A 144,179-nucleotide genomic window follows, 5' to 3' on the forward strand; every position below is an offset into this window, starting at 1 on the left:
GATGAAGAGGATATCAACAAGTTTTATGAAGATCTCAACAGTGCTTATGAGCAATGTAAATCTCAGGATATAAAACCAGTCATGGGAGATTTTAACTCCAAATTTGGACAGGAAAGGGTTGATAACATCATAGGACCTTTTGGATTAGGGGAGAAAAATGAAAATGAAGAAAGGTTTACTGATTGCTGTGTCAGAAACAACCAAGTGATCACCAATACTTGGTATAAAAACCATCCATGTAGATTGTGTACTTGGATTAGCCCTGGAGATAGAACAGGGAATCAAATAGATTTCATTACTATCAATGAACACTTTAGAAATAATATCACAAATTCTAAAGCCTTATCAGGAGCAGACTGTGTTTCAGATCACCATCCAGTAATAGCTGCCATCAAAACAAAATTAAAGAAACTGAAACATGGAAAAAAGAGAAAGAAGTATATGTTGGGAGAACTTAAAAATGATGGCATACTTAAGCAACAATTCAAAACAGCTGTAGAAGAACAGCTCAACAAAAATGAAATAACACCTATTTGAGACAGATTTAAATATGCTATAGAGCAATCAGCAGAGGAGATAATCCCAGTACAAGAAATCCAACACACCACAAAAGGGTGGATAACCCAAGAAATTCTAGATCTGATGGAACAAAGAAGGATAGTGAAGAATAATGTACAAAACAGAGAGCTGGACAGACAGACCAGACAATTGTGCAATATTGCAAAGGAAGAATGGCTGAATCAAAAATGCAGTGAAGTAGAAGGCCATATTAACAACAGCAAAGAAATGCACAAGAAAATTAAGGAAATTACTGGAATTAAGAAAATCTCCTCTACAGGATGCATAAGATCAGCAGACAGATCCATACTAACAGATCCAGATAAAGTATGTGCGAGTTGGATTCAGTATATAGAGCAGCTTTTTGAAGATAATAGAGGGGAGCCCCCAGATATTAAACATCGTAATTCTGGCCCACCTATTACCAAAGAAGAAATAACGAAAGCAATGAAAAGCATGAAATATGATAAAGCCACTGTACCTGATGCAATTTCAGTGGAAATGATACAAGCCCTAGAAGATCTGGGCATAGATATTCTTTTTGAACTGTTTAATGGCATATATGAGTCTGGTGTATTGCCTGATGATCTCTTGAAATCAGTATTTATAACTTTGCCAAAAATTCCTGGAACTATCGACTGCAAAAATTATAGAACAATCACTGTTATGAGTCACATAATAAAGATTTTGTTGAGAATTGTTCTGAGTCAAATTAAAAACAAGTTGAGAACAGAAATTTCTAAACTGCAATATGGGTTTACTGAGGATAGAAGAACTAGGAACGCAATTTTCATACTACAAATGCTTTCAGAAAGGGCAATTGAATATCAAAATGATGTCTTTTTATGTTTTTGTTGATTTCACTAAAGCATTCGACAAAGTGCAATATGAAAAATTATTTCAAATTCTCGCTAAACTAAACATTGACGTAAGGGCCCAACAACTGCTTCAAAATTTATATTGGAATCAAACGGCGGCGGTAAAAATTGATGATAATATAAGCAGTTGGACTAAAATTCTAAGAGGAGTTTAGACAGGGATGCATTGCCTCACCGGAATTATTTAATATCTATAGTGAAATGATTCTCAGAGAAATAGAAGACCTAGATGGGATAAAAATTGGAGGTGTTAACGTCAACAACATAAGATATACAGACGATACCACCCTAAAAACAAGTGCTGCAGAAGACCTACAAATCCTCCTTGACAAAGTAGTACAAACAAGCACAGATTTTGGTCTAACCATCAATTGTAATAAAACTAAATGTATGGTAATATCAAAACAGCAGGATACTCCCAACTGCCAATTGTACATCGGTCACCAAGAGATTGAGCAAAAGACCAGTTTTAATTACCTTGGTAGCTTTATATCACAAGATGCTAGAAGTAAAGTAGAAATAAAAAGAAGAATTGCCATTGCCAAAACCAACTTCCAAAAAATGAAACCCATTTTTACCAACAGACACATTTCTATGATAACAAGGCTTAGGCTACTAAAATATTACATCTGGTCAATTTTGCTGTATGTTTCCAAAACATGGACTATAACACCAGAACCCCAAAGAAACCTAGAAGCAACAGAAATGTGGTTTCTTAGAAGAATGCTGAAAATATCATACAGAGATAGGGTAACTAATGAGACAGTACTCCAACGTGCCCATACAAAAAGATCTTTAATGAGAACACTAAATGAGAGGAAAATTAAATTCCTGGGCCAGGGAGAAATAGAATGCCTTACATTACAAGGCCGTATGCCTGGGAAATGCGGAAGAGGAAGGTAAAGAAGAAAATATATGGACACTGTGAAAGAACTAACAGATCTAAGTGTGCGAGATATCATTGACGCTGCAAGGGATTGTTCAATGTGGAGATCCATGATCGCCCAAGTGTATAACGTGCAAGGCACATGAAGAGAGAGAGAATGAAAATCCTCATACTGAGAACAGATGTGGTAGAAGAACTGAGAGAAAAAAATTGCACTTTTACAAGTGACAGGGCGGAAAGCGAGGTATCCAAGATAACTGTGAGAGTCAGTAGGATTGTGAAGGATATCAGTGGATGCAGAGGTGAAGACAGAGAGATCAAGAAAGGATGGATAAGTGTCAGAAATCGACCAAGTAAATTTGAGGGTAGGGTGGAAGTTGGAGGCAAAGTTGATGAAATTGATGTCCTCAGCATCGGTGCAGGAAGCAGCACAATATAGCCGTTGATATAGTGGATGAAAAGTTAGGGAGCAGTTCCAGAGTATGATGGGAACACAAACTGTTTTTTTGTAGCCGACGAAAAAGCAGGCATAGCTGGGGCCCATGGGAGTGCCAATGGCTAAATCTTTAATTTAGGTAAATAGGAGGAGCCGATAGAAAAATTGATGAAAGTGAGAACCAGCTTCAACAGATGGAGGAAGGTAATTGTTTGGTGTGTTGTCAAAAAAGCAGTGGAGGCAGGTGGGGCTGAGGTTGGGGCAGAGGGCAGCAGGGCCGTAGTCAGCAGTGTCCATGGTCTGGAGGTCGTCAGGCGTTGAGATCTGTACCAGGGCTGGAGGCAGCAGGGCCGAGGTCTGAGTTGGAGATGGCAGGGGTTGTGCTCTGGAAACATCCAGGGTTGAGGTTGGATTGGGAGCCGGAGGGGACAGGTGTCAGAGTCAGGAGGAGGTTGGGGTCGAGGTCTGAGCCAGAGTTGGAGGCAGTCGTGGCTGAGATCTGAGTCACAGGGGCCAGGGTCCACAATCTGGAGGTGGGTGAGCTTCCAAACCTTCCTGGATGCAAGGAAGGAGAAAATCTGGCAGTTGCTGCGCAAAAAAAAGTCTTGCCAGCAGGGCCAGATTATGCTAGTGCAGGGCCTGTTGCATATGTTATAAAGGGGCCCTAAATTTTAAAAATGCACATAAGTATTAAAACATAAATTATTTACTTGCATGGTAAAGTAATTCAACTTTTTTCATTTGCTATACAGCCAGATAATACGACAAAGGTCTGACACTTCAGTAATAGTATTGCTTACATGTTGCTCAAATGTCAAAAGTAACAAAACTACAATTTATAAGTTAGATTTTCTAGATTTAGTGTGAGCAAATTTGTTGATGATACTGGAAATGTCTATTTCACGCAGAAGTTCATGTTCAATGCTCATTAGAGTGAGATTGTTCAATCTGTTTTGACCCATGGTGCTCCTTAGTTCATTTTTAATCCTTCTCAGTTTTGAAAATGAGCATTCTCCACTGCAGTTGGTAACCATGAGTGACAGATGCGCAAGGCATTTTCTACATTTGGAAAACATGACTCCAAAGAATTGTAAGTTATCAAACAGTACAGTATGGTGTTGGGCACGTGGCCAAGTGGTTAAGACGTTCGTCTAGTGATCTGAAGGACGCTAGTTCAAGCCTCAGCTGTGGAAGCGTGTTTGTGTCTTTGAGCAAGGCACTTAACCACACATTGCTCTAGTGTCTGTGCGAGGAGTGGCGACCCACACAGACTTCCAATCTGTGCCTTGTAAGGCATGAAGATGCCCAACGCAGGCCTCTTATGTCTGAGTTGACGTTCCCCCAAACAGTACAACTGTAACTCTACAAGGTCTTGTTTGGCGCCAATATGAGAAGCAAGGTCAGTTTTCAACAGTTCAGTAAACTTCACAAATTCTTCATTAAGACTTTCTTCCAGATCTTCTAGATATGATTTAATAAGATTTGATGACCTCTTTACGATCTCTTCAGGTGTAACGACTGTAACTGATGAAGGAATCCAAAAACACCGTTCACCTTTAGATAAGCTTTCTGCCTTTTTGACAGGGCAGAAAGCAAGCTGTCAATAATGACAAGAAATGTTTGGCTTTTAAACTTCTGAGAAGGCGTTTGAGATTCAACAAGTGGATCAAGAGTGCTGGAACCACTGAAATCATATACGCGATTTTGCTTGTGTTTTCTTTGAGTTTGCTGTTGATAATCTTCACACTTAGTCAGATCCTTGGCTTTTTGCTCAATGTCTGAAAAAGTAGACCGCATAGCTTGAATACGTCCATGCAAGGATTTATAGAGTGCACAAGCTGTGTTCAAGTCTTGGCCAGAAGATTGCAAGGAAGTGCTGGTCATTTGAAAACGCTGTAATACTTGATCCCACAATATGACCATTATTCCTGTTTCCAACTTCATCATGGTTGAAAGTAGTCCACGAGCCTGTTGTCAACACTCTGCCTTCTGATCATTGTTATTTGAAATGTCATCTAAGACTTGCTTTATTGCGGAAAAGCTGTGTAAAAGTGCTTTTGTTGCATCTGCACGAGCTGACCACCTGATAGCTGACATTCTTTTCACAATAGGCAAATGAGCACCACCATCAGATAATGCAGCAGAAAGGAGATCCCACCGATAAGTAGACACAGAAAAAAATGTGTACAGGCTTTCTACAAATTGAAAGAAAATTAATGCTTCTTGACAACATTCAGCAGCACATTTTCCAACCAAGTTTAGTGAAAGTGCAAAACATAGAATATAATCTGCAAACTCATTCAGCTTGTAAGCCACTATACTTGCGCTCATGTTGCACACACATACTGTATCATGCAGCATACAGCTCTCCCGACATGAAAACAACAGCATTGCCAGATCGTCGTTGTTGTGGCGTGGATGAAATCACAGAGCGTTGCATTACCAGTAGGTGCAAGGCAGTTTCTTTATTCGACAAAACAAGGTTACAGCACGCAGAGGTCCCTGGCAGAAGAGGACTTCCTGCCTTGTGATTGAGGCTCAATATTTATTTGCTAAACACAAAGGACAGTTCATAGTTACAAGTACGGACAATTCTTTGAAGTTTTCACATCTTTTGATTAAATTCATTCAAAGGACTGATAGCTATAATTGTAAAACAGCTCTAACTCAAGGACGGTATAGGTGGTGCCATGATAAGGTGCTTCTGGCTCTTGCTGACACACTAGAGAGGGAGAGATGCAAGAAGAGGACGGCTGGCACAGATTTGAGGAAGGCCACCACGTTCATCAAAGAGGGAGCTAGGTCTTTCGTAACCAAACAACCAAAGCCCAATCTGCTGTTAATGGCCAGGTCCTGGGAGATGAGGGTCAATGTGGGAAGGAGGTTGCAGTTCTCGGATGTGGTGCACACAACCCTACGTCTGGTCGTTGTACTGTGGTCAACCGAAGACAGGAAAATAATTCTGGTTGAGCTGACTATGCCATGGGAGGAGGGATGGGAAGAGGCCCACGAGAGAAAGGCCTTGAAGTACCAGCCCTTAGTGCAGGAGTGTAAAGACAAGGGATAGCAGGCATGGTTGTTCCCTGTGGAGATCAGCTGCAGAGGTTTCCCAGCCAAATCAGCATGGCGGTTGTTATCAGATCCGGGCCTGGACGAAAGGAGCAAAAAACAAGCAGCTCGTAGGATGGGGGAAGAGGCAGAACGAGCCTCATGTTGGATTTGGAGTAGGCGAGAGGAGGGAAGCTGGAAGCCAGGAGCAGACGGGCAGTGATTTGGCCACCACTGCCGGCCCACCAACTGGAGAGTGCCGTGGTTAAGGGTCAAAACACTCGGTGAGATTTGGGAACCACCTGATGACATCTGCTCCTGGCTGAAGGCTACAGTTACCCTATAAGGTAACTGGAAAATGCACCCTAACAGGTATTTGTAACAAGTAAATGGTTATTGAATTTGCGAAAAGTGTCTAACGATAAAATTAAAGCTGCATGGGAATTGGAATTTTGAGAGTCACTTTCAGATAATCAATGAGATAAAATTTTTTATTTGGTAAATACTTCATCTATTTGTGCCCATCACTCCTTGATACAGTTCAAGGTACTACATCGGGCACATATGTCAAAGGATAAATTAGCCCGTATTTTTCCCAATATTAATCCTATTTGTGACAGATGTAATATTGAGGTGGCTACTTTAACTCACATGTTTTGGTCTTGTATCAAGATATATTATTTTTGGAAAGATGTCTTTAAAACTTTATCAAAGCTCTTGAATTTGGACCTACAACCGAACTTATTTACAGCAATTTTTGGGATCATTCCAACAGAAGCAGGATATATTCCTGTTTCCGCTCAACGGATGATAGGTTTTACAAGTTTATTGGCTATGAGAGCGATTTTGCTTAAATGGAAGGATTCTGGAACCAGAAATGCAATTTTCATGCTACGGATGATCTGTGAACAAGCCATCCAGGTACAAAAATATATCTACCTATGTTTCATTGACTATACAAAAGGAAATCAGACAGCAAGATCTTCTGGAAATGCTTCAAGATCTTGACATAGACGGGAAAGATATATGTTTCTTAAGAAACTTACACTGGGACCAGACAGCATCCACCAGAATAGAAGGAGAAGTGAATGAGTATGTGAATATCATGAGAGGAGTCAGGCAAGGTTGTGTCTTTTCGCCAGACTTATTCAACCTGTATAGTGAAAATATCTTGAGAAGTATCAAAGACATCAAAGGATTCACAATTGGAGGCCATAATATAAATAACATCAGATACCTGTATGCTGATAACATTGTACTAATAGCTGACTCAGAAACAAAACTTCAAGAACTACTCACTATAGTGGCAGCAGAAAGTAATCACAGAGGCCTCTCAATCAACACCAAGAAGGCAGAAAGCATGGTCATCTCCAGAAAGACAAACATCTCACAATGTGTGATCCAGATTGGAAATACAAACATCAAACAAGTCAACAAATGCAAATATCTTGGCAGCCTAATAACATGTAATGGCAGGTGCGACACAGATATCAAATACAGAATAACAATGGCGAAAGAAGCGTTCCAAAAAATGAAGACCATATTAACGGACAGAAAGATGAGCACGTATACTAAAAACAGAATACTGCAGTGCTACATTTATTCTATCCTGACTTACGGAAGTGAATGCTGGACCATTTCTCCAGTAATGGAAAAGAGACTAGAAGCAGCTGAATTATGGTTCTACAGGAGAATGTTAAAAATATCATGGACCACACACACATCAAATGAAGAAGTTCTCAGAAGAGCCCAAGCAGTTCAATCACTCATACCAACAATAAGAGAAAGACAACTCAGATTCCTAGGATACATCTTGCGGAAAGGTGAACTAGAAAAACTCATACTCTCTGGAAAGATTGAGGGGAGTAAACCTAGAGGAAGACCTCGGCTTATGTACATCAAAAGCATAGCCAGGTGGCTACACATCGAGGAAATGGAAGTCATCCAAAAAACGAAGGATAGATCTATATGGAAAACCATGGTCGCCAAAGTCTGCTTCGGATATGGTACCTAGACAGACAGTCTGGAAGGATTCTAATCCATCTACTGTTTTTTATTGGCTTTCCTCCATTATGTCCTGTCTAAGTTTAGAGAAAATAAGAAGTCGGACATTTGATACGTCCTTTAAATTTGAAGAAACCTGGTGACCTTTTATTAATATTTTCATATGGTTTGATTTATTGCTCTTCCAGTTACTTTCTCGAAACTTAGGATTTGATCAGAAAGTTTCTCTTTCTTCTTGCTTTTACTCTCAGTGTGGGCTGCCCAGTCCCTTTTTTTTCTTTTTTTCTTTTTTTAACCTTTTGTTTTTGTTTATAGATAATAGTGGGGATCTTTTTTTTATATATATGAAAAATATAAAAGTTTCTTTATCTTTTTTTTCTTTTTATGAAATGATGAGGAATATTGATTATCTTATTTTTTATTATATATTATTTGATTAATACTATGTATGATCTTGATAATGTTTATTTTACCTTTTATATGTATTATCGATGTGGATATTTGAGATAATTCTCCTCTTGTTTGTATTTTTTTAATTAATAAAAAGATTGATAAAGAAAGAAAAGAAGAAACTCATTCTACCAGTGCCAGTATGCCTAAGCTGGCATTCATGGCCTTTAGGAATGCAAGTTAAAATCCATAATACATTATTTGGTATGTTATGTGCTAACATAGAGGACAATTCATATTCAAAAGGCATAGATATGGGGTCTTCGCAACTACCTGTAAACTTAGCATTCATGTCGCAGAGGCACCAGAGATGCATTGTTACAAATGAAACTGGGTTCACAGCTTTTAGGAAATGTATTGTTATGAACTCAATCCACAGTACTTTGTCAAAGAACAGAAGACTGATGGCTGAAGTCATTTATTTAAGTGTAAATGAATCGTCTACCCAAAACTCACTCTAACAGCCGTGAGAATACGGTGAGATGCTGATTTCACCAGACTCCAGCTTGCAAGCATTTAGTGCGGGCGGGGCCCTCGAAAATGCGGGGCCCGTAGCATATGCTACTTTTGCTACTAGGTTAATCCGGCCCTGCTTGCCAACAGCAAATTATTTCACTCTTCATTTCTTCATGAAAGTCATTTAGAAGCTTTAAAAGATCAAAAGTATGTTTATTATCAAACTATGTATACCATATACAACCTTGAGATTCATTTTCTTGGAGGCAGCCATAAAACAAAGAAACACAATAGAATTCACGAAAACCCCACATCACTGACAGTCAAACATCAAATGTGCGAAGAAAGAACAGATCACCCAAACAATAAAAAAGTAAACAAACAACACACAGAACATGAACTGCAGAGTCCCCAAAAATGAGTACACAGCCACAGACCAAGTTCAGTGCTGCAGTCGGTCTTGGAGCTGAACTGACACTCTAGCCAACTGCCCTGAGAGTCATCACATCACATCCTGCCAATGAGTACATTGCTTAGCAAATTCAAATTCAGATTTAATTTTCATTGAACCGCACAGCTGAACAAAACAGCATTGCTCTGGGGCCAAGGTCGAAACATACACAGCACATTCAAAATAATAAGCAAAAAGAAATAGTTACACAAAAAAAAATAGCTCAAGTTCCTGAGTGACATGCCCTTTAAATTGATGGTGATATTCCAGGCAGTGTGCAAATTACAATTACAGCATTCTCTGTAAGCACCTTTCTATGTCCCTTACTGTGTGCGCCTGGGTTTCCTCTGGGTGCTCCAGTTTCCTCCCCACAGTCCAAAGACATACCAGTTAATAGGTTAACTGTACATTATACATTGCCCCCTGATTAGGCTGGGGTTAAATCGGTGGGTTGCTCGGAAGTACAGCTGGAAAGGATGGAAAGGTCTGTTCGCACTGTATCTCTAAATATATAAATACATTTCCTGCCTTCTGCTTAGGAAACAATTTACTGTCCCGGTCCAGTACATATTCTCTCATATATGTTGACAGGATCTTATGTGAAACTTTATTGCATGCTTCTTGAAGTCAATATAAATAACACCATTGCCATTGCTTGTTGTCTTTTTAATAACTCAACCTGGTTCTTTGTACATGAAGCACTCTTCACATGTACAGTATATCGTCTTTGATCAGTTTATACAGGTCTTAGTTGAAGGATGAAATCACCAACATGAGAATATTAATTATTAATACACAGTGGTCACTTCATTAGGTACAGGAATGGAACCTGGTACGGTCTTCACTGTTGTAGCTTAACCAATTCAAGGATCAATGTGTTCTGCATTGCAATTGTCTTCTGCACACCATTGTTGTAATGTGTGGTTATCTAAGTTACTGTTGCCTTCCTGTCAGCTTGAATCAGTCTGGACATTCACTTCTAGCCTCTCTCATTAACAAGGTGCTTTCACCCATAGAACTGTTGCTCACTGGAAGTTTTTGCTTTTGCACCATTCTCTGTATGCTCTAGCGGCCGTTGCACATGAAAATATCAGGAGATCAGCAGTTTCTGAGATACTCAAACCACCCTATCTGGCACCAACAATCATTCCATGGTCAAAGTCACTTAGATCATATTTCTTCCCTATTTTGATGCTTGGTCTGAACAACAATTTAATCATCTCTGACCATGTCTGCATGCTTTTATGCATTGAGTTGCTGCCAGATGATTGGCTGATTAGATATGTGTATTAACAAGCAGGTGTACAGGTGTATCTAATAAAGTGGCCACTGAGTGTATTTGCTAATCATTATTACTATACCCACTAATTACTTCTCAGCCACTTTACATTCACAGAACTTTGATAACTTAATTTATTACTGTCACATGTTCTGAAGTTAAGGGAAAAATTTTTCCTGCAGCACTATTTTTGAAAAATGTTATTAAATATTCACTACACCCTGATAGGATTCCAGGTCCTAATCAATCATGTTCCTTGTGGTCTTTAGAGTTAAACTTGAGGCATCTGATTGACCTGCCTCTCATCGACCATGGAAAGCATTCTATCTGATTAGCTTTAGCCTTATTTGTCACATGCACATCGAAACACACAGTGAAATGTGTAATTTTGGATCAATGACCAACACAGTCCAAAATGTGCTTGGGGCAGTCCACAAATGTTGTCATGCTTCTGGCGCCAACAAAGCATGTCCGTGATTCCTTAATGCTACCTAAACTGTACTGTGCAGAAGTCTTAGGCATATGTGTGTGTGCATGCACAGTACTATAATAATTTTATGCATTGCACTGTACTGCTGCAAAAAGAAAAACATTTTCATGGCATCTGTAAGTGATGATAAACTTTATTCTGATATGGGCCTCTATTGTGTACTGTGAGTGGGAAGAGGGCAAGGAGAGGGAAATCATGGTTGGGCAAAGGGAATGGGAGAGGGGAAGGAGCAGGAAGCACCAGAAAGACATTCTGTAATGATCAATAAACCAATTGTTTGGAATCAAATGACCTAGCCTGGTGTCTTGGGGCTGGGTTTGTCTGGACCCATGTCAACCCCCACCCCTGACACCCCTTCTTTCGCAACTGTTACACACCCATCCCACAGCACTCCAACTTTTGCTATTCCTAACATTTGTTGCTCTACCTGATTTACAAACTTGCTCTCTGCTCCACGTGGACAAGTACAGTGCTGTGCAAAAGCCTTAGGCACCCTAGCTATATATATATGCCTAAGAATTTTGCACAGTACTGTACATCTTTGAAATGCGGGAAGGAACTGGAGCACCCAGGAAGAACATGCAAACTCTGGAGAAACTCTGCAGAGTTTGCATGTTTTCCCTTATTAGGGAGAGAGAGAGAGCCTGTGGTATGTCAAATTATCAGGTGAACGAGTAGTCTTTGGGGTACTGCAAGTCTGTGTCTTTACTGATGCCTTGCTGCATGCTTGAGTGTTTGGCGGAGGGCGCTGAAGCTTTTTTTGCTGGTGGGGGAGAGGGGATCATTGCTTGCTGCTGCTTATGTGTGGGAGGGGGGAGCTGGGGGGGCTTTGGGTTTCTAACATTTCACTGTCATTCATTCTTTGGGACACTTCTGTTTTCGTGGATGGTTGCAAAGAAAAAGGATTTCAGATGAATATTGTTTACATTTCTCTATTTCTCTGACATTAAATGTACCTTTGAAACTCCTTACAGACAGCTGTGGGAATTGATCAGTGATTGCTGGTGTTGTAAAGTGATTGCCCTAACCACTACGCTACTATGCCACTGAATGCATCGCAGCTTGGTTTGGCAACTGCTGTTCCCAAGTCTCCAAGGAACTGCTGAGGGTTGTAAATGCAGCATGTCCATAGTGAAAAGCAGCTTCCTCTCTGCTGTCTTGGGAAAGCAGCCAACATAATTGAAGACCCTTTCCACCATAGTCATTGCTCTTCCCCCCCCCACCCTCTTCTTTCAGAAAGATTGAGTTAAGTGTTGGGTAATGATATAGATCTATCTGAGTGATTGGGTTGTAGACTTGTTGGTTGGCATTGTATCTTCCATGCTGTTGTGCAGACAAATATCTGTGGGCAGCCATATTTGAGGAGGATGTTTTACAGACTCTCCTGATGAAAGTCAAAAGCTTTCAAGAAACCAAAACTGATGCTGCTCCTTGCATCATGAAGATCATGCCCATTGTGTCTTCAAATGGAAGAAATCCAAATTGATTCAGAGAGCGGACATTGGGAGGAGGTAATTGAGGAAGACCCTAAATATGATTTTCCTTGTGATTGATAGGAAACTGCCCTGTAAGTAACACATCAGACTTGTCACCTTTCTTGAAGCTGTTCACAATTATGCCATCTTTGAGGTCCCAATATGTTTGTAGATTTTTTCCACTATAGTTCTTCACACAAGAATTTTAAAGTTTCAGTGGAGATGCTATCTGTTTATGCGACCTTCTTATTTTCAGGGTGAGATATGATCTTCATGACTACTTCTTGCGTAGGAGTGGAAGCAGCCCTGGTCTGAATTGATTGAAGTGGGATAAAGTGCAGGGCACTCAGCTTAGCGGACAAAGTTGTGGTTAAAATGGTCTTCAAAGCATTCCTTACAGCAAGCATCAATCTCCTCTTTCTGTCTGATGCTTTTATCCCACTTAGCTGTCAGTGGGATCACCTGAATAGAAAAAATAGGTGCAGGAGTAGGCCATTCGGCCCTTCGAGCCTGCACCACCATTTATTATGATCATGGCTGATCATCCAACTCAGAACCCTGCCCCAGCCTTCCCTCCATACCCCCTGACCCCTGTAGCCACAAGGGCCATATCTAACTCCCTCTTAAATATAGCCAATGAATATCAGACCTTAATTGGCATGCAGATCTGGATTTTTTTTCTGGACCTGACTAGAAGATCTCTTGAATCCCAGGGGGACCAATATCCTGGTGGAGAATTTTGCTAAGGCTACTGGGGAGAGTTTAAACTGGAATTGTTGGGTGGTGGGAACCGAACTGAAGAGACTGGGGAAGAGGTGGTTGGCTAACAAATAGAGAAAGCTTGGAGACAGTGTGTGATGGAGGATAGGCAGGTGATAAAGAAGGGACACGCTCAGACTGATGGTTTGAGATGTGTCTATTTTAATGCAAGGAGTATTGTGAACAAAATAGATGAGCTTAGAGCGTGGGTCAGTACTTGGAGCTATGATGTGGTGGCCATTACAGAGACTTGGATGGCTCAGGGACGGGAACGGTTACTTCAAGTGCCGGGTTTTAGATGTTTCAGAAAGGACAGGGAGGGAGACAAAAGAGGTGGGGGCATGGCACTGTTGATCAGAGATAGTGTCACAGCTGCAGAAAAGGTGGACGTCATGGAAGGATTGTCTATGGAGTCTCTGTGGGTGGAGGTTAAGAAACAGGAAGGGGTCAATAACTCCACAGGGTGTTTTTTATAGGCTGCCCAATAGTAACAGGGATATCGAGGAGCAGAAAGGGAAACAGATTCTGGAAATGTGTAATAATAACAGAGTTGTCGTGGTGGGGGATTTTAATTTCCCAAATATCGATTGGCATCTCCCTCGAGCAAGGGGTTTAGATGGGGTGGAGTTTGTTAGGTGTGTTCATGAAGGTTTCTTGACACAATATGTAGATAAGCCTACAAGAGGAGAGACTGTACTTGATTTGGTATTTGGAAATGAACCTGGTCAGGTGTCAAATCTCTCAGTGGGAGAGCATTTTGGAGATAGTGATCATAATATAGCATTGGAGAGAGATAGGAACAGACAAGTTAGAAAAACATTTAGTTGGAGTAAGGGGAATTATGAGGCTATCAGGCAGGAACTTGGAAACTTAAATTGGGAACAGATGCTCTCAGGGAAAGGTACAGAAGAAATGTGGCAAATGTTCAGGGGATATTTGTGTGGAGTTCTACATTGGTAGGTTCCAATGAGACAGGGAAATTATGGTAGGGTACAGGAACTGTGGTGTACAAAGGTTGTAGTAAATCTAGTCAAGAAGAAACAAAACACTTATGAAAGGTTCAAAAAACTAGGTAATGATAGAGATCTAGAAGATTATAAGGCTAACAGGAAGGAGCTTAAGAAGGAAATTAGGAGAGCCAGAAGGAGCCATGAGAAAGCCTTGGTGGGCAGGATTAAGGAAAACCCCAAGGCATTCTACAAGTATGTGAAGAGCAAGAGCATAAGACGTGAAAGAATAGAACCAATCAAGTGTGACAGTGAGAAAGTGTGTATGGAACCGGAGGAAATAGCAGAGGTACTTAATGAATACTTTACTTCAGTATTCACTATGGAAAAGGATCTTGGTGATTGTAGAAATGACTTACAGCATACTGAAAAGCTTGAGCATGTAGATATTAAGAAAGAGGGTGTGCTGGAGCTGTTGGAAAGCATCAAGTTGGATAAATTGCCGAGACTGGATAAGCTGTACCCTAGGCTACTGTGGGAGGTGAGGGAGGAGATTGCTGAGCCTCTGGCGATGATCTTTGCATCATCAATGGGGATGGGACAGGTTCCGGAGGATTGGAGGGTTGCGGATGTTGTTCCCTCATTCAAGAAAGGGAGTAGAGATATCCCAGGAAATTATAGACCAGTGAGTCTTACTTCAGTGGTTGGTAAGTTGATGGAAAAGATCCTGAGAGGCAGGATTTGTGAACATTTGGAGAGGTATAATATGATTAGGAATAGTCAGCATGGCTTTGTCAAGGGCAGGTCGTGCCTTATGAGCCTGATTGAATTTTTTGAGGATATGACTAAACACTTTGATGAAGGAAGAGCAGTAGATGTAGTGTATATGGATTTCAGCAAGGCATTTGATAAGCTACCCCATACAAGGCTTATTGAGAAAGTAAGGAGGCATGGGATCCAAAGGGACATTGTTTTGTGGTTCCAGAACTGGCTTGCCCACAGAAGGCAAAGAGTGGTTGTAGATGGGTTATATTCTGCATGGAGATCGGTGACCAGTTGTGTGCCTCAGGGATCTGTTCTGGGACCCTTACTCTTTGTGATTTTTATAAATGACCTGGATGAGGAAGTGGTGGGATGGGTTAGTAAGTTTGCTGATGACACAAAGGTTGGGGGTGTTGTGGATAGTGTGGAGGGCTGTCAGAAGTTGCAGCGGGACATTGATAGGATGCAAAACTGGGCTGAGAAGTGGCAGATGGAGTCCAACCCAGATAAGTGTGAAGTGGTTCATTTTTGTAGGTCAAATATGATGGTAGAATATAGTATTAATAGTAAGATTCTTGGCAGTGTGGAGGATCAGAGGGATTTTGGGGTCTGAGTCCATAGGACGCTCAAAGCAGCTGCGCAGGTTGACTCTGTAGTTAAGAAGGCATACGGTGTACTGACCTTCATCAATCATGGAATTGAATTTAGGAGCCGAGAGGTAATGTAGCAGCTTGGTCAGAACCCACTTGGAGTACTGTGCTCAGTTCTGGTCGCCTCACTACAGGAAGGATATGGAAACCATAGAAAGGGTGCAGAGGAGATTTACAAGGATATTGCCTGGTTTGGGGAGCATGCCTTATGAAACCAGGTTGAGTGAACTCGGCCTTTTCTCCTTGGAGTGACGGAGGATGAGAGGTGACCTAATAGAGGTGTACAAAATGATGAGAGGCATTGATCGTGTGGATGGTCAGAGGCTTTTTCCCAGGGCTGAAATAGCTGCCACAAGGGGGCACAGGTTTAAGGTGCTTGGGAATAGGTACAGAGGAGATGTCAGGGGTAAGTTTTTTACGCAGAGATTGGTGAGTGCGTGGAATGGGCTGCCGGCAATAGTGGTGGAGGGGGATACGATAGGGTCTTTTAAGAGACTTTTGGATAGGTTACATGGAGCTTAGACAAATAGAGGGCTATGGGTAAACTTAGTAATTTCTAAGGTAGGGACATGTTCGGCACAACTTTGTGGGCCGAAGGGCCTGTATTGTGCTGCAGGTTTTCTGTGTTTCTATGTTTCTAGATGGTCTCTAATAAATATTCAAAATTCACAATTGTTTAGTATCATTTCTAGTACACAAGTGTAACAGAGAACAAAATAATTGTTGCTCTGGATGCAATGCAGCACAAAAACACAATAAGATAAAGAACACAATAATTATAAATACATAAGTTAGCTTATATACATAGATTGATTTTATGTTCATAAAGTGATGCTAGGCACAGGAAATTATAAAATAGTGACAGTTGGAGTGGAATTGATCAGCCTTACTGCTTGGGGGAAGTAACTGTTTTTGAGTGTGGTATTCTGGTGTGGATGATACATCACTCTTCTCTGCTGGGGGTGAGACAAACAGTCCATGAGCAGGGTGGGTGGGATCCTTCATGATGCTACTTGCCCTTTTCTGACTCCTTTCTGTATACATGTCAGGTAGGCTGGTGCCAGTGATACGTTGGGCAGTTTTGCCTTCCTGTCTGCTGCAGTGCTGTTTATGTACCTTGCAATGATGTAGTTTGTTAGCTACAAAAGTGGGTAAATATGCAGTTTGGAAAGGATATCAGTCAGACGTGAGCGTTGAGATGGGTAGTGGGGCTGATGACAGTATTATTCAAACCTTGTTTTATTTTATTTTTATTTATTCTTCGTGGCCACTTTAGCAGGCATTGGAGTGAAACTCAATGTGGTCTTCTGCTGCTGTAGCCCATCCATTTCAAGGTTTGATATGTTGTGCATTCAGAGATGCTCTCCTGCACACCACTGTTGTAACATGTGGTTATTTGAGCTACTGTTGCCTTCATTTCCTGTCAATTTGAACAATGCTAAATCAAACCTCACATAGACAACTTCAGTCCACAGTACGGAATTTAGTATCTGGAATGACAGGATTCTCACAATCTCAGCAGACCTGGATACTGCTCTTCAGGAGTGAAGATGTTTTAATGACAACTTTGTTGCAGTATGTTAAGATATGTTGGGCAGGAGATGGCCAGTTTTAGGTGCAATCTAGTTGGTACACCCTCCTTTATAACTGTGAAGCTTGGGTAACCTACAGCCGTCACACCAAGTTCTTGGAGCACCTCCACATAAGCTGCCTCCAGCGCATCCTGGGAATTACCTGGCGTGAGCAGGTGTCTCACACTGAAATACTTGTAAAGACCAACTGCAGGAGTATTGAGGCCATGATCACCCAACATCAGCTGCAGGGGCTGGGGCACGTGATAAGGATGCCCCCATGTCGGCTACCCTGCAGAGTGTTATACGGCCAGCTACATCATGGTCGACACTCAGCTGGAAGGCTGAAGAAGCGCTATAGGGATCAGATGAAGAATGCTTTAAGGAAGTTCAAGATCAGATCCGAGGACCTGGAGGATGTTGCTGCTGACCATACCACATGGTGACAGCTGTGTAGGGATGGGGTTCGTACTCTGGAGATGGAAAGAGCAACTAGAAGACTGCAGAAGACAGCCAGGAGAAGCGCAGCCATGGTTGCCATCACTACCACATGTACATGTCCCACCTGCAATAGAGCTTGTGGGTCCAGGATAAGACTGTATAGTCATCAACGATCTCACCGTTAAAGGAGTGGACATCGTCATTGGATTTTGATGGACAACTGAAGAGAGAAGAGTTGGTACACCAGCTTCTAGAAGGGTGGATGGAGATGGCTGTGAATGGGAAGATGTGTACTAGCTTTATGGAGCTAGTTTTACCATTTTAAATGAACAAGCCAAATGCCTCAGTGATTTCTTTTGCAGAATTATTGAAGGCCTTGTGACCCTTTGACTTGCTTCTGTATGGAACCATATCAACATTTAGTCACTGAGTATGTACTCTGTTGAAGCGGTTGAAATTTCAAAGTACAAACGTACATTTAAGTACATTTATTATTAAAGTACATATACTAACTGGAATTTCTTTTGAAATTGAATGCATTTACGACAGAAATTCTTGAATTTTTAGACAATAAGGGATATTATGATCGGTGGGACATCTGTCAAGATAATGGATGAACCATAGGTTTAATGAATAATGGAGAGGTCCCAAGGGTTGAATTACCAATTCCTACTTGTATTTCTATTTGTGAAATGCATTAGACTATAACGTTACATTAAGTTTCTGTTATCATTAGATTTCTTCTTTTTTACAATGCAAACAAGGAAAACAGGTAAAATGTACCTCAGAGATGTGAATAAGGGGTAGAGAGATATGTGGTCAATCATGTCTCACCAAATTGACTGAGGAGTATGGAGGGCTATGGTCCAAGTGCAAGCTGATGAGACTAAGCAGAATAATAGTACAGAATGGACTAGATGAGCCAAAGGGCCGGTTTCTGTGCTGTAGTGCTCTGTAACTCTATGAGATTTTTGAGGAGTGACCAAGAGGATTGAAAAGGGCAGGGTTGTGTATGTTATCTACATGAACTTTGGCCAGATACTTGACAAGGTCCTGTGTGGTAGAATCACACAGGGTCAGCTGATAAATTGGATATAAAAATGGCTTGGTGGTAGGTGACAGTGGACAGTTGGCTTTCAAATCAAGGCTGTAGGTGGGTTTGTGACCAGAATCCCTTTTAAACTCAGGCCTGTAGTTACTAGGAGAGATTGGTGAAGACTGTGATCATAAAGAAAGATTGGATAGGCTGGGATTATTCTCAGGGGAAATGCAGCAAACTGAGGAATGACCTCATTCAGGTTTACAAGGAGTATTGGATAGATACAGAATCTTTTTCCCCAGGGAAGGGAGAGTAAAACTAGTGGGCACAAGTTTAAGGCAAGAGGAGAAATGTAAAAGAGATCTCATGGATAGGTTTTTCCATACAGATGGAGTTGAAATAAGCTACCAGAGGAGGTAATGGAGGCAGATACAATGTTTAAAAGGCATTTGGTCAGGTACTTGGACAAAAAAGGCACGGGGGATATGGTCCTAATATGGAAAAATGAGACATATGTAGATAGGCATCATGGTTGGCATGGACAAGGCAGGCAGAAAATTCCTGTGATGTACAATACTGATGTACCAAAAATCTGTTCATGTACTACGCAATGTAAAAGAAAGAAGGAAAATGCCAAGCAAGTTGATAGGGTGGTTAAAAAGGCATATGGTGCGTCAACCTTCATTACTCGGGAATTGAATTCAAGACCTGTGAAGTAATGCTGCAGCTTGCGGGTCTTGAATTCAATCTAAAAGTCTGGTTGGACCACAATTACAAGTATTGTGTTGAGTCTGGTCACCTCTACCTACAAGTTAGAAATTTCCTAAGTACTATACTTTCTTCTTTTCCAATGCTTCCTCCTACATACATTTTAGATACTATAATTAACCTTAATCCATGTCAGAAAGGTGCATCAGCTATGATTTATAATATTATTATGAAACTTAGGAAAGCTCCATTTGATAAGATTAGGGTAGATTGGGAACAGGAATTGGGGTCTATCATTTCCGTGGATGACTGGGGGCAGATTTTACAATTAGTCAATACTTCCTCTATCTGTGCTAAACATTCCCTAATTCAATTTAAAGTTGTTCATAGAGCACATATGTCCAAAGATAAATTAGCTCGCTTTTATTCTCATATTAATCCTTTTTGTGATAGATGTCCGGGGCAGATAGCCTCTTTAACTCATATGTTTTGGTCTTGTCCTACTCTGGAAACTTTTTGGAGAGACATTTTTAATATTATCTCCAAGGTATTGAATATAGATATCTCTCCTCACCCTATTACTGCTATCTTTGGACTACCTAAAATTTCCAGTAATCTTTCCTTCATTTCCTTCAGCCCGTAGAATGATCGCATTTCTTACTTTAATGGTGAAAAGATGTATCTTACAACATTGGAAAGAGCTTAATGCTCCAACTACCTTTTTTTGGTTTTCTCAGACGATATTATGCTTGAATTTGGAGAAAATTAGAAGCAATCTTTACGATTCCTCACTTAAATTTGAACAGACCTGGAGATCTTTTATTCAATATTTTCATTTAATGTAATTTTTTTTTCTTTCTTCTCTTTTTTTGCTCCATATTTATATACCCTTCTTGTTTTTTTTTACTGTTTTTAATGGAGGTCAGGATTGAGGACGTGATTTTAAGTTTTTTAACTCTGCTTGGTTCCAAGTTAGCCCATTGCTTTGCTTTGCTTTTAGTTAGTTGCACGGTGGTTTTTTTGGGGTTTTTTTTTCCCTTTCTCTATTGATATATATATATATATATATATATATATATATATATATATATATAAAAATTAGTATACTATTATGTTACCTTAGTATGTTATGTTTAAATTACATTGTTTGTATCATTTTTTTTTGTATTAATATCTCCTGTAATTTTATTATATTCTAACAGTGTATTAGTGCCTATATGGCCTACCTTTTTGTATACTTATTCAATAAAAAGATTTAAAGAGTCTGGTCACCTCGTCGTTATAGGAAGGATGTGGAAAGTTTAGAAAGGGTGCAGAGGAAAGTTACCAGGATGTTGCTTGCTTGAGAGAATGTGTATTATAATGAAATGTTGTGCTTTTCTCTTTGGGAGTGAAGGAAGATGAGAGATCTATGAGGTTTTGAAAGATATAAATAGAATGGACAACCAGAGCAGTAAGGCAGCAATGGCAAAATCAGAGCACATCCATTTAAGATGAGGAAAGGAACGTTTAGGAGGGATGTCAGATGTAGTTTATTTTTACACAGCGTGGTAAGTAGAGTCTGATATGATAGAGATATTTAAGACTTTTAGATAGTAACATGAATTTTAGAAAAATGGAGGACTATGGGCTGTGTAGGAGGGAAGGGTAAGATTGATCATGGAGTCTGTTACTTAGATTAGCAGAACATCATGGACAGAAGGGCCAGTATTGTGTCATGCTGTTTTATGTTCGATGCTGGAATTCTGAGCAACACACAAAATGCCGTAAGGACTCAGTAGAGACTGCAGGTGGTGTTGTTTATTGCATCAGCTGCTCCAGTCAGCCTCTTCTGTATCAGTGATACCCAATGCAGAGTGGATGTCCCTCATCAAGTACCTTCCCTCTGTCTGCTGTAAGAGCCAGGATCGCCTGGTGGCCAGCTGTTTTAATTCTGCTTCGCATTCTCCCACAAACATGCCTACACCACTGTCAAGTTGAGGCTTGAAGCAGATTAGATGAACAACACCTCATACTCCAATTTGGTATTCTCCAAACAGACAGCATCAACATTAATCTCTCTAACTTCTGGTGACCAGTCCCCTCCATTTCCTCCTATTGTGCAAAATCAGATTTGCGGCTTTTGTGAGCGTGGACAGAAACACACTCACAGAAGCTAATGATTTATTTACTAGACAATCACTAAACACTCAGTAAACCCTTCAAGTTACATCCATTTACATTGATCCATTCATCATGGAGTCTGTTACTTAGAAAACATCCAGTTCGCCTACCAGCCCCGACTAGGAGTTGAGGATGCCATCGTCTACCTGCTGAACCGTGTCTACGCCCACCTGGACAAGCCAGCGAGCACTGTGAGGGTCATGTTTTTTGACTTCTCCAGTGCGTTCAACACCATCCGCCCTGTTCTGCTGGGGGAGAAGCTGACAGCGATGCAGGTGGATGCTTTCCTGGTGTCATAGATTATTGATTACCTGACTGGCAGACCACAGTACGTGTGCTTGCAACACTGTGTGTCAGAGAGAGTGATCAGCAGCACTGGGGCTCCACAGGGGACTGTCTTGTCTCCTTTTCTCTTCACCATTTACACCTCGGACTTCAACTACTGCACAGAGTCTTGCCATCTTCCTGATGACTCTGCCATAGTTGGATGCAGCAGCAAGGGAGATGAGGCTGAGTACAGGGCTACGGTAGGAAACTTCATTACATGGTGTGAGCAGAATTATCTGCAGCTTAATGTGAAAAAGACTAAAGAGCTGGTGGTGGACCTGAGGAGGGCTAAGGCACCAGTGACCCCTGTTTCCATCCAGGGGGTCGGTGTGGACATGATGGAGGATTACAAAATACCTGGGGGTACGAATTGACAATAGACTGGACTGGTCAAAGAACACTGAGGCTGTCTACAAGAAGGGTCAGAGCCGTCTCTATTTCCTGAGGAGACTGAGGTCCTTTAACATCTGTTGGACGATGCTGAGGATGTTCTACGAGTCTGTGGTGGCCAGTGCTATCATGTTTGCTGTTGTGTGCTGGGGCAGCAGGCTGAGTATAGCAGACACCAATAGAATCAACAAACTCATTTGTAAGGCCAGTGATGTTGTGGGGATAGAACTGGACTCTATGACGGTGGTGTCTGAAAAGAGGATGCTGTCCAAGTTGCATGCCATCTTGGACAATGTCTCCCATCCACTACATAATGTACTGGTTGGGCACAGGAGTACATTCAGCCAGAGACTCATTCCACCGAGATGCAGCACAAAGCGTCATAGGAAGTCATTCCTGCCTGTGGTCATCAAACTTCACAACTCCTCCCTTGGAGGGTCAGACACCCTGAGCCAATAGGCTGGTCCTGGACTTATTTCCATCCGGCATAACTTACATATTATTATTTAATTATTTATGGTTTTATATTGCTGTATTTATACTCCATTCTTGGTTGGTGCAACTGTAACGAAACCCAATTTCCCTCGGGATCAATAAAATATGACTATGACTATATACTTATCAAAAGGGTGTGTTTGGGCCCTCTTGCACTGCAGCATACTTCCACTGTTCTCATGGCATGATCACAGCCTCATCCATTGGTGACTCAGGGAGCAAAAGAGACTGGGTGCTTTCAGTATGGTAGATCTATCCTCTACCAGCACTGTGGCAGTAAACAGCAGCCAGCAGAAGCACTACAGTGCTCTTTAAACAGGCCAATTCCTAGATAGCATGGAAGAGTGGCTTTCAGTGTATGGGTAGGATCAACAGCACCACCTCCATCTTTTCTTTCCTTTATTTCTTTGGTCCCTTCACCCCTCTTTCCCCACCTGCCCCTCGTGACATTGTACCCCACCTCTTTCTCCTTATTCCAAGTCCTCCCCTATATTTCTTCTTCTTCCACCCATCATCTTCCAGCTTCTCAAATCGTTCCCACTTCCAACCCTCACCTGGATTCACCTATCACTCGGCAGCCCTTGTTCCACTCTCTCTCCCACCCTTTTATACATCTTCTCTCTTTCCTTTCAATCCTTACAAATGGTCTCAATCTGAAACAAAGACTGGTTTCCCCTCAAAGCTGCTACTTGACAAGCTAAGTTCCTCTAGCATGTTGCCTGCATTGCTTAAAAAAGATGCTGGGATATTAATGTGCAATACTGAACAGATGGATCTAAGGGTGCCAGATCTTCTGAGGTTGACCACAAGTGGCACCTGCAAGGAGCTACAATGTGAGTAAATATGTGATACATTATCTGAACCAGTAGTCCACGAGAAAATTTCCATCCTTCCATCTGTAAACATGCAATATAAGTGAGATTTAAGTTTCTTGCAATTCATGACAGCTTAAGTTCTTTATACTTGTCATCTCCTGTTCTACTGCAAAACATTACTTTTCATTCCATTTACACACTGTTCATGACAACTCCAACTTATTTCCTTTGAATCCGTCAAGATATAAGTCAAAAAATTTGTTATCAAAGTATGTATGTATTTATTTATTTAGTGATACAGCACAGAATAGGCCCTTCAGTAGTCTTTGGACTGTGGGAAAAATGGGAGAGCCCAGAGGAGACCCACAGATTCTATCGGAAGGGTGTATGAAACTCCTTTTGAGTATGCCGGGATTGAACTCCAAACTCCAAAGCACCAAACTGTCATAGTGCTGTGCTAATCACGATGCTACAATGGCACACCCACGTTTTGTCAGTCATTGATATTTATATCTTTTTATACATTCTCTTGTATTTATTTTCCCGCAAATGCCTGTAAGGAAATGAGCCCCGAGGTAGTATATGGTGACATTTAAGTATTTTGATAATAGTAACAGTGCAATCACTCCAGTTGAGTACGATGTTCTAATAAATTTATTTTGAACATTCAATTGGTTCAGAGTTGAAAAGGAAAGGTATGTCGCATCTGGAGTTTCTCCGGTTAGCAGACGATTTCCCTCCATGCCTCTCTGAGGTAGTGGGGAACCGCGTACGAAATGGTTTGCCATTTCAAAGAGATCTCTAGCTCATAATCCAGCACAGATGGAAAGCGTGCAGGGGAGCCAGCTGGATTCGAACTCAGGACCTTTCGTCCCGAAGTCCGGCACACCACCAGAGTTCAAGTGAGTGAAATTATCCATTCTGGTTCAGGAGCCCAAGTTTAATTTCTGTTGTTGAACCTGGTGGTGTGAGAGCTAATGTTTCTGTACATCCTGCCCTCCTGATAAGAGAACATTGGCCTGGATGGTGGGGGTCTTTCAAGGCTGCTTTCTTGTGGCACCACTCTTATTAAATGTGCTCAGTGATGAGGAAGGGTTCGCCTGTGTTATGAGGTTAATCGCTCAGCCGTGGTTTGGCATTAACCAGAATTACAGACCTCCTGTCCGGACTTTATAACAGCATACTGTAAAACAACAGATAGAGATAAACAGAGGAAATTTCATGGAATCCGCCCCACAGACTAACTCCATGTAAGTTGATCCCCATCTCGGGAGCCGGCACCGCTCAATTCTCACATCAAACGTCTGGTAAGCCTTTGTTGTCTACAATGAAACAAACTAAAGGTCTATTTTAAAGAATGCGTATTTACAGTCGGTGAGCAAACGCAGTTTCCTTTCACCCTGCGGTCCGAGCTACCGAAAGATGCTGAGTCACTCACCACGTGACTCCGCGGCGCTCGAGCGGAGCCCCGTGATGTCACACCGACCGTTACACAGGGGAGAGAGGGTCGATCATGCCCGGGGTGGGGAATGTCAAGAGGGTCGCACCTCCTCCGATATTTACATACCAAACTAAACGGGGATTACGTGATTGTCATGGAGCCATTCAACCACTGATATTTACAGTGCATGCTAACCAAGCGAGTGGCAAATCAGTGGCGAGCAAAGGAGATCATGTGTGGTGGGGGCGGTGCAAGTCCGCGGCAGGTGTAGGCGCCGCGCGAACGGGCACACAGACACACACAGACGTGCGGCGCAAGAGACCGCGGCAGGTATAAGCGCCGCGCGAAGGGGCGCGCACATGCAGGGACGTGCGAACGGTGCAAGAGTCCACGGTAGGTGTAAGCGGTGCGTGAATGGGCGCACACAGACGTGCGGTGCGGCGCGGTTTGCTGGCTGCTGATTGGAGTCTGCAGTGAGTCTGCGCAGTTGGGCTGTCGCTCAGCTACGTCCCCCTCCTCGTGTGTGCGCCGTCGGTCGGCCACCGGGCGTCCGTTGGCGGGGTGAGCCGCTCTCGGGTCGCTGAAGGTTTCCTCCCCTCAGCTGCGCCTTTAAACCCTCGGTGACCGGTTCCGAGACGTCGGGAACTAGAGCTTTATCCTGCGTGAATTAACGGTGATTGACGCTCCTTCTCTTCGAATGTGCGTTACCGGCGGCGTGTAGCTTCTTCCACCCCAGGAATACGCGTTACCGGTAGTGTATAGCACTCTTTCCCCCCCCCCCCCATGAAAGCGTGAACACTGGTTGCGCAGTCCCGGCAACGTCGCCCCCTTCCCCCCCTCTTCCGAACGCAGGTTACCGGCACCGGGTATGCCGAATGCGCGTTACCGCCCAAGGGTGATAAGTACGCACCTGGACACCTCTGTAATTTGTACTTTGCTTCTCCTCCCCCATAGCTGGTGAGTATGGGTTTACTAGCGGAGGGATCGCCACTGAACTGGGAAGAGACCAAAAGGTACGCGGATCACGTCCGCAAACACGGCATCATCCAGTTCCTCAATATCTACCACAAGGTGAAGGACCGACAGAAGGACGTGCTGAAATGGGGCGACGAGGTGAGTGTCCGCCCTGCTTCTGAGGGCTGGGGAAACAGTTGGACAGGAACGGCAACACTGCTGTTCCCATCTCAAAGTAGCTCCCATCGTTCCCTTTCCCAGCACCAGCAAACAATGTGAACCAAAAGGGCATGATGTAAAATAACATCCATGTAATGCTGGAGGAACTCAGCAGGTCAGGTAGCATCTATGGAAATTAATATACATTCGATCTTTTGGGCCAAGACCATTCATCAGGACTGGAAAAGAAAAAGAGGACCAGAAGGCCTCAGCCCAAAACCTCGACTGTTTATTCCTAGATGCTATTTGACCTGCTGAGTTCTTTTTGGATTTCCGACATCTGAAGAATCTCTAGTGTTTTTGATGTTAAGTAACACCACTCAAACCCGATCTGAAGCTTAGATCATCTCTGCTGCCTGGAGCATACACACGTGTTTCGTGGTTTTATTATTCTTTCGTTTTGGTAGTGTTTTTTTGGCTTTGGTGTTAGCTCCACCTTTCTTTAGCTGTGTGCAGCATCGGACGATGTGTGGTTTCCTGTCCCCTGCGTTAGGTCTTATCCAGTTGGGAGATGTAATGGTCTGGTGAAATAAGTTCCAGATGTGCAGTCAGGGCAATGTTACACTTCACATCTGGCATGCAGCCATTTTAGACAAATGTTTACATTTCTTTGTTTTTATTCTGACTAATGCTGAAGATTGATGGTAGTTGGTCCAAGTAACTATTATAATTTTTGTCAACATCAGCATGGGAGAGGAATTGGATGTAAAGCTGAAAGTAAATACTACAAGGTAGATAAGAGATTCTGCAGATACTGGAAGTCTCTCTGTTACTAGTCTACAGGGCTGTTGTCCTTCATTTATTGTCCCCGAAAATGACTGACAGGATAAAAGAAAAAAAATCTAAATTTTATGTCTTTGACTTGATGTGTAATCTGGTCTTCGAAATGTTACTGCTTTATGTGCAGGTTTTAGCTGTACTGTTTGGGTGCCCTGTCGGATGCTGCACAGTATGGAGAACATTGCATGACCAAAATGCTTGCTAAATGAAGTTTAAAAAAAACAAAATATTAGGCATATTTGGTAGGTCAGCAGTATCTGTGGTGGGGGGGGGAAAGAGATGTAACACTTCAAATCTGGGGCCCTTTGTCAAATCTTTTGGGACATTTCCAGAATTCTGTTTTTATTTCAATTTCCCAGAATTAGTTTTTCATGCATTGAAATGATACCCTGAGCTGATGGTGTTGAGATCATGTGGTTCAATATGGGCTGTATTTCTCATTCACGGTTTGAGCTTTGTGTAGATGTTTTCTTTGCATTGCCGTCATCTGTCAATTTCTGGAACTTGTCATGTTTTGCTTTGTTGTTTTAGCTTATTAATCGTTAGCTGCTTGTGTGTAAGCTGATTATGAGCCTCAGTGCAGTATTGTGTAAAAAAAAAGTGCAAGGTAGAGTCCATCGTAACAAAGGTGACAACAGAATTGTGCACAGCTAGATTTAACAGCTAATTTTGTAGTGCTGGTTGAGATGACATCCTCAGCTGCTGTTTTGTATCCAGTACATATGAAATTTCCTTGGTTTGAGTTTGGAATGGAGCACCTACAGTTATAGAACACTTTGACTGATACCACTCAAGTCACACTGACTAATGGTTTGTATGGCTGCAAAGTTAGATTACTTGGTAAACCCAGTAGTGGTTTTTATACATGATAGATTTGCAATACATTGTGAACACCAACAATTTAAATTTGGGATTATGTTCAGTGCTTAATGATGATTCTTTTGTTATCCATTTTGCAAAATTTTATTTGGAAATGGTTCTGGTTGTATGTCACAAAATAACTGACATTTCTGCTTGAAGTAATTTTGAAGTTATTAAATGTTCTGGAGCTTTATACTGTGTGCACAGAACAATTTTTTAAATTGTCTAATTTCTCACTGAATAATTTTGCAAGGGGTAGTATCAATTTTCTTGTAGAAAGTTTTACTGATGCAGAGTAGCTCCAGGGTTGTAAACTGTAACAAAACTTTCAACTTCTATTATAAGGAGTAACTTGAATCAAATGTAATGTGACAGCACTCCTGAGCTAATGTTATCTACATGCTTACCATAGTTAAAGGTCATTTATTTTGTCATTCTAGATTGTAGATGCAAGTTGAAATACAATTGCAATGTGGAGCAATAATCCAAATTCTGATGATGTGGGGAAAGTAAGGAAATAAACAATTTACAAAGTTTACCGATGACACAAAGCTGGGTGGCCGTGTGAAATGTGAGGAGGATGTTATGAGAATACAGGGTGACTTGGACAGGCTGGGTGAGTGGGCAGATGCAGTTTAATGTGGATAAATGTGATGTTATCCACTTTGGTGGTAAGAACAGGAAAGCAGATTATTATCTAAATGGAGTCAAGTTAGGAAAAGGGGAAGTACAATGAGATCTAGGTGTTCTTGTACATCAGTCACTGAAAGCAGGCATGCAAGTACAGCAGGCAGTGAAGAAAGCTAGTGGCATGCTGGCCTTCATAACAAGGGGAGTTGAGTATAAAAGCAAAGAGGTCCTTCTGCAGTCGTATAGGGCCCTGGTGAGACCACACCTGGAGTACTGTGTGTAGTTTTCGTCTTCAAATTTGAAGAGGGACATTCTTGCTATTGAGGGAGTGCAGCGTAGGTTCACAAGGTTAGTTCCCGGGATGGCGGGACTGGCATATGTCAAAAGATTGGAGCGACTGGGCTTGTATACTCTGGAATTTAGAAGGGGATCATATTGAAACATATAAGATTATTAAGGGATTGGACATGCTGGAGGCAGGAAGCATGTTCCCACTGATGGGTGAGTCCAGAACCAGAGGCCACAGTTTAAGAATAAGGGGTAGGCCATTTAGAACGGAGTTGGGGAAAAACTTTTTCAACAAGAGTGTGGTGGATATATGGAATGCTCTGCCCCAGAAGGCTGTGGAGGCCAAGTCTCTGGATGCTTTCAAGAAAGAGATGGATAGAGCTCTTAAAGATAGCAGAATCAAAGGTTATGGGGATAAGGCAGGAACTGGATACTGATAGTGGATGATCAGCCATGATCACAGTGAATGGGGGTGCTGCCTTGAAGTTCCTAATGGCCTACTCCTGCACCTATTGTCTATTGTAAGTTAATTGGCCACTCTAAATTGCCCCTCATGGGTGACTGATAGAATCTGGGAGCAGTTGATGGAAATCGGGGTGAAAATAAATTGATCATCAAACGTGTTTAATACTTCATAACTGGAAAGTTATGTTCAAGTTCATTGTCATGTGGGGCTGCCAGTGCGCATGCATATGGATTAGACGTGTTTGGTCAGTACTCCTCTCTGAGGCCTTGATAAAATTACAATTATACCCTGTTTTATTTATTCATGGGCCAACAGTGTACGTTTACTCTCTTTATCTAAACTAAGTGTCTGGAAAAGTTTGACGATGCTGAAGGCAAACAAAGCCAAGACCACCGACTGCCAAACTACCGGAGCTAGTGCTAATGCTAACAACGGGCCTGTAAATAACTTCTCCGTGTTTAAGATGCCGCTGGACCAAACTCACACCATGTGCAAGGAATTAGGCCAGGAGATCTCTGAGTCAGTTCCGTGTGGCATTAACGGCCGCTTTGATGTTTTTGAGACCAAGTTCCAGACACTTGTGGCCTCACAGGCCGATCTACAAGCCCGTATGGCTAATCAAAAACTAACCGCTAGTGACCTCGAAGCATGCGTGCAAGAGCTTGAAGCTAAGTACTCAGAGCTAATGAGACAAAATAGTCAGCTCCAAGCTAAAGTGCTTGACTTAGAGGCCTGTTCCTGGAGACATAACGTTATGATTGTAGGGGTACAAGAGGGTGAGGAAGATGGTAATCCCACCAAATTTGTTTTCAGACTGATTCTCAAGTTGCTGGGGGAAGAGCATTTCCCGCACTCAGTTAAAGTTGATCGTACATATCGCTCTCTACAGCCGAAGCCGGCCACCAGCGCCAAGCCACGCACCATCTTAGCACGTAATCACCATTTTCAAGTGAAAGAGCTGATCCTGTGCTGCGGCAGACTACGACCCATGGAGTACAAGGGAAAGAAGGTCTTGATCTTCCCGGACTTTACCGGTAGGGTGATGACTCAAATGTCGTGCCTTTCGTGATGTACTGCAAACTCTGCGTGATGGAGGAATCAAGCACACCCTGCGGTATCCGGCTAGGCTCTATATTTATCATCAGGATGGAGGATCGCCTATAGTCTACGACGACCCGAAGGAAGCAGCACGGTTCTTGGAAAGGAATAACGCAAGCAAAGGGGAGTAGATATACTGACACTGTTGATTCAGCTTATACCTGTGCCGGTTTACATGTTGGGGTAAGGGGAGGGACCTGCTTGCTCTATGTAGTTTTACAATGCTGTATACCACACTGGGATTTAATTGCAAACAATGTTTTAAATACGTCTGTTATTGCAATGGTTAATTTTGAGTTAGTGTCATGAATGCAGTCATCCCACCTCTCCCGGAACTTCCGGGAGTCTCCCGCATATTAATAGTGGTTCCCTGATGCCCGCAAATTATATACAATATCACGGAAATCAATTTTTTAAGAGCGAGCGAGAGAAAAACAAGACAGAGCGCGAGAGCGACCGAGAGAGAGCGTGCGAGCGAGCGAGAAAGCAAGCGAGAGTGCGCAAGCGACCATGAGAGAGAGAGAGAGAGAGAGCGCGCGCGCGCCATGGCAGAGTGTTCCAAAAAAATATAAAACGTACGTCACCCCAGACTACACTAAAGTGTACCCCTGCCTAATAGGGGTCAAAATAATGACCGTGTTGCTCGCTGCACTGTTTGCAACAGTGACTTTTCTAGTGCCCATGGTGGGTTAAGACTGTAAAAGACATGTTGAGGTGAGTTTAACAGGTGTCATTTGTTCATTAGCATAGCTAACGTTATTTAAACTAGCTGGCCAGCTGCTGAGGAGCTACTCTATTGCAGACATCCCACCTCTCCCAGAAGTCTCCCGCAAATTGATGGTGCTACCTCCCTGAAATGAGTTTTTGCAGGGTGGGATGTCTGTGAATGCCCAGCTTCAGGTGCGGATATTGGATAACTCTCCCCAGCCCTAATAGCATTTGTTTAATGGTATTATATAGTTTGCGTTACAAATTTTCTCGGAGAGGGGGCTTGTGATAATTGTGTAATGTTGTTACCTGCCCAGCAGCTCCTTTTTGGATGGAAATGGGGAACTATGTGTCTGGTTCAGGGAGACACGAAGGGGGGTGCATTTGGGTGTGTTGTTCTTGTTTATGGTTCAGACATTTTTTTTGTATGTTGTGTTTTTATGAGGCTGCCAGCCATTTTGCACTGTGTACTATGTTCAACTGTAATAATCTCTTTTTTTATTCTCATATGCAGAGGTCTCGTGGTAGAACACAGCTGGGGGCAAAGATATTACAATAGTCTCGTGGAATGTTAAGGGGCTTGGTCATGTTGTTAAGAGGGACAAGGTTTTTAGACATCTCAAATCTCTATCTGCAGATGTGATTTTTCTACAGGAAACCCATATCAAAGTAACTGTGCAACTCAGACTGAGGTCTAGCTGGATATTGCAGGTTTACCAGTCATCATTTACTTTTCATGCCCATGGTGTGGCTATCCTTTTTAGGAAAAATATTCCATTTCAACTCACTTCCATGACCAAGGATCCTCTCGGCAGGTATATCATGGCCTCTGGCACTGTTAATTCGTTTCCGCTAACCTTCCTTAATATTTATGGTCCAAACACAGACGAACCAAATAATTTTTTTTTTTTAGGAAAGTTTTTGATTTACTTCCAGATGCCAGTAATTCAAATATAATAATGGGCGGTGATTTGAATTGCTACCAAGATCCCTATTTAGATAGATTGTCCTCCCGCCCACCCTTAAATATTGTGTCAGTGCAGGTCCTAAACAATTTGATTAAATCAAGGAATTTAGTAGATATCTGGCGAGTTTAACATCTCACCGACAAGGACTATTATTATTCTCATGTTCACAAATCCTTTAAATTGATTCTCATTCAATTTCTTGTGTTACCAATACAAAATATCATCATATATTAATCTCTGACCATAGCCCCTTGACAATGTCCCTAAATCTCTCCCTTCCCAAACGAATCCATTCCTGGCGTTTTACCCCTTCCCTATTCACTGATAAGCTGTGTACATACATCTATTGATGCTTCTGGCCACATCTTCAGTGATGTTCCTGGAATCATCGGGTGTTTCGGGTCTCTCAACATCATACAACCTCCTCCAGGTGACCCAGCCGGTGTTGATCAGACCCCAGCTTGTGTCCAGATGGCTAGCTACTTATGACTCCATGGCTCCCCTCTTTTGAGCCACAGCCATCTTGAGGCCCTCTCTGCCGCATCGGTGGTACTGCGGATGGCTCTCTTCCTCTCTCCCTCGATGCCCAAAATGCTGAAGGCTCTAACTAAAGAATGGGCTACGAATCCCCTACAACCAACCTCCACTGGGAGACACCTCGCTCTCCATCCAGCCTGCTGACAGTTGCTGAGCAGTCCTGCGTACTGGTCAGCAACTAGTCAGAAATTCATAGGAAACATCACCATCAGATTAAAAGATTTTATAGAAATTAACGATAATGGCAAGGTGTCAGATTCCACACTCTGGGAGACATTAAAAGTTGTATTTTGTGGGTATATAATTTCATACGAATCTGCTGCTAAGAGGGAGAGAGAGGGGCGATTATTAGAGATTGAGAATACTTCCCCAACTCTCGAGGTGACATACCAGGCTTCGAAATCCTCTGAAGACTACAATAAGATAATGAAGCTTAAATATGAGTACAGTTGCATCTTGGGTAGTCAAATAAATAACCTCCCCTTCAAATTAAGACAAAGGCATTTCAAAATGGGGGACAAGCCTGGGGGGCTCCTGGCGCGGCAGCTTAGGGGTGCCCAGGCCTCAAGGTCAATCCACTGCATTAGATTGAGGGCGGGCACCCTGTTAACTAACCCCAAGGAGGTAAATGACTGTTTTAAAGAATTTTACAGTGAACTCTACACTTCTAAATGCGATGCCACTCAATCTGATTTGAATGACTTCTTTGATTCTTGTAATGCCGAAACTTAGTGACGCTGCTAGGGAGGACCTGGATTCTGACTTGACATTGGAAGAAATAACTTCTGCCATTAAGTCATTTCCGTCTGGTAAGGCAGCTGGGCCAGATGGATTTGGCTGCAAATTTTATAAGAAATTTTGTGATATCCTTGCCCCACTTCTTCTCAGAATGGTATCTTGTTCTAAGAGAGACAAAGCCTTACCTAAAACATTGTATGAGGCTAACATTTCCCTCATTCTAAAGAAAGGTAAAGAGGAAACAGACCCAGTCAGCTGTAGGCCCATTGCACTCCAGAACTTCGATAGAAAGGTAATCACTAAAATGCTGGCTAACCAGCTAAATAAGCATTTGTCATCTGTCATTCATCCTGATCAGACAGGATTCATCCCAGGCAGGTTTTCTTTTTCCAATGTTAGATGCCTCCTTAATACTATGTATGCTGATCATGGAAAAGCTAGTGGGACAGCAATTTTATCCCTTGATGCCCAGAAGGCTTTTGACCAGATTGAATGGCCTTAACATGTTTGAATCACTGTACAGGTTTGGGTTTGGCGAGTCATTTATATCCTGGGTAAAACTGATATTCGCCAGCCCAATGTGTTCTATTATAACCAATGGTGACAGTTCAACTACGTTTCCTCCACACTGTTCAGTTCAGCAGGGTTGTCCTCTCTCGCTGGCCCTCTTTGCCATCGCGGTAGAGCCCCTCGCTCCAAAAATAAGTCATCCAAATATTGTGGGTTTGAAAGTGGGAGGTATTGAAACACTTATTAGTTTATATGCCGACGATGTGATACTGTACTTACAAAACCCAGAAAAGACAGTCCCCCTTCTTTTAGATTTAATCACTTCTTTTGGCAGACTATCGGGATACTCAATCAATTGGACAAAAAGTGACTTCATACCCCTCTCTGTCTACACGCTGGGTTTTTTGGAAAGTGTCCCATTTAAAATAGTTAAAGATCACTTTACTTATCTTGGTTTGGCAATACCCAAAGATCCTAAATTAATGTTTAAATTAAATATTGCGGAGTTTATTTCAAAACTTAAACAGAATATAGAAAGTTGGAAAACCCTACCTCTGTCCATGATTGGTTATATAAATTCAGTTAAAATGGTTTTCCTTCCTAGGTTTCTCTATCTTTGTCAAAATCTCCCCATTTTTCTTACATCAGTCTTCTTTAAAGAGTTGGACTCCATAATTTTGTCTTAGTCATAGTCATACTTTATTGATCCTGGGGGAAATTGGTTTTCGTTACAGTTGTACCATAAATAATTAAATAGTAATAAACCATAAATAATTAAATAGTAATATGTAAATTATGCCAGGAAATAAGTCCAGGACCAGCCTATTGGCTCAGGGTGTCTGACCCTCCAAGGGAGGAGTTGTAAAGTTTGATGGCCACAGGCAGGAATGACTTCCTATGACGCTCTGTGTTGCATCTCGGTGGAATGAGTCTCTGGCTGAATGTACTCCTGTGGCCAACCGGTACATTATGTAGTGGATGGGAGACATTGTCCAAGATGGCATGCAACTTGGACAGCATCTTCTTTTCAGACACCACCGTCAGAGAGTCCAGTTCCATCCCCACAACATCACTGGCCTTACGAATGAGTTTGTTGATTCTGTTGGGGTCTGCTACCCTCAGCCTGCTGCCCCAGCACACAACAGCAAACATGATAGCACTGGCCACCACAGACTCGTAGAACATCCTCAGCATCGTCCGACAGATGTTAAAGGACCTCAGTCTCCTCAGGAAATAGAGACGGCTCTGACCCTTCTTGTAGACAGCCTCAGTGTTCATTGACCAGTCCAGTTTGTTGTCAATTCGTATCCCCAGGTATTTGTAATCCTCCACCATGTCCACACTGACCCCCTGGATGGAAACAGGGGTCACCGGTGCCTTAGCTCTCCTCAGGTCCACCACCAGCTCTTTAGTCTTTTTCACATTAAGCTGCAGATAATTCTGCTCACACCATGTGACAGTGTTTCCTACCGTAGCCCTGTACTCAGCCTCATCTCCCTTGCTGATGCATCCAACTATGGCAGAGTCATCAGAAAACTTTTGAAGATGACAAGTCTCTGTGCAGTAGTTGAAGTCTGAGGTGTAAATGGTGAAGAGAAAGGGAGACAAGACAGTCCCCTGTGGAGCCCCAGTGCTGCTGATCACTCTGTCGGACACACAGTGTTGCAAGCACACGTACTGTGGTCTGCCAGTCAGGTAATCAAGAATCCATGACATCAGGAAAGCATCCACCCGCATCGCTGTCTTGCATCTGGAATTATAAGAATCACAGGATTTCAAAAATACATTTGCAAAAGCCCAAATCTGAAGGAGGGCTGGGATTACCTGTATTCAGACATTATTATTGGGCTGTTAATGTTAGGGCTCTAATGTTTTGGCAACAGGGGGCTCTGGATAACTCAGTCCCTGGGGCCCCCTTGTGGCTTTTATGGAGTCTAACTCTGTTGTAAATTCCTCTTTGCCAGTCATGCTGTTCTCTAAGTTAGAAAAGCTTGGGATTTTAAAAAGTTTAAGTTTTGTTTTGAAAAATTCCGTCAGAATTCTAAATCAGGTTAGGAGTGTTCTGAATATACCAGAGACCTCTGTACAAACACCAATCTGTTTCAATCACTCTTTTCTACCCTCATGGTCGGATAAAATCTACCATGCTTGGAGGGAGAAGGGTCTAGTTTCTATTGAAGACCTATACATAGAGGGACGGTTTGCAACATCTAGTCTGCTGAAAGAGAAATTTGAGCTGCCTCATTTCCACTTTTTTCGTTACTTACAAATTAAACACTACATTCAATCTAAAATTTGTAATTTTGAAATCCTTCCAGGGAAGCATATATTTTTTGATATCTTAAAGAACCCTCCTGACTCCAAGCATCTCGTTTCTAAGTTTGTATGTTTGTTCGATGGTTATACTATAGCCTCTACTGTGAAGATCAGGGAGGCCTGGAGAGAAGAATTGGGCATTGAACTATCTGAAGTTGCCTGGGACAAGAGTTCGTCTATATAAAGAGGCTTTGAGGAAAGAGAAGCAGATAAAAGGGTGTAAAGGTAGTAAGGTAGAAGGGCTAAAATGCGTATACTTCAATGCAAGAATCATCAGGAACAAAGGTGATGAACTGAGAGCTTGGATATATACATGGAATTATGATGTAGTGGCCATTACAGAGACTTGGCTGGCACCAGGGCAGGAATGGATTCTCAATATTCCTGGATTTCAGTGCTTGAAAAGGGATAGAGAGGAGGGGAAAGGGGAGGAGTGGTGGCATTACTGGTCAGGGATACTATTACAGCTACAGAAAGGGTGGGTAATGTAGCAGGATCCTCTTTTGAGTCAGTATGGGTGGAAGTCAGGAAGAGGAAGGGAGCAGTTACTCTATTGGGAGTATTCTATAGGACCCCTGGTAGCAGCAGAGATAACGAGGAGCAGATTGGGAGGCAGATTTTGGAAAGGTGCAAAAATAACAGGGTTGTTATCATGGGTGACTTTAACTTCCCCAATATTGATTGGCACCTGATTAGTTCCAATGGTTTAGATGGGGTAGAGTTTGTTAAGTGTGTCCAGGACGTATTCCTGTCACAGTATGTTGACAGGCCGACCAGGGGGAATGCCATACTAGATCTAGTATTAGGTAATGAACCAGGTCAGGTCACAGATCTCTCAGTGGGTGAGCATCTGGGGGACAGTGACCACCGCTCCCTGGTCTTTAACATTATCATGGAAAAGGATAGAATCAGAGAGGACAGGAAAATTTTTAATTAGGGAAAGACAAATTATGAGGCTATAAGGCTAGAACTTGCGGGTGTGAATTGGGATGATGTTTTTGCAGGGAAATGTACTATGGACATGTGGTCGATGTTTAGAGATCTCTTACAGGATGTTAGAGATAAATTTGTCCCAGTGAGGAAGATAAAGAATGGTAGGGTGAAGGAACCATGGGTGCCAAGTGAGGTGGAAAATCTAGTCAGGTGGAAGAAGGCATCATTGATGAGGTTTAGGAAGCAAGGATCAGATGGGTCTATTGAGGAATATAGGGAAGCAAGAAAGGAGCTTAAGAAGAGGCTGAGGAGAGCAAGAAGGGGGCATTGGAAGGCCTTGGTGAGTAGGGTAAAGGAAAACCCCAAGGCATTTTTCAATTATGTGAAGAACAAAAGGATGACAGGATTGAAGGTAGGACCAATTAGAGATAAAGGTGGGAAGACATTGCTGGAGGCTGTGGAAGTGAGCAAGGTCCTCAATGAATACTTCTCTTCAGTATTCACCAATGAGAGGGAACTTGATGATGGTGAGGACAATATGAGTGAGGTTGATGTTCTGGAGCGTGTTGACATTAAGGGAGAGGAGGTATTGGAGTTGTTAAAATACATTAGGATGGATAGGTCCCTGGGGCCTGATTGAATATTCCCCAGGCTGCTCCACGAGGTGAGGGAAGAGATTACTGAGCCTCTGGCTAGGACCTTTATGTCCTTCTTGTCCATGGGAATGGTACTGGAGGATTACAAGGAGGCGAATGTTGTCCCCTTGTTCAAAAAAGGTAGTAGGGATAGTCTGGGTAATTATAGACCAGTGAACCTTGCGTCTGTGGTGGGAAAGCTGTTAGAAAAGATTCTTAGAGATAGGATCTATGGGCATTTCGAGAATCATGGTCTGATCAGAGACAGTCAGCATGGCTTTGTGAAGGGCAGATCGTGTCTAACAAGCCTGATAGAGTTCTTTGAGGAGGTGACCAGACATATAGATGAGGGTAGTGCAGTGGATGTCATCTACATGGATTTTAGTAAGGCATTTGACAAGGTTTCACACAGTAGGCTTATTCAGAAAGTCAGAAGGCATGGGATCCAGGGAAGTTTGGCCAGGTGGATTCAGAATTGGCTTGCCTGCAGGAAGCAGAGGGTCGTGGTGGAGGGAGTATATTCGGATTGGAGGGTTGTGACTAGTGGTGTCCCACAAGGATCAGTTCTGGGACCTCTACTTTTCGACATTTTTATCAACAACCTGGATGTGTAGGTTGAAGGGTGGGTTGGCAAGTTTGCAGACGACACAAAGGTTGGTGGTGTTGTGAATAGTGTAGAGGATTGTTGAAGATTGCAGAGAGACATTGATAGGATGCAGAAGTGGGCTGAGAAGTGGCAGATGGAGTTCAGCCCAGAGAAGTGTGAAGTTGTACACATTGGAAGGACAAACTCCAAGGCAGAGTACAAAATAAATGACAGGATACTTGGTAGTGTGGAGGAGCAGAGGGATCTGGGGGGTACGTGTCCACAGATCCCTGAAAGTTGCCTCACAGGTAGATAAGGTAGTTAAGAAAGCTTATGGGGTGTTAGCTTTCATAAGTCGAGGGATAGAGTTTAAGAGTCGCAAGGTAATGATGGAGCTCTATAAAACTCTGGTTAGGCCACACTTGGAGTACTGTGTCCAGTTCCGGTCGCCTCACTAAAGGAAGGATGTGGAAGCATTGGAAAGGGTACAGAGGAGATTTACCAGGATGCTGCCTGTTTTAGAGAGTATGCATTATGATCAGAGATTAAGGGAGCTAGGGCTTTACTCTTCGGAGAGAAGGAGGATGAGAGGAGACATGATGGAGGTGTACAAGATAATAAGAGGAATAGATAGAGTGGATAGCCAGCTCCTCTTCCCCAGGGCACCACTGCTCAATACAAGAGGACATGGCTTTAAGGTAAGGGGTGGGGAGTTCAAGGGGGATATTGGAGGAAGGTTTTTACTCAGTGGTTGGTGCGTGGAATGCACTGCCTGAGTCAGTGATGGAGGCAGATACACTAGTGAAGTTTAAGAGACTACTAGTCAGGAAGAATGGAAGAATTTAAGGTGGGCGGGGGTTATATGGGAGGCAGGGTTTAAGGGACAGCACAACATTGTGTGCCGAAGGGCCTGTACTGTACTGTACTATTCTATGTTCTATACAGGCTTGCTCTGTTAACAGCAGACACCAACTGATCCAGTTTAAAGTTGTCCACCGTCTTCACTATTCTAAACTCAGGTTGCACAGGATTTACCCTTCTGTCTTGCGCCAGTGTGTGATAGATGTCAAAGAATGGAGGGCATGTTGTCACACACTTTTTGGTTTTGCCCATCACTGACTGGATTTTGGTCCAAAATATTTGGTACTCAAAGGCCTATAAAAGATCCTTCCCCTCGGAAGTTGGTCTTGCCATCTTTGGCTGTTCGCAATCCACTCTCTGCCTCCCTACAGCCATATAACAGTCTCTGATGTTGGGGATGACTGTCGCCAAAAGTCTTATCCTGAGGGAATGGAAATCACCCTCTCCCCCTTCTTTTCAGAGATGGATGGCTGACATGATCTCAGTCATACAGATGGAGAGACTTAGGTTCTTGAGAACCAATTGAATTATAAAATTCTCGGCTATCTGGGATCCATTTCTTGCCTACCTAGACGAGGCCGGGGGCAGATGAATAATTTCCCTCCAGCTGATTTCTCACGACCCTCATCTGAGACTTAATGTTTAGCTCTTTTGAGTAGTTTGTGCAATAGGCATCCCTCTAATAGTATTTTCCTTTTTTTTTCTTATTTTATTTTTACACGTCTGAGCTTATATGTTCTTGTTGATTTCATTGTTATTTTGAAAATAAAGTATTTAAAAAAAAAGTTCATTATCATGTGACTGTACATAACTACAGCCAAATGAAACCGTGTTCCTCCGGACCATATAGTACTGCTAGAAAGTTTGTGAACCCTGTAGAATTTTCTCTTTCTCTGCATAAATATGACCTAAAATGTGATCAGATCTTCACGTAAGTCCTAAAACTAGATAACGAAAGCCTATTTATAAAAGAAAGTTCATCTACTTATTGAAGAAAAATGATCCAACATTATATGAATTTGTTGGAAAAAGTATGTGAACCTTTGTTTTCAATTACTGTTGTTAACCCTCTTGTACAGCAATAACTTCAACCAAGCATTTCCAGTAACTGGAAATCAGTCCTGCGCATCGGCTTGGAGGAATTTTAGGCCATTCTTCGTAACAAAACTGCTTCATCACTGGGATGTTGGTGGGCTTACCTGCATAAACTGCTTGCTTCAGGTCCTCCGCAGCATTTCAATAGGATTGAGGTCAGGACTTTGACTGTCATTCCAAAGCACAAATTTTCTTCTTTTTAAGCTATTCTGTTATTGATTTACTCTTGTCTTTCAGATTATTGTTTTGTTACATTATCCAACTTCTATTAAGCTTCTGGTGATGGACTGCTACCCTGAAATTCTCCTGTAAAATGTATCGATACAATTTTGAATTTATTGTCCCATCAATGATTGCAAGCTGTCCAGGCCCTGAGGTAGCAAAGTAGCCCCAAACCATGATGCTCCTTCCACCATGCTTCACAGCTGGGATGAGATTTTGGTGTTGGTGTGCAGTGTCCTTTTTTCCTCCAGACATAGCAATGTGCTTTTCTGCCGGAAAGTTCAACTTTTGTCTCATCTATCCACAGAACATTGTTCCAGAAGTGTTATAGAACATCCAGGTGGTCTTTTGCAAACTTGAGATGTAGCGATTTTCCCCCCCCCCTTGGAAAGCAGCGGTTTTCTCAGTGGTATCCTTCAATGAACACCATTCTTGTTCAGTGTTTTTCTTACAATGGACACAGGAACAGAGACTTCAAGTTCTAGAGAGTTCTGCAGGTCTTTTGCTGTTAGCCTTGGATTCGTTTTCACATCCTTCAGTGTTGCACATAGTGCTTTTGTTATCTGTGCAGGATGCCTCCTCCTAGGGAGAGTAGCCACAGTACTGAGTTTCCTGTTTGTAGACAATTTCTCTTATGAAAACTCAGTTCTTTAGAAATGCTTTTGTGGCCTTTTCTCACTTCAAGCAGCTCTATAATTCTTCTAAGGTCCTCGGAAAGTTGTTTTGATTGAGGCATGGTGCACATAAACTGCTCGCTCTTGAGAAGAGCAAGCTCTGTCAGCTGGCTTTGTCTTTTTTTTTAATATGGGCAAGTCACCTCTGCAACCCACACCTCCAATCTCATTTCATTGATTGGAACACCTGACTCCAAATAACTTTTGGCTTGACCCCGAAGTTTCACATACTTTTTCCAACAAATACCTGTAATACTGGATTATTTTTCTCAATAAATAAATGAAGACGTGAAATGCTTTGTGTTATTTATTTAATTTGGTTCTCTTTAACTAGTTTTAGGACTTCTGTGAGGATCTGATCACATTTTAGGTCATATTTATGCAGAAATAAAAACAACCTGCAGGGTTCACAAACTTCCTAGCACCTCTGTAAAGCGTATATCACACAGCAATGTGGGGAGTGCCTACATTTCAAAAAACAGTTCTCCTCAGGGAGGTGATGAGGGCAATAGAGATTGGGTATCAATTTAAATTGAATGCTTTGTGAGATCTGTTAATAAATTGGAAAAAAAACTTTGGATTTCAGAAAATTATTAATTGGTCATGAAATGCTTTGAAATGCCTTGAGGTGAAGCATGGAAATTGTGATTACATTGTTGTCAGTAAGCTGAATCTTTAACATGTGAGTGAGTTGGGGAGAAGGATGTAATCTAGTTTTGTTCACTAATTTTCCAGACCCTTTTTTCCTGTTTGGCGATTGGAGGGATGTACATACTGTTGTTTTCATATGATTTCACTATAGAACTAAATGCCTACTTCCTCTTCCTCTGTTACCTCGTACTCTTAAATAGAGGTCATTTATATAAAGACTAGAAAGAAAAACATTACTCATTATTTTTGTTTGAAATAGATTAGGCATCAGTGGGCCTGCTGAAGGGCCTCTGCCCAAAACTTTGACTGTACTTTTTTCCATAGATGCTGCCTGGCCTGCTGATTTCCTCCAGCATTTTGTGTGTGTTGCTTGGATTTCCAGCATCTGCAGATTTTCTCGTGTCAGCAATATTCCACCAAATTGTTTGTCTTGATCTCGTTCATTGCTTACCTCATGTAAAATGTGAACATGGTTCAAATGGTAGTGCAGTATTCAATCAGATACAAGTGAAATTGTAAAACCAGCACTGTTTCACACAAATCAATAATCTCTGCTATTGTAACAATTAAGCATTAAGACAAATTTAATATCAACTTTGACTTTGCAAATATAGTTTCTCTGAGCATTGCAGTAGAGAGTATTCGCATCCTATTTGCTTGATTTGGTCTGCTTTCTGTATGCAAACCAAATTCCTTCAGTGAAATTACTTGTACCTTCAGAAGCTTGCTGTTAAATCTTTGCTCTCCTGTGTATTACATTTCAGATTATACAATTATTCATGTTGAGTTTTAGCATTGTATATTACATCTGTCTCTTCTGGAAACCTTTGACCTGGCTTTCTTTGGTGCCATTTGATCATCTCTGTATCCATTACTTGACATGCACATAAAAGTTGAACTTTGTTTAAAGCTGTCAACAGCACAAAAATCCTTAGCAGTGACCTGTCATTGGTTAATCTTTATTATCACTGTTCTGTGTAGTTTATATTACTTTGCTTTATTAATCTTAGCAAAATGAGATAATTTTGCCTTTGCCTTGCGCCCTTAACTCCTGGTGGATTGTGTCATTGGGATGCCATCATGACAAGCTTTGCAGCAGTCTGTTCCACCTGTTGCGGTTATGTGCCAGAGCCTGGGTCACCGCAAATGTTTTCCCTGTCCATTCTTTAATGTTGTCCGTCCATCTTTTCCTCTGTCTACCTCTCCTTCTTTCCCCCTCCACAGTTCCTTGTAGAACGGTCTTTGCAAGGCCACTGTATCTTGTTACGTGGCCGTACCATCTCAGCTTTCTTCACTGTTGTGAGAAGGTCTTCATGGGAGCCAGTGCGGTGCTGGATGGTCTTGCGGACCTGCTCGTTTGTGATGTGGTCCAAGTATGAGGTGCCCAGGATGTTGCGATAGCATCTCATTTCCAATGCCTGTATCCTCCTCTGTAGCTCTGCTGTGAGGGCCCATGTCTCGCATGCGTACAAGAAGATGAAGAATACCAATGTACACAGGAGTCTGATCTTGTACTTCGTGGTGATGTTGCTGTCCTTCCATATTGTCTTGTGTTTGGATAGTACAGTCATTGTCTGTGCGGTTCTTGCCAGGACTTCTGGTCTTGATCCTTCATCACTGATGCTTGCCCCCAGATATTTGAACTGCTGCACTGTCTCAATTTCTGACCATGGACTGAGATGTCTGTTGTGATGGCACTGTTGGCATTTGCCATGAGGTTGGTTTTCTTGGCACTTATTTCCATTCCAAACTTTTGTGGAGGCTCTGTCAAAATGGCTGACCAGGTTGGCCAGTTCATCCTCTTTTCCTGCAAGTCCATCAATGTCGTCAGCAAGTCTTAGGTTTGTGATGATCCTCCCTCCAATGCTGACTGTGCGCACATGATCTTCAAGGGCAACACTCATGATCCATTCCAGGAAGACGTTGAAGAGAATGGGGGAGAGGAGGCAGCCCTGACAGACTCCTACAGAGGTATGGAACCACTCCCTGATGGTGCCCTGAGCGAGTACTGCACTGGTTGCCTTGGTGTAAAGCTGATGGATTGTATGAATCAGCTTCTGCCCCATGTTGAATTTCTTCATGGTGGCCCATAAGGCATCATGCCAGACTCTTTCAAACGCCGCCTTGAAGTCCATGAAGATGTGGTAGAACTCTCTCTGGTGCTGAAGGTGTTTCTCAAAGAGAGTGCAGAGGTTGAAAGTCTGCTTGGTAGTGCTTCTGCCCTTACAGAAGCCTGCTTGTTCCTCAGCAATGATGTCTTCTGCCTGAGGTCTCAGTCTGTTCAAGGTGATTCTGAGCATTACCTTGCTTACATGGCTGATCAAACTGATGGCACGGTAATTCTGGTGAAGTTGGAGATTGCCTTTCTTGGGAAGCACAGTGATCAGCGACTGAGTCCAAGGTGTCAGCCATTCACCTGTCTGCCAGATCTTATTGCAGTTAGTGGTAAGCATGTCTACCGTGGCCTCTCCTCCATGCTTCAGCAGTTCAGCAGGGATGTTGTTAACTCCTGCTGACTTCCCGCACTTAAGTGATTGTATTCAACTTCAACTTCTTCACGCATGACTGGATAGTCATCCTCATTGGAAGATTCTTGTACATTCAGCATGCTTGGATCCTCTTTGCTCTGGTAGTTGTACAGTTCTGAACAGTACTCTGTCCACCTTTCCATTACTTCCTTTTCTTTTGTGAGACTTTTGCCATTTTTGTCTTGGATGGTATTTACTTTGGCTTGTTCTTCTTTGGTAAGGTCTATCACCATTTGGAATGCCTTCTTTGTGTTGTTGTTGGAGAGGCTGTTTTCAATGTCCACACATTGTTCGGGTATCCATCTTTGCTTTGCTTCCTTCATTTCCCTCCTGATTTCCTTGTTGATTTTGCTGTATTCTGTTCTTCCCTCTGCTGTGTTTTTATCTTTAATTTCCTTCTTGTGTCACACATATCTAGTATCTTGTTAGTGACCCACGGTTTAGACTTGCGGCAGCTTTTCCCCAGAATCTTGCTTGCTGTTTCCGTCATCACCATGTTACAGTTATTTGTGGTGGTCTCTAGGCCTTCATCAAGGAGGAGTATTGGTGCAAACCCCTCCCCCCCCCCCCCCCCCCCATTGCTGCCTGAAATTCTTCAGAGATGGCGGGGTCTTTCAGTTTTTCAAGGTCGAATCTCAGCTGGCTGTTCTTGGCTTGTTGATTCTCCTCAAGCGCACTCTGGTGTTCATCATGACAAGGTCATGGTCACTGCCCACGTCTGCTCCTAGGAATGTTCTGGTCTTCAGTCTGCTCACACCAGATTTGTGCCATCTTTGCACCAGGATGTAGTCAATCTGATGGTGATGACCATTGGTGGCATGCCAGGTCCATCTTCGGGATGCTCTGTGCTCTCCAAGTGTGTTTGACAGCACCATGTTGTTATAACTAGCAAATTCCAGCAGGTGCAGTCCCCTCTCATTGGAGGTGTCATTGCATGAGGGGCTGATGAGATCTCCCCAATCATCTTCTGCGTCTTTGCCCACCTTTGCATTCCAGTCACCCTGAATGATCAAAATATATCTTTTATCCACCTTGTTGATGACATCTTGTAGTTTCTTATAGAATTCTTCAATATGTTCATTGTCGTAGTTTGTTGTTGGGGCGTAGACTTGTGCCACTGTGATTTTGAATGACTTTACTCACAGGCGGATGGTCATTAGCCTGCTTGACACTGGTTGGCGTCTTAGGACAGCGTTCTTGATGGATTTGTTGACTAGGAACCCTACGCCATTTTCATGTCTGTTCTCTTCTCCGTTATAATAGAGGACATGTTCTTCCTCAGTATGCACTTCTCCAGCGCTCTTCCATCTGGCTTCACAGAGCCTGAGGAGGTGCCAGTTGTATTTTTCCATCTTATTCGTCAGTTCGTTGAGTTTCCCTGCTTGGTTCAGCGTTCTTACATTCCCTGTGGTGATTGTAATGTTCTCTCTGCCACGGGTCTTCCGTGTTGAATCACCAGTAGCACATTTATCGCGTCTGCCCTGGTGTGAGACAGATAGCGCGGTCATTGGTAACCCGAGTTGCGACCGATCCGGTATGAAGTTGCTTTTTGGTGTGCTCATCATGTGGCGTGTCTTGGGCATCTGAAACCTGGCGGAGTCCATCTCTCTCCAGGTTTGACTACAGCCGATTTTCTCCAACTGGGTGGCTAGCGTTGGTCGTGAACACGTGGCCGTTATGGTTCATCTGAGACCCTTTCCATCCCGGCTGGTGACTTCATCATGGAAGTCATTTGCCCAGTGGTGCCGTGTTAACACCACCCCCTCATGTGGTTTAGCCTGCCAGCTGAAGCAGTTTACCAGGGTATGGCGCTTGGAGCCAACACATGAGGGATTTAGGAGATGGATGAGGACTGGTGATGCCCGTCCACCCTGTCTGGTAGGGAGCGGCATGCCAGATATCAAAAGTACTGCCTCTGTCCAAAGCCCCCTATACACTTGGGTAAAATTTCTTCTAATGTGTCTATTTATTTCATGAGTTTATTAATCCATTTCATTTCCAAATATAGTGTTATGCCAGTCATACACTTATTCAATTCCAAATTTATTATATAGTGGATTCTGGTTAATTGGGACTAGTACATTTTTACCCATTTAAGCGGCTACTCCAATTAGCCAAAGTGTCATAGAAATAGTTAAAAAGGGTTTTTAAAAAAAAATAAACTATCTATTCAAAGGGTTTTTATGGCAAGATACAGAATAGACTGCCTGAACCTTTCTTCCGAGCAGACACTGCAGCTGCCCAGATTGGGGCCCACCCAGCTGGATTTGAATTCAGGACCATCTGCCTCAAAGTCCAGTGCACCACTTGCCAATCCAACAATACTACGACAGTGTTATTATCAACAGAGGAATTCATGCAGTGCACATTGCCGTGTTTTGATTGACTGTAAATAAACAGAATCAGCACAGACACTGGACTGCCTTTATGCAGTGCTTTTGACAATTGCATTCTCCAAATCTTCAGTTTCATTGTAACATTCAAGGTGATTGTTGATACCTTAATTCTTAATTCCTGATTTGTTGAAGTAGCAAAATTGTTTCATTTTCAGTCTTGGCATCTCCAAGCCTAAATGCTTCAAAGTGTAGAGAGAGTGAAAGAGAGAATTCCTCCAGCATTTTTTGTGTGTTGCTCAGATTTCCAGCATCTGCAGATTTTCTCTTGTTTGTGTCTGAATTGTCTTACTGCTTGTTTCTCACTGACTATCAATGACAAAAATCACAGCTTTTTGAACCCAAGTACAAGCAACTGAAATTGTTCACTCTAAGCACCATGACTGGTGCTCTGAATAAGCTTTGTGGCAACAGTTTCCTGTCCCAATTAAATGGTCTAATGTCTGAAATAAAGGCAATCCAGGCTATTTTCTTGATTTACTTTTTGTTCTTTCAGTTGCCCCAATTAACCAGATGAAACAGACTAAGTTATAGGATTATACAGAATAGCCCTTCAGCCAACAGCATCTATGCTGATCAACATGCCTGTCTTTGCTAATCCCACTTGCCCACATTAATTTAGGTTTCTTTTATGCCTTACACCTTCAAGTATCAATCCAGATGCTTCATTAATGTTGCTGGTCATCTTCAAACTTAACTAATCCAAATCATTATATCACTTAATCTAAATCATTATATCACTGGTCACAGCTACCTGACTACAAGATCAGGCAGAAAACTGATGACAGTGATGCCTCTCTACCAGACAGGCTTAACAATTTCTTTGCCCGCTTCGAAGCATCAAACACTGCAACAAGAGGGAGAGCCAGTCCCTTTTTACCATCTGACCAGCAATCATTGATCCGGAGCAAACACGGAGGTCCCTTGCCAGGGTCAACCCACGAAAAGCGGGAGGTCCCGACAACATCCCTGGACATATGCTCGAGGAATGTGCTGATGTATTAGCAGATGTCCTGACAGACATTTTCAACATCTCCCTTAGTCAAGCTGTTGTCCCCAGATGCTTCAAAACCTCCACAATCATCCCTGTAGCAAAGAAATCAGTTGTAGCCTGTCTGAATGATTACCGTCCTGTTGCCCTGACCTCCATAGTGACGAAATGTTTTGAACGGCTTGTCAAGCCTCATATCACAGCCAGCCTCCCCTCATCGCTGGATCCTCTACAGTTTGCTTATCCTCCAGATTGCTCTACGGAGGACGCAATGTCCACCACACTGCACACAGTTCTCTCTCACTTGGACAACAAAGACACTTATGCCAGAATCCTGTACATTGATTTCAGTTCAGCGTTCAATACCATCATCCTGCAAAGACTAGTGGAGAAACTGTTGCTGCTTGGCCGTAGCACTGCCATGTGTTGCTGGATTCTGGATTTCCTGACAGAGCACAGTCAGTCCGTGTTGGCAGGAACATCTCTGACTCCATCACACTGAGCACTGGATCCCCACAAGGCTGTGTGCTTAGCCCATTGCTGTTTACACTGCTAACACATGACTGTGCAGCCAGATTCAAGGAGAACCTGATCATTGAATTTGCAGATGATACCACAGTGGTGGGGCTCATCAGCAAAAGTGATGAAACCATGTACAGGGAGGAGGTCAAACACCTAGAGAGCTGGAGCAGGGATAACAACTTGATGCTTAATGTCACCAAAACCAAGGAGATGATCGTCGATTTCAGATGGTCTCAGCCTGAGCACGCACCCCTCAGCGTCAGCGGCTGCACAGTGGAGTGAGTGGAAAACATCAAGTTCCTAGGGGTGCAGATCTCAGACAATCTCACCTGGTCCAGGAACACCACTGGGATTGTGAAACGGGCCCAGCAGAGATTGCACTTTCTGAGGAAGCTTAAACAAGCATCACTCCCCACTAACATCTTAACTACATTCTGCAGAGGCTTGGTTGAGAGTGTGCTGACCTTTTGCATCACAACCTGGTACTCCAGCTGCAGTGCTGTCGACAAAAAAGCCTTCCAGAGGGTGGTTAGGGGAGCAGAGAAGGTTACTGGGGTCTCCCTACCTTCTGTCCAAGACCTCATTCAGAGTCAATGCCTCCAGAAGACACAGTATATCATTAAAGACCCCTCACACCCTCTCCATGAACTGTTTGTTCTTCTGCCATCAGGCAAATGTTACAGGAGCATCAAAACTAAAACCATAAGGCTACTAAACAGCTTTCTCCCACAGGCAGTCAGACTGCTAAATAGCTGCTGTACCTGACTTTGCTTTGGACACTTTCAACTTGCACTGGACACTTAGAACTGATTTTAACTGACATGTGGCTGTTGTGTTTTACTATTTATTGTTATGTTTATTATTTAGTGTTGCGTTTGTTATGTTATGATTGCACTGCTCCTGAGAAACGCTGTCTCGTTCTGCCCTGCAGAGCTGATGTACGGTTAGAATGACAATAAAGTTTTTTGAATCTTGAGTCTATCTGAAAAACGGTCCTCCTTTGCCACCCATCACAAAGCTTATTTATATCCTATTTGTTAGCTCTCCCTGTTTCCCATGTGTTCTAACTTTCCAGAACAGCCCTGTGGCACTTTAAGAAAAGTCTTGTAAAAGTCTATGTACACTAAACCTAATGCCTGCTCTCGTCTATACACTTGGTTTTCTCTTCAATAAAAGGCTCAATCAAATGCACAGAGCCACAGACTAAGGAAATGGATAGAAGAGGTAAAGGACTGAAGAAGGAGTCTGATATGAGAGAATAGTGGACTATGGGAGAAAGGGAAGAAAGTGGAGAACCAGAGGGAGTGGTAGGAAAGTACTGAGGGGAGGGGAGAAGAGAAGGAGTGAGAAGGCCACCAGAATGTGGAGGCCAGAGGAAACTCGACTATATACTGAAGTTAGAGAAAATGCCTATCATGCCATCAGGTTTGAGACTACCCAGACATGAATAGGAGGTTTTGCTCTTTTAACTGAAATAGTTGGCCCCACTGGGAGATCCAACCTGAACATCAATTTCTTCTTCTCCCTCCCTTCCTCCCTCTTCTCTAGCCTCTTCTTTTCACCTGCTTATCACCTCCTCTGGAGCCCCTCATTGCTATTTCTTGCTTTCCTCTCCTATCAGGTTCCTCCTGCTCCAGCTCTTTGCCTTTTCCACCCATCACCTTCCAGCTTCATATTTCATCTTTTCTCTTCTTTCTCCCCCCCCTCCCCCCCACCGCCACTTTCCCCACCCACCTGGCTCCACCTATCATCTTCTAGCTTGTACTCCTTCCCCTGCCTCCATTTTTTTTTGTTCTGGCACAGTCTCCTTCCCTTCCAGCCCTGATGAAGGGTCCTGTTGGAAATGTCAACTGCTGATTCACTTTCATAGATGCTGCCTGACCTGCTGAATTCCTCCAGCACTTTGTGTGTTGATATGGTTATAGTAATTATTATTTTACATTATTTTAAAATTAATATATGTATTTAATATTTTCATTAAATATGGAGATAACTCATTACCAGTTCTGAAAAGCAAGATTCTGCTCTTAACTGCTCTAATTCTAGGATGTGAGGATAAATGCTAAATTCTTTTCACCGTAAAGCCCATCTTCTTAAAAGATTAAAAAAAATTCTCTCCCTGCCACCTCCATCCACATATCTCAAGCTTCATCAGATTCTTTGTTACAAAGAGTCAGTCCAACTCTTTAGCTTCCTTTCTTTCTCACTGTTTCTTTAGCCCAAGTTTTTTTTGAAATGTGTACTGGGGAAACTTTGCAGGTCAGGTAGCATCTATGGAAAGGAATAAACAGTTGACGTTTTGGGCCAAGATCCTTAAAGGACTAAAAATAAAGGGGACAGAAGCCAGAATACGGTGATGTAAGGAGGAGTACATTCTGGAAGGTGATGGGTGAGGCCAGGTATTTGGGTGTCATGTATCTGAAAAGTTTTTTTCAGGTCAAAGAGCTTTTCTAGCATGTCCTGTTTTTATTTTGGATTTTCTACATTTTTTTCATCAAATATTTCTTCAAACTCCAAACTCTGTTTTCACTCTATTTTTCTTGGATTCACTGTTCATAAAGTTTATTTCTGTTGACGGAATATTGTTAATGATTTCCTCCCTTTGTTAGACATGAAGCAATTGATATCCGTTGTTATAAATCCCAGGAGGGGAATAAAACATGTGCTCCTACCAACTTACCTCCTATCTCTCTTCTGAAGCTTGAACTTGTTGAAGCTTTGTGAATCATTCTTATCTTCCCCAGAACAACTTGGTAGAATCTGTCAAATCAAGTTTCCGCCCCTGTGAAGTATCAAGGTTCTTAAACAAGTTGCTGGTAACATCTTGTGCTGCAGTCGTACAGGAGTAAAAATCTTTTTTAAAATAATGTAAGCAATAGGTAGAATGGACATTTATCTCGTACCACAAGCTTGTTGCTGAGAGCCCTGCATTTATTTGGTTCACCAGCCTTTATAATTAATGTGATTTTATTTTTGTGTCTGAACTGACAGTACTATACTCAGCAATTATACAGTGCAAATTGCACAGAACAATCGATCCAGTAATTTGTTCAAAGCAATATTCTTATACAGTGTCAAAACATTCAAATTTATCTTGTGCTATAAATTGCAGTTGGTATACTGTACAGTTGAAACACTAAATGTCTTATTTGGTTTTGAGGTAAAAGATGGTGTTTTAGATTTTGAGCTTGACATCAGTGGGACAGGGTTGTTAATGTATACAGAAATGCTTTTGGCAGTTGTCTACATAGCTCCCTTCTAATTTAAGGTGATCTACATTGCTGACTTGAGATCAGCAGGCAGACCCACTGCTGCGGTCTGCAATCACTTCATTGGGATGTGGGGGTAATCTCATGGCTGGCGCAAGCATGCTCTGATATGTTCCTCCCTTTGGTTTTATAGATGATTGACATGGAAACTCATAGTAAAACTTTTTTGTTGAGTTTTTAAATTTTGAACTAGGGAGTGGCTTGTACTTATTCCCAACCCAAAAAGAAAGATAGAACTGAGAAATCTTACTCAATGGTAGTTGCAGACAGACTGCATGGAAACAAGGCCTTTAACCCACTAATTGTGACCATGAAGCATCGTGCAACGTAAGACATCAGAACAGAATTAGGCCATTCAACCCATCATTTTGTTCCACCACTCCATCATGGCTGATTTATTTATATTTATACATACACACCGCCACACCCCTCAACCCCATTCACCATTCTTCTGCTTTCTCCCCATTACCTTTCATGTTCTGATTAAGCAAGAACCTATCAACCTCCACTTTAAATATACCCAATGACTTGGCCTCCACCTGTCTGTGCCAATGAATTCCACAAGTCACCACCCTATGGCGGAAGAAATTCCTGCTCATCTCTAATCTCAATGTACATCCCTTTATTCTGAGGCTGTGCCCTCTTGTCTGAGGCTCACTCACTATAGGAAATGTCCTCTGTGCATCCACTGTATCTATGCCTTTCTATATTTGATATGTTTCAATGCAATTCCCTCTTTACACTCGCTCTCTCACTCCAACAGGCCCAGAGCCATGAAACGTTCCTCATATGTTAACCTTTTTCACCAAACATTTCTTAGATAAGGGACCCAAACTGCTCACAATATTCCAAGTGTGGTCTGACCAAGTGCCTCATAAAGCCTCAGCATTATATCCTTGCTCTTGAATTCTGGTCCTCTTGAAATGAATGCGAACATTTCATTTGCCTTCCTTTCCACTGACTCACCCTGCAAATTAGCCTTCATGGAATGAGCATATAGTGGAGGGCTGCCAGCATGATGACTGGCAGCTCTTGAGAAATGAAGGCATTTTCCTATAATTGCAGGTCTGCAGGCTTGGCAGTCTGACCCATTCACTTTGATGTGAGTTGTTAAACTGAAACATCGTGTTGTCTTGGTTTTGCAGCAGATAGAATTAACTGTGTTGGCTGGAGAATTTTCTGGGATATTGTGAACCAGCTGCTGGCTGTTGTAATTTAGAATGAGTGATGGAGGCTGGAGCTGTAGATATTATTGGCTCTTTCTGCAGCACAACAAACAAACATATAGAGCGGGATATGGAGGAAGAATCTTTTTGAAATTCTACCCCTCTGTCATCATTTCTGAACAACCGATGAATCTGTGAATACTCTCATTATTCCTCCTTTTGCACTTTTTTTAATATAACTTAGTTTTTGTCTTTGTATAGTACCATTGCCCAAACAACAAAGAGCAGGTTACTAGGTCACATCTTGTTACTGATTTTGTTTTTGAAGTACAAGTTTATAATCTTAGGGAAAAAATGAGGCAATTGAACACATTTGCTACAAGGGCCCTGGTGAGACCACACCTGGAGTATTGTGTACAGTTTTGGTCTCCAAATTTGAGGAAGGACATTCTAGCTTTTGAGGGAGTGCAGCATAGGTTCACGAGGTTAATTCCTGGGATGGCGGGACTGTCATATGTTGAAAGATTGGAGCGACTGGGCTTGTATACACTGGAATTTAGAAGGATGAGAGGGGATCTGATTGAAACATATAAGATTATAAGGGATTGGTCACGCTAGAGGCAGGAAGCATGTTCCCGATGTTGGGGAGTCCAGAACCAGAGGCCACAGTTTAAGAATAAGGGGTAGACCATTTAGAACGGAGTTGAGGAAAAACTTTCACACAGAGCGTTGTTGTTCTGTGGAATGCTCTGCCTCAGAAGGCAGTGGAGGCCAATTCTATGGATTCTTTCAAGAAAGAGTTAGATAGATCTCTTAAAGATGGCGGAGTCAAGGGATATGGGGAGAAGGCAGGAAAAGGGTACCGATTGTGGATGATCAGCCATGATCACAGTGAATGGCAGTGCTGCCTCGAAGGGCTGAATGGCCTACTCCTGCACCTATTGTCTATTGTCTAAGTGCAGTTTACTCAGTATTTTGGGTGTAGAGAAATGGTTCCAAAAAAACAATAGATTCTGCATTGAGCATAGGAATACAATGGGAGATTTAATAGAGGTATGCAAAATTATGAGGGGTATAGATGGCTAAGTGCAAGCAGGCTTTTTCCACTGAGGTTTAGTGAGACGAGAACTAGAGGTCATGGGTTAAGGATGAAAAGTGAAATATTTAAGGGAGAACTACTTCACTCAGAGGGTGGTGGGAGTGTGGAACGAGCTGCCAGTCCAAATAGTGGATACAGATTTGATTTCAACATTTAGGAGAAATTTGGGTAGCTACATGGAGGGCTACCGTCTGGGTGCAGGACGATGGGACTAGGCTCATTAATAGTCTTATGTCGTTCTTGAGAGATGATTCCCTGTGGACACAACTATTCCATTTGCTAAAGGCTCAAGAGGTTAATTTATTATGGAGGTGTAAACTCTGAAATTCTTCTTCAGATAACCACAAAACCAAGGGGGGAGAGAAAGAATGGCAACACAATTATCAACTCCAAAAATCCAACCTCCCCTCACAAATAGGAACAGGTACATCAACCCCGAACTCCTGCCCTGCATTCAAAAAAAACAAGATCAGGCGAAGAACACGGAATATAAAGAAAAACTAATAGGATTGAAAAACAAAGTCTAAAGTTCAAAACCATATCCAAAACACAGAAAACCTTGGTAACAACTTCTTCACCCAGCAGCAGGCCACATAGTCTCCCCTGTCTGGCAACAAAGCGATCCCACCGGTGATCAAAAGGCAGGCAGGCAGCCGGCGCTCACCTTCCACATTCACCTCAATGTTTCAATCTCCTCATTGCTTTAATCGTCGAAATGAAGTGGAACATGGCTCACGCTTGTTGCCTCTACCTCCCAGAATCCTCTCGGAGACTGCAAATCATGGGCTCCAATAGTTTCAAAAACAGAAGATGTGTGATGTCTGATTTGGTGTAACTAATAAAGGTAGCTTTGCATGTGGCCTATGCATTCCTGAATGTCTGTCGAACATGCCAGTTTAGAAGCCTTAACTGGCCTCCTGCTGTGAGCCTTTGATTACTGCTTGTAATTACATAGAAACAGCTTGAAGACTGGTTGTTCTTTGTATTACTGGCTGCTACCCCTTAATTGTTTAAATCACCGCTGTAGTATAGTGGTTAATGCAGCAGTATTATACCTCGAGGCATTGAGTTCAGTTCCAATGTCCTCTAAGAATGTTTGTACTTTCTACATGTGTGCATGTAAATGTCCTCTCACAGTCCAAAGACCTTCTGGTTAATTGGTCATTGTAAATTGTCCTGTGATTCGGTTAGGGTTAAATAGGTGGGTTGTAGGGCAGTGCCTTTCGAAGGGCCGGAATGGTCTGTTCCATGCTGTATCTCTAAATAGAATAAATTTACTTGATATCCCTATTCCGGCATGTACTTCAGTACTCATCCCACCTTCAAGTCAGTATTTGGTAGATGCACCTTTGGCAGCAATTACAGTCTTGTGTCTGTGTACATTGGTCTCTATTAGCTTTGCACATCTGGACACTGCAATTTTTCCCAATTCTTCCTTACAAAACTGTTCAAGCTCTGTTGGATTGCATGGGGATTGTGAATGAACAGCCCTTTTCAATTCCAGCCACAAAGTTTCTTTAATCCTAGCCACAACTTCCCCCTCTACAATTTAATGCTAGCTTGTTTTCATTTTCCCATTTCAGACAAAAGGTACTTCAGTTTTATATGTTAGCTGTTAGTGCTGCCTAACCTGTCCAGTGTTGACACTTCCAGTGTTTTTGGTTATTACTTGAGAGTTCCTGCACCTGTAGTTTTTGATCTTTCTAAACCAATTCAGTGCTTGTTAAAATTTCCACATGCCTCTTGGAAGAACAACACTCTTAAAAGATTGAAATCACCATGACCAAATTCTGCCAGATATTTTGAACAAGCTTCAAAAATCTTACTAAGCTTCTTCAAAATATCTGACAGAATTTGATCATGGCGATTTCAATCTTTTCAGAGCATTGTTCTTCCACGGGGCATATGGAAATTCTAACTTTAATGGCTCTTGTTCCTGCCATTATTATAGCTTGACCTGTACTTGGATTTTTGCTTTAGAAAATTGGGGTATTTTGTCATTGTGTGATCATGGAAAAATACTATAATTGCTTTTGAATACAGGTTTTTGGTATTAATACTTCCCTGATATTTGAACCATTAACTGAGTCAAGTATAAATCCAGTATATAAATAAGGCTAATTTTTTTTTTGTCACTAACATTACATCTTCCATCTTGAAAGAGAATCTTTCCATCCAGAATATTAAAGGAAAACATTTGATTTTAATATGTACATTCAAACTCTTGAATAGACTGCAGTTTAGGTTTTTAGTGTTTCATAATTTGTATATTAATTTTCTGGTTAAAACTTTATAGCAAATTACAAATTATGATTGGGGCTTTTTTTCTTCATGTGAAGAATTTTATTTATTCTTGCTGTAGTGGTCTAATATCTAATGCTGTTGCAAAATGTCCCGTGGCATTATGTATAAGATTAAGTTTGCACAATTGGTTTGAAGAATATTATGAAGCACGTACTAATCATGGATAGTGGTAGAAAGGTATTGAAATTTTAAAATTGTTGTATTGAATACAGTGGATTCCGATTAATTAGGCCACCCTTTATTTGGGAAACTCTTAAAGGACAAATTGAGAGACTGGCTGGGAGTCCCTTTGTTTATTTGGGACAATATGCTGCTTAATTGGGACAGGTGACTGTTGCCAAACTGTCCATTATCTGCACTCGGTGTCTGCACTGATTTTGTTCATTTACAGTCAATCAAAAGAACATGGCAAATGAATTCCTCTGATAACTATTAAGAACTAATACAGTTTTATAGTACTCTACTTCGTTACTATATTGGTAGTGTTCCAGTTTGTTCTGGATTTCATTTAAAGACATAAATTTTACTCAGTTAAAAATGGTACTTCGTTTAATTGGGGCAGCGGTTTAATTTGGCCAAAATGTACTTTTGTGTCCTAATTAACTGAAATCCACTGTAGTTAGTTCAACAAATGGCCTTAAATGATGTCATACAAATATTTGTCATCAAACTCGGTCAAACGTCTGCTTCAGCCCTTTGGCAACACGCCTTATTCTGTTGCATTGAGATATCTTGATCTGATTACCAAAGGGATTTGACTGCAGAATGAAAATGTTTCTTTAAGAAGTCAGGCTTTTGCATAACGATGAATAAGCACATGTCACAAATGCAGAAGCAAGTTTGTTATAGGCATACGTATGTGTTTGCATAAGGTGTAGCAAAAAACTTACAGTACTTGCAGCAACATCACCGGCACATAGCATTGGAAACACCACATACAGAAGAAAAAAACATAAATTGTACCAATTAGAGCCAAAACATAAAGTTGATTGTGTGAAGTTATCATAATTTTACTCTGCTGAGGGGAGTGATTAGGGTTGTACAGACTAGATCAGGAATCAAATAGAATTTACTGTTCTTGACTCTGGTGATAATTGGACTTCAAGCTTCTGTATGTCCTTTCCAATGGTAGATGTGAGAAGGTGGTGTGGCCTGGATGGTGGGGGTCAGAATACATACATAATAAAATTACTTTTCCCCAGATAAAATAATTTAGGACAGATTGGAGAAATTCTGTATCCAAATAGCATGAGCAAGTGCCAGGAGAATCCTGTGTTATGATTTGATTACTTAAACATTATTGATGACAGGTGTAATTTGCACATTCTGAATGGAGACATCTTTCTATTTTCATTGGATTTGCCATAAATGTAGACAAGTCTGACTACAGCATTAATATCAATACCAGAATCACCAGGCTCAAAAATCAGTTCTTTTCCCGAAGCAGTAAGGCTGATCAATACCTCCACCCACAAACTCACCCCTTCACTTCCCCTACCACCATTACTTTATCATTTCCTTTCAGTCATCTTATGAACAGACACTCCTGTGCCTATCATCCTTTTATAATAGACATTCAATCCATCTCTGCATATAAACTATCTTACATACAGGTGGCCCCCGTTTTCCAAAAGTTCGCTTTACGACACCTCGCTGTTACGAAAGAACTACATTAGTTACCTGTTTTCGCTAACAGAAGGTGTTTTCACTGTTACGAAAAAAGGCAGTGTGCGCCCAAGCAGCCAAGCTCCTCCCCTGGAACTGTATTCTAGCGGCCATTGTATAAACACCTGCTTTATCTCTATTTATTTTGTGCATCCGTTAGCAAGATGAGTTCTAAGGTATCGGAAAAGCCTAAAAGAGCTCGTAAGGGTATTACACTTAGCATAAAACTAGACATAATTAAGCGTTTTGATCGTGGTGAACAAAGTAAGAACATTGTCCGCGCGTTGAACTTGCCTGAGTCCGCCACTTGCACTATTTATACGCAGAGAGGAAGACTTTTGAAAACTACTGATGTTACTGTTGGTTCTGCTCGTAGCAAAGTAGTCTCTCTTAGTCGGCATCCAATAATGGATAAACTGGAAAGTCTATTGCTTGAGTGGATTGATGGGTGTACAAAGTGTGGTGTTCTGTTAAGTTTTCTTATACTTAGGGAGAAATCAGTCAGTCTTTTTAATAAGCTGAAACAGAAAGCACTGGACGATGGTGATGAAAGTGTTGCGAAAGTGGAATTTAAAGGTAGTCATGGGTGGTTTGATCGGTTTCTGAGACGAGGGCAGTTTCATAGTTTAACATTTACCAGAGAGAGTGCTTCGGCTGATACTGAAACTGCTGAAAAGTTCCCAGCAGAACTGAAGAAAATAATTACAGAAGGTGGTTATTCGTATAAGCAAGTGTTTAACTGTGATGAAATTGCAATTTATTAGTCTCCCGATTCCGGTAAGTGAAACTACACTGTACATTATTTCTACTTTATATAGGCTGTGTATTTGGTAAGATTTGGCAGCTTCATAGCTTAAAGGTTACTGGAGAGTGTTTCTGCCGAGAGTGCTGCCGTGAGATTTTCACTGCACTAGACAGTGCTGCAGAAAAGTATTTCTACTTTATATAGGCTGTGTATTTATCATATCATTCCTGCTTTTACTATATGTTACTGTTATTTTAGGTTTTATGTGTTATTTGGCATGATTTTGTAGGTTACTTTTTGGGTCTGAGGACACTCAAAAATTTTTTCCATATTAATAAATGGTAATTGCTTATTCACTTTACGACATTCCGGCTTACGAACCGTTTCATAGGAACGCTGTACCTTCGGATAGCGGTGAAAACCTGTCTTTATGTTTTTTTTTGTTATCATTGTTTTATTTTTTTTTAATCTGTATTGGATCTGGAGCAACAATTATTTTGTGCTCCTTTACACTTCTGTACTAGAACTGAATTAAACAATCTTGTATCTTGAAGCATTTCATGCACATTCTGAATCACGATATCTTCCTATTTTTATTGCATTTGTCATAAATGTAGACAAGTCTGACTAGGGCATGTTCAGTTTTACTGATTTGTTTCTGTCAATAGGTTGAGTATATGCTGTTGTCATTCGATCACGAGCATCAGAAAGTTCAGCTACTGCTTCAGGGAGAAGAAATTCTCCATGAACTGCAAAATCGAGGAGAAAAGGCAAATCCTAAGTAAGTAAATAATTTTATTTATAAATTTACTTATCTATTACCAGCTTTTTTTTTCATGAAGTGAATTGGATGTATTGTAGGAGGGTCAGGGAGGGGATCAACCAAGATTCTATATATGATGACCTCCACAATCTGCAATCTTTCTCTTGATTTATTTATTTTATTTAGAGATACAGTGCAGAGTAGGCCCTTCTGGCTCTTTGAGTGCACTGCCCAGCAACCCATCAATTAACCCTAGCCTAGTCATTGGACAATTTATAATGACCGATTAACCCCCTAACCAGTACATCTTTGGACTATGGTGTAGAAGTCAAATCTGAATAAACTCACTCGGACCATATGAGTATAAACCCTTTATTCAAAGCCTCCGGGGCACTTCAGTTAATCACTCAAACAGGAACAGTCTGTGACTGTTCCTGCTCAGTCCAGGAACTAACTGGCAGTTCCTCTTACAAAACAGGTGTAGTTGCTCACGTATCCCAACGCATACCAAGCTGGAGCCGGCCTTTATACTTTATTGTCGCCAAACAATTGATACTAGAACGCACAATCATCACAGCGATATTTGATTCTGTGCTTCCTGCTCCTGGAGTACAAATCGATAGTAAATATTAAAAATTTAAATTATAAATCATAAATAGAAAATGGAAAGTAAGGTAGTGCAAAAAAAAAAAAAAAACCGAGAGGCAGGTCCGGTTATTTGCAGAGTACAGCACAGATCTGGGTCAGGATCCGTTCAGCAGTCTTATCACAGTTGGAAAGAAGCTGTTCCCAAATCTGGCCGTATGAGTCTTCAAGCTCCTGAGCCTTCTCCCGGAGGGAAGAGGTATGAAAAGTGTGTTGGCTGGGTGGGTTGTGTCCTTGATTATCCTGGCAGCACTGCTCCGACAGCTTGCAGTGTAAAGTGAGTCCAAGGACGGAAGATTGGTTTGTGTGATGTGCTGCGCTGTGTTCACGATCTTCTGCAGCATCTTCCGGTCTTGGACAGGAATCTATGTGCATGACAGTACAAAGAGACAAATTACAGAATAGATATAGTGGCCACATACACAGGATAGGCTGGAGCTGATCTTACCTATGTGTATGACTGCACAAAGAGAAAGGACCTTGAAACATCGTCTAACTCCAAGAAGAAAGATGGCTCAGCATGGCTTAGCACATCTGTTGATCATCAGTGGTTTCTTACAGGAAAGCAGGCTGCTATTGTTTAACTGACTGTCTTAATCCTTTACATACTTTATCAATGGGAGAAAACCCATGCACACAAGGGAAGAATGTACAAACGTTCTTAGAGTGTGCTGGAAATGAACTCTGCCCGAGCTGTAATAACGTTGCACTAATCACTACACTCACATGGCATTCTAATTGGACTTGTGGGTATAATTAGGTATGATGGGCTCATTGGGCCAGAAGGGCCAGTTACAGTGCTGTACCTCTAAATAAAGATTAAAACTGAGAGCTTGGATACATACATGGAATTATGATGTAGTGGCCATTACAGAGACTTGGCTGGCACCAGGGCAGGAATGGATTCTCAATATTCCTGGATTTCAGTGCTTTAAAAGGAACAGAGAGGGCGGAAAAAGGGGAGGAGGGGTGGCATTACTTCTCAGGGATACTATTACAGCTATAGAAAGGGTGGGTAATGTAGCAGGATCCTCTTTTGAGTCAATATGGGTGGAAGTCAGGAACAGGAAGGGAGCAGTTACTCTATTGGGGGTATTCTATAGGCCCCCTGGTAGCAACAGAGATACAGAGGAGCAGATTGGGAGGCAGATTTTGGAAAGGTGCAAAAATAACGGGGTTGTTATCATGGGTGACTTTAATTTCCCTAATATTAATTGGCACCTGATTAGTTCCAAGGGTTTAGATGGGGCAGAGTTTGTTAAGTGTGTCCAGGACGGATTCCTGTCACAGTATGTGGACAGGCCGACCAGAGGAAATGCCATACTAGATCTAGTACTAGGTAATGAACCAGGTCAGGTCACAGATCTCTCAGTGGGTAAGCATCTGGGGGACAGTGACCACCGCTCCCTGGCCTTTAGCATTATCATGGAAAAGAATAGAATCGGAGAGGACAGGAAAATTTTTAATTGGGGAAAGGCAAGTTATGAGGTTATAAGGCTAGAACTTGCGGGTGTGAATTGGGATGATGTTTTTGCAGGGAAATGTACTATGGACATGTGGTCGATGTTTAGAGATCTCTTGCGGAATGTTAGGGATAAATTTGTCCCGGTGAGGAAGATAAAGAATGGTAGGGTGAAGGAACCATGGGTGCCAAGTGAGGTGGAAAATCTAGTCAGGTGGAAGAAGGCAGCATACATGAGGTTTAGGAAGCAAGGATCAGATGGGTCTATTGAGGAATATAGGGAAGCAAGAAAGGAGCTTAAGAAGAGGCTGAGAAGAGCAAGAAGGGGGCATGAGAAGGCCTTGGCGAGTAGGGTAAAGGAAAACCCCAAGGCATTCTTCAATTATGTGAAGAAAAAAAAGGATGACAGGAGTGAAGGTAGAACCAATTAGAGATAAAGGTGGGAAGATGTGCCTGGAGGCTGTGGAAGTGAGCGAGGTCCTCAATGAATACTTCTCTTCGGTATTCACCAATGAGAGGGAACTTTATGGTGAGGACAATATGAGTGAGGTTGATGTTCTGGAGCATGTTGATATTAAGGGAGAGGAGGTGTTGGAGTTGTTAAAATACATTAGGATGGATAGGTCCCTGGGGCCTGATTGAATATTCCCCAGGCTGCTCCACGAGGCGAGGGAAGAGATTGCTGAGCCTCTGGCTAGGATCTTTATGTCCTCATTGTCTACAGGAATGGTACCGGAGGATTGGAGGAAGTCGAATGTTGAACCTGGTTCAAAAAATGTAGTAGGGATAGTCTAGGTAGTTATAGACCAATGAGCCTTACGTCTGTGGTGGGAAAGCTGTTGGAAAAGATTCTTGGAGATAGGATCTCTGGGCGTTTAAGAGAATCATGGTCTGATCAGGGACAGTCAGCATGGCTTTGTGAAGGGCAGATCGTGTCTAACAAGCCTGATAGAGTTCTTTGAGGAGGTGACCAGGCATATAGATGAGGGTAGTGCAGTGGATGTGATCTATATGGATTTTAGTAAGGCATTTGACAAGGTTCCACATGGTAGGCTTATTCAGAAAATTAGAAGGCATGGGATCCGGGGAAGTTTGGCCAGGTGGATTCAGAATTGGCTTCCCTGCAGGACGCAGAGGGTGGTGGTGGAGGGAGTACATTCAGATTGGAGGATTGTGACTGGTGGTGTCCCACAAGGATCTGTTCTGGGATCTCTACTTTTTGTGATTTTTATTAACGACCTGGATGTAGGGGTAGAAGGGTGGGTTGGCAAGTTTGCAGATGACACAAAGGTTGGTGGTGTTGTAGATAGTGTAGAGGATTTTCAAAGATTGCAGAGAGACATTGATAGGATGCAGAAGTGGGCTGAGAAGTGGCAGATGGAGTTCAACCCGGAGAAGTGTGAGGTGGTACACTTTGGAAGGACAAACTCCAAGGTGGAGTACAAAGTAAATGGCAGGATACTTGGTAGTGTGGAGGAGCAGAAGGATCTGGGGGTAGATATCCACAGATCCCTGAAAGTTGCCTCACAGGTGGATAGGGTAGTTAAGAAAGCTTATGGGGTGTTAGCTTTCATAAGTCGAGGAATAGAGTTTAAGAGTCGCGATGTAATGATGCAGCTCTATAAAACTCTGGTTAGGCCACACCTGGAGTACTGTGTCCAGTTTTGGTCACCTCACTATAGGAAGGATGTGGAAGCATTGGAAAGGGTACAGAGGAGATTTACCGGGATGCTGCCTGGTTTAGAGAGTATGCATTATGATCAGAGATTAAGGGAGCTAGGGCTTTACTCTTTGGAGAGAAGGAAAATGAGAGGAGACATGATAGAGGTGTACAAGATAATAAGAGGAATAGATAGTGTGGATAGCCAGTGCCTCTTCCCCAGGGCACCACTGCTCAATACAGGAGGACATGGCTTTAAGGTAAGGGGTGGGAAGTTCAAGGGGGATATTAGAGGAAGGTTTTTTACTCAGAGTGGTTGGTGCTTGGAATGCACTGCCTGAGTCAGTGGTGGAGGCAGATACACTAGTGAAGTTTAAGAGACTACTAGACAGGTGTATGGAGGAATTTAAGGTGGGGGGTTATATGGGAGGCAGGGTTTGAGGGTCGGCACAACATTGTGGGCCAAAGGGCCTGTACTGTGCTGTACTATTTTATGTTCTAAAATAATGAATTAATACTCACTTGACAATGATGTTTAAGAGCTTCCATCAGCGTCCCAGTGGTAATCAAAGGAGACTCAACTTCCTCTGTTCACTCATTAGCATGAGCAAGACAGTCAACCAAACACAGCTCTAAGGGTAACTTTAAAATTATTGCTCGTACAGTGATTACAATGTCATGAGCATAATTATTTATGATCTATTTCCTCCACTTTTAAGCTAACATGTACTGTATGAGCTTTTTCTACAAACAATAGGATCACATGACAAGTGCAGAATTGGGCCATTCAGTCCATCGAGTCTGCACTACCATGCTATCATGACTGATTTTTTTTAAATTATCCCTCCTTAAACCATTTTCCTGCAGCGTGGAATAGTCCCTTCCGGCCCTTAGAGCCATGTCACCCAGCAATCTCTTGATTTAGCCTTGTGTAATCATGGGATTATTTATAATGACTAATTAACCTACCAACTGGTACATCTTTGGACTGTGGGAGGGAACCAGAGAAAATCCACATAGATACAGGGAGAATGTTCAGACTATTTACAGATAGCAGCAGGGAATGAACATAGATCGCTGGTTCTGTAATGTGTTGTGCTAACCGCAAACTAATGTGTAGCCCTGCTGTGTTATGCCAGCCATGTCAAAATCTTGAATGCCATAAAAAAAAAATGCAACAAGCAGTGGGCTGCCATGCTAGTATGATACTGTTCCATCTCAGGGTGTCAGTTCAGTTCTGGTGTCCTCTAAGCAAGTTTGTATGTTCCTTCCATGTTGATTTTCTCTGGGTGTTTCAGTTTCTTCCCACAGTCTCAAAAAAACGACAGTATGTTAATTGGTCAGTGTAAATTGTGTAAACCTTTGGCATGCTCAAAGATTCAGAAGGGCCTGTTTCATGTTGTATCTCTAAATAAAAATTGAAGTCAACAAGGTGAACAACATGCTACACTCAAATTTTAAGTAGTAGTAACTCAGCAACCTACTTGCCTCTTCTTACCAAGTGGTAACCTGTGAAAGCTTATTGGTAATCTTTCAGTTCCTCAGCGTGGTATTCGTGTTTTAATATAGATTTTCCATAATGCAATAAACTAATATCACAAATCTGCAGGTCTGATCTGGGTTTCAAAGGTACATTTAATGTCAGAAATGTATACAATATACATCCTAAAATTCTTTTTCTTCACAACCATCCACAGAAACAGAGGAGTGCCCCAAAGAATGAATGACATTTAAATGTTGGAACCCCAAACCTCCCTCCCACGCATAAGCAGCAGCAAAGCAATGATCCCCCCCCCACCCCCATTAGCAAAAAAAAAGCATCAGCACTCCCCACCAAGCACTCAAGCGTGCAGCAAAGCATCAATAAAGATACGGACTACTCTTTCACACGGTAATTCGATGTACCACAGGCTCATTCCCTCTCTCTAATAAGGGAAAAGGAGGTATCTCCGTTTCCCAATGAGAGGGGAGACGTAATAAGCAACTCGTTGATTTATGATATTACAAGTCCGTTGTGTCACTTTTTCTGAGTTCTGTGCCCAGAGAACTTGGGTCTCTGAGCATACACCCAGCAGCCAGCTTACTGCTTTCGACCTTCCATCTCCCACAGCACGCCGATTTCCTGTAGAGGCACCGACCCAGAGTCCGCCCGCCTCCAGAGCCACAAAATCCCAGAACCCTGAAGGCGTGCTAGTCTTCTAGGCCGTATTCTTGGTATATTGAATAACAGCCAGTTGTGAGACCCCGCGAACAAGTCCCATTCCAGCAGAAAACCGAAGTCAGCGTGTAACTCCAGGTCAGGGTCTTCAAAAAAAAAAAAAGCCCTGAAAGGGAAAAAATAGAAATACTTAGAAGTAGAGCTGTTTCTGAAGATGCAAGCGAAGGAGTTGCTGTTGTGGAACATGCAGCATTTGGTTGGTGGTAGGAATTCAGTAGTCCCACGGCCTGGGAAAAGAAACCGTTTCCTAACTTAACAGTCCTTGTCCTGATGCTGTCTTTCTGTAGAAGTAGCCCCTGCCTGATGGGACAGGGTCAAAGAAATTGTTTGACAGATGGGAGGGATTCTTGACAATGCTAAGACCCCTGCATACACAGCACTCCTGATAAATATCTTTTAATGGGTAGAAGAGAGATCCCGATGATTCAGCGGGCCGCACACCCCGTTGTAGGGGTTTGTACAGTTGCATGCTTCATTGTAATTCCCGTATCAGATAGTGATGCAGCTGGTTAGGACACCACTGGTGCTCCTGTAAAAATTAGAATGATTGGTGGGGGGTTGGGAGAGAGCCTGGCTTGCCTCAATGTCCTCAGAAAGCAGAGACACTGCTGTGCTTTCTTGGCTAAAGAGGTGTTGAGGTGCACTCCCAGAAACTTGGTGCTCAGAACTCATTGCATGCAGGAGCCATTTGTGTAGTGAGGAGTATTCTGCCTGCACCTTCCTGAAGTCCACAATCATCTCTTTTTTGACTTGTCCACATTGAGATTCAAATTATGCTTGTACCATTCTACCACTTTATTACTTAATACCCAATAGATGCTTTTTGAGTCTTGTATTAGGAATTTGGACAGGCTGCAACAAATCATCCAGATGATTAATTGCCCATAGTCAACAATGACAGTTGTATTTGAGCAGCTCTTCTGTTATTTAGATGTGAAATGCATGAAGAAACCTGTGTAGGAGAGTTTTTAAGAGTCAAAACTATTGCACTGGGGCAGTTCCAGTCTTGCAACCTTGGAAGATTGGATCCAGTAATATGAATAATAGTTACAACTGGAGTCTTGGTTGCATTGGGCGATGACGACTATTTCTATGCCTTGTCATGCCTTTCACTCTCCTCAAAGTGTCACTGAACCACCTTCCTGGTAGAACTAATTTGATCTCACCTGTTTGGTCTGCCAGAGGTGGCTTCGCATGCTAGGACGGACAGGGGTATGAGGCCCATCAGCCGCCCAGACCTGGTTTGGGCTGCATGTTGAAGCTTTGTGTCCGGATGCAGCTGCTGTTGCATGCCAACAGCTACTCGGAGCTTCGGGTGAGAGCTGAGTGTCCTCTAGCGATGAAAAGCAAGTGTGCTGTTCCAGATTGGACACAGTAAGTCTCTTCACCAACTAAGATCAGAACTAAAATAGGCTTGGGTTCCACACCAGCAGGTTCAGGAACAGTTGTTACCCTATATCCATCAGGCTCTGGAACCAGTATGGATAACTTCACTCACGTCAACACCGAACTGATTTCACAACCTACAGCTCACTTTCAGGGACTTTACAACTCACATTCTCAGTAACACACATCAAAGTTGCTGGTGAACGCAGCAGGCCAGGCAGCATCTCTAGGAAGAGGTACAGTCGACGTTTCAGGCCGAGACCCTTCGTCAGGACTAACTGAAGGAAGAGTTAGTAAGAGATTTGAAAGTGTGAGGGGGAGGGGGAGATCCAAAATGATAGGAGAAGACAGGAGGTGGAGGGATGGAGCCAAGAGCTGGGCAGGTGATTGGCAAAGGGGATATGAGAGGATCATGGGACAGGAGGTCCCTTGTCTTCTGCCCCCTCCCCCACGTCTTTCTCCCTGGACCTCCTGTCCCATGATCCTCTCATATCCCCTTTGCCAATTACCTGCCCAGTTCTTGGCTCCATCCCTCCCCCTCCTGTCTTCCCCTATCATTTTGGATCTCCCCCTCCCCCTCACACTTTCAAATCTCTTACTAACTCTTCCTTCAGTTAGTCCTGACGAAGGGTCTCGGCCTGAAACGTCGACTGTACCTCTTCCTAGAGATGCTGCCTGGCCTGCTGCATTCACCAGCAACTTTGATGTGTGTTGCTTGAATTTCCAGCATCTGCAGAATTCCTGTTGTTCACATTCTCAGTATTTATTTTGAATTTGCACACCTTGTCGTCTTTTGCACTTTGGTTGTTTGTCAGTCTTTGTGCATAGCTTTTTATTGATCCTGTTGTATTTCTTTATTCTACTGTGAATGCCTGCAGGAAAATGAATATCAGGATAGTATTTGTTGACATACATTTGATAATACATTAACTTTGAACTTTAAAGAAATTAAGAACACTAAGTTTCACCAAATGCTTGAAAGACTCTGCTGCATAAAATAATAACCCTTTTTATGATGCTTTGCCAAAAGCCACCCAACTCTTTGGAGACCCGAATATGGAAGCTACATGATTGAGGGGACACCTGGGCAGCCCTATGGAGGGACCATGGCAGATTTTAACACCGTCGAAGCAAATATGAAGTTGCGTCGGCAAGAGGTGTTTGCCTTGTTGAAACCAAATGAGACCATCAGCACCATAACTGCTTTCCCCAGGTTAGTAAATGAGTTTGTAAAGTAGTCACTCTTATTGTTTTAGTTGTAATTTATCTCTGAATTCTTAGGGGTTGTGTTTACCTTGTATTAAGTCAAGTTTAAGTTTATTGTTATTCAACCTCACACACATACAGCTAAATGAAACAACTTCCCTCTGGAACCAAAGTACAAAACACAGTGCATTTGTAGCATACAGCACACAAAATAATATTAGCACAAAGTGCCATATATAATGGAGTTTAATGTGCAGTAGTATAATGCGGTCTAAACAGTAGGATGTGCTTCATCAAGGTTAGGTTTTTCCACTTCCATAAGGTGGTGTCTGAGCCCATGTTATTCATTTAAAAGTAAAAATGGAATCTATATCAGTCACTCTAATCTTATTGCCTAATGATTATTGCTGGATCAGCCACAGAGTCGTGTGTATATAGAGAGTAGAGCATTGGGCTAAGCACACACCCCTAGGTGTGCCAGTATTGATAGTGAAGAGCATATGTTATCATCAATCTGCACAGATTGTGGTCATCTGGTTAGGAAGTCAAGGATCCAATTGTAGAGGGAGGTACAGAAGTCCAGGTTCTGCAACTTCTCAAGCATCTTGAGCTTATAAACCATTGTACATGCTTAACGGTTGGCCCAATGATTAGAAATTTCATAAATAGAGCAGAATGGGGTCTCAATATCCCCATGTTCAATTGGATCCTGGATTTCCTCACTTTCAGACATCTGCTCCACAATCTCCATTAGCACAGGTGTACCGCAGGGCTGTGTGCTTAGTCCCCTGCTCTACTTTTCACCTATGACTGTGTGGCTTAAGTAAAGCTCCAACACCATATTCAAGTTTGTTGATGACCCAGCATATCGATGTAGTTATAAAAAAGGCAAGACAGTAGCTATACTTTATTAGGAGTTTGAAGAAATTTGGCATGTCAACAAATACACTCAAAAACTTTTATAGGTGTACCATGGACAGCATTCTGACAGGCTGCATCACTGTCTGGTATGGAGGGGCTACTGCACAGGACCGAAAGAAGCTGCAGAGGGTTGTAAATCATTGTAAATCTAGTCAGTTCCATCTTGGGTACTAGCCTACAAAGTACCCAGGACATCTTTAGGGAGCAGTGTCTCAGAAAGGCAATGTCCATTATTAAGGACCTCCAGCACCCAGGGCATGCCCTTTTCTCACTGTTACCATCAGGTAGGAGATACAGAAGCCTGAAGGCACACACTCAGTGAGTCGGAAATAGCTTCTTCCGCTCTGCCATCTGATTCCTAAATGGACATTGAATCTTAGGACACTACCTCACTTTTTTTTTTAATATACAGTATTTCTGTTTTTGCATGTTTTTTAATCTATTCAATATACATAATTGATTTACTTGTTTTTGTATTATTATTTTTATTTTTTTGCTCTGCTGGATTATATATTGCATTGAACTGCTGCTGCTAAGTTAACAAATTTCACATCACATGCTAGTGATAATAAACCTGATTCTGATTGTTGGGAAATTGTTCAACAAGAGATTTTGTATTCCACTATTCTATCAAGGCTGTTGTATTATCACTTTCAACCCCATTCTCCTGCCTTCTCCTCATGTCCTTTGACACCCTTACTAATCATGAAGCTATCAACCTCCACTTTAAATATACAGATTGAGTACCCCTTATCTGAAAAGCTGGAAAACTCCAAAATCCGAATTTTTTTTTGAGTGCTGATATGATGCCACAAATGGAAAATTCCACAAGGTGCTGGGAAGATTCCCAGGGAATGTGCAGGTCTCTGCATGCTGCAGACATTTCTGAGAAGTGACTTCACATACCCTGAGTGAGACCCTGTTGGTGCCCCAGTTTTTTTTCAGCAGTCATAGCCAGACTTTGAAGACTGGGTGTTTTGCATTTACTCCCTGCTCAGTGTTGTGAATATATTGTTGAAATTGTCAAAGGCCTGCAATTACTCCTATGAGTAATAGTGAAAAGAAAGAGGAGAAAAGAAAGCCACGTTTTTGCAAATATTCCAAAATCCAAAAACATCTGAAACACTTCTGTCCTCGAGTGTTTCAGATAAGGGGTGTTCAACCTGTTATTGCCCTCCACAGATTCACCATCCTCTGGCTAAAGAAGTTCCTCCTCTTTTGTTCTTAAGGGGTGTCCTTGTATTCTTAGGCTGTGTCCTCTGGTCCTAGACTCCCCCGCTATAGATCTTTTCTAAATCCACTCCGTCTAGGCCTTTCAATATTTTATACGTTTTAATAAGATTTCCCTCATTTTTCTAAACTCGAGAGTATGGGCCCAGAGCCGTTAAACTCTCCTCATGTGTTAAATGTTTCATTCCCAGGATCATTCTTGTGAACAACCTCTGGATCCCCTCTAATGCAAGAACATCCCTCCTTGGATAAGGGGCATGTAATTGCTTTATTATTGTAACATGTACTGCAATACAGTGTGGGCACATGGCCAGGTGGCTAAGGCATTGGACTAGCGACCTGAAAGTCGTGAGTTCGAGCCCCAGCCGAGGGAACGTGTTGTGTCCTTGAGCAAGGCACTTAATCACACATTACACTGCGACAACACTGGTGCCAAGCTGTATGGGTCCTAATGCCCTTCCCTTGGACAACATTGGTGTCGTGGAGAGGGGAGACTTGCAGCATGGGCAACTGCTGGTTTTTCATACAACCTTGCCCAGGCCTGCGCCCTAGAGAGTGAAGACTTTCCAGGCGCAGATCCATGGTCTCGCAAGACTAATGGATACCTTTACTACAATACAGTGGAAAAACCTATTTTGCGTGGATCCATACAGATCATTCCAAAATGTTAATATATTGAGTTAGTACAAAAAGCATGCCAATACAATGTACTTTTAAAATACATTCGAAACTAATCAGGTGTTGATAGGCAAATGACATGGATTAGAAAACATACCAAACTAATCTTGTGTACATTTGTCTGAATTGTTTCTGTATTCAATCTTTTCTAGGCTCGGATGTCACCAATTTACAAAACCTGTATATGAGCCAAAACCAATTGAAAGTGGAGCCTCTAAGTCTCTATTCTTTCCAGATGAAGCAATTAACAAACATCCGAGATTTAGGTGAGTTGATGCCAACCTCACATTGCAAACTTGTTCCTCTAAAAGTTATACGCAAATCTGTGCCTTTTTAAGTAAAGCTGTCTGATGTTATAGCAGCAGCTAAGGTAAATGCTTAATTGGTCGGTCGGTCAGTCACTCACACTGCCTGTTAAACTAACGGGTGTGTCACAAACTACCGTTGTATTTGACAGTATTTTTGTAAAATATTTTAAAATATACATTAGAATATTTATAATGGGACTTCCATTTCAATTTGTAGTTTATTTGCTACTGTAAAAAAAAAAGGAAAGATTTGATCAACAATGGTTACCGATAAATAATGTCAGGTTGGAAGTAATGATGACTCCTAGAGGACAACAGTCATTACATTTTAATGACTTGCTTTCTCTTGTCCATTGCTGTTTGGCTTTCTTATTTATAAAATTTTTTTTTTTATTTTGCTGACATACTGTATAACTGATTAGACTAAATTGAGTGGAAAAGCAAATTGTGCAGAGGATATGGACTATACTTGCTAGACTTAAAATGTTTTGGTTATTTGGGCCTACTATCCTATTTTTTTTTTAAAAAATCCCTTTCTCATACTTGTAAAATTTCCTATCTGATCACATTTGGGTGTAACCTTCTGCTTTGCTTCCCTCCAAATGTGACACTTCCAATATGCATAAACCACGGAAGATTGTTTGATACCGTCTTTTAACTAGAATGGTTTCCAAAGCTTAACATTTGGTAACTGTTCATCTTAAGCTAGAATTCAAACTATTGAAAAGTTTGTGTGTATTGTAGGATATTACTCTACAGGGAGTAATTTAGTGCATTTAATCTGTGCTTGGCTATGGCCTATCCATTTGGTTGCTTCACTTAGTTGGGAATATGCTTATCATTTTCAATATATTTAATTGTATTTGCTGATATCTATAGTTGATTTAATAAACATTAATCTATCTCAAACGTACTGTCTTGTTCTTTAAAGACTTCACTTTCAATGCTTTTGAACTCTTAGTGAAATTGGGTAGTACCTGTGACACTGTAGTTTCCTTTAGGATCAATAAAGTATATATCTATCTACTGTGTTATGTAAACTGGGATATTCCATCTGTCTGATTCAGGCGTAATGAACTGGAGTTTTTTCTAATGTTGTCTGGTCTTGTATTGGAATTTTCTTCAGCACTTTGACTAGGAACATTCGTCACAGAAGAGGAGAAAAAATAGCCATTAATGTACCAAGTAAGTGGGGGGGGGGAGGAAATATTTTATATCATTCTTTCATTCCTCTCCTAGATTGTCATCTTCTGAGTTCAAACCCCATCTGAAAATTAATACTTAATATGTATACTGCTAGTTCCATGGGTTCTAATAGCTCTGAGAATATCTGGGGGGAGGGGAGGAAGGGTTCAACATCAAAGGTGGTGTTGAAATGGCAAAACCTGTTGGGTCTGCTGATGAACATGTACAAGGTTGAAATAATTAAAACAACCAAAAAGGTGACTATTAAAACAAGAATTTGTGCAGAATGCTGTTGGGACTCATTGACCCTTGGGGGGGAGGTTGTGGTGGGGGGGTTTGTTCCTTTGGTGTTTTCTTCCAAAATGTCTGTGTCAATCTAAACAATTGCAGTTATTGTGAACAGGAAATGCAGTGAGGTATAACAGATTGGAGATGTGCTTTATTTCATTGGCCAATCCTTTCACTCAGCCTTTACTTTGTTTCTCATTGTTGCCAAGCAAGATTTCTGCCAGAGGACCCCAAATCGGTCCGACCAAATATAAATTATAGATTGAGTTCATCTGCATCCTCGCAATGGCTGAATGTAACTCAAGAACACAATGGTGGGACAAATTGATTAAAAAAGTGAAGTAAATCTGTAGTGGCTGAGGGAATTGAGAGAACTTCAGTAGTAAGCTTCCTGCAGTACATGTTTAACTGATGCTGTAGATTGCCCATGTGAGATAATGAGGATCTTCTAGAACATGTCAACAACTATAAAAGTTAGGCTTCCTCAGATGTCATTGGCACAAGAAAGATGGCTACATTTTAAAAAAGCTGACTATTTGGTACCTGGGATACTTGATATTCATAAGAAGAATGTTTGCAATGGTCCTTGGTCTTTTATGCCCTGCTGATTTGGCCACTTCTCCAAATCAGTGCAAGCACAGCCTACCAGTTTCCTTAGAGTAAACAGGATCTGAGCTTTTATGGGCAGTAATGCTCTTTGCCATTCTTCTACATTGTCCAGGTTCATGCTGGCAGAGCATCAGTGGGAAACTTTTTGATGAGCATGCTGTTGCAATCTCTGATTTGTTTACTCCTTTCCCAAACCAAATCCAGAGGGCATATCCAATTTGAAACTGACCTATTTTTTTCTGTTATGTCTGATCAGGTTCTCATTCATAAGGTGTCAAAGTGTACCATTCCACTGATCAAAATTGAAAATGGACAGAAACTTTTAAGGTTTTCAAAAACACATGGACTAGACCTTCATAAAAGTTATAATTTTCATTATAGAGTTTGTCTCCCTGAAAGTGGCTTATTTTGGCAATGACAGCAACAGTTATACAGAAAAGGTTAACTTTCCTGGTTCAAAAGTACTAGATTTGGCCATCTTTTGCTCCAAGGAATTGAACACCACAGCCTTTGTATGTCATCTCACCTTCATTGTCAAATGCTGTTCAGATCTGCCTATCCTGCACCTATCTACTATGTATTCAAAGTTACATGCACTCTTTCTATCGTAACAGAAGACCAGCCAATTCAAGAAGGTTCTCAACAGCAATTATTAAATTGCACTGCACTGATGTCTGACATCAAAAGGCAATTACTTTAAAACATCCAGGCTTTAAAATGATTTTCATGCTGTAACCTGTAAAATTAAAAAGGTTGTGATCATGAACACAACGCATAATTCCACTTCCTAGCAAGCTGCCACTCCCAAGTCATGACACTTGGTGTTCATTTCAGTACTTCATGTCTCACCAACCTTTGCTTTAAGCAACTGTTTTATCACTAATCTCCTTAAATCTGTGTCACCTAGTTAGTGATGGCAGAGGAAATAGACCACCAATCTCAGAAACAGTTACGTTCCCCAAGCAGCAAGGCCGATCAATACCGCCACCCGCTAACCCACTTCACCTCACCCCCACCACCACTACTTTATAATTTCCTGTCAGTAACCTTGTGTACTGACAGTCCTGTGCTTAGCATCACTTTATGGGCATACATTCAATCTATGTATACAAGCTATCTTGTGTAATTGTGTTTAATGTTCCGTTTTTAATCGTATTCTTTATCTTATTGTGGTTTTCATCTGCATCAGATGTGGAGTAACAATTATTTTGTTTTCCTTACACTTGTGTACTCAATGACATTAAATAATCTTGAATAATTTATTAATCTATATATTAAATATAGTACTGCCTGGTTATTGCTGTACTTTTACTTGCTTTCTTTTTTCAGTTTATAAAGACAAAAATGTGTCTTCCCCTTTCGTTGAGAAGTTTCTGAATGACGATGGAGAAGCTGCAAGAGCAACAAAACCTGACCACATCTACATGGATGCAATGGGGTTTGGAATGGGCAATTGTTGCCTTCAGGTTAATATCCAATTGGAAGATTTGTGAATAACATTAATTTAATTTTTAGCTACATTTCAGTGAATACCTTTTATTTTGTTTGTGAAAGGTGACATTCCAAGCTTGCAGCATCTCAGAAGCCAGGTATCTTTATGACCAGCTTGCCACAATTTGCCCTATTGTGGTAAGTTGCTTTTTCTTTTGTCAATTATAGCTTTGAGAGTTAGTTTGGTTGAGTGAAAGTAGCATGGTAGGCAAAAGGAGGTCTGCAAAAAAGATGAGGAAGTTGAGTAGGTTATGGGTGGGGATATCCTGCACATCATGATAAATTGAGGCTTATTTATTATGTATGTATGTTTGTGGGAGGAAATAGCGTTTAATTTGAGTGTAATCATGAATCAGTTGAACTTTTCACCACAGTTGACCAACAGCAGAGCAAAAACATTGGAGAATACGTTTTATTCAGCGAACAGTGTTGCAGAAGAGAAACTGAACAGTCCAGGGAGCATCTACAGAAAGGAATCATCAAAGTTTTGGGCGAAGACCCTTTATCAAGAGTCTCCATCCTTGCTATAGAAGGCCTAGATTGAAATTTTCCTGCTTGTTGGATTATTTGACAGCACCTAACTGGAATGTGATGAACTTGATGACCTCCCTCTTGTATAATCTGATTTACTATTTCCCTAACGTTGGATTGTAGTTTCCTAAGGTTAACATTTTCTGAATACTAAGATAAGTAAATTCTAAAAAAAAAACCTGGATAATTGCAGATGTCAAAAATTACCCCAAAATATTTCAGACAAGATTTCATTAAGGACATGAATCTAATTCCTTAATTGCATTATCTATTTACTACTAAAACCCTCATGCTCTGTCTGTCTGTCTGTGACCTCCAATTAGCACAAACAGTGTATTACAATGGCACTTTTTTTGGCTAAATCGAATTAAAATGCACTAACTTACAGAATGCAGACAAAGTTCAGTGTTATATATTCGTATAAAATTGCTCATTCGCCAAAAATCAACAAGCTGGCTTTCACCTGAGAACGGATCGGCCATCATGGAAATCGGGACGCGATAGCCGGACACATGCGCATGGCCAGCTTCAGCAGCGACACCTACCGGAGCAAAAGTGCAGGGCAGCTCTATTTCGAGGGGTCACATTCTGCTAATCACCATCCGCATGTGCAGGATTGGGACAGATCTAACTGCCACCCATCAATAAGAGATAATTAAATCTTATTGTAATGACGTACCTCGAGACACCCATAAAACCCTTTGGTGCAGTCAAAGGACAGCGGTGACTATATCACGTCCATTTAGGAGAGCGCCAACCACATCAAGAATAATCAGCATCCTTTGGTGTTAGTGCTTTGTATCTTCTATCCAGCTTTAGGGTAAAAACAAAAATGGTTAGCCTAAGTATGCCGCGTGGAAAGGGAAGGAGGACATTGTGGTCAAGAGATGATGCCAGACGTCGTCGAGAAGCGACAAGGAGAGGGAGAGAACAAGAATCAGATGAGACCAGGGCCGTATGACTCCAAGATCAAAAAGTCAGGACAAAAAAAGATGAGAGAAGAAGAGACAGAGGACGTCTCCAGGGTCAGAGACAAACAGCAGAAGAGATGAAGAGACGGTCGATGAAAGGACTGCACGTCTCCAGAATGACAACGAGAGGCACAAGGGTGGCAGATAAACCAGAACTGATGCCATCAAAAGTGATCTTCGTTAAATGACCAGGAGCTATATTTGCTTTGCTACGCGTCATTCTTCTTTAATAAACTGAGGTTTTCCACTTCAGTTTCCAAAGCAAAGCAATACCAGTAGCATTCAGGAAAATGTAATGTTCATTCTGGTCACATCAGACTGCACTAGCCTTCTCTCAAAGGGTGCCCCAATGGGTCATTATTAGCTAAGACTGAACCACCTTTAAATGCAGGCTTAGTCTTGCTGAGGAGAACATTGCCTTAAAGATGTTGTGAACTTGGGGTCATATCAGTTATTTGCTTGGTACTTGAGATCCACAAATAGGCATTATTATAGCTGTTTGATCAAAGAATGTAAAGTTGAAATTAATTGCAGTTTCTGAACCTGCTGCATTAAAGTATAATTTTCCTTCCAGATGGCTTTGAGTGCTGCTTCGCCAATCTACAGAGGCTATGTATCAGACATAGATTGTCGCTGGGGTGTAATTTCTGCTTCTGTGGATGATCGAACCAGAGAAGAAAGAGGCTTGGAGGTAGCTGAATAAATTTAGAGTTGATGGTGCTTATTACTGAAGATCATACAATCTGAATCTTAAGCCTGATTTGTTTTTGCAGCCTCGAAAACACAGCAAATACAGGATTAGTAAATCCAGGTACGATTCCATTGACAGTTATCTCTCCAAGTGTGGGGAGAAGTATAACGATCTGGAATTGACTGTGGATGATGAAATCTATAAGCAACTTCGAGAAGGAGGTAATGAAGTTTGTACTTAAACATTAAAATAGGAATTCTCTTTTTAATTCAAAAGAAAATTGTGGTACCTACTGGAATTCTCTGGTCAAAAATAAGTGAGAAAACTAATTTTTCAGGGTCAAGACTATACATCAGAACTGAAAAAATTGGAGGGGTGGGAGAAGACGTAGGGATTAGAAAGAGGGATAAGTGAGATATATTAAAAACAAGTTGCTGGAAGCATTCACACCAGATTCCACAAATGCTGGAAATCCAGAGTAACACAAAAAACTGAAGGAACTGAGTAGGTCAAGTAACATCTATAGAAAGGAATAAAAACTGACGTTTCAGCACTGGAAAGGATCCACCTTCACCTCACCTGGTTTCATTGATCTTCCAGCTTGTCCTATCCCTCCACCCAACTTTTTCTGGCCTACTCCCCTTCCTTTCCCGTTTTGATGAAGGGTCTTGGCCTGTGAACTGTTTCTTCCTTTCCATAGATGCTGCCTGACCTGCTGTTCCTATAGCATTTTGTGTGTACTATGCTGGAAACATTGAACAGATTTGACACTTAGAGAGGTGCTGGAAAGTTTGTGAACCCTGTCGAATTTTCTGTTCTGCATAAATATGGCATAAAATGTGATCAGATCTTCACGTAGTCCTAAAACTGGAGAGAACCCAATTTAGTCATAGTCATACTTTATTGATCCCGGGGGAAATTGGTTTTCGTTACAGTTGCACCATAAATAATAAATAGTAATAGAACCATAAGTAGTTAAATAGTAATATGTAAATTATGCCAGTAAATTATGAAATAAGTCCAGGACCAACCTATTGGCTCAGGATGCCTGACCCTCCAAGGGAGCAGTTGTAAAGTTTGATGGCCGCAGGCAGGAATGACTTTCTATGACGCTCTGTGCTGCATCTTGGTGGAATGAGTCTCTGACTGAATGTACTCCTGTGCCCACCCAGTACATTATGTAGTGGACGGGAGACATTGACCAGGATGGCATGCAACTTAGACAGCATCCTCTTTTCAGACACCACTGTGAGAGAGTCCAGTTCCATCCCCACTACATCACTGGCTTTACGAATGAGTTTGTTGATCCTGTTGGTGTCTGCTTCCCTCAGCCTGCTGCCCCAGCACACAACAGCAAACATGATAGCGCTGGCCACCACAGATTCGTAGAACATCCTCAGTATCATCCGGCAGATGTTAAAGGACCTCAGTCTCCTCAGGAAATAGAGACGGCTCTGACCCTTCTTGTAGATGGCCTCATTGTTCTTTGACCAGTCCAGTTTATTGTCAATTCGTATCCCCAGGTATTTGTAATCCTCCACCATGTCCACACTGACCCCCTGGATGGAAACAGGGGTCACCGACAAATAACACAAAAAAAATTATACTTGCTCATTTATTTATTGGGAAAAATGATTTAATATTGCATGCATTGTTGGAAAAAGTAAGTGAACCTTTACTTTCACAAACTGGTGTGACCCCCTTGTACAGCAATAACTTCAACCAAACATTTCCAGTAACTGGTGATCAGTCCTGCACATCGGCTTGGAGGAATTTTAGGCCATTCTTCGTAACAAAACTGCTTCATCACTGGGATGTTGGTGGGCTTCCTTGCATGAGCTACTTGCTTCAGGTTCTCCACAACATTTCTATGGGATTAAGGTCAGGACTTTGACAGTCATTCCAAAACACAAATTTTCTTTTTAAGCTATTCTGTTATTGATTTACTCTTGTCTTTCGGATCATTGTCTTGTTACATTATCCAACTTAGTCTTCAGGTGAGGGACTGCTACGCTGACATTCTCCTGTAAAATCTATCAATACAATTTTGAATTAATTGTCCCTTCAACGATTGCAAGCTGTCCAGGTGCTGAAGCAGCAAAGTATCCACAAACCATAATGCTCCTTCCACTATCCTTCACAGTTGGGATAAGGTTTTGGTGTTGGTATGTAGTGTCCTTTTTCCTCCAGACATAGTAATGCGCATTTCTGCCAAAAAGTTTTTGTCCACTTCTGTCCACAGAACATTGTCCCGGAAGCATTGTAGAACATCCAGATGGTCTTTTGCAAACTTGAGATGTGCAGCATTGTTTTTTTTTGGAAGCGCTATAATTTTCTCAGTGGTGTCCTTCCACGAACACCTATTCTTGATCAGTAGTTTTCTTACAGTGGGCACATGAACAGAGACTTTATCAAGTTCTAGAGATTTCTGCAGGTCTTTTGCTGTTATCCTTGGGTTCTTTTTCACCTCCTTCAGCATTGCACATTACGCTCTTGGTGTAGTCTTTGTCGGATGCCTGCTCCAAAGGAGAGTAGCAACAGTACTGAGTTTCCTCCATTTGTAAACAATTTCTCTTACTGTGGACTGAAGAACACGCGGGTCTTCAGAAACGCTTTTGTAGCTTTTTCCAACATCATGCATCTCTACTATTTTTGTAAGGTCCTCTGAAAGTTGTTTTGATAGAGACATGGTGTTCAACTGCTCTTTCTTGAGAAGAGCAGGCTCTGTTAGTAGCCTGACTTTGAGTGTGTGCTTTTATATATATGGCCGGGCACCTCTGCAACCCACACCTCTAATCTTATTTCATTAATTTGAACACCTGACTCCAAATAGCTTTTGCAGAAGGCATTACCCCAGAGGTTCCAATAATTTTTCCAGCAAATACATGTAACATTGGATCGTTTTTCTCAATAAATAAATAGAATAAGTATTTTTTGTGTTATTTATTTAATTGGGCTTTATCTAGTTTTAGGACTTTCATGAGGATCTGTTCACATTTTAACTCATGTTTGTGCAGAAATTGAGAAATTTCTGCTGGGTCCACAAACTTTCTAGCACTACCATATCTTTAGGGGAATAAAAACAGTTGGTGTTTCAGACTGACGTCGTCATCGCTAACTGGAATCAACACACTGACATTTGTGACTCCAACATATTTATGTACAAGGAGAACAACATGACGCTTGTCAGCATACTGTTCTGAAGCAGGACAGAAAAATTATTATTTTACACACACAATTGGCTTTCAGTTATGGAAACTGACCGTTTAGTAAATTGGGTATGTTTGAATTCCTTACTTGTAAGATCAATCACCATTCACAAAAGAGGTGTTCAAAATCAATAGAAACTACAAGCTAACAACTGGTACTCTGAGGCTAGTAAACCAATTGTTTCTTAGTTGTTGGGTGTGTTTCACATCCTTTCGTTATTCCTGTTGTGTGTCTCTCTCCCGTACCCCTACTGTGTAAAGGGAATTTAAAAACGCAAAAACGAGGAAATCTGCAGATGCTGGAAATTCAAGCAACACACACAAAATGCTGGTGAAACACAGCAGGCCAGGCAGCATCTATAGGAAGAGGTACAGTCAACGTTTCAGGCCAAAACCCTTTGTCAGGACTAACTGAAAGAAGAGATAGTAAGAGATTTGAAAGTGGGAGGGGGCGATCCAAAATGATAGGAGAGACAGGAGGGGGAGGGATGGAGCTAAGAGCTGGAAAGTTGATTGGCAAAAGGGATACAAGGCTGAAGAAGGGAGAGGATCATGGGACAGGAGGCCTAGGGAGACAGAAAGGAGGAGGGGAGCACCAGAGGAAGATATAGTGAGAGGGATAGGGAGAAAAAAAGAGAAAGAAAGGGGGAAAAAATAATAAATAAATAAGGGATGGGGTAAGAAGGGGTGGAGGGGCATTAACGAAAGTTAGAGAAGTCAATGTTCATGACATCAGATTGGAGCCTACTGGTATCTGCCCCCCACTTTTCCTTCGCTGCATCAACGACTGCATTGGCGCTGCTTCCTGCATGCATGCTGACTTCATTAACTTAGCCTCCAACTTTTACCTTACCCTCAAATTTACCTGGTCTATTACCTCCCTCCCCTTTCTTGATCTTTCTGTCTCTGTCTCTGGAGACAGCTTATCTACTGATGTCTACTCTAAGCCTACGGACTCTCACAGCTACCTGGACTATTCCTCTTCCTATCCTATCTCTTGCAAAAATGGCATTCCCCTTCTCGCAATTCCTGTCTCTGCTGCATCTGTTCTCAGGATGAGGCTTTTCATTCCAGGAGGAAGGAGATGTCTTCCTTTTTTTTAAAGAAAGGGGCTTCCTTTCTTCCACCATCAACTCTGCTCTCAAACGCATGGCTCCCATTTCACGCCCATCAAGCAGAACGAGTGCGACACATGCCCTTACACTTCCTCCCTCGCCACCATTCAGTGCCCCGGACAGTCCTTCCAGGTGAGGCGACACTTCACCTGTGAGTCAGCTGGTGTGATATACTGCGTCCAGTGCTCTCGGTGTGGCCTTCTATATATTGGCAAGACCCGACGCAGACTGGGAGACCACTTCGCTAAGCATCTACACTCTGTCCGTCAGAGAAAGCAGGATCTCCCAGTGGCCACCACATTTTAATTCCACATCCCATTCCCATTCTGATATATCCATCCATGGCCTCCTCTACTGTCAAGATGAAGCCACACTCAGGTTGGAGGAACAACACCTTATATTCCGTCTGGGTAGCCTCCAACCTGATGGCATGAACATTGACTTCTCTAACTTCTGTTAATGCCCCTCCTCCCTTCTAACCCCATCTCTTTATCTATCTATCTATCTATCTATTCCCCTTTCTTTCTCTTTTTTCTCCCTCTGTCCCTCTCACTATATCTTCCTCTGGTGCTCCCCTCCCCCTTTCTCTCTCCCTAGGCCTCCCGACCCATGGTCCTCTCCCTTCTCCAACCTTGTATCCCTTTTGCCAATCGACTTTTCAGCTCTTAGCTCCATCCCTCCCCCTCGTGTCTTCTGCTATCATTTTAGATCTCCCCCTCCCACTTTCAAATCTCTTACTATCTCTTCTTTCAGTTAGTCCTGATGAAGGGTCTCGGCCTGAAACATCGACTGTACCAGATGCTGCCTGGCCTCCTGTGTTCAACCAGCATTTTGTGTGTGTTGTGTAAAGGGAAGCTATGTTTCAAGCAAGACCTTTGTAAGCAAAGGCCTCACTTCAGAGATCCCACTCTGCCACGGTCATCCTCGTCGACATCGTCTGTAGTAAGCAGGGGTGACTCCAGTAGTCTCACTTCAAAGGTCTCCCTTGTCTGGGTTAACTACACGCCACTGCAGTCATTCTTGCCTGGATGTTGTCTTTAACCCTTACCTTACCACAACTTCCACACCAACAACTGCAGTTCTTTTCAGCAAAAGAAAAGTGACGATGGAATGAAGAAGAAATTAAACGACAATAAGAAAGAGAATTGAAGACCTATTTTTAAAAGATGGGCTCGGTGTGGTGGACGTACATAGTGGCAAATTTATACAGTATTTCCATTTAATTTAAGAGAATAAGACATTGAATCAGAATAAGGCCATTTGGTCATTAAGTCTGTTTTGCCATTCCATCATGGAAGATGTATTAACCTCATTCCCCTGCCTTCTCCCCATGAGTGTTGACACCCTTACTAATCAAAAACCTGTCAACTTTTGCTTTAAGTATACATAATGACTTGGCCTCCACAGCTGTCCCTTGCAACGAATTTCACAGATTCATCACCCTCTCTAACTTAAAAAAAAAATTCCTCTTCATCTCTGTTCTAAATGGACATTTCCCTATTCTGTGGCTGTGTCCTCTGGTCCTAGACTTGCCTGTTGCAGGAACCATCCTCTACACATCCTCTCCTTGTTTTTATTGCAATTAATAGCATAGCCAAATCCTTAATTGCGGGTTATCTAACTTCATAATGATCACTAGGAACTTGTTTATAATGTACTAGTTACCAGTTTAAACCATAATGGAGCTTCAGACAACACACTTATACAGACCATTATGCTATTGTTGCATGCATGAAATTAGACATGTAGATGCTCCAGAGAAAGGTCTTGGGTCTTAGGAAGATAGGTGGAGGGACAGGTAGTTTTGAGGCAGTAGAGAGGCTACAGAAGGTCTTAGACAAATTAAGAGAATGGGCAATGAAATATCAGATGTAAAAACAGTGTTGGGAACTGTACAGTGGTGCTAGAAAGTTTGTGAACCCTGCAGTATTTTCTCTATTTTTGCATAAATATGACCTAATATGCAATCCGATCTTTACGCAAATCCTAAATCTATACAAAGAGAGCCCAATTAAATAAATAACACAAAAGCATTATTTTTGTTCATTTATTTATTGATGAAAATGATCCAATATTACATGTATCTGTTGAACTATGTGAACCTCTGGGGTAGTGCCCTCTCCAAAAGCTATTTGGAATCAGTTGTTCCAATCAATGAGATGAGATTAGAAATGGTTGTAGAGGTTCAGAAAAAGCATTCCTGAAGACCTGAGTGCTCATCAGTTCACAGTAAGAGGAATTGTCCACAAATGGAGGAAATTCTGTACTGTTGCTACTCTGCTAGAAGTGGATGTCCTGCAAGGATCATGCCAAGAGCACAATGTGCAAGGATGTGGAAAAAGAACCCAAGGGTAACAGTAAAAGACCTGCAGAAATCTCTAGAACTTCCCAATGCTCCAGCCACGCTAGTAACTTCCCTGTAATTCCATGGGCTCTTGCTAAGCAACCTCATGTGCGAAACCTTGTCAAAGGCCTTCTGAAAGTCCAAGTACACCACATCTACTGCATCTCCTTTGTCTACCCTGCTTGTAATTTCCTCAAAAAATTGCAGCAGTTTAGTCGGGCAGGATTTTCCTTTCAGGAAACCATACTGGATTTAGTCTGTCTTGTCATGTGCCTCCAGGTACCCTGTAATCTCATCCCTAACAATCGATTCCAACAACTTCCTAACCACTGATGTCAGGCTAACAGGTCTATAGTTTCCTTTCTGCTGCTTCCCACCCTTCTTAAATAGCGGAATAATATTTGCAATTTTCTAGTCATCCAGTACAATGATTCTTGAAAGATCATTGTTAATGCCTCCGCAATTTCTCCAGCTACTTCCTCTAAAACCCGAGGGTGCATTTTCCACCAGGTCCAGGAGATTTATCCACCCTCAGACCATTAAGGTTCTTGAGCACTTTCTCAGTTGTAATTTTCACTGCACGTACTTCACTTCCCTGACGCACTTGAATGCCCAGTGTACTGCAGATGTCTTCCACTGTGAAGACTGATGCAAAATATGCATTCAGTTCCTCTGCCATCTGTGTCTCTCATTACAATATCTCCAATGTCATTTTCTATTGGTCCTATATCTACCCTCAACTCTCTTTTACCCTTTATATACTTAAAAAACAGCTTTTGGTATCTTCTTTGATATTGGTCACCAGCTTCCTTTCATGAATCATCTTTTCCTTCCAAATGACCTTCTTAGTTTCCTTCTGTAAGTTTTTTAAAGTTTCCTAATCCTCTATCTTCCCACTAGCTTTGGCTTCCTTGTATGCCCTCTTTTGCTTTTACTTTGGCTCTGACTTACTTGTCAGCCACAGTCGTGTCCTTCTATTCAAAAATTTCTTCTTATTTGGAATATATCTGTCTTGCACTTCCCTCTTTTTTTTTTGCAGAAACTCCAGCCATTGCTGCTCTGCTGTCCTTCCTGCTAGTGTCCCTTTCCATCTACTTTGGCCAGTTCTTCTCTCATGCCATTGTAATTTCCTTTATTCCACTGAAATTCTGACATATTGGAATTTAGTTTCTCCTCAAATTTCAAAGTAAACTCGATCATATTGTGATCACTGTTCCCTAAGGGTTCCTTAAGCTGTCTTATCACCTCCGGATCATTGCACAACTCCCAATCCAGCACAGCCGGTCCCCTAGCGGGCTTAACAACAAGCTGTTCTCAAAAGCCATCCCTTAAGCATTCTACAAATTCTCTCTCTCTCTCGAGGTCCTTGGAGATTGGAGCTAAGAAAAATGGATCAGCCATGATGAAATGGTGGAGGAGATTTGATGAACCTAATGGCCTAATTCTGCTCCTATATGTTACGGTTTTATCTTTCCCTTTTCTAGTTTCCCATTGCTGCAGTTTTATTTATAGAAGCATTTACAATTTTTTTTTGCTACATTTGCAATTACGATCTGTTCCCACTTATCAATTTCTTTGTCATTCTGACTGAATTGTCACATGGAATTAGTGATCAGAGTTTCATTCGTCAGTGGTAAATTGGATCAGCAAATTTGTTGATGATACAAAGATTGGAGGTGTAGTGAACAGTGAGGAAGGTTTTCAAAGCTTGAAGGGGGATTTGGACCAGCTGGAAAAATGGGCTGAAAAATGGCAGATGGAGTTTAATTCAGACAAGTGTGAGGTATTGCACTTTGGAAGGACAGACCAAGGTAGAACATACAAGGTAAATGGTAGGGCACTGAGGAGTGCAGCAGAACAGAGAGATCTGGGAATACAGATAGAAAATTCCCTAAAAGTGGTGTCACAGGTAGATAGGGTCGTAAAGAGAGCTTTTGGTACATTGGTCTTTTATACTCAATACTTTGATTTACAGAGTTGGAATGTTATGGTGAGGTTGTATAAGGCATTGGTGAGGCAGAATTTGAAGTATTGTGTGCAGTTTTGGTCACCAAATTACAGGAAGGATATTAATAAGGTTGAAAGAGTGCAGAGAAGGTTTACAAGAATGTTGCCGGGACTTGAGAAACTTGAGTTACAGAGAAAGGTTGAATAGGTTAGGACTTTATTCCCTGGAGCGTAGAAGAATGAGGGGAGATTTGATAGAGATATATAAAATTATGATGGGTATAGATAGAGTGAATGCAAGCAGGCTTTTTCCACTGAGGCTGGGGGGTGGAAACCAGAGGACATGGGTTAAGGGTGAAGGGGGAAAAATTTAAAGGGAACATTGGGGGGGGGGCTTCTTCACACAGAGTGGTGGGAATGTGGAATGAGCTGCCAGATGAAGTGGTAAATGCGGGCTTTTAAGAAAAACTTGGACAGGTACATGGATGAGAGGTGTATGGAGGGATATGGTCTAGGTGCAGGTCAGTGGGACTAGGCAGAAAAATGGTTCAGCACAGCAAGAAGGGCCAAAAGGCCTGTTTCTGTGCTGTAATATTCTATGGTTCTACTGTCTGTGAGGAGTTTGTACATTCTCCACATGACCGTCTGGGTTTGTTCTGGGTGCTCCAGTTTCCTCCTGCATTCCAAAGTTGTATGGCTTAGCAAGCTGTTGACCTGCTATTTTGCAATCAGAAGCATGGTGACACTTGAGGGTTGCCTCCAGCAGATCCTCGGACTGTGGTTGTTAATGTGTTTCACTGTATGTTTTGATGTATAGGTGACAAATGGCACTAATCTTATCCTTGGCCTTACCACCTTCTTTTGTCATATGGGGGAGAGTGTGGGCATAGAAAGAATGTGATTGCAGTAGAGCAAGCTGTCAAAACCCCCAAACCAAATCTCATTTTTCACATAGTTCTTAAGTGTTATTGACCAAACTCTGGAATCTCCTGTGTAGCTTAGCATTAGTTTCAGCTTGATTATGCTCTCATTCAGTGCTTTGAGACATGTAATGCCATTTTAAGGAGGCTGTATTAGTGTGGTTGCATGTATTTTTTAACTTGAGTAGCAACTTTATTTTGGTTAAGTACTCTTCTTAAGCCCATTGCCCCCGTTGGGGCATAGGCCACTGACAGCAGATCACCAGAGTCCTTCAAGTTGTCTCGAGATGTAGCCAGTCTTCTTGGTATGTCCTATCTTTCCCAGGGATGAGGTCTTACCAAGGGCACAGCATCAAAACTCGGGGGCGACCCTTTAGAATGGATGTAACGAGGAAATTTTTTTTAGCCAAAGAGTACTGAATCTGTCGAATGCTCTGCCATAGACTGTGGTGGAGGCCAAGTCCATGGGTATGCTTAAGGTGGAAGTTAATCATTTCCTGATTGGTCAGGGCATCAAAGGTTATGGCGAGAAGGCAGGTGATGGAATGGCAGAGCAGACTCGGTGGGCTGAATGACCCAATTTTGGTCCTCTGTCTCATGGTCTTTGGAACTTCTGTTGAGGTTTCTATAGCTTTGGGTTTTTGCGTGTTGTGTTTGCTAGTCCCATGTCCAACCCTCCTCCTCGGCTTGGGACTGCCCATGATGGAATTGGTTAAGTACTCCATGAATGGAATTTTGCATCTGCTTTCTAAATTTATGTAGCTAAATACATGAGAATTATGATGAAATAGAAGTTGTTAAGAGTTCTTAAGTACCTGAATTATCCTTGCTTTCCCGGGAGATTGCAGACAAATTAGCATTGCCAATATGCAGAGGAAATTGGAGCGGTTCTGTTGGTTTATTAGATATTTTCACAGGGTAAAGGAATGTTCTTATGGGCTACAAAGTGTGAGGGCTCAATCAATTTTATATAAAAAAACGTTTCTTCATCGCAATGTGAAAATTTTTTTTTAGGTATTGATCATCTGCTGGCACAACACATTGCTCATCTTTTCATTCGAGATCCTTTAACGTTGTATGCAGAAAAGATACATATGGATGATGCCAATGAATCTGATCACTTTGAGGTAATCTGCAATGTATTCAATTGACATTTAAATAGTGGTTTCAAAATAAAACGTGCCAGGAGTGTAATCATACATAAGTTAGCAAAACTCAGTTACAAAATTTGGAAAGGGATAGCTTAAAAAAAAAAATTGGGCTGTATAGAGCATGACGGTTAGCAATATGCTTTACAGCAACCAGCTGTAAAATCAGGATTTGATATCTGCCTCTGTCTGTAGTTTATATGTTCTTCCCGTGACCATGTGGGCCTCTTCCCTATACTCTGGTTTCCTTCCACAGTTCAAAGACTTGTGTTTAGGGTTGATAAGTTGTGGGCATGTTATGTTGATACCAGAAATATGGCAACACTTGCAGCCTGCCTCCAGCGCAATCCTCATTAATTTGAATTGATACAAACGATGCATTTCATTTTATGTTCAGATGTATTCTTTGACAACAAAATTATCTTTAATTACACGAATAGGAGAAAGGAACCCAGCACTAGAAAAGTTCAGTTGTAAGAGTAAAGAAGGTTCTCATAGTTATAGAGGGATGAGGGATTTCAGCAACAGGTGTGAAGTTTAGAGATCAGTAGGCTCGGGTGCCTTGGTGAAGATTGGGACCCTGACATGTAAGATTTTGAAGTTGGAAGTTTGGAGGCTAACTGAGACCAATACACTAGTTGTGGGTAATGATAGTTAAGGATCCGGTAGGATAGTACAGGCATCTGGGAAACTGGTAGGATGAATTTGCTGGCTGCTGCAAGGCTACAGGCATGTTGAGAGAAGGAATGGAGCATTTCTGTCCGTCTTCCCTCATACAACTTCTCTTCTCCAACCCCCATCGCCCAAAAAAAAAAGTTCACTTACTTGATGAGACCGGCTGGAAGCAGCTCTTTCTGCATTTGCTCACTCTCCATGGTTGTGAAAGGTTCTCAGGAACATAACCCTGCCATAACCTGGAGACCGCCTGTAGTTAGCAAATGCTTTGATAGTTATTAAAATCTAGGTTGTTCGAATTTTTTTTCAGTTTGAAATGATGAGGGCTTTTTTTTGTAATTTATTTTTTATTGAAGTTCATCATCAAACATACATTTCCATAAGATGTATTTCAGATATTGTACATATATATCATATAGTCATATTTGTCACAACTCTCCACATAGTATTTATCTGAGGTATACACCAATAAAAAAGAGAGGAAAGAAAGAACAAGCAAAAGGAAAAAACTATGTACAAGTAGGGAGTGATTTTTTTTTTTAAACAACATATTGATTTGTGAGAATAAAATCAGGCCTATGAGGTGGTATGTAGTTGAACCATTTTTCCCAGTATGAATTAAATTGTTCCAACTTATAGAACCATAGAAAACTACAACACAGAAAACAGGCCATTTGGCCCTTCTAGTCTGTGCCGAAAGTTTATTCCACTAGTCCCATTGACCTGCACCCAGTCCATAACCCTCCAGACCTCTCCCATCCATGTATCTATCCAATTTATTCTTAAAACTTAAGAGTGAGCCTGCATTTACCATGTCAGATGGCAGCCCGTTCCACGCTCCTACCACTCTCTGAGTGAAGTTCCCCCTAATGTTCCCCTTAAACCTTTCCCTTTTCAACCTAAAGCCGTGTCCTCTTGTATTTATCTCTCCTAATCTAAGTGGAAAGAGCCTATTTGCGTTTACTCTGTCTATACCCCTCATAATTTTGTAAACCTCTATCAAATCTCCCCTTATTCTTCTACGCTCCAAAAACTTTTGATTAACAGATACTGTTATCTTTTTGTAAATGTCCATTGTAATTTCCATCCATGCGTTTAAAGTTGGGCTGTCCTCTGATGACCATTTCCTGGTAAGACTCTTTTTACCAGCCACCAGCAGTATATTCATTAAATATTTATCTCTTTTCAACCATTCTTAAGGTACATACCCAAAATATATGGTCTTACTTTCTAAGGGTATTTCATATTTAAAAATGTCTTCTAGGGCATTGTGTATCCCACTCCAATCGTCTTTGATAATGGGGCAATCCCAGAAAATATGATGGTTTGTATTTTGATTTCCACAATTTCTCCAGCAAACAGGGAGGTTACTATCATAATGGGATTTCTGAGAGGGTGTAATAAAATACCTTATCAAGTTTTTCCATCCAAATTCCCTCCATTTCTGTGAACTGGTACACTTCCATTGATACCTCCATATTATTGTCCATTCTTCCTCAGATATAATTATCCCTCTTTCCTTCTCCCATTTTGTTTTAATGTATGAAGTCGAATGTGTTTTAGGATTTGACAAACCCTTATACACGCTTGAAATGATTCTACTACCGTTATCTGAATTATATGGTTTTGTAAATAGCTCTATCAAACATGTACTTGCCTTGGTTACTTTTTTAACCCTCCTATTAACATACTGTCTCATCTGTAGATACTGATAAAAATCTTGTTTTTCTAATAAGTTTTTCTCTTTAAGCATTTCAAAACTGAACAGTGTTCCTTCTTTCATTATATTACAAAGAACTGTTATTCCTTTAGCTGTCCAGACCCTAAATCTAGCATCCAGTTTATTCGGCGTAAAATCCGAGTCATATGCACACCATTTAAGAATTGCAATATTTCCCTCTAGTTTATATTTTATAATAGTTTTCCATATTTTAAGAGTCCATTTCACCCATGGATTATCAATAGTATTTATGTACCTTTTGTAGGTTGTTATCAGCCAAAATTGCCTGTATGGGGATGGGAAGTAACCCCTCCTCAATGTTTTTCCATTGAGCGTCAGATGATGGGTTGTACCAACATATCACAGCTCTCAACTGTGCTGCAAAATAATAATCTCTAAGAGAAGGTAGGCCCCATCCCCCACCCCCCACCCCTTTTCCTTGGCTAATTGCAAAGTTTCGAGACGAACGCTAGGCCTTTTACCTTGCCATATATATCTTGGTAACATTTTGTTCCATTCATTGAGTTGATTCTGATTGATCTCTATTGGTAGGGTCTGAAAGAGATATAGATGAGGGCTTTTATGATGAGACAAAAACTCAAACTGCAAATAAATCTCTACTAAATATAGAATAGACTAATACTTCTGGAAAAATGTATAGAACCAATAATGTAGCAATTATCACTTGTAAATATCTACAGGAGTATAAATTTAAATAAAAGTAATATTCTATAAAATTAAGTTCTTCACATCAACTTTTAATGGTCTTAATACTACTTCCATCCTTGTAAATATCTGCCTAATGTTTTTGATATCTACATAACTAATCCAAACCACATTAAGTATAGTATTCAATATCTGCCAACACTGATATGAGCACCTGGTTCATTTAGGGTGCTGGTACTGATAAACTTAAAGATAAATACTTGATGTACTAAAATATTATAATGTTTTATAATGCTGTGTTGATATATATTGTTCATAATTTAACCACCTTGTCACACCCATAGTCCTATATTACTGAGTTTATCTGTAACTTTCTCCAATATGGGGAGAAAACATCTTTAATTTGTAATGGGGGTTCACTCTGTAAACATATGCAGATTAACCAGGATTTATTTATTTACACACACACACACACACACACACACACACACACACACACACACACACACACACACACACACACACACACACACACACACACACACACACACACACACAGTCAAAATTTCTGTTACTGTGAATAGTTAATTGAGTGGAAGATGAACTGATCTCCAAAAGTCATAAAGTTAAAGGTGAAACATTCTTCAACATTTTAAGCAAGATTGGTGTATTATTTTTGTTTTGTACAATTTTAGAGTGGGGAAAAAAAGGAAAGGAGCACCGTGCAAAAGTTTGGGCACCCCAAGATATTTGAGCTTTCAGATAACTTCTGCCAAGGTCTCAGAACTTATTAGCTTGTTAGGGCTATGGCTTGTTCACGGTCATTGTTAGGAAAGGCCAGGTGATGCAAATTTCTAAGCTTTATAAATACCCTGACTCCTCAAACCTTGGTTGCTGATTTTTGGGAAAGGGGCTCCCCTAAGCAGCTGCCTAGCACTCTGAAAATTAAAATAAATGACACCCACAAAGCAGGAGAAGGCTATAAGAAGATAGCAAAGCATTTTCAGGTAGCCATTTCCTCAGTTCGTAATGTAATTAAGAAATGGCAGTTAACAGGAACGGTGGAGGTCAAGTTGAGGTCTGGAAGATCAAGAAAACTTTCCGAAAGAACTGCTCATAGGATTGCTAGAAAGGCAAATCAAAGCCCCTGGTTAATCTGGTTTATCTCTGCCATTTCCATCTTTCTACGAAAGACCAAAGCAATCTTGAGAAAGACATTCTATAACTCAACCTTAAAAGTTCCTCCTTCATTGCTATGATCATTTCAGCTCCTGAGGCTGAAGCTACTGGTGTTAGACTCCTTAGTCAAAAGGAACAGTGTGAGAACATCTATCTTCTAACGCTCCATAACAACTTTCAATGTGAGCTTCCAGGAATTTTAAAGAGTAGGAAAAAAAATGAAGGCCACTCTCCTCTTGTGTGTTCTGTCTCGTCTTTAAGTTTCAGGATTCAGTTTAGAACAAGAATAGTTATCCAAAAGAATATTTATTGAGACAGAGAAACAGCAACTACAGTCAGCACTGACAGGTTTCATCCTGTTAAGACACTGCACTTGCAAACAAATCTATTTCCAATTGTGCAGAAATGTTACCCTGTTACAAAGCTATGGTCTGATTTCTTGAGTAATGATTTCATTAGATTTTTATGAGAAAGAACTTCTGTATCTCATCTATGCAATGTATTGTTTGTATAAAAATGTGTTATGGAAATGAATGTAAAAATAATATTTATACCTTTTGACTATTAATAGAATATACAATCCACAAACTGGCAAACCATGAGATTCAAGCCACCACCCCCAAATTCTGAAATTGGATGGAGGGTTGAATTTCGGCCGATGGAGGCAAGTATCATAATTGTACTGCTATAACTGAATGTTAATTGTAAGAAAATCATCCATTCCTTTCATCTGTGCTAATAAATATTTGTAAGCTTTAGGTGATGAAATTCCAACTTTGAAAGATGTTCCTTACTATATTTCAATGTTAACAGGAAGACACCACGTAACAGTTAAAATGGATTTTGATTCTATTTTGTCTCAAAGCACCACTTGAATGCTCCAGTTTGACTGTGTGGGTTTCTGGGTGCTCTGGTTTCCTCCCACATTCCAAAGATGTATTGGTTAGGGTTAGTAAGCTGGCCGTATGCTTTATTGGTACTACAATTATGATGACACTTTTGGGCTGCATTCTTAGCTGTGGTTGTTGACACCAAGTGTTTCAATGTATATGTGACGAAGTTAATTTTATCTTTTAAAGAAAGAACTGTCCTTTTGCTTGATCTGTTTGTATCTCCCATGAAGCCCTTCTGTATCCTCAGTACCCACACAGTCACTTAACTTTGTATTATCAACAAACATGGTAAATAAAACTTTCATCTAAACATCCAGTGTTTGATAATTTGTGAACAGTTATCCTCTCACTCATCACAGCCTTCCAACCCAAAAATAACCTGACTGCACTTAGTGTTTTCTGTCTGTTGACCAGTCTTCATACCACGTCAGTATATTTAGTCGTCCTTCAGCTTAAATTTTCTTCGGCACCTTTATTAAAGTCCTACTGGATGATAAACTTGCAACAGAAGCAATGTATGGAGAGTTGCCCAGATTGATTCATAGAACCCTGCAACACTCTAAAGGCCCTTTGGCCCCGAGTATTGTACTGACCTTTTAACCTACTCTAAGATTAATCTAAAGCTGCCCTCCCACTTGGGCCACATGCCTATCTAGGAATAAACAGCTGACATTCTGGGCTAATTTCAAATCCTGATGAATGGTCACAACCAAAAATGCCAACTGTTTATTCCTCTCCATGACGCTTCTGGACTTGTTGAGTTCCTCCAGCATTTTGTGTTTTGCTTTATTGCAATAAAACTCAATTATTTTAAATTGATCCCATTGCTGCCTTTTGCATCAATGGAAGTTGTTAGCATTCTCCCCACAACTACCTTTCCTGTCACTGAGGTTGGCGAATACTGGAATTCTCCTTAAGCAAACAGAAGTCTTTCATTTGAACCACTCTCTTTACAATGTTGGCACATGCCACACTGCAACAGAATATCCATCGTTTCAAAATGTTGAGTTTAAGTGTTCTGTAATGTCTGAAACTTGAATGCACTGCATGTATTCTGCTTTTTATGGTCTGTATGAATTATGTTGGCTTCCCTATGTGCAACCACAATTTCTCTAAAAATAATGAAACAATAAATTGTTAAGCTCCTCGAGTAACCCAAACAAAAGCAAATTGGCTGTTTAAATCTCTGCAAACACTAATGTTTTTCAAATTCAATTGTTCACAGGTCCAATTAACAGACTTTGAGAATTCTGCTTATGTGGTCTTTGTTGTGCTGTTAACCAGAGTGATACTCTCCTATAAATTAGATTTTCTTGTTCCGCTGTCAAAAGTAAGTATCAGATCCTGAAAATGTTGGCTTTCAAAGTACTTCATTAAGTTAGCAATGTACATTTGTTTTAAGGCTAGTCAAATGTATGTAATAAAGATGGTGTGGTCCTTGAACTATTCAAATAAAACTAGGTCTTTTTACTATTTAACTAAAAAGTTAAATATTATAACAATTTTACCAAGTGTGGATTCTCTTCAGTATCTTGGGCGGCAAGGTAGTGTACTGGTTCTTGTAGCACTGTTACAGCGCCAGTGACCCAGGTTCAGTTCCACTACTGTCTGAAAAGATTTTGTAGGTTCTCCCAGGTTTCCTTTGGGCACTCCAGTTTCCTTCCAGATTTTACCTTGACATTATACAGCCACAATGGAGTATTGTTCTTTACTGTCTCCATTGGAAATTTTCCATTTCCTTTCCACTTGCTTTCTGAAGTCCAATTATACGTTATCTTTAACCAGAAAGAAAGAATCTTTAGGAAAAAAGGTCAATGCAGAGATTGAGGAGTGATACTCAATTTCTCAGCTCTTCTCCCATCAAATTTAGTTTTTTGTTCAAAAGCTGCTTTGTAGTTAAGTGTAATTTGGAATGTGGCAAGTAAACTTAAAAGATGGGAATTTGGGAAAATGCAGTTTGTTTTCCTAATCAAGAAATAAAATATTGTTCTTTACATAGAAACATAGAAAATAGGTGCAGGAGTAGGCCATTCGGCCCTTCGAGCCTGCACCGCCATTCAGTATGATCATGGCTGATCATCCAACTCAGAACCCTGTACCAGCCTTCCCTCCATACCCCCGATCCCTTTAGCCACAAGGGCCATATCTAACTCCCTCTTAAATATAGCCAATGAACTGGCCTCAACTGTTTCCTGTGGCAGAGAATTCCACAGATTCACCACTCTCTGTGTGGAGAAGTTTTTCCTCATCTCGGTCCTAAAAGGCTTCCCCTTTATCTTCAAACTGAGACCCCTCATTCTGGACTTCCCCAACATCGGGAACAACCTTCCTGCATCTAGCCTGTCCAATCCCTTTAGGATTTTATACGTTTCAATCAGATCCCCCCTCAATCTTCTAAATTCCAATGAGTATAAGCCTAGTTGATCCAGTCTTTCATCATGTGAAAGCCCTGCCATCCCAGGAATAAATCTGGTGAACCTTCTTTGTACTCCGTCTATGGCAAGGATGTCTTTCCTCAGATTAGGGGACCAAAACTGCACGCAATACTCCAGGTGTGGTCTCACCAAGGCCTTGTACAACTGCAGTAGTACCTCCCTGCTCCTGTACTCAAATCCTCTTGCTATGAATGCCAGCATACCATTCGCCTTTTTCACCGCCTGCTGTACCTGCATGCCCACTTTCAATGACTGGTGGATAATGACACCCAGGTCTCGTTGCACCTCCCCTTTTCCAAATTGGCCACCATTCAGATAATAATCTGTTTTCCTGTTCTTGCCACCCAAGTGGATAACCTCACATTTATCCACATTAAATTGCATCTGCTATGAATTTGCCCACTCACTTAACCTATCCAAGTCACCCTGCATCCTCTTAGCATCCTCCTCACAGCTAACACTGCCGCCCAGCTTCGTGTCATCCGCAAACTTGGAGATGCTGCATTTAATTCCCTCATCTAAGTCATTAATATATATTGTAAACAACTGGGGTGCCAGCACTGAGCCTTGCAGTACCCCACTAGTCACTGCCTGCCATTCTGAAAAGGTCCCATTTATTCCCACTCTTTGCTTCCTGTCTGCCAACCAATTCTCTAACCTTACCCCCAATACCGTGTGCTTTAAGTTTGCACACTAATCTCCTGTGTGGGACCTTGTCAAAAGCCTTTTGAAAATCCAAATATACCACATCCACTGGTTCTCCCCTATCCACTCTACTAGTTACATCCTCAAAAAATCCTATGAGATTCGTCAGACATGATTTTCCCTTCACAAATCCATGCTGACTTTGTCCGATGATTCACCGCTTTCCAAATGTGCTGTTATCACATCTTTGGTAACTGACTCTAGCATTTTCCCCACCACCGATGTCAGGCTAACCGGTCTATAATTCCCCAGTTTCTCTCTCCCTCCTTTTTTTTTTAAAAAATTGGGTTACATTAGCCACCCTCCAATCCTCAGGAACTAGTCCAGAATCTAAAGAGTTTTGAAAAATTATCACTAATGCATCCACTATTTCTTGGGCTACTTCCTTAAGCACTCTGGGATGCAGACCACCTGGCCCTGGGGACTTATCTGCCTTTAATCCCTTCAATTTACCTAACACCACTTCCCTACTAACATGTATTTCCCTCAGTATTTCTCTATATTGAGTCATATTTAACCTTTTAGTATTAAAATACATACTGAGGAAATTTGGCTATTCTTGAAATTTGGCTGCCCTCTGTTTACACTTTGTATTGAAGAGGATTTGGAATAATGATGCAAATATCTATCAGAATTTGTTATAAGGGATGGTTGCCAGGCTGGGTTGAACCAGGGTAATTATGGTGAAGTTTAGCATCTTTAACCCGTAGACTATCAGGAAAGACGCAGACCAGGTGGATCCAAGTGCAGAGGAGATCAGAGATGAGGATGGAGTTGAATGAAGAATCTTTAGAGGATTAGTTTATAGGGACTTCAAGAATCACCACATACAGGATAGGAAGTCTTGAGATTGAGCAAAGACAAACTAAATGGAGGGAACTTAAATAGAGAAACAAAATAAGGCACAGGTGTATTGATAACTGAAACTAGATAACGTTGGAAATAATCAACTAACAATCAAGGGAGGAGGAATATCAAAGCCTGGAGGATTTTGACACCCTATCGAGCACCTTTTCACTACATCTTGTAACAAACAGTCTGGTAAATACAGGTTCCATTTTTGTTACAGGCAAAAATACAATTTTGTTACTACTGATAAAAGTATATTTCCTCAGTCCTCTTTGTCATTTCATGTGATTATTACAGTAATTGAAATGTGCATATATGTATATAAAGCAATGATGCAATTTCAAAGCCCTACTCAAAATTCTCTTTGCATCCATCCATCTCAGCGAGTATCCATTCCTTTCCTTAATATTCTCTCCTTCAACCTATAATTTAAAAAGAATAGTAGAAGACTGACAGCTATTATTATAATACCAATAGTTATACCATAGTGCAGAATAGTTGCCCACCATCTTTCTAGCACCCCGAATGGTCACCATCCACCCCTTCGAGTGAAATAGTTGTGAAACTGATCCCATATTTTCTTAATCCTTTTGGTAGCTTCTTGGATGTGATTTGCCAAGTTAGTTCTAGTTTGTGATTTGTCAGATATGTAAGTACAGCATTCTTGCCTTTCTAGCTGCAGTTACATGTTACCTGATCAGTGCCCTCAGCCACTGTGCCGGACAGTTTAATCTAGGAAATCTGGTCCCCATAATACTTGTGGCTCACCAATTGAGGTTAAAGCGGGGGAACATACCATCCATTAAATCACTCTTAATGGCAATTGGTATCTGTCCTGTAACGATTCAGAATTTTCCATTCAGCTCCACTCATCCCCAAGGTATTCCTGTGCATATACGCCAAACCCCATTCTTTTCAGTATACCAAAATCTGAAGAACCAAATATGGAGAACCCTCATTATCTGTCAGTAATGTTCATGTTCTATAAATAAAATAGAGAGTAAGGGAGCTCCGATTCTGAGTGGACAGGAATCCCCATGCATGTCCAGCAACTAGAGACGTTTATTCTGTTGGCATATTCATAAGATATTTATTAGTTTTTTTTTTAAAAAAGTGTTCACAGGAGTTCATCAAGAATTGTTCCTCTTACTCAGGTTAATACCAACACAAGCCTCATGTCTGTGACAGTTCAGGTGCCTTCTTATATTGCAAAGTGTGTATTCATGATCATTTCTCTCTTGCCTTCATAGCTATATTAGTCACCAATATAACCTGGCATTGTCCTTCAAACCGAGGTTGCAAACAATTCTTCCTCTTAAATGTCCGGACAACACCTAATCTACAGGCTCTACACCGTTGGCAGTCAGTTGTTCTTCCTTCACCTGTTGATGACTTGTTGATACTTTTTGTCAAGGATACACAATAAGCCAATGTGCTTTCATCCAAATCATGTATGTCCATTTGCGTAACTCCGAGTGGTGTATGAGACATAACACAATGGCTGCCCCATTATGATTTTGTGAGGCTACAATCCAGTAGTCCTATTGGCTGTGGCCCTAATGGTTATAAACACCAAAGTAATACTTATTTCCATCTCAATCCAGTTTCCTCACACACTGTACTAAACTTGTTTTTAATCATTCTATTCATCTTTTCTAAGCTTGCCAGCTGAGGGTGGAAATGTTGATCCATCTGTAAGGCCTTGTATACTACTATATTACCTTCCTATTTAGCTACTGTAACTGCATCATTTTTTCTACAAGAAATGCTTCAACCCATGGTGAAAAAACATCAATAATGACCAATACTGTTTACATTCTTCACACAAAGGTAATTCTACAAAATCCTTTTGAAATGCATGAACAGTCCATCAGACGGTGGTGGATGAGATCCTTCCACCTTCACTAGCTTCCCTGAATTTTGTAAAATACATGTCATGTTTTGTTCTCAAACTTGATTTGTAGCTTGTGATAAAACAGGGAAGACCATGTTTAATTTGTATTATCTATCAATCCCCTCTTCACCCTCTGGGGAAAGAGGGTAGTGGAGCTTTTGGGTTGATGGTCACTTTATGCAGCTCAGCTGTGAGCATTTTACCTGTTTCATTTGGCAAAAGAGCTAGAAGTTATGGTGGGTCTTTGGAGAGTAAACATCCACATCAGCACTGAATAGCAACCCTCCTACAGCTTCCTGTTCAAAGGTTCTCTGCTTCTAATGTACTAGGGAGCCATAAAAGAAAGCTTTTGCCTCTTTCCACTCACAATAAACTCTATCCAGTCATTTCCAGGGTCTCCTGTCGTGACAATCTTCACAGACCCTTGACCATTAATCCAAGGTCTTTTGCCGCCCTACCTCTGGAAACTGCTAGAGTCGGGTGGGGTTTCTGGTCTTCCTGATCTTGTATCATGTACTGAACCTCGTGGAGAGTCACACTGACACTGCAATACCAGAATCACCCACATATATTTGAGAAGTGTATAGAACAATTTCCTTACTGATTATAGATGTCCAATTTCTGATGCATAAAATGGTCATTTTCAGTCGAGGCATAATAAGCTGTGCAGTGAAGATAACAGTGCCACTTACCAAATTGTAGATCGAAACAGAAAAGGGAAATCACCAGAGGCTTTCAAGCACTCTTGCAAAAACGTTCCAAACTCCTTGATAGGTGGGAGTGAGTAACTGCCACTAATACAAAATAGGTTGACTACTACTGAAGTATAGTCCACAATGGCTGTCTGGGAAATGCACAGCAAGTCTTCCAGGAGTGCAGGTAATAGTAGCTCGCATTTTGCACAATAAACCTTTTCCACATAAGTTTGCAGGCACATCCAGAGAAAGTAAAAAGGTATGATATAAATCTTGGTCTGTTATGCTAACTCCCACATCTGATTTTAGGACATTAATAGGCTCTCCCCTTATTCTGGTTACACAAATATTATCCTCACCAGACCTTGGAGCATGGTTGTCCTCTTTCATTATAGAATAGCTGGTTCCTGTATCCTCCAGAAACAGATTGCATTGTTCACTTAACCCACCTGGACAATTCTTCCATCAATCCCTTCCCATAATTATTAAACATATACCATGCTGATGTCCCATTGTTACCAATTTCTAGTCTCTCTTTCTCACCTTACTTTATTTTATCTTTTGTTCACTACTGCATCCCGTAGGGATTAAACTTATGAGCTCACTTTCCACAAATCCTACCTTTACCGATGCACCCCTGAGGCCAGATTTTGGGTGTCCCTGATACCCTAACCAGTGAAATCTAATCATTGATACCTATCTGTTTCTGGTTGCCATGCCAAAAGTGCAGGAATCAGTGAGAGAGAAACTGATCCACTCAATAGACAATAGCACAGATCGCAGTGTATAGAATGGAAGCAGGGCAGGGTATTTGCTACTCTCCTGGAAAGGCCACAGAGCAAAAAGCAAATATACTTATTGGTGATCACTCTTCTGCCGGAGTTTCCCCAGGAGCAGGTAGTCACCAGAGTCCCTCTTGGTTTGCTCCAGCACCTAAACATGCGATCTCGGTGGAACCTCCAAGTCCTGTCACATCTTTTTGCTATGTATTATAACAAACGATAATTTGATTGCTTCGAAAAAAAGATAGCATATTCACTCCTTTATACACAAGTATAGTTACCCACACTTTTCAAGGGAAGGATGTATTCTGTCCTTCTGCTTAATCAGTGTAGTTGGCATTTCTCTAATAAAAGACCTGCTGGTCTACAGTTTGTCAAGGACTCTGGTTCCATCAGCATAATGTTGCACAAACACAATATTAGCAATGCAGGTTTCATTTTGTTACAGGCAAAGTGCCTTTTTTTTTACTACATTTCCACAGCCCTGTGACGATCCGTCCAAAGATTAATAGGACTACTGTATTCATATGAACCAAGTTTAAAGGCTGCTTGGCTGTAGTAAATTCTATTTTCAAATAGAACTAGAATCTGACATTAAAGAATCATGAAGACTGGGTATGTGTGCTGCTGCAGTTAATTGGTACCTTTTGTAAGAATAAGAGCTGATTAAGGAATGTTGAACAACAAACACTTCAGATCAAATACCATTTAGTTGGTGATACTTGCAAATAGAAGTAAATTATCTTGAATTGAAATTCATCTGTTCACCCCAGTAATAACAGCAGCTTTTTTCAGGAGTTAAAGGACTTTCAGTGGACTCCTTAATCTTTTGTCATCTGTACTTTTGTTATTAATTTATGTCATTTTTGAAACTCTCATTGGTTAGAATGCAGTTCGTCAGCTGAATTGTGTGACTTTTGGGTCAGTTTGTAGCTTGAACGGTTGGTGCAATGAGGGCAAGCTTTCAGCTCCACCAATTGCAGTAAAATTTTGATAGTCTGCTGTGCAGTGGTTCGGAAATCCCGAAGGTTCAGTATCTGGTTCACTGGGTGATTATCCTGAGCTTCCTTCTCATTTGCCGGGCCCTGCAGCCTGCACTCACTTTCAATTAACTTTGTTGGAAAAATTATTATAACGGTGTGTATCTAAAAACTTAAATTTAAAATGTGATGAGGTGATAGTAGGAGTGTTATTCAATAGCCCAGAGATCTACTGTCTGATACCTCCTGAGTTCTGAGTGTGCCCCAATATCAGAGTTCTGAAAGTAGTTTGAATATGATGAAATTACTCTTTTTGGCGTTAGCTGTCCTGCAGGTCTTCAACTCTGTCTTGTTTCTACGTTCATTGCAAATGGTTTTATGGTCTGGAATTAAAATTTGGTTGTCAATTGTTGCCATTATTGGAGTTTGCATCTTTTTCACTAGAAAAATGATTTAAGTTTCTGAGATTATTTATCAGTTGTGATAGCTTGTCTGTTACAGAGTTCAGTGCTATTACCTGCTTTTGTCACTGTTTCAGCTTGATGGTTTAGTAGTGCCATCACTTGAGTCAAGTACGTTTTCCAAAGGGTTTGTCTGTTCTTGGGTCCTTGGGAGGCTGTAGGGGTCGATCCGGAATTCCCTTGATGGAGAATGCCTGTTCATAACTATTTAACATGGGGAGACTAATGCTTGAGTAGCCACAATAAAGTCCTTGACAAATCAGGGTCAGCATTCATTGTTATGGAGTGCAAGACAACTGCTGTTGTGATGTGACATCATATTCTGCTAGCTCCACCTTTTGGGGTCTTGGTTGGCTTGCTCTTTACCTGGAACCTTACCTTTGACCTTACCGCCATGGGTGACACTACCAGAGGCTAAGTGCCAGATGGCTAAACTCCAGACTGAATTTTTGGCACATTTTGATTTGGCCAGTTCATGGAAGTTTGAGGAATATATTGTCATATTCCAATGGAAACACAAGGCTGGTATTTTGAAATTGAGAACCAAAATTGTATACTGCTCTGTTCCATTTTATTTACAAACTAATTTGCTGTTTTCTGCCAAATTCACCAGACGTCAGCTAAGCAAAACCTCAAGCATTCCTGAATTGTTTAGCTGTCTTCAGGAATTTTTTTTCTTAAAATGCTCATTTAGTCTTGATAGTTTGAAATTAAGAGCAGGCTATTCCGTCCATTGTCTAGTATGCTTACTTTGGATCCAATTGTAGTTACTGAAACAAATGTTTCAGCAGGATCAACGTTTCCAAGATGCTATCATTTTAAAAGTAGCTAGATATTATTTTCACATTGTTTATAAATGTTGGAGTGTGTTAGACATAAGCACTTCAGCAGATTCAGTTCTTGAACACACACAAGATACAGGAAGAACTCAGCTATTCAGGCAGCATCTATGGATTCACCATTTTTTTTTCCTTCCCCCATTCTGGCTCCCCTCTTGCACCATCTTTTCTCACCTGCCCATCATTTTCCTCTGGTACCCTTCCTCACTTCCTTTCTCCCATGGTCCACTCTCCCCTCCTATCAGATTCCTTCTTCAGCCCTCCACCTTTTCCACCTATCACTTCGCAGTTTCTTTCTTTATCTCCCCTCCACCCACCTACCTTTTTCCCCCTCACCTGGTCTCATCTATCACCTGCCAGCTCCTCCTCTTCCTCCTCCTCCTTCCCCACCTTCATATTTTGGCTTCTGCATTCTTCCTTTGCAGTCCTGATGACGGGTCTCGGCCTGAAACGTCAACTGTTTATTCCTGTCCATAGATGATTCCTCCAGCATTTTGTGAGGGGTCTGTTAAGTTTCATTAGCAAACTCTAATAAAATCATAATGTTGCCTACCATAAAACATGAACACTAAAATCACTGTGGACATACTTTTACTTAATTAGGTGGATGAGAACTTGATTGTGGCCCAAAAGCGCGATGCTGTTCGTCAGGGAATGTTCTACTTCAGGAAGGACATCTACAAAGGTAATGTTCAGAAGCTACTTCATTCATTCATGCATTTCAGTTCAACAATCTATTTTCTATACATCTCCAAGTAATAACATTCCAATAAATATCAAAGTAACTTTCTTACAAACTGCAATTGGTGGATCAATTTGTTTTAAACGAGATTCTGCAGATGCTGAAAACTCAGCAGCACACACAATGCTGGAGGAACATAGCAGGTCAGGCAGCTTCTGTGGAGAGGAATGAAGAGTTGAAATTCTTCATTAGGACTGGAAAAGAAGGGGGAAGATGCAAGAAGGTGTTAAGGAGTACAAGCTGGAAGATGATAGGTGAAGCCAGATGTGGGTGAGAGAGGGGATGGTGAACTAAGAAGCTGGGAGGTGATAGTCTCCAGCATTTTGGGTGTGTTGCTTGAAATTTGTTTTACATGGCTTTTGCTTCAATGTGGGTCAGGAGGGGTTTGGAAAAAAAACAAGTTTAACTAAGAATTGTTTCTTTATCATTTTTCTTGCTTTTTCCACTCCCGTTAAAGCAAAATGTTTTTGTGTTGCTGACAGGAGTTACCAAGTAATACAGATTTGCAACTCAAGTGACTTCAAATCCCATCATGACAATTGTGGAATTTAAATTTGCTTAATTCTAATCTAGATTTTGCTGAATAGCTGTTCTTCCATGGGGGTGACCATGATATTAATGGAGGAGACGAGAACCAATTTGCAGACCTGTGCCCTGATGAGTCATACTTGCAGAATCCTATTGTACCAGCAGCGTGCAAGACTCTGTCCCACTCTGTCCAGATGTGTATCCTGTCCCACAAAAAATGACAGCTCAGTATTAGGCAGATGGGACAGAATGGTCCTATCAACTGCTTAATTATACCCATCATCCTCTGTCATTTCACTTCAAAATACATTTATTGTCAAAGTATGTATGTGACACCAAATACTACCTTGAGATTTGTTTTCATGCATGCATTTCTCAGGAAGATAAAATGCAATAGAATTTATGAAAAATAATACACTCATTGGCCTCTTATAAGACCGTAAGATATAGAAGCAGAATTGGACCAGTTTGCCCAGCAAGTCTGCTCCACCATTTCATCGTGGCTGATCCAGTTTTCCCCTCAACCTCTGCCTTAAACACACATAAAGACTTGGCCTTCACAGCTGCCTGGGGCAAAGAATTCCCTAGATTCACCGCTCTGGCTAAAGAAATTGTTCCTCATCTCCATTCTAAAAGGATGCCCCTCTATTATGAGGCTGTGTCCTCTGGTCTTAGACATTACCACCATAGGAAACCTCCTTTCCATGTCCACTCTATCAAGGCCTTTCACCATTCGATAGGTTTCAATGAGGTCAGCCCTCATTCTTCTGAATTCCAGTGAATACAGGCCCAGAGCCAACAAATGCTATTCATATGAGACAAGCCTTTCATTCCAGGAATCATTTTTCTTGAACCTCTCCAGTTTCAGCACATTCTCTCTTAAGATGAAGGGCCCAAAACTGCTCACAAAACTCCCAAGTGAGGCCTCACCAGTGCTTTATCAAGTTTCAAGATTACATCTTTGCTTTTATATTCTAGTTCTTTTGAAATGAGTGCTAACATTGCATTTGCCTCGCTTACCACAGACTTGGTCTGCAAATTTACCTTTAGGGAACCCTGCTTAAGGACTCCCAGGTCCCCTTGTGGCTCAGTTTTTAATTTCTTTTTCTCCCTTTAGAAAATTGTCAACCTTTAAGTTCTTCTACTGAAGTGCATAACCGTACACTTCCAGACAGCCATTCCATCAGGCATTCTTTTGCTCATTATCCTAATCTGTCTAAGTCCTCCTGTAGCCTCTCTACTTCCTCAAACCAACCTGCCCCTCCACCGATCTTCATATCGTCTACAAACCTTGCAACAAAACCATTAATTCCATCATCCAAATTATTGACATATAACGTAAAAAGAAGTTGTCCCAACACAGCCCCCTGTGGAGCACCAGTAGTCACCGGCAGCCAACTAGAAAAGGCTCCCTTTATTCCTTCTCTTCTCCTGCCAATTAACCACTACCTTATCTATGCTAAAATCTTCCTGTAATCCCATGGGTTTGTAGCTTGTTAAGCAGCCTCATATGTGGCACATTGTCAAAGGCCTTTTGAACATCCCAAGAACACAACATCAACCAATTCTCCTTTGTCTATCCTGCTTGTTATTTCTTCAAAGAATTCCAACAGATTTGTCAGGCATGGGTTTCCCTTGAAGGAATTTTATCATGTGCCTCCTAGTATCCTGAGACTTTATTCTTAATAATCTACTCCAACATCTTCCTAACCAGTGAGGTCACATTAACTGGCCTATAGTTTCCTTTCTTGTGCTTCTCTCCTTTCTTGAAGAGTGGAATGACATTTGCAATTTTCCAGAATCTAGTGATGCTTCCACACCCTATTCGGCCACCTCCTTCAGAACCCTGGGGTGTACACCATCTGGTCCAGGTAACTTGTCTACTTCAAGACCTTTCACTTTCCCAAGGACCACCTCTCTAGTTAGAGTAACTTTACACACATTTATGACCCCTGGAACTTCAACCATACTGCTAATATCTTCCACAGTGAAGAGTGATGCAAGATACTTACTCAGTTTGTCTGCCATTTCCTTGTCCCCCATTACTATTATTAGCTAGCTTACTTTAGTATTCCTCAATGACTTCTTAGTTGCCTTCTGTTGATTTTTTTTTTTTTTAAACTTCCCAATTCTCTAATTTTCCACTAATTTTTGTTTCATTATATGCCCTCTCTTTGGCTTTTATGTTGGGCATGACTTCTCTTGGCCACGGTTGTCATCTTTCCTTTAGAATTCTACTTCCTCTTTAGGATGTATATATCCTATGCCTTCTGAATTCCTTCAGAAATTTCTGCCATCATCCTGCCAGTGGTCTTTCCAGTCAATTATGGCCTACTCCTGTCATGAGCCTCAATAATTCCCTTTACTCCACTGTAATACTGATACATCTGAGTGGAACCCAGAGGGATATTTTGCTGCTGTAGCCCATCCACTTCAAAGTTTGACATCTGTATTCAAAGATGCTCTTCTGCACACCACTGTTGTAACACGTGAATATTTGAGTTACTGTAGCCTTCCTGATGCTTGAATCACTTTGGCCATTGTCCTCTGATCTCTCTCATTAACAATGTATTTTCACCTACAGAACTGCTGCTACTGGATGTTTTCTGTTTTTTTTTTGCAGCATTATCCTAAGAATTAGGTTCTGTTTAGGCAGATGCTGGATAATTTATCATTATTCTCCTGAGATTTCCACCAAGTTACATCCAGTTGGATCTTCTGCACATGTTAGTGAGAGACTATTGTTCAAGAAAATCCTAGGACATTAGCAGTTTCTGAGCTATTCAAACTATCCTGTGTGACACCAACAATTATTCTATGGTCAAAATTACTAGGATCACATTTTTTCCCTATTCTGGTGAACCTCTTGACCATGTCTGCATGATTTTATGCATTAAGTTGTTGCCAGTAAGTGTGCATAAGCAAAGACTGACAAACAGCCAATATGCAAAAATAAGACAAATTGCAAATAGAAAATGATACTGAGAACGTGATTTGTAAAAAGCCTTTGAAAGTGAGTCTGTAGGTTGTAAAGTCAGTTCAGAGTAGTAGTGAATGATCCATACTGATTCAGAAACCTCACAGGATGAACAACTCATCCTTAGATGGGCAAGCATTAGGCTCTGTTTAGGCAGATGATGGATGAGTTACCATTATTCACCTAAGATTTCCACCATTTTTCAACCTGTTGGATTTGCTGCACATCTTAGTAAGAGGTAATGAAGTTTCCAGATAGTATTCCTGCTGCAGTACTGGAGCCTTGTGCTCCAGAGCCAGTCATGCTTCAGGCTAGACAGTTTCTGTATAATTACAACTTTGGTATCTTCCCAACTGGAAAATTGCCTGAGCGTTTCCTGCTTACACATAGCAGGGCAAGATTCCGCTGTCTGTCACGCTACGACAGCATCACTGTTTCACTGTTAGCTCAACACTATTACAACTCAGGGTGTCAGTTCAATTCCGTCCTCCTCTAAGAAAATTGTCTACACTCGTCTGCGATCTACAAATGCCTGGACATTGTTAACCCTTGCCTTACTGTAACTTCCACACACATGATCCATGTGTCTCCATTCCCTGTGTTTTCATGTGCCTATCTGAAATCTTGGATGCTACTGTCATTATTTCAGTTGTGAGGTGGACTACTCTTCACTCTTGGATTGCTTTCGTTAGACATAAATAATATATTGGCTTGAATAAACTTAAAGCTTTATTTTAAATTGTCTTTTCCTGCTAGCTGGAAACCCAGTTGTTGATGGCTGTGCTTGTGCACAGAATGGCGTTGATTCGGATTCTGAGGAGTATACATTAATGAGCGTAGACACTATCATTAATGGCAAGGTACGTGAAAATACTTGTCCATTTGCAAAAATGCTAAAAAGGATCAACTTTATTCGCCACTTACATATTAGGAATTTGCTGTGATGTGTTGGTCAGGGTGCAGCATGCAACAAAAAAAGTTCAACAACTATAAAGAGTAATGAATTGTATATATTTAAAAAAAAGTTAAGGGGTTAAAGTTGGATATGGAATAAAATGTGCATAATTACATAAATACCAGCATGTACGTACAGTGTAATCAGCATTATAAAAAGTGGTTTAAAGTGTTTACAGTGCAGTGATGCGGCTAATAGATAATTCTGTCAGTAAGAAGGTTGTATAAATCAGTAAACACCTCATCCAAAATTTAGTTTTGACTCTTGCAAAATGATATAACTTGATATTTCCCTCGCTCCCTCTTATGTACACAGCAATCTGCTGTTGAGAGGTAAGAAGTGACTCAGCTAAAAAATTGATTATTCTTTTATTGTATGGCAGTTGAACAACATTTTAAAAAACAGAAGTAAAAATTATGCGTCAAGTAGCAGATTGAAGTCAGCATTGTTTCCTTTGGCCAGGCTATTGCTTGGAGTCCTTGGCTGCCTTTAAGAATTTCCTTTAAGCCGCAGCAGCAATTTTTTAGTGTGTACTCAAATAAAATACTTTTGAAAGCAGATTGTTAAAATTCTAAACATGAATTGTCATTATGTGAGATCAAGAACAGAGCAATAAACACAAAATGTTGAAGGAACTCAGCAGGTCAAGGAGCATCTATGCAGAGGAAAGGAATAAACAACTGATGTTTCAGGCCAAGAATATTTATCAGAACTGGCCTGAAATGTTGACTGGGCTCAAGCTGTCACAATGGTTCTAGACAAACAGTAATTTTTATTTCTGAAGCCTGTGTGTGTTGTGAGAGCATGATCTTTACAGAGAGTGAAAGATCGTCTGAGATATTTTGTTCTGCTTTGAATTCTGCAAAACCCTACAAATATTTAAGAAAAGGGCCTGGAGGAAACTCTTAGCTAGGTGCATGGATGATAGGAAAATGGAGGGCTATGCCTGGGTGGGAAATGGCTAACACAGGAGGTGGGGACATAATTTTAAGATGATTGGAGAAAGTACAGGGGGATGTCAGCGATGGGTGCGTGGACTGTCTTGCCAGGAGTGGCAGTAGAGACAGATACATTAGGGGCATTGAAGAGACGCTTAGATAGGCACATCGATATAAAAATGGAGGGCTATATAGGAGGAAAGGGTTAGATTGATCTTAAAGTGGGTTAAAAGGTCAGTACAACATTGTGGGCCAAAGTGCCTGTACTGTTCTGTGAGACAGAAGCAGGATTGTGTCATTCAGCCCATCTAGTCTGCTCTGCGATTCCATTATGGCTGGTTTGTTACTCCTCTCCGCCCCCATTCTTCTGCCTTCTCATAACCTGTGATGCCTGACTAATCAAGAACCTATCAACCTCCATTTTAAGTACACCCAATGACTTAGCCTCCACAGCTGTCTGTGGCAATAAATTCCATAATCTTCTATGTTCAAATTTAATACAAAAGGTTCTGCTCAAAGCATGCAGTATTGTAGCAATTAGAGAAGGGGTTAAAAGCAGAGAAAGAATGTGACCTTGGCACTCAGCCTTTTTAAAAAAAAAAAGTGTGTTTTAGTTAAGGAGAGAAGCGAAATTATTGCTGAATGACCATGCTGTGGCAGTAGGGGAACACGTGGAAGTACTGGTATTGTAGAATTGTAACTGCTTCTGGATTGCAGGTGATACTTGAATCTCATGACAACTATGCCATATACAAAAGACGCACACAGTAACACAGTACTTTGAACAGATTGATGAGCCCAGTGGCTGAAACCATAGAAACAACAAATTTCTAAAATGTACAAAATGTTGGAGGAACTCAGCAGGCCAGGCAGCATCTATGGAAAAGAATAAACAGTTGCTGTTTTGAGGAGAGATCCTTCTTCAGGATCTGTTGAAGGCTTTTGGCTCAAAACATCAACTGCTAATTCCTTTCCATTGATGCTGCCTGACCTGCTGAGATCCTTCAGTATTTTGTGTGCGCTACTCTGGTTTTCCAGCGTCTGCAGAATCTCTGGTGTTTCTAAAATGTAATCTGAAACTGCCTTTATGACGTGTTCCCTCATTTGCTCTAATAGTTTTATAAGAGTGCTGGCTGGAAGTAGTAACTGTTCTGAAAGCAATTTGTAAATGTTGAGCATGTAGATGGTGGGCTTTAAGATAAAATAGACCAACTTCAGAGGTTAAATCGGTTAAACAGCTTAACACTAAAAAAAGTTGAGATATTCCCAAAGGCAATTAATTACAGAAGTGGGACTTACACTTTTTAGGTATTTAGTTATGCTTGGAAGAAAAGATGAGTGTAGAGCTAAAGGTAGTAACTAACACCTTTAGCAACCTGGAGGAAATGGAATGTACTGAAAATGTAAAGCATCGAAGAAGTTGACTCTTCCAGCAACTCTGAAACATCTTGACAGCAAAGATGCATGCATCAAGATGCTGTTTGTCAACTGCAGCCCAGCATTCAATACAATCAACCCCTCAAAACTGATCAATAAGCTTCCAGACCTTAGCCTCAATACCTCCTTGTGCATTTGGGTCCTCAATTCCGCGTTTGCAGATCCCAGTCAGTTTGGATAAGCAATGACTTTCCAATCTCCAGCACAGGTGCATCACCGCTGTGTGCTTAGCCCCCCTGCTCTGCTCGCTTTATTCTTATGATTGTGTGGCTAAGCACAGCTCCAGTGCCATACTTAAGTTTGCTGATGATGCCACTGTTGTAGGCCAAATCAAATGTGGTGATGAATCAGCATTTAGGATGGAGGTTGAAAATCTGGCCGAGTGATGCTATCACAACAATCTCTTACCCAACGTCAGCAAGACTAAGGGACTGATTACTGACTTCAAGAGCAGGAAACCAGAGGTCCATGACGCAGTGCTCATTGAAGGATCGGACTTGGAGAGGGTTAGTGACTCTAAATTCCTTGATGTTATCATTTCAGAGGATCTGGCCAGGGCTCAGCAGGTAACTGCAATTACAAAGAAAGCATGACAAGCTCCCACACAGGAGATTAGTGTGCAAACTTAAAGCACACAGTATTGGTATGGGGCATATGGTATTGATGTGGATAGGGAATTGGTTGGCAGACAGGAAGTAAAGAGTGGGAATAAACGAGACCTTTTCTGAATGGCAGGCAGTGACTAGTGGGGTACTGCAAGGCTCAGTGCTGGGACGCCAGTTGTTTACAATATATATTAATGACTTAGACGAGGGAATTAAATGCATCATCTCCGAGTTTGCAGATGACACGAAGCTGGGCGGCAGTGTTAGCTGTGAGGAGGATGCTAAGAGAATGCAGGGTGACTTGGATAGGTTAGGTGAGTGGGCAAATTCATGGCAGATGCAATTTAATGTGGGTAAATGTGAGGTTATCTACTTGGGTGGCAAAAACAGGAAAACAGATTATTATCTGAATGGCGGCCGATTAGGAAAAGGGGAGGTGTAACGAGACCTGGGTGTCATTGTACACCAGTCATTGAAAGTGGGCATGCAGTTACAGCAGGCGGTGAAGAATGCGAATAGTATGCTGGCATTCATAGCAAGAGGATTCGGGTACAGGAGCAGGGAGGTACTACTGCAGCTGTACAAGGCCTTGGTGAGACCACACCTGGAGTATTGTGTGCAGTTTTGGTTCCCTAATCTGAGGAAAGACATCCTTGCCATAGAGAGAGTACAAAGAAGGTTCACCAGATTGATTCCTGGAATGGCAGGACTTTCATATGATGAAAGACTGGATCGACAGGCTTATACTCGCTGGAATTTAGAAGATTGAGGGGGGATCTTATTGAAACATAAAATTCTAAAGGGATTGGACAGGCTAGATGCAGGAAGGTTGTTCCCGATGTTGGGGAAGTCCAGAACGAAGGGTCACAGTTTGAGGATAAAGGGGAAGCCTTTTAGGACCAAGATGAGGAAAAACTTCTTCACACAGAGAGTGGTGAATCTGTGGAATTCTCTGCCACAGGAAACAGTTGAGGCCAGTTCATTGGCTATATTTAAGAGGGAGTTGGATATGGCCCTTGTGGCTAAAGGGATCAGGGGGTATGGAGGGAAGGCTGGTACAGGGTTCTGAGTTGGATGATCAGCCATGATCATACTGAATGGCGGTGCAGGCTCGAAGGGCCGAATGACCTACTCCTGCATCTATTTTCTATGTTTCTTTGTCAGTGTCTCTACTTAGGAATTTGAGAAGATTTGGCATGACATCTGAAACCTTAAACTTCTACAGATGTGTAGTGGAGAATATATTGACTGGCTACATCACAGCCTGTTATGGAAACACCAATGCCCTTGAACAGATAATCCTACAGAAGTAGTAGATACAACCTAGTCCATCATGGATATAGTCCTCTACACCATTGAGCACATTAGTACAAAAGGTACTAATATCCTGGCGGGATTGTTTAATATAGCTGTTAGGGAGGGTTTAAACTAAGTTGGCAAGGGGAAGGAAACCAAGGTGTTCGGGTCAAGGAAGAGGAAAATAGAAATAAGTCAAAAATACTGTGCAGCAAAGATCGCAAGGACAGGCTGGTGAATATACAGGATAATTTGCTGCAAAATAGAAATATAGCAAAATCAACAACAGATACTGATCTAAATGCACTGTACTTAAATGCATTAGAAATAAAGTGGATGACCTTGCTGCACAGCTGCAGGTTAAAAGGTATGACATTGTGGCCATCACCGAGTCATGGCTAAATGATGGATGTGATTGGGAGCTGAATATCCAAGGATACACAGTGTATAGGAAAGATAGGAAGGTAGGTAAAGGGGGTGACATGGCCCTGATGGTAAGTAGCAATATCAAATCAATAGGAAGAAGGGACATAGGATCAGAAGAGGTAGAGTCCTTATGGGTAGAATTAAGAAATAGCAAGGGTAAAAAGACACTAATAGCAGTTATATACAGGCCTCCAAACAGCAGCCGGTATGTGGACTACAAGTTGCAGCTGGAAATAGAAAAAGCGTGTCAGAAGGAAAATGTCAAGATAATTATGGGAGATTTTAATATGAAAGTGGATTGGGAAAGTCAGGAAGGTAATGGATCTCAGGAGGGGGAGTTTGTAGAATGCCTGCAGGATGGCTTTTTGGAGCAGCTTGTCCAGAAGCCCACCAGGGGACCAGCTGTTTTGGATTGGGTGCTGTGTAATGAACCTGAGGCAATTAGGGAGCTGGAGGTAAAGTAGTAATCATAATATGATTGAGTTCAGTTTCAAATTTGAAAAGGAGAAGCTGGTATCAGGTGTATTGATATTTCAGTGGAACGGGGGAAATTACAGTGGTATGAGAGAGGAACTGGCCCAAGTCGATTGGAAAAGTAAACTAAATGGAGGGACGGCAGAGCAGAATTGGATGAAATTCCTACAAAAAATAAGGAAAATGTAGGAAAAATATATTCCAAGAAAATCATGAATGGAAAAATGGCACAAATGTGGCTAACGAGAGAGGTTAAGGCAAAAATAAAAGCAAAAGAAACGGCGTACAAGGAAGTAAAAATTAATGGGAAAAATGAGGACTGGAAGACTTTTAAAAACTTACAGAAGGAAACTAAGAAAGTCATTAGGAAAGAAAAGATGAATTATGAAAGGAAGTTGGCGATTAACATAAAAAAGGATACTAAGAGTTTTTTTAAATATATGAAGAGTAAAAGAGTGACAAGGGTAGATACGGGACCGATTGAAAATGATGCTGGAGAAATTATAATGGATAACAAAGAGATGGTGGAGGAACTGAATGAGTATTTTGCATCAGTCTTCACAGTGGAAGACATGAGCAATATACCTGATAGCCAGAGGTATCAGGGAATAGAATTAGGTACAGTCAAGATTACTAGAGAGAAAGTGCTTGGGAAGCTAAGTGGACTAAGAATAGCTAAATCTCCCGGTCCAGATGAGGTGCACCCAAGGGTTCTGAAGGTGGCGGCTTTGGAGATTGTGGAAGCATTGGAAATGATCTTCCAGGAATCAATAGACTCTGGCATGGTTCTGGAGGACTGGAAGGTCGCAAATGTAGCTCCATTATTTAAGAAAGGAAGGAGGCAGCAAAAAGAAAATTACAGACCTATTAGTCTGACATCGGTAGTTGGAAAGATATTGGAGTCGATCCTCAACGACGAGGTTATGAAGTACCTCAAGGTGCATGACGAGATAGGCCGAAACCAGCATGGTTTCATGAAGGAAAGATCCTGCCTCACCAACCTATTGGAATTTTTTGAGGTAATCTTGAATAAGATTGACAAGGTAGAGACTGTGGATGTTGTGTATTTGGATTTTCAAAAGGCCTTCGATAAGGTGCCGGATATGAGGCTGCTTAATAGGATGAGAGCCCATGGAATTATAGGAAAGATATTGAAATGGGTGGAGCATTGGCTGATAGGCAGAAAGCAAAGGGTGGGAATAAAGGGATCCTATTCTGATTCAAGCAACACACATAAAAGTTGCTGGTGAACACAGCAGGCCAGGCAGCATCTCTAGGAAGAGGTGCAGTCGACGTTTCAGGCCGAGACCCTTCGTCAGGACTAACTGAAGGAAGAGGTCTGACGAAGGGTCTCGGCCTGAAACGTCGACTGCACCTCTTCCTAGAGGTGCTGCCTGGCCTGCTGCGTTCACCAGCAACTTTTATGTGTGTTGCTTGAATTTCCAGCATCTGCAGAATTCCTGTTGTTTATCCTATTCTGATTGGTTGCCGGTTACTAGTGGTGTTCCGCAGGGGTCGGTGTTGGGGCCACTTTTTAATGATGTATATCGATGATTTGGATTATAGATTAAATGGTTTTGTGGCTAAGTTTGCGGATGACACCAAGATACGTGGAGGAGCAGGAAATGTTGAAGAAAGGGAAAGGTTGCAGAGAGACTTAGTCATTTTAGGAGAGTGGGCAAAGAAATGGCAGATAAGATACAACGTTGACAAATGTACGGTTGTACATTTCTGAAGAAGGAATAATTGGGCAGATTATTATTTAGATGGGGAGAAAACTAAAAAATCGGAAGTGCAGAGGGACTTGTGGGTCCTTGTGCAGGATACCCTAAAGGTTAACCACCAAGTTGGATCGACTGTAAGGAAAGCGAATGCTATGTTGGCAATCATTTCAAGAGGAATACTGTATAAGAGTAAGGAGGTGTTGATGAGGCTCTTTGGGCATTAGTGAGACCCCATTTGGAATACTGTGTGCAGTTTTGGGCCCCCTATCTTAGAAAGGATGTACTGATGTTGGAGAGAGTTCAGAGAAGATTTTCGAGGATGATTCCTGGAATGCAGGGGCTAACATATGAGGAGCGTTTGTCGGCTCTTGGATTGTATTCATTAGAGTATAGAAGAATGAGAGGGGATCTCATAGAAACATTTCAGATGTTGGAAGAGTTGGACAGAGTCAATGTGGAAAGGTTGTTTCCCTTGGTGGGTGAGTCCAGGACAAGAGGCCATAGTTTTAGAATTAGAGGGTACCCAGTTAAAACAGAGATGAGGAGAAATTTTTTAGCCAGAGGGTTGTGGATTTGTGGAATTCGTTGCCACATACAGCTGTGGAGGCCCGATCATTGAGGGTGTTTAAGGAGGAGATTGACAAGTATCTAATTAGTCAGGGTATCAAGGGATATGAAGAAAAAACTGGAAATTGGAACTAGATGGGTGAATAGTTTAGCTCATGGGGGAGCTGCGGAGCAGACTCGATTGGCCGAATGGCCTACTTCTCCTTTGTCTTGTGATCTGCACAGTGTTGTTGCAGGAAAACAGCATCCATCATCAGGGACCCCCCTCACCAACCAGGCCCTGCTCTCTTCTCAGGAAGATCAGGAAGAAGGTGCAGGAGCCTTAGGCCTTGAACCAAAGGGATAACTTTATTTGTCCCACCGTTGAAATATTCCCAAAATCTATGGACTCGCTTTCAAAAACTCTTCATTTTATGTTTGCAATGTTTATTGGTTATTTATTATTATTTCTTTTTTATTTACAGTTTGTTGTCTTTTGCTTACTGATTGAACGACCAAGTTGGTGTGGTCTTTCATTGATTTCCATATGGGTTATTCTATTATGGAGTATGCCCACAAGAAAATTAATCTCAAGGTTGTATATGGTGACTTGTACTTTGATAAGAAATTTTGATTTTATTTTTGAAATTTAGAATTGTGTGGGAGGCAAACGTTAATGTTTGAGATTTGAGAGTCTTCTTGCTGTATTTAGGAGAGTTTTATCAACATTATAGGAAATGCATACAGTATTACAGATTGGAGCAGGAAGTTGCAAATGTGTATAATGAGTGGATAATGCTCTGGGCAATGGACTCATTGTAGAAAACAAGGTGATATTCTTTGATTTTAAAATGTATATTGACTGTGTTTCCAAAATGGATGGAAGGTTTATAGAAGCTGAGTAATTTGGGGAGTCCAAATACTTATTTTTTAAAAAAAAGTGTAGAAAAATGATGATCCATATGGGATGGTTTTTATCACAAAGGACCCAGAGTACAAATGGAGGCATTAGATGGAGTACAACTAGAGTCTTGTTCAGAAGCCATCCAGAGTAGAGCATTGAGTTTTGGACATGTATCTTGGGAAAGATATCCTACCTGTCTCTCACAAACAATGGGATGAATTTGCTTCGGTTTTAAATTTCAAGGAGCTATTGAATGACCTGGGTTTGAATTACTTTCATTGTGGGAGACTGAGTTTGAGATTAAGTACAGGTGGTATGAAAATTAGAATTTGATCATATTAATGAAATAACATTCTTTCATATAGTAATAGAACTGTGGAAATTCCTTAATCCATTGTTGACAGACCATACTGCAGATGTAGGATATTGATGTTATAGGATTGATGACTATGGATTTAAGCAAAGGTGGGGAAATGGAGTCTTGTAAAGCAGAGGTCCCCAACCTTTTTAGCACCACGGACCGGTTTAATATTGACAATATTCTTGTGGACCGGCCGACTGGGGTGGAGAGGGGTGGGTGGTGTTCAAATATGGTTAAACTCACCTCAACATGTCTTTTACAGTTTGGGTTGCCAACTTTCTCACTCCCAAATAAGGGACAAAAGTAGCAGTCAAATCCCGGGACACTACCCCATGAAAGACTACCATGACCATGAAGCCTTGTGTGGGCACCTGTGTGCGCATGCACGTACGTGCCGATTTTTTTTCTCCCCTACAAATCACTTTTGCCTTCATCTTCCTGACTACACTGTACATATGTTATTTCTACTTTATATAGGCTGTGTATTTATCATATCTTTCCTGCTTTTACTATATGTTAGTGTTATTTATTTTCGGTTTTGTGTTATTTGGTATGATTTGGTAGGTTATTTTTTGGGTCTGGGAACGCTCAAAAATTTTTCCCATATAAATTAATGGTAATTGCTTCTTCGCTTCATGCCATTTTGGCACGAAAGGTTTCATAGGAACGCTCTATCTTAGCGGGGAAAATACGGGACAGCCAATTTAGCCCAATATACAGGATGTCCTGACAAATAAGGGACAGGTGGCAACCCTATGTTCAAGTTCAACAGTGCGTGACAGGGAATGAGGAAAGGTGCAGCTGACTCATCGTTTCCTCATGGCCCAGTAGCACATGCTCTGCGGCCCGGTGTTTGGGGACCGCTGTTGTAAAGCACCAAGATCTCAGTGAAAGATGGAAAGTAGGAGTAATTAAATCAATATTCTTGCTCTCTAGCTCAGTGACCTATTCAGGCTAATGGGATCATTTCTGGTAGGTGCATTCATTGTTTAGTGCAGAAAAGGTTAATTTAAATGGATAATTTCATTATTTGATTTTAAAAATATATTTATTTTCGTATACAAATTCATCCTGTGTTCAGTGTGCTCAGAATTGGGCTGTTTTCTCATCACAACTAGTAAAAATGGAAGTGAATTAATATTACTAAGTACTCTAGTATCAATTGATCTCTTGCTAGATCTGTTTATTTGTGTATAAGACCAAACCTTTTGCCAGAATATGTTCATATTCACTTGTTTCTTCCTCCTGTTCTGCTCTGTATTGCAGGAAGGAGTTTTCCCAGGTTTGATTCCAATTATAAACTGTTATCTTGAGAACATGGAGGTAGATGTTGATACGCGGTGTAGCATTTTAAACTACCTCAAGCTGATTCGAAAGAGAGCTTCAGGTAAGCTTCCAACTTTATATTAAATTGATGTATCAACCTTGAATTGGGTCCTTTTGCTTTTACCTGGAAAATTCTGTGTGCTTGATGACAAAATTTCCAAAGTATTCTTCTTTTGGGAATTGTATAATCAGTCTATGAAGGAGAAGAAAGCCCTTAACTCTGAGTGGAGTCATCGGGACACCGTCATGACAGCGTATTTTTTTTAGCAGGCTTTCTTATTATTACAAGGCCAATTTGCTAGCTCGACCCTCAGCCCAGCACAGATGGAAAGCGTACAAAGGGAGCCGGCTGGATTCAAACTCAGGAGCCTTTGCTCCGAAGTCCAGCACTGATGCCACTACGCCACCAGCCAACATAATCAGTCTATAATTAGCACAAAACAAGTGGATAAAACACTTAACTGTAGAATAAAGGCCATTATAATGTTACAAACTTAACAACGTTCTTGGCTAAACACAGCTGAGAGCAGACTATATTGGAACTACATCAGAATCAGGTTTATTATCACTCGTGATGTTTGCTGTTTTGCGGCAACAGTACAGTGCAATATGCAATTTTTACTGTCAGTTACAATAAACAAAATATATATAAGTAGTGCAAACAGAGTTAAAACACTGAGGTAGTATTCGTGGGTTCATGGACTATTCTGAAATCTGATGACAGAGGTGAACATTGAATGTGTATCTTCAGGCTTCTATACCTCCTCCCTGATCGTAGTAACAAGAACAGGGCATGAATTAGGTGTCGAAGGTACTTCATGATGGATGCTGCCTTTTTGAGGCACCATCTTTTGAAGATGTCTGCTATGCTGGGGAGGCTAGCGCCCATGATGGATCTGGCTGAGTTTACAACTTTGCAGCTTTTTCCAATTCTACCATACGATTTAGTCTGAATTGCCAAGGCTGCCACATTCCTGACACATTCTTAGTGCAGTGAAGTTGTACCCAAAATAGCCCTATTTTCCATCAAAACCAGTTTACATCTTGGCTGGAGATGCAGAGGTGCAAAAATCTTCAACTGCACATTTTTCTTATCTTTGCCTATGAGACCAAATGTCTCAGGGCATTGGGTGGAGAAAGGACAAAAATCATTCTAGGGTGCAAATCATTCATGGTCTACTCAGAGTATAAACCATCTACTGCTTTGCTTCTCATAGACAAATACAGCAAAGAAACCAAGCCCTTCAACTGAACTCATCCATGTAACCATGGTGCTCATCATGCTAATCCCATCTGTCCACATCCCTCTAAACCCCTCCTATCCATGTACTTGAGCAAATATCTTTTAAATGTTGTTATTGTACCTACCTCAATCAATTTCTCTGGCAGCTCATTCCATAAACCCACCACCTTCTGGGTGAAGAAGTTGCCCCTTGGGTCCCTTTTTTAAATATTTCACCTCTCACCTCTTAAACCTATGCCCTCTAATTTTTAGTTCCTCTTCACAGGGTAAAAGAATCTGCATTAACCTCTCATCATTTTGTATACCTCTATAAGTTAACTCCTCAGTTGCCTGTGATTCCAGGAATAAAGTCCTAACCTGTCCAACTCAGTCACCCAAGTACGAGCCGCATCCTTGTAAATTTTGTCTGCACTCTTTCCAGTTTAATGAGTCTCTCCTAGAATAGGAAAACAAAACGTTTATGCAGTACTCCAAGTGCAGCCACACTAGCATGCTCTTGACCATTTTTTCTTAAATTTGACCCAAAATAATCTAGTCTGAGAGTTCATGGGGGGGGGGGGACACACAAGTTTAGAAGCTTTTACTTTTGTTTAATTGTTACAGGAGAACTGATGACTGCAGCCTGTTGGCTAAGGAACTTTGTTGCTCATCATCCTGACTACAAGCAAGATTGTATTGTCACTGACAAAATCAACTATGACCTAATTATGAAATGTGACCACATTGCAAAGGGTTTGCATGACTGTCCAAAACTGCTTGGAGAAGTGGTCGGTAAACCGAAACACTCGGATAGCAAGCACAGCACTGTTTAATATCATGGTGGTGTCTACTTTTGTTAATGGTACAGATTTTTGCAGGGAGCAGAGACCAAGAATGTCAGCAAACTAATATGCAGGGCCAACCATGTAAATTAAGTCTTTATTGATTGTTTAATCAGAGCAGATTTCTGCATTACATTTGGTAGGTAACGTCGAAGCAATATGTACATATCGTTTTTTAGATAAGTGTATTTTAATATCACTAACATGGGTTGTTGCACAAATTCTGCTGTAGATACAAATGGAGAAATGTACTTTATATATAATTTTCTTATCACCAATTCCATTGCTCTTGACTGTAAATATCCCAAATTAAGCTGTTTTGATCATGTCTGAACAAATAATGAAACTTGTAAGATGTTTATATTGAATGTTCTAACTGAAAGAAATCCACTAACTTAAATGTTCCTGTGGCCATATTGTGTGAAATATTCACGGAAAATGCAATGGTTTGCAAACTAGTTTAATGAATGGGCCTTGGCAAGGGATAGATGAAATATCTTGTTTTTGATTGCGTTGTTTTAGGGAGGAATTTCAGTAAATATTTCAGTGAGAAAAATAAAGCCAATCAAGCAGATGGAATTGTAAGCTCATCTTAATAAATTTACTGTGGATGTGGAAGTTGGAATAGCTGCTTTACTGACATAACTTCTTCCTTCCATGGAAATTAATTTTTGCTAATTGAGTGTTTTTCCATGTTGATTATTTGCACTTAGATACGTTTGCTTTGCAGGGCGAATGCTCAGATAATTGTCTGCTAAATATAGTCTCCTTGCTGTCGCCCAGCGACTAAATTGCTTTGAATGGTATTTGGATTACATTATGTCCAACTCCAGCCCCCCCTCCCCGCACAAAACTGTATTGTCTTAACAGCCCTAAAGACTAAAATGCGATCTAAAATGCCATAGGGGTGCCACAGCAGATTAGCAATTAGTGCACGCAATTAGTTTCAGAGTTCAATACCCAGCACTGTCGGTAAGGAGTTTCTACATTCTCTCCGTGACTGCATGGTTTTCAATGTCCGAAGTAAATTTACTATCAAAGTACATATGTCACCATATACAATCCTGAGATCCATCTTCTTGCAGGCATTCACAGTTAATACAAGAAACACATTAGCATCAATAAAAAATGGCCCCTAACAGGATGGACAAGTAATCAAAAGATAACAAACTGTGAAAGTATGAAAGAAAGGAGGGGAAAAAATGATAAATAACTGGGCAATAAATATCAAGAACATGAGTCCTTGAAAGAGTCTATAGGCTGTGGGAGCAGTTCAATGATGGGGTGAGTAAAGTTATTCCTTCTAGTTCAAGACCCTGATGGTTGAGGGGTAGTAAGTTTCTGAATCTGATGTTGTGGGTCCTGAGGCTCCTGTACTGCACCCAGCTGGCTGACACTAGTGAGGAGAGAGCATGGACAAGAGATTCCAGTGCCATACTGGTCATTATAAATTGTACCATAATTAGGGTATTGTTAAATAGATGGGTTGCTGGACCAGAAGGGCCTGTTCTGTACTGTATCTCTAAATAAAAAAATAAATAAAATCTACCAGGCACTAATCAATGATTATCATACGTGCGTACTCTTGTGCGTAGAGTTATTGAATAAATTTTGTTTCTTAAAGTTCTTATCTTGCAGTCCATTTTTCAGTCATGTTTTCAGAAAATGTTGTTCAACTGAACTATTCTCTGAAGCAGTGTGCTGGTGATCTCAAAAGAGTATCATGATGTCTATTATTAGGTGTGTGAAGTGTACTTTTAGAGAATGATTCAGTAGTCCAATGAAATTCTATCTTTTGATTTTGAGTAACAGTTTACTTCGGGGTTCCCACACAGCTGCTTTCCTTATCACATGCTACTCTCAATTTTTCTCATTCACTTGATGACCTAAATTGATGCTTTTGGTTTAAAAGATTAAAGAAGATTAGCTTTATTTGTCACATGGACATTGAAACATACAGTGAAATGTGGTGTTTGCATCAATGACCAACACTGAGGATGTACTGGGGCCAGTTTGCAAGTATTGCTATGCTTCTGGCATCAACATAGCATTCCCACGACTAAACTGAACATGAGAGGAAACTGGGGCACCTGGAGGAGATCAATGCAGTCATGGGAAGTATGTACCAACACCTTATGGGCAGTGGCAGGAATTGAACATTTTTGAGATAGGTTTCTCGGTTTGTGAGGAACTCAGAGAGACCAAGGTGCTGCAGCGCATCCTGTAACTGGTATACTATGCAGTCAGTCCACCATTAAGGAAGGGTGTCAAAGTTTAAATTGGTGTAAAAAATGCCAATCAAGTGGTCTATTTCAAAATTAAAAGTAAATTTATTTTCAAAGTGCATTTGTCACCATATACTGGTGAAGAGCTTTCAAATCCCAATCTCTATAAAAGAGAGGCACAGCCTAGCGGAATGGTTATCATCGTTGAGTAATCTTGAGTCAGAGTAGTAAGGATTTGGTGAGAACAGGCAAGGTAAGTAGGTGAGTTCATTACTTTTTTCTTATTTAATTCTTCAGAGAATCGGGCGGGTGGGGGGTATATCTACAGAGCCAGTGTTGTGTTCTGGGTGTCAGATGCGGGATTTCCAGGACACTTCTAGCCTCCTCAAAGGCCATATCTGCATCAGGTGCATAGAGATGCAGCTCCTTAGAGACTGTGTTAGAGAACTGGAGAAACAGCTCGATGACATTGGTTTGCTGGGAAAGTGAAGCAGGGATAAACAAGAGCAACAGGAAGGTAATCACCCAAGGCTACAGGAGACATAAATGACTGACGATCAGGAGAGGGGAGAACGTCAGATAGCAGGAGAGCACCCCTGAGGCCGTCCCCTCAAAAATAAGTACTCCATTTTTAGTACTGTTGGGGTCATGACCTACCTGGAGGAAGCAACAGCGACTGTGCATCTGGCGCTGAATCTGGCTCTCTAGCTCAGAAGGGTAGGGAACTGGAGGATGGTAGCAGTAATGTTTCTGAACACATCCGTGATATCTTGAAAAGGGAGGGTGAGCAGCCAGAAGATGTGTCACATATTGGTACCAACGACATAGGTAGAAAAAGGGAAGAGGTCCTGAAAAAAGAATATGGGGAGTTAGGAAGGAAGCTGAGAAGCAGGACCTCAATGGTAGGAATCTCGGGCTTTCTGCCTGTACAAGCAGGTTTGCTAGAGCTGCTGGAAGTAATTTAAACTAATATGGCAGGGGGATGGGAACCAGTATGATAGAGCTGAGGATGAGCCAGTAGGTCTACAAGTAGATAATGGGGTAACATGAATGTAAGGAAGGACATGCTGATGATTGGGTACAAATACAGACAGTGAAGAGTTAAACTGTGCCACAGAGGGAAAATTCAGAAGGGCAAAGAATTAAGGACTGGAGGTGCTGTGTTTAAATGTCCGTAGCATTCGGAAGAAGGTGGACGAACTCCTGGCACAGTCACGTGTCTAGCAACAATGGATATGAAATTGAGTCGTTATTTAATCAAACAACGGTATTTATTAACCTCTGCTCAAAAGATTGAAATTTAAACGAATGGCTAACTTTAACAGGAAGTTAACAGGCGACTATATCGAACAGTCAAACTTATAAACTGTTCTTAAAGAGTTCTCATCCAAGCACTGACTTAAAGTAGTAAATGCAAGAGTCATGTGATTTATAGTCATTAAGGAGAGACTTCCCCGAAACAACGATTTCTTCAAAGTAATGACAATTCTGTCGATCTCAGCTGAGAGATGCCTTGTCTAAAGGAATCACTAAGAAATAATGGAACTGACCTTTTCACTGGAGGGTGGTCACTGCTCAACCCTTCCCGACCTTGCAGGGGTTTTACTCAAATGTGCATGCCAGAATTCCCAAACAAAGATTAAAAACGTCGATCATTCCTAAGAAGCTGAAGGACATTAGCTTTACCCAACCCTTTGCTTGGAAAATTCTGGTAAAGTGGTATCGTATCTGCTAAATACGGGCCGTGGACAATTCTGATTTGATGGTGACAGACGTGAAAGCACAGAGAAATTTCTGAAATGCTGCTGTTACTGCGCGATTGAGAATCTTCCGGAGGGAAGGCCCCAAAATCCCCGGCTTTGCCTGCTGCTGGCGACCGAGGCTGAGGTCGAAGCGTTCAGATAGAGGTGGTACTCGGTGTCGGAGGGCTGATCGGAGGCTCGAAGTTTTCGGACGACTCAGTGGGACTGTGGTCGGGCATGGCAGGGAGCGTTTTCTTCCTTCTCCCGTCTGCGTGAGATGGGGGACATTCGAGAGACTTTGAACTTTTTACTGTGCCATGGCCTGTTCTTCATCAAGTTATGGTATTGTTGCACTGTTGTAACTATATGTTATAATTATGTGGTTTTTGTTAGTTTTTCAATCTTGGTCTGTCCTGTGTTTCTGTGATATTACACCGGAGGAATATTGTATCATTTCTTAATGCATGCATTACTAGATAACAATAAAAGAGGACTACGTGTCCTCATAATCTAATCTAAAACTCTCCAATACCAGACTGTAAAAGTAAAACAAATGTGCAACAAACAAAAACTGGCAGCGATTGGCGAAACTGCCGGCAACAACGTTACACTAAAAATGAAAATGAGAAATGCTTCACCTTCTTCTTCGAGTTTTTACAGCAGTTGGCATCCATGTTGTTGCATTACTGCCATCTTCAGGATTTATTGTCCTTCATTCAGAGAAGGAAGTCTGAGAATTGGAGCGGGAGTGCGGAGGAAGCCATTTTTGAATTTTTTGTTTTTTTTTCCAGCGGCGTTCAGAGAGGCGGGACTGCGCAGGCGTGTGACGTCGAGCAGTGAAGCGCGGAAGATTTAAAAGGAACAGAGCCTTATACAGCGGGCTGCATGATTGGGGATGTAGATTTTCAGTAGATAAAACTCAAACTGTATTTTTTTACCAGGAAAAGGGTTGAGGTAGGGAAGAAGTTAAGGATGTATGGGGTTGAATTAGAAAGGGTTGCATCATTTAAATTTCTGGGAGTTGTATTTGATTCATGATTAACATGGGCAGACCATATCAGGAAAGTTGAGGAGAAATGTAAAAAAGTAATAAATGTGATGAGATGTTTGACTGGTAGGGAATGGGGAGCAAGTTGTTCAGCTTTGAAGAGAATGTATGTGGCTTTAGTAAGATCTGTATTGGATTATGAAAATATAGTATATGGATCAGCAGCTAGGTCTCTTATAAGGAAACTGGATGTGATTCAGGCTCAGGCCTTGAGAGTGTGCAGTGGGGCTTTTAAAACGTCACCAGTGTCAGCCCTACAGGTAGAAATGGGAATAATGCCTTTGGAACTAAGAAGGATGCAACTGATGGTAAACTACTGGGCTAACTTGCAGGGGCACAATGATTCTCACCCTACTAAAGGAGTGTTGCAGGAGTGCTGGGAAAATGAGAGGTTTCAGAGGGATACCTTTAGTCGGGTAGGGAATGATATCGCGAAAGAATGTGGAGTATTTGATCTGAGGATAAGTCCTTCAGTAGTTTATCCGGTTGTAGCTCCATGGAAGCTTGTATGGCCTGACATAGACTGGCATTTGTTAGAGGTAAAAAGGAAAGAAAGATATAAAACAGATTGGGTAAATGCAGTTAACTGTCATGTGATGGAAAAGTATAGTGATTATACTCACATGTATACGGATGGTGCGAAGGAACCTGAAACAGGAGTGACAGGGTTTGGGGTGGTAATACCAGCAAAAGAAATTGGAATCAGCAGAAGAACATCTAATAAGTTAGGGGTGTTTACAGTGGAGATGCTGGCAGTGTTGGTTGCGTTGCAATGGGTGCAGAAAGCCAGACAAGCCAAAGCATTGATATGTTCAGATTCATCCTCAGTTCTAGCAAGTTTAAGGTCTTTTCACACAAACAGTCGGCAAGATGTACTTTATGAAGTCCTTCAGTTAGTTACAAGAATTGCAAATCAGGGAGGTCAGGTAAAATTTCTATGGGTTCCAGCTCATGTAGGGGTGAAGGGGAATGAGAGGGTGGATGAGTTGGCAAAGAGGGCGTTAAAGAAAGAAAATGTGGAAATGCACATTAGTATCAGTAAAGCAGAGGTTAAGTGTGTAATCTGGGAAAAAGTCAACCGAATGTGGCAAGAAAGATGGGACAGGGAGGGGAAAGGGAGGCATTTATATCAAATACAAAAGAGTGTTGCAGTTACTAGGGTAGGTAATGGAAACAGAAGAGAGGAAATTGTGTGGACTATGTTAAGGCTGGGCATTGTGCATTTAACAAAACATTGAAAATGATAGGGAAACACCAGACAGGATTGTGTGAGGAATGTCAGGAAGAGGAGTCAGTAGAACATGTAGTTTTGTGTTGCAGGAAGTATGGGATACAGAGAGAGATGAGAATTAAATTAAGGGAGTTGGGGATGCAGGAATTCACATTAAAAGGGTTGCTGGGCATGGGTGAGAGAGCACAAGTCCAGGTATTTTTAGTGTTTTTAAGGGGTACAGGGGTTTTTTAATAGAATATGACAAATAAACAGGAATAGGATACTAGGATGGTCAAAGATGGGAGGGTGAAGTGTAGGTTTGTGTATATATGTGTGTGTGCGCGCGATTGGGTGAAGGGATTTAGAATGTATAGTGCACATTCTGGAGCAGAGGGTGGCAGTAATGCACCATTAAGCTGGATGCCAACCACCGTAAAACAAGATACAGACAGACAGCGGGCTGCGGACAGAGGGTCGCAGGGGGTGATCGGAGAGGACTGGTGCAGCTGACTTGAAGCGGATGGGCCGGCCGGGCTGGTTGCTGGTTTTGCTTGATGCGTGAATGTGGTTTGGAACCTGTTGAGGGAAAGAGAGTGGGGAAGGAATGGAAATTGCTGGGAGGGGGTCATGTGGGTCCGATAATGGCGGACAAGATAAGGGGGGGGGGTTGAGGGAAAGAAAGTGGAGAAGGAGAGGGATAGGGTCTTGGGTTCAGAGGTAGGCAGCTGGGGAGAGGTGGACTATTGTGAAGGGAGAAATAAAGGGAATGAGGAGGTAGTGAGGGGTCGGATGAATAACAACCAAGACAAAGGGAATAAAAGAATAAGAAATGATAGTGGAGAAAGCTCTGAAAGTGAGGAAGATGAACAAGCTCAGAGAGGAGGTGTTGTCATAATTAGGTTTAATGAGAAGGCTCAGGGACATATGAAGAAAATTAACCCGTTGTGCTAACAACAACTCTGGCAAATAAGATAGGGGAAATAGTATTTGCAAAAGTCCTTAATGATGGCAACTTATTGGTAAGATGTGCGAGTGAGGAACAACTTGAGAAAGCACTCAAGCTAAAAGAGATAGGAAAATGCAAGGTGGAATACACTGGGAGGGTGGGAGCACAAAATAGTGGTTGTAAAGGAGTGATCACGGGGGTACCAATGAGTATAAATATGGAGGAGTTAAAGAGGAATATCAAAGGAGGGAAAGTAATGAATGTTCAAAGACTGAAAACAACAAAGGAGGGAGGGAAAAAGGAAAGTGAATCAGTATTGATTGAATTTGAAGAAGAAAGTGCCAAGGAAGGTGTTCCTGGGTTTCATGAGTTACCCAGTAAGGGTGTATGTGCCAAAGCCACTGAGGTGCTATAATTGTCAAAGGTTTGGACGCTAAAAACTGTAAAAGGCAGAGGAGATGTGCTAGATGTGGGGGTAATCATGAATATGGAAAGTGTGGAACAGGAGTTCAACCAAAATGCTGCAATTGTGGAGGAGCTCATAATATTGCATATAGTGGGTGTGAGGTTGTGAGACGGGAGACTAAAATTCAAGAAATAAGAGTGAAAAGAAAGATCACTTATGCAGAAGTTGTAAGAATGTCAAGAGAACAGAATAATGCTCCTAATGAACAGGGAGCAATAGGGATACGAGAGATGCATGGGTGAGACAGCACGTCCAGGTGTTTTTAGCATTTTTAAGGGGTACAAGGGTTTTTTATAGGATATGACGGATAATCAGGAATAGGGTAGTAGGATGGTCAAAGATGGGAGGGTGAAGTGTAGGGTGTGTGTGTGTGTGTGTGTGTGTGTGTGTGTGTGTGTATATGTGTGTGTGTATGTATTTACGCACGCATGCGCGCGATTGAAGGGATTTAGAATATATGTCTAGTGCACATTCCGGAGCAGAGGGTGGCGGTAATGCACCATTAAGCTGGATGCCAACCGCCGTAAAACAAGATACAGACAGACAGACAGCGGGCTGCGGAGTGAAGGCTTAAGGGCTTCGGCTCAATGGGCGAGGCGAAGAGGGTTTCGTATTCATTTTTTGTTGTTATTTGAGGAGAGGGGCAGTATGAGTGTGAGGGCAGCTTGTTGTTCTCAGTGCCGGATGTGGGAGGCCCTGGAGTCTCCAAGCCTCCCAGACGTCCACATCTGCGCCAGGTGCGCCGAGATGCAGCTCCTAAGGGACCGTGTTAGGGAACTGGAGCTGCAGCTCGATAACCTTCGTCTGGTCAGGGAGAGTGAGGAGTTGATAGAGAGGAGTTACAGGCAGGTGGTCACACCGGGGCCACGGGAGGCAGACAAGTGGGTCACGGTTTGGAGGGGGAAGGGGAAGAGTCAGGTAATAGAGAGTACCCCAGTGGCTGTGCCCCTTGACAATAGGTACTCGTGTTTGAGTACTGTTGGGGGGGGGGGGGGGACAGTGGCCGTGCCTCCGGCACAGAGTCCGGCCCTGTAGCTCAGAAGGGTAGGGAAAGGAAGAGGAGGGCAGTTGTAATAGGGGATTCAATAGTTAGGGCGTCAGTTAGGTGATTCTGTGGACGCAGTCCAGAGACCCGGATGGTAATTTGCCTCCCTGGTGCCAGGGTCCGGGATATTTCTGATCGTGTCCAAGATATCCTGAAGTGGGAGGGTGAGGAGCCAGAGGTCGTGGTACATATAGGTACCAATGACATAGGTAGGAAAAGGGAATAGGTCCTGAAAGGAGAATATAGGGAGTTGAGAAAAAGGACCGCAAAGGTAGTAATCTCGGGATTACTGCCTGTGCCACGCGACAGCGAGAGTAGGAATGCAATGAGGTGGAGGATAAATGCGTGGCTGAGGGATTGGAGCAGGGGGCAGGGATTCAAGTTTTTGGATCATTGGGACCTCTTTTGGCGCAGGTGTGACCTGTACAAAAAGGACGGGTTACACTTGAATCCTAGGGGGACCAATATCCTGGTGGGGAGATTTGCGAGGGCTACTGAGGTGACTTTAAACTAGAATGGTTGGGGAGTGGGAATCAAATTAAAGAGACTAGGAGAGAGGAGGTTAGTTCACAATGGGGATGGGAACAAGTGCAGAGAGACGGGTGTAAAATGAGGGTAGAAGCAAAAAGTAGTAAGATGAAAAGTAAAAGTGGCAGGTCGGCAAATCCAGGGCAAAAATCAAAAAGGGCCACTTTTCAACATAATTGTATAAGGGCTAAGAGTGTTGTAAAAGCGAGCCTGAAGGCTTTGTGTGTCAATGCAAGGAGCATTTGGAACAAGGTGGATGAATTAAAAGTGCAGATTGTTATTAATGGATATGATATAGTTGGGATCGCAGAGACATGGCTCCAGGGTGACCAAGGATGGGAGCTCAACATTCAGGGATATTCAATATTCAGGAGGGATAGACATGAAAGAAAAGGAGGTGGGGTAGCATTGCTGGTTAGAGAGATTAACACAATAGAAAGGAAGGACATTAGCCAGGAGGATGTGGAATCGATATGGGTAGAGCTGCATAACTCTAAGGGGCAGAAAACGCTGGTGGGAGTTATGTACAGGCCACCTAACAGTAGTAGTGAGGTTGGGGATGGTATTAAACAGGAAATTAGAAATGCATGCAATAAAGGAACAGCAGTTATAATGGGTGACTTCAATCTACATATAGATTGGGTGAACCAAGTTGGTAAGGGTGCTGAGGAAGAGGATTTCTTGGAATGTATGCAGGATGATTTTTTGAACCAACTAGAGAGCAGGCTATTCTAGACTGGGTATTGAGCAATGAGGAAGGGGTTAATTAGCAATCGTGTCGTGAGAGGCCCCTTGGGTGACCATAATATGGTGGAATTCTTCATTAAGATGGAGAGTGACATAGTTAATTCAGAAACAAAGGTTCTGAACTTGAAGGGTAACTTTGAAGGTATGAGACGTGAATTAGCTAAGATAGACTGGCAAATGACACTTAAAGGGTTGATGGTGGATATGCGATGGCAAGCATTTAAAGATTGCATGGATGAACTACAACAATTGTTCATCTCAGTTTGGCAAAAGAATAAATCAGAAGGTTGTGCACCTGTGGCTGACAAGGGAAATTAGGGATAGTATCAATTCCAAAGAAGAAGCATACAAATTAGCCAGAAAAAGTGGCTCACCTGAGGACTGGGAGAAATTCAGAGTCCAGCAGAGGAGGACAAAGGAAAAAAAGATTAATTAGGAAAGGGAAAGAAGATTATGAGAGAAAACTGGCAGGGAACATAAAAACTGACTGTAAAAGCTTTTATAGATATGTGAAAAGAAAAAGATTGGTTAAGACAAATGTAGGTCCCCTACAGACAGAAACAGGTGAATTAATTATGGGGAGCAAGGACATGGCAGACCAATTGAATAACTACTTTGGTTCTGTCTTCACTGAGGATGACATAAATAATCTTCCGGAAATAGTAGGGGACAGAGGGTCCAGTGAGATGGAGGAACTGAGGGAAATACATGTTAGTAGGGAAGTGGTGTTAGGTAAATTGAAGGGATTAAAGGCAGATAGATCCCCAGGGCGAGATGGTCTGCATCCCAGAGTGCTTAAGGAAGTAGCCCAAGAAATAGTGGATGCATTAGTGATAATTTTTCAAAACTCTTTAGATTCTGGACTAGTTCCTGAGGATTGGAGGGTGGCTAATGTAACCCCACTTTTTAAAAAAGGAGGGAGAGAGAAACTGGGGAATTATAGACCGGTTAGCCTAACATCGGTGGTGGGGAAAATGCTAGAGTCAGTTACCAAAGATGTGATAACAGCACATTTGGAAAGCGGTGAAATCATTGGACAAAGTCAGCATGGATTCGTGAAAGGAAAATCATGTCTGACGAATCTCATAGAATTTTTTGAGGATGTAACTAGTAGAGTGGATAGGGGAGAACCAGTGGATGTGGTATATTTGGATTTTCAAAAGGCTTTTGACAAGGTCCCACACAGGAGATTAGTGTGCAAACTTAAAGCACATGGTATTGGGGGTAAGGTATTGATGTGGATAGAGAATTGGTTGGCAGACAGGAAGCAAAGAGTGGGAATAAATGGGACCTTTTCAGAATGGCAGGCAGTGACTAGTAGGGTACCGCAAGGCTCAGTGCTGGGGCCCCAATTGTTTACAATATATATTAATGACTTAGATGAGGGAATTAAATGCAGCATCTCCAAGTTTGCAGATGACACGAAGCTGGGCGGCAGTGTTAGCTGTGAGGAGGATGCTAAGAGAATGCAGGGTGACTTGGATAGGTTAGGTGAGTGGGCAAATTCATGGCAGATGCAATTTAATGTGGATAAATGTGAGGTTATTCACTTTGGTGGCAAAAACAGGAAAACAGATTATTATCTGAATGGTGGCTGATTTGGAAAAGGGGAGGTGCAACGAGACCTGGGTGTCATTATACACCAGTCATTGAAAGTGGGCATGCAGGTACAGCAGGCGGTGAAAAAGGCGAATGGTATGCTGACATTCATAGCTAGAGGATTCGAGTACAGGAGCAGGGAGGTACTACTGCAGTTGTACAAGACCTTGGTGAGACCACACCTGGAGTATTGTGTGCAGTTTTGGTCCCCTAATCTGAGGAAAGACATCCTTGCCATAGAGGGAGTACAAAGAAGGTTCACCAGATTGATTCCTGGGATGGCAGGACTTTCATAATGATGAAAGGCTGGATCAACTAGGCTTATACTCGTTGGAATTTAGAAGATTGAGGGGGGATCTTATTGAAACATATAAAATTCTAAAGGGATTGGACAGGCTAGATGCAGGAAGGTTGTTCCCGATGTTGGGGAAGTCCAGAACGAAGGGTCACAGTTTGAGGATAAAGGGGAAGCCTTTTAGGACCGAGATGAGGAAAAACTTCTTCACACAGAGAGTGGTGAATTTGTGGAATTCCCTGCCACAGGAAACAGTTGAGGCCAGTTCATTGGCTATATTTAAGAGGGAGTTAGATATGGCCCTTGTGGCTAAAGGGATCGGGGGTATGGAGAGAAGGCTGGTACAGGGTTCTGAGTTGGATGATCAGCCATGATCATACTGAATGGCGGTGCAGGCTCGAAGGGCCGAATGGCCTACTCCTGCACCTATTTTCTATGTTTCTATGTTTCATTGTCCATTCACCTTAAAGCCGTCTTTCCAGTCCTGTTGCCCTTAAATAACTAAACAACCATTTCCTCCCCTGATCACTCTCCCCACATTCCAATAAACCTTTAACACTGTTCTCTTCCAGTCCTATTTTGCAGAATTGTTGTAACATTTGTTGCCTTTCCTGTGCAAATTTCCAGCATGAAATAAGGATATGCTCTACTGTTTCACTTTCCTGACATAGATGGCAAAAGCCTGTTGGATGCTTATTTATGATGGCCAGAGTGCCATTAAGGTTGCTGTGCCCAATTCTCAGTCTACTTATAATTACTTGCTCCTTCCGCTTTACTCCCCTACTTCTTCCCATATCTACTCTGTTCTGAATTGAATGTAAATGTCTTCCTTTTATTGCTCTATCCCAATGCTGCTGCCACTGTTGATTTATCCTTCTCCACACTACGTTCTTCCCCTCTGATTTTGATAGTGTAATATTGACCTCTACAGATCCTTTTTTATTTGCTGCTTTTGCCAGCTTATCTCAAATGCGTCACCATGGCGGGCTTTTTCTTTTATAACATACCATCATGTGACATCACGTCACCCCATTATCACAAGACCATTACATCATTCCAATAGCATGAGACCATTACATCATTCTCACAAGATAATTACATCATGCTCACGGGACATATAACAGCACATTTTGAGATTGGTTCGTATGCCCTTGTGGACATCATTGGTAGTTTAAACATCAAATGATATACTTTGTATCAAAAGGACAGACAAGAAGACATAGGCAGTGGTGTGGTTCTGTTGGTAAGAGATGAAATTACATATTTAGAAAGAGGTGACATAGGAACAGAGAATGTTGAATCTTTGTGGATGGAGTAAAGAAACTGCAAAGGTAGAAAAACCATTATGGGAATCATATATAGACCTCCAAATAGTAGCCAAGATGTGGGGATGAGATTGGAAAAGGAACTGGAAAAGGCATGTAACAAAGGTAATGACACGATTGTAATAGAGGACCTCAATATGCAAAGGGATTGGGAAAATCAGACTGGTGTCAGATCGCAAGAGAGGACATATGTTGAATGTCTATCAGATGGCTTTTTTTGAGCAGCTTATGCTTGAGCCTTTTCGGGGAAAGGCTATCTTAGATTGGGTGTTGGGTGATGCTTCTGAACACTTCCACAATACCTTGAAGTGCGAAGGTGAACAGCCAGAGGTCGTGGTACATATTGGTACCAACGACATAGGTAGAAAAAGGGAGGAGGTCCTGAAAACAGTCTCCAGGGAGTTAGGAAAGAAGTTGCGAAGCGGGACCTGAAAGGTAGTCATCTTGGGATTACTGCCTGTGTGACGTTACACTGAGTATGGGAATAGAATGAGGTGGAGGATAAATGCGTGGCTGAGAGATTGGAGCGGGGGCAGGAATTCAGATTTCTGGATCATTGGGTCCTCTTCTGGGGCAGGTGTGGCCTGTACAAAAAGGATGGGTTGCACTTGAATCCAAGGGGGACCAATGGCCTGGTGGGAAGGTTTGCTTAGGCTACTGGGGAGAGTTTAAACTAGAATTGCTTGGGGGTGGGAACCGAACTGATGTGACGGCGGAAAAGGAGGTTGGCTCATAAATAGAGAAAGCTTGGAGATGGTGGGACAGGGAGGTGATAGAGAAGGAACGCGCTCAGACCGTTCATTTGAGATGTATTGATTTTAATGCGAGTTGTATTATGCATAAAGCAGCTGAGCTTAGAGCATGGATAGCACTTGGAGCTATGATGTTGTGGCCATTACAGAGACTTGTATGGTGCAGGGTAGGAATGTCTACTTCAAGTGCAAGGTTTTAGATGTTTCAGAAAGTACAGGGAGGGAGGCAAAAGAGATGGAGGTGTGGCACTGTTGATCAGAGATGGTGTCACGGCTGCAGAAAAGGAGGAGGTCATGGAGGGGTTGTCTACGGAGTCTCTGTGGGTGGAGGTTAAGAACAGAAAAGGTCAATAACTCAGCTGGGTGTTTTTTATAGACCCCCCCAATAGTAACAGGGACATCAAGGAGCAGATGGAGAGGCAGATTCTGGAGAGGAGTAATAATAACAAGGTTGTTGTGGGAGATTTTAATTTCCCAAATATTGATTGGCATCTCCCTAGAGTGAGAGGCTTAGATGGGGTAGAGTTTGTTAGGTGTGTTCACGAATATTTCTTGACACAATATGTAGAAAAGCCGACAAGAGGAGAGGGTGTACTTGATCTGGTATTGGGAAATGAACCTAGTCAGGTGTCAGGTCTTTCAGTGGGAAGCATTTTTGAGATAGTGATCACAATTCTATCTCTTTTACCAAAGCATTGGAGAGGGATAGGAACAGACTAGTTAGGGAAACATTTAATTGGAGAAAGGGGAAATATGAGGCTAGCAGGCAGGAACTTGGAAGCATAAATTGGCAACAGATAAGAAATGTGGCAAATATTTAGGGGATAGTTGTGTGGGGTCTGAGCAGCTACGTTCCAATGAGACATGGAAAGTATGATAGGGTACAAAGGCAATCGCCACTTAAAATGTTATAGACAATGCTTCCTATTGAAGCTACATACAAAATATCTCACCTCCTAACTTCATCCTTTCCTTCCGATGCCAACTTGTCTGGGTTGGTATCCACAGCCTTTAGGAATGCAATTAAATTCACTATACATTTATTTTGCATTTTACCTGCTAACATAGAAGACAATTAATATTTATAATGTATAGATAATACTGTCTTTGAAACTGCAGCATCTGGTCAAATTACAGTGCCAGAAGCATCTAGTATTCACACCTTTTAGGAAGTGCATTGTTGTGGACTCAATCCACAGTACTTTGTCAAATAGTCAAATAGAAGTCTGGTGGCCAAAGTTATTTAATTGTAAACAAATCATCTACCCAAAAAACCTCACTTTAACACTGAGGAAGCAATGTGATTGCTGCAGGACTCAGACAAATTGGAAGAATGGGCCAAAAAAGTGACAGATGGAATACTGTGTTGGGAGATGTATGATAATGCATTTTGGTAAAAGGAACAAAAATGAATACTATTATCTAAATGGTGAGAAAATTCAAACACCAGAGGTGCAAAGGGATCTGAGAGTTGACATACAAGATTTCCAGAAGGTTAATTTACAGGTTAAGTCTGTGGTGAAGAAGGTAAATGCAATGTTGACATTTATTTCAAGAGGAATAGAAGTTAAAAGCAAGGAGATAATGCTGAGGCTTTATAACATACTACTTGGACCGCACTTAGAGAATTGTCAACAGTTTTGGGCCCTATGTTTCAGAAAGGATGTGTTGTCATTGGAGAGAATTCAGAAGAGATTCATGAGGATGACTCAAGGAATGAAAGGGTTAACATATGAAGAAAGTTTCGCAACTTTTGGCATGTACTCACTGGAATTTAGAAGAATGCAGGGGGATCTCATTGAAACCTACAGAATGTTGAAAGGACTAGACAGGGTGGATTTGAAGAGGATGTTTCCTGTGGTGGGGGTATCCAGAACTGGAGGGCATAGCCTCAAAATTGAGCAGCTATCTTTTAGTGTGGAGGTAAGGAGGAATTTTTATTAGCCAAAGAATACTGAATCTGTGGAATTCTCTGCCACTGACTGTGATGGAAGCTAAACCCATGGGCATATTTAAGGTCGATTGTTTCCTGATCAGTCAGGAAAAGAAGTTTATGGTGAGAAGTCAGGTGTATGGGGTTGACTGGTATCCGGAATCAGCCATGATGGCATTGTGGATACACTGCATGGCCTAATTCGGCTCTTATGTTTTATGGTTTTGTACTACCCTGAGATTGATCTCTGTGTGGGCATTCATAGGAAAGAGAAAGGAACAACAGAATCAGTGAAAAAAATGAACACAACAGTGGCATGTACCATCTTGGATAGGTTTTCAATTTGTCTTGTGAATGTATGAAGCAGTCTTTGGAACTACAGTCAAGCAAGTCAAGAGGACAAAGTGTTACAGGGTTAAACCACTATCTTCTAGGTCCTGTGACCATGTTTCATCTTGACTTCTGCTGCTATTGAACTTTGCACATGTTCCCTATTACTGTGGGTTTCCCTGGGTGCTCCAGTTCCATCTGCTTCCCACAGATGTGTATGTTGGTCCTGTCAATGTGAGGGTGAAAATCAGAAACTGGGGGAACGTTAATTGAAATGTGCAAAGAATAAACTTAATGAGGAAAGGATTAATGTTGTAATTGGACTGCATTCCCGCACTAGTGCTACAGAGATATTAATCACATAGCCATTAATATGAAAAAGAAAATTTGCCAGCATATCAAGCAGATAAATGGCAAATTTTCTGTTCTCATTGATGAATCAACAAGCCTGAGCATTAAGACCGCCCTAAAAGTTTATTTGAAATGTGAAAGTGTCATAGTCCCGTCTGGCAATCCCCCACCTTGCCATTTGCCTCAAGATTTGGGCCTCGATCACCTCATTTAGATTCCAATCATTCCCAAGTACCACTAACTACACGCACCTGCTTCCCATCAAACGGCAGGATAAAAACCCTGTGACCACAGCAAGACCCCGCCAATTCGTTGGTCGACTCTCGTGAGAGTAAACCTTGTTTCCTGAGAACTGTTAGTTCTAAGCTTCGCATCGTCTCCTGGATATTGGCTTCCCGTTCGCGGAGGTGCTACGCCTAACGACTCTGCCTCAGCATCTGTGTCCTGCACTTGGGTTCATCCCCGGCCACGCCCTTGCAACACACTGGCCAACATGAACCCAGTGGACACGAATCCTCTGCAAAAAGCCCTCGCCAGCCAGGGCTCCCTATTGGGCTTGCAGCTGCTCTGGGAAGCCATGGAAAACCTCCGTTGCCTGTCAGTAGACGTAAGAAAGGGCAGTGAACAGCTCGACCAAGTGTCCACCTATTGACTCCGGGAACTCTGTCTGACCAGCCCAGAAAGTCTGTGGTGGCGGTGCCCGAGGTGTCAACAATATGTCCGCTAAGGGAGCCACGTGTCCCTGAACTAGAACCCTATGCCGGAGATAGAAACATAGAAAATAGGTGCAGGAGTAGGCCATTCGGCCCTTCGAGCCTGCACCGCCATTCAGTATGATCATGGCTGATCATCCAACTCATAACCCTGTACCAGCCTTCCCTCCATACCCCCTGATCCCTTTAGCCACAAGGGACATATCTAACTCCCTCTTAAATATAGCCAATGAACTGGCCTCAACTGTTTCCTGTGGCAGAGAATTCTACAGGTTCACCACTCTCTATGTGAAGAAGTTTTTCCTAATCTCAGTACTAAAAGGCTTCCCTTTTATCCTCAAACTGTGACCCCTCATTCTGGACTTCCCCAACATCAGGAACAATCTTCCTGCATCTAGCCTGTCCAATCCCTTTAGGATTTTGTATGTTTCAATAAGATCCCCCCTCAATCTTCTAAATTCCAACGAGTATAACCCTAGTCGATCCAGTCTTTCATCATATGAAAGTCCTGCCATCCCAGGAATCAATCTGGTGAACCTTCTTTGTACTCCCTCTATGGCAAGGATGTCATTCCTCAGATTAGGGGACCAAAACTGCACACAATACTCCAGGTGTGGTCTCACCAAGGCCTTGTACAACTGCAGTAGTACCTCCCTGCTCCTGTACTCGAATCCTTTTGTTATGAATGCCAGCATACCATTCGCCTTTTTTTACCGCCATCTGGTGAAGTGCCGGGCTTTTCTGCTGCAATGCTCCCTGGTGTTAGGGCAGCAGCCATCCACGTGCGCCAAGGACAGATCTAAAATAGCTTACATTATGTGGTTGTTACGAGGAAATGCCTTAGCGTGGGCCACCGCGATTTGGGATAATCAGCCAGAGACCTGCTCCTCCTTCCCTTCTTTCATCTCAGAAATAAGGAAGATTTTTGACCATCCCGTCTGGGGTAAAGATGCCGCTAAGCGGCTACTCACCCTCCATCAAGGCTCACGTAGCGTTGCAGAATACTCCGTGGAGTTCCAGACGCTAGCGGCCGACTCGGGCTGGAATGATGAGGCACTCCAGGAGGTATTCCGGCAAGGCCTCTGCGACAAGGTAAAGGACGAGTTGGCGGCTAGGGATGACATTAACAGCCTGGATTCATTGATCTTCCTAGCCACCAGGCTGGACAACCGACTCCGAGAACGACAGAGGGAGAGAACCGGTTGTCCTTTGGCCACCCCACGACATGCTTTACCATCTACTCCCAGCCCTAACTTCCCTCCTCCTCCCACTCCTAGAATAGCATCCGGCCCAGCCGATTCCACCACCCCGGGAGAGGAACCAATGCAGCTGGGACAGAGCCGTCTTTCTCCCTCCGAGCGGCTCCGGAGATTAAGAGCAGGGGATTGTTTCTATTGCGGTCGGCCTGGCCATGTTCGTGACATCTGTTCCCTAAGGGGGACCCTGGTGAGTCAGACCACATTCCCTTCTGTCCCCCAATCCCGGATGCAAATCCAAGCCACTGTAAGCCACAACCAACGGTTCCTGTCCTAGTCTGCCTTGATAGACTCCGGTGCTGAGGGGAATCTGTTGGATGAAGGTATAGCTTCCCAGGCTGGAATTCCTCGGGAGCCGTTGACTACCCCTCTGGAAGCCCAGGCACTGGACGGAAGACTTCTGGCCCGAATCCATTACTGTACCCCACCACTGTCTTTGATTTTCTCGGGGAACCATCGGGAACAGGTACAATTTAACTTGATCTCCTTCCCTCAAGCCCCAATAGTTCTTGAGTACCCATGGTTGAGCCGCCACAGCCTTTGCATTGATTGGTCCACCGGGAGGATAGCCAGCTGGAGTTCGTTTTGTCACGCCACCTGTCTGCAGTCAGCCCTTTCCCCCGTGAAAACCACCTCGACCTCACCTGCAGTTGAACCCCCTGACTTGTCCAGGGTTCCAGCGGAGTACCACGACCTGGGACACATGTTAGTAAACAACGCGCCCTTTCCCTGCCTCCACGCCGACCATACGATTGTGATATCGACCTTCTCCCCGGAGCTCGTCTGCCCACCAGTCGGCTGTATAACTTGTCCCAGCCAGAGAGGGAAGCAATGGAGGGTTACATCAGTGAATCTCTCGCAGCGGGCATCATCCGACCCTCATCCTCCCCGGTGGGCGCAGGGTTCTTCTTCGTGGGGAAGAAGGATGGTTCCCTACGTCCTTGCATCGACTACCGAGGCCTAAATCATATAACCATAAAGAACAAGTACCCACTGCCTCTTATAGTTCTGCGTTCGAACCACTTCACGGAGCCACCATCTTCTCGAAGTTGGACCTACGAACAAGGGAGGGGGACGAATGGAAAATGGCATTCAATACCCCTTTAGGCCACTTCGAGTACTTGGTCATGCCTTTTGGCCTCACCAATGCCCCCGCAGTTTTTCAAGCCTTGATTAACGATGTACTAAGAGACTTTATTAACCGCTTTGTGTTTGTCTATCTGGATGACATCCTAATCTTTTCCAGCAGTCCCCAGCAACACGTTCTACATGTCCGTCAAGTCCTGCAGAGACTAGGGGAGAATAAATTATTCGTAAAGGCGGAGAAGTGCGAATTCCACGTCCCCTCGGTCAGCTTCCTAGGTTATCTCATCGAGAGTGGACAGGTGAGAGCTGATCCCGAGAAAATCCGGGCTGTGACGGAGTGGCCCAAACCCACGGACCGCAAGCAGCTGCAACGGTTCCTGGGGTTTCCGAACTTCTATCGCCGGTTCATCAGAAAGTACAGTCAGGTTGCGGCTCCTCTGACCCTACTTGCCTCACCTGCCACACCTTTCCTTTGGAACTCGGAGGCGGACTCAGCATTCGCGGAACTAAAGAGGCGCTTCACGTCGGCTCCCATTCTGATTCAACCAGACCCCTCCAGTCAATTCATTGTGCAGGTTGACGCCTCCGACTCCGGGGTGGGAGCGGTACTGTCCCAACGTTCGGGCCCGGATCAGAAACTACATCCTTGTGCCGCCTTCTCTCGCCGACTGTCTCCCGCTGAACGAAATTACGACGTAGGGAACCGGGAGCTGCTGGCGGTCAAACTGGCGTTGGAAGAATGGAGACACTGGTTGGAGGGGGCGGAACACCCGTTCATCGTCTGGACAGACCATAAGAACCTTGAGTATATCCAGACCGCCAAACGCCTGAATTCTCGCCAGGCCCGTTGGGCATTTTTCTTTGGCCGGTTCAGGTTTACCCTCACGTACCGTCCAGGATCCAAGAACGGGAAGCCGGACGCGCTGTCCCGCCAGCATGACTCCAAGGATGACACTTCCAGTCCCGAGACTATCCTCCCACCCTCCTGCGTGGTTGCCACCCTCACTTGGGAGATCGAGGCTAAAGTAAAGGAAGCCCAGCAGGACGATCCCGACCCGGCAATGGACCCTGCGATCGCTTGTACGTGCCCGCCTCCGTCAGGTCCCAGGTTCTCCAACGGGGACACACATCCCAGTTCGCCTGCCACCCCGGTAGTGATCGGACCCTGGCTCTCCTGAGGAAGTACTTTTGGTGGCCGTCCATGGAGGGGCAACACCCGTTATGTCTCAGCTTGTTCCATCTGCGCCCGGGGAAAAGTCTCTCATCGACCACCTGCGGGGCTACTTCGTCCTCTACCTGTCCCTGGTCGCCCCTAGTCACACATCGTCTTAGACTTCACCACCGGTCTACCCCCTTCCCGCGGAAACACCACAGTCCTCACCGTGGTAGACCGATTCTCTAAGGCGGTGCACTTTGTGGCCCTCCCTAAACCTCCTTCCTCTCAGGAAACCGCAGATCTTCTCGTCCGCCATGTCTTCCGCCTCCACCGAATCCCTGCGGACATTGTCTCCGATCGAGGTCCCCAGTTTGTCTCGCAAGTATGGAAGGCCTTCTGCCAAGCCTTGGGCGCATCGGCCAGCCTGTCATCCGGCTTCCACTCCCATACGAACGGACAGACGGAACGGGCAAACCAAGACTTGGAGGCGACGCTTTGTTGCGTAACGGCGAACAACCCATCGACCTGGAGCGGCCACCTCCCATGGGTTGGGTACGCCCACAACTCTCTGGTGAGCTCTGCCATTGGGAGGTCTCCGTTCGAGTGCTCCCTTGGGTACCAACCCCCGCTGATCCCCGCGCAAGAGATTGCAGTACCGTCAGTTCAGGACCATATTAATCGGTGCCTTGAGAATTGGGAGGAGACGCGCACGGCCCTACTCAAATCAACAAATTGAAATAAGAAGACAGCCGACCGACACCGCATCCCGGCGCCGGAGTACCAACCTGGGTAGATGGTGTGGCTGGCCTCCAAGGACATCCCGCTCAAGAACGAACATAGAAAACTCGTCCCTCGCTTCCAGGGACCATTCCAGGTTGAAAGGGTAATCAATCCCACAGTGGTCCACCTGAAGCTGCCTAGATCCATGCGCATCCACCCAACCTTTCATGTCTCAGTTAAAGCCAGTTTCCATCAGCTCTCTGTGTCCCCCTGCCAAGACTCCCCCACCTGCCCGTATCATCGACAACCATCCGGCGTACATCGCCCGACAACTACTAGATGTTCGCCGTCGGGGCAGGGGTCTCCAATATCTGGTGGACTGGGAAGGGTACGGTCCAGAAAAGCGTTCCTGGGTCTCCCGCTCCTTCGTCCTAGATCCTTCCCTCATCCAGGATTTTCATCGGGACCATCCGGACAGGCCTGCTGGATCGCCTGGAGGCTCCCATTGAGCGGGGGGGGGGGGTACTGTTATGGTCCTGTCTGGCAATCCCCCACCTTGCTATTTGCCTCAAGATTTAGGCCTCGATCACCTCATTTAGATTCCAATCATTCCCAAGCACCACTAACTACACGCACCTGCTTCCCATCAAACGGCAGGATAAAAACCCTGTGACCACAGCAAGAAGCCGCCAAGACTAGGTTAAGGCTGGGGTATTGTGTATTAAACAAAACATTGAAAATGATAGGGAAACACCAGACAGGATTGTGTGAGGAATGTCAGGAAGAGGAGTCAGTAGAACATGTAGTTCTGAGTTGCAGGAAGTATGGGATACAGAGAGAGATGATGAGAAATAAATTAAGGGAGTTGGGGATGCAGGAATTCACATTAAAAGGGTTGCTGGGCATGGGTGAGAGAGCATATCCGGGTATTTTTAGCATTTTTAAGGGGTACAGGGGTTTTTTATAGAATATAATGAATAAACAGGAATAGGATACTAGGATGGTCAAAGATGGGAGGGTGATGTGTGTGTGAGAAGGGATTTAGAATGTATGACTAGTGCACATTCTGGAGCAGAAGGTGGCGGTAATGCACCGTTAAGCTGGATGCCAACCGCCATAAAACAAGATACAGACAGACAGAAGAAGCTGCCAGTTCATTGGTCGACTCTTGTGAGAGTAAACCTTGTTTCAGAGTAAACTGTTAGTTCTAAGCTTCGCATCGTCTCCTGGATATTGGCTTCCCGTTGGCGGAGGTGCTACGCCTAATGACTCTACCTCAGCATCTGTGTCCTGCACTTGGGTTTGTCCCCAGCCACGTCCTTGCAACAGAAAGTGATAAGGAAGGAGATCCCCATTTTATGTTTTTAGATCTAATTGAAGTGCCTGATCAGGAAGCTGCACCTATTGCTAAGCATCTATTGAACTGTAGCCTTTGCTAGTGATGGGGCAAGCGTAATGCTTGGTGTCAAATCTGGTGTTGCTACAATTCTCAAGGAACATTATTCTGATGTGATAATTTGGTACTGTCTTAGTCACAGACTAGAACTTGCAGTAGATAATTTGGTGAGAGAAGTTCATGGAATAAATCATTTTCAATCATTTCTGGACAAGTTGTACTCTGTTTACAGTAGATCATCTCTAAATCAACAGGAACTGTCTGAATGTGCCTCTCAACTAGAAGAAATTTGCAAAATATGCTATGTTCTGGGCACCAGGTGGGTACCTAGCTCGTTTTGAACAGTTTCTGCAGTGTGAAAACATGAAGCACTGTGTTTTCATTTTGAAAAAGCAATGAAGGATGAAACAAGATCTGGGAGTGACAGGAAAAACCTCTGAAGGACTGTTGAAAAGACTCTTCAGAACAGTTCCTATTGGACTTAGATCTAATGTATGACACATTGCATGAACTGGGTTTACTGTCAGACTGTTTACAGGAATGTACTACTACGATTACTTATGCAGCCAAACTAATCCAACAGAGCATAAGATCACTGCATCGACTGAAAGAGCAACCTGGTACAAAAACTCTAGAAACTCAAGAGGCAGTTGAAAAAGGGAAGTTTGGAGAAATTACGTTGACAAGCAACAGGAAAATTGTCTCCATTAATTATCTACAGTTTCTTACTAGTCTTACAAACAATTTGCTGCAACGTATGTTCATGGCAATATCCTTGAAAGGTTCTCAAACTTCTAAACCTCAAAGTATGTATAAATCCCTGCTAAATGAAATGTGTGTCCTTGATGAAGATAACTGACCTGCTGAAATACTACCTAATTATGGTGAAGCTGCAATATCATCTCTCTGTAAGAGGTTTAAGCTGCTTCCTCTAAAAATGCCTTCAGATATTATGTGGAGGATCGTGGATGCCACATGCCACAAGATTTACGCCCATAACTGAGCTGTTCAAGTTATTCCAATCAGTACTGCTGAGTGTGAGAGAGGATTCAGTCATATGAACTTGATAACAACAACAACAACACGCTCGAGAATTCTCATAAATCATGTACCAGCACTTATATTTGTTAAACTACACGGACCTCCTCTAGCTGAGGGGAATCCTGAGCTGTATGTCACATCATGGCTGTGGTACCACAGGTCAGCAGATGACACCAGGACAAGAGTTGCTTCAGACCCTGGAACACAGATTACGCCTGATCCTTTGTGGAAATTATTGTGAAACATCTCATTGGTGGCATTTAGTAAGTAGGTAATTACTTTTAAATTGGTAAAATACACTGATTACTGTCTTTTTCTTTACTTGATAATTATATTATAATTAGGAGTGCAACTGTGCAATACTTTGTCATATTATCAAATTAAGTATTATATGTTTTATTGTATCAGTTATACACTGAAATGTAGTGATAGGCTATAATCGTGTTAATGTTTTAACTATCACTATATTTCTGTGGAGCTCTGGAATTCATGTATTTCCTTCATCTTGCTTTAGTGTTTGACATTATAAGAAGCCCTAGTCATATATACATCAATGGGGCAAGGAAGTTGCCCAGTACGTGAAATGAACAGGTACACAAATTGGGTATGACATATATATAGACAGAGGATATAGGAAATGGCAAGTATTTTGTCAGCTCCGGCCCCTAAAAAAAATTAGTACTTCACCCCTGAATAAGATTAAGGAAATCTGTAAAAACAATAGGGTTATTGCCATGAGGGACTTCAATTTCCCTAATATATAGACAGAGGATATAGGAAATGGCAAGTATTTTGTCAGCTCCGGCCCCTAAAAAAAATTAGTACTTCACCCCTGAATAAGATTAAGGAAATCTGTAAAAACAATAGGGTTATTGCTATGAGGGACTTCAATTTCCCTAATACCAATCAACCTCGGGGCTATGCAAAAAGAGC

The 144,179-nt window shown here is 42.0% G+C and overlaps 1 protein-coding gene across 7 annotated transcripts; it reads left to right on the forward strand.

Annotated features, from left to right (window-relative positions):
* The first annotated feature begins 24,700 nt into the window (after nt 1–24,700).
* On the forward strand, nt 24,701–119,951 carry gclc (glutamate-cysteine ligase, catalytic subunit). Of its 7 annotated transcripts, none has more exons than XM_072251108.1 (17): nt 24,701–24,785; nt 25,874–26,032; nt 59,000–59,112; nt 67,496–67,678; nt 70,653–70,766; nt 71,935–71,993; nt 74,220–74,356; nt 74,445–74,519; nt 76,458–76,574; nt 76,657–76,795; nt 87,124–87,236; nt 92,069–92,161; nt 93,616–93,720; nt 102,634–102,715; nt 107,034–107,137; nt 117,210–117,330; nt 119,116–119,951. In XM_072251108.1, exons 2-17 carry the CDS (start codon nt 25,883–25,885, stop codon nt 119,322–119,324), a joined length of 1,914 nt encoding a protein of 637 aa, XP_072107209.1. In that variant the 5' UTR covers nt 24,701–24,785; nt 25,874–25,882; the 3' UTR covers nt 119,325–119,951. The 7 variants fall into 7 exon arrangements, 6 of the variants coding, with proteins under 6 accessions (XP_072107209.1, XP_072107207.1, XP_072107206.1 ...); XM_072251106.1 differs by lacking the exon at nt 24,701–24,785 and adding an exon at nt 25,171–25,312; XR_011885000.1 differs by lacking the exons at nt 24,701–24,785; nt 119,116–119,951 and adding exons at nt 25,417–25,592; nt 116,206–116,330 and having other exon boundaries at nt 117,210–117,289.
* Nucleotides 119,952–144,179: the final 24,228 nt, after the last annotated feature.

The sequence above is a fragment of the Mobula birostris genome, chromosome 2 (genome assembly GCF_030028105.1).
Source record: "Mobula birostris isolate sMobBir1 chromosome 2, sMobBir1.hap1, whole genome shotgun sequence".
NCBI classification, from domain to species: Eukaryota; Metazoa; Chordata; class Chondrichthyes; order Myliobatiformes; family Myliobatidae; genus Mobula; species Mobula birostris.

Bases quoted from the DNA above. Each gene is read 5' to 3' on its own strand.
- gclc (XM_072251108.1), top strand. From the start codon at position 25,883: ATGGGTTTACTAGCGGAGGGATCGCCACTGAACTGGGAAGAGACCAAA. The intron at 70,767-71,934 runs GTGAGTTGATGC...AATTTTCTTCAG, and splicing joins AACAAACATCCGAGATTTAG to CACTTTGACTAGGAACATTC. The intron at 117,331-119,115 runs GTAAGCTTCCAA...TAATTGTTACAG, and splicing joins GATTCGAAAGAGAGCTTCAG to GAGAACTGATGACTGCAGCC.